The sequence below is a fragment of the Sorex fumeus genome, unplaced genomic scaffold, assembly GCF_029834395.1.
Source record: "Sorex fumeus unplaced genomic scaffold, SorFum_2.1 ptg000128l, whole genome shotgun sequence".
Taxonomy (NCBI): Eukaryota; Metazoa; Chordata; class Mammalia; order Eulipotyphla; family Soricidae; genus Sorex; species Sorex fumeus.
In genome coordinates, this window is record NW_026606185.1 from 49,182,883 (window position 1) to 49,327,061 (window position 144,179).

The 144,179-nt window shown below is 47.6% G+C and overlaps 1 protein-coding gene across 10 annotated transcripts; it reads right to left on the reverse strand.

Annotated features, from left to right (window-relative positions):
• Window positions 1–1,217: 1,217 nt before the first annotated feature.
• Window positions 1,218–66,146, reverse strand: PIAS2 (protein inhibitor of activated STAT 2). Of its 10 annotated transcripts, XM_056138467.1 has the most exons (16): window positions 65,960–66,136; window positions 49,878–49,987; window positions 44,126–44,600; window positions 42,346–42,426; window positions 38,312–38,396; window positions 30,948–30,998; window positions 30,731–30,821; window positions 27,405–27,539; window positions 26,572–26,677; window positions 25,096–25,169; window positions 21,849–22,009; window positions 19,701–19,834; window positions 17,714–17,888; window positions 9,733–9,872; window positions 4,425–4,462; window positions 1,218–1,827 (listed from the first exon to the last, which is right to left on the reverse strand). In XM_056138467.1, the coding sequence occupies exons 3-16, from the start codon at window positions 44,595–44,597 to the stop codon at window positions 1,645–1,647; spliced, it is 1,926 nt and encodes a 641-aa protein (XP_055994442.1). In that variant the 5' UTR covers window positions 44,598–44,600; window positions 49,878–49,987; window positions 65,960–66,136; the 3' UTR covers window positions 1,218–1,644. The 10 variants fall into 10 exon arrangements, with proteins under 10 accessions (XP_055994442.1, XP_055994445.1, XP_055994440.1 ...); XM_056138470.1 differs by lacking the exon at window positions 49,878–49,987 and having other exon boundaries at window positions 1,218–1,798; window positions 65,960–66,146; XM_056138465.1 differs by lacking the exon at window positions 49,878–49,987 and having other exon boundaries at window positions 1,218–1,824; window positions 65,960–66,146.
• Window positions 66,147–144,179: the final 78,033 nt, after the last annotated feature.

Below are 144,179 nucleotides of genomic sequence, written 5' to 3' on the forward strand. Positions count from 1 at the left end.
ACGACAGATGGTTAAAGGACAGGTGGTCCAGAAAACCACCAGGTCACATCAGAACAAAAGGGTCACAGAAGCATTGGAAACTTGAGAAAGGGTAGAAGAAACTCAAGCCGGCTCCCTGGAGGTGTCTCAAAGCTGAAACAGGGAATCCCTGGTCGCACCCAACGGTGGCATCCTGCTCAGGGGTTATCTGCTGGAAAAAGCGATTCATTTGGTAGTTTTAACATGGCTTTATTTTTAGAACACAACCAGTTTAGGGATAAAGGCTCAACAGTACGCTAGTTCGAACATCTGGCCAATTTAAAAGGTATTCTGGAAGCCAAATGAGAAAAGAAAGAGATAAAACAGGTGAAAATGTTTGCTAAAGTCTATGACTCAGTTTCCCAGTGGGGGCTGACCAAGTGGGCTTCCATGCCACACTCCCCGATGCTCCCATATGTAAATTCAAACGGGTCTCTCTGTTTTGTCTTTTGGTGGTGTCCAGAAAGGTTCCCTCTATGGACTAAAGAGAAACTTGAAGACAGTTCCTACCCTTTGCTGCTATAGTATTTTTCTTTAAATATGAAAATCGCTACGAGATAGAAATTACACTGGTGAGAAGTATGAAGAGATTTGTAACAATGTCGGTGCTACAAGAATCTGGAATTTTAACAAATATTTATATATTATTTTACAAGATACATGAGCAAAAAGCTCCTCTTAGGAAGAAATTGAACTTTGGTATTTCCATTTCCCCTTAATGCATTTGTCCACAGTACCCAAGTTCTCAATATTTCTGGGTAGTGTGGAACAGAATTCTGAGTATTCTAGCCACACCATTCCAAATCATTCAGGAAAAAAATTTCTTGAGAAGGGCAAGCCCCTAATTCACAGAAATCTCTAGAATGAGAATGTACAATTGCCAGAAACTTAGGGCTGAATCAGCAGAGTTCTTCCAGGTGCCAGAAAGCTGCTAGATCCCAGAACTTCACTTTAGCAAACAATGTCAAGAGTGTAAATGACAACCCCGGGACGGAACACTTTCCACAAAGGCCATATTTTTCTTTGATGGGAGAAAGGAGGAAAGAGGAACTGCAAGAAGCTAAGGAGGAACAATGCTGAGGCCCCTAATCAAGATGACATTATTTCAGTAAGGCAGAACAAATCTCCATGGAAAGGACTCGTTTGAGAAACGTTACTTCTTTCCATGTATTTCTCCTTCACATCAAAACAGACGCTGCTGTCATTTTAGAATCACCAATTACATCTTTTAATTAGAAAAAAAAGTCCACTTAAATATTTACATCACTTTATTGCTGCTTATTACAACAAAAACTTTCAAAACTCTTTTTGTAAGAATCCATCCAGTAATGTGAAAATGGAAGAACTCAAGAGATTCTCCCGAAGATGCAGTTTCGAGCTGAATGGATCTGACGCTCAGAGTACAGTGTGAAGGAACATCCCGGTGCATGGCATGGCTCCTGCTGTAATCATCTGGGTTGATTTTGATTGCTCAGAAAGCAAAGAATCCACTTGACGTTTCAATAAATATCAAAGTAATCGTATCAACAACGATGATGACGACAAAAAAAAAATCGCTTCCACTGCTGGACCAGCAATCCAAGAGCGAGCAGCTTGGCTGAATGATTCCGAGACTGGTCACGTCCGTCAGTCCAACGAGATGATGTCAGGAATGTTAGTCCCGCTGCTGGTGATGACCCCCGTCTCACTCCTGCTGCCGGAGGAGCTAACATGAGTACTGCTCTCCTGGGGGCTGGTGGTGGTGACGGATGCACTGCTCGCTGTTAAGGGTGAGGTGAGACTATCCAAAAACATAGGAGGACAGTACTGCTTGAAACAAACAATGATGCGGGTGAGGGGGAGGTGACATTGATTTTTTTTTTTTTTAAGACAGAGACTAGAACTTGCTAGCTAGACTCAAGCAACAGCCACATATTTAATTCCCAGTGGGAATTCAAGCTTCTTAAACTGTCACCTCTCCTGGATGGAAGGTGGCACAAACTTAGTTATCTTACATTAGTGAGTGCAGTATTTTCTTGCTTCTTCCCAAACTCGTTAGTTTGCTGACCCAACATATGGGTGACAAGAACAAACACGTCAACAAAAACAGAGGTTACTCATTGGCAAATAATGGCCTCAGAACTAGAAATTTGCTCCCAATACTCTTTTTGAGTCATGTTTAAATTATACTGTCAAAGGCTGGGCAGAACTTATTTTTATTAATATAAAATTCAGTGATACCTTCCAAGTCTAGGAAGAGAAGACTAGGAATCCCGAGGAACAACATAACACCAATGAGCTGGATGATAGTCATCTTCAGTGCGCAGACACACCCAGATCTGCCTTAACAGAGACTTTGGGAGCTAAACTACTGAAGAATATTCAGCACAGGAAACTGGCTTGAGTAACTAAGCTTGCTTGAGTTGCTTGTTCGCCACACCCCTCTCCAAGTCTGCATTTTGAGTTCTCTTCCTTCCCATTTTGGTTGCTGACTCTCAAAAATCAACCTGAATACTTTTTTCTTGTTTTGTTCTTTTTTTTTCTTTTCTGTGCCAGGACCTGTCATATGAAGCAAGGCGCTCTAGTCTCAGACACCTCCCCTGGCCATAATCCTTCTAGTACCATAAATACTTTGTAAGAAATAAATAACTAAATGACTTTAGTATAACAAGTGAGGTCCAACAGAGACATCCTAAATTTGATCTTCAGACTGTGAAGAGGATCCAACTTCATACATAACTCAACCAATCATTTGGGACTCTAAATTACATAATAGGAATTTATAAGGCCTGCATTATCTTCAAGACCCATGAAATGGGAATAGCCCCAGGGTTAAGCTGTCAGGCAATGGAAGTGAAGAGTAAGAACTAAAATCCAGGCTGCCTTTTAAGAAGATATTTATCCAAAAAAAAAAAAAATCCCGTGTATATTCAAAAGACGCTGGCTAAGAGAAAACAGTAAGCGGGTAATTGTTAGGTACTGAATGTCTCTAAAATCCTATCAATTTCCAACTTTCTAAGAAAACTGGGATAAAGCTCAGATGTATATATTTTATTTCTGCTTTATCTTTGCTTTCGATACCTAGTAACAAAAAAGATGCTCACTCTTCACTTTTAAGATTAATGCTGGGTCCTGCAGTATGCTACCAGCAGGCTGTGCTTCTGAATTCTCATCAATCTCCTGAGCCCAAGTTCTGTGCAAATCCTCATAGACAATCCACACTTATCTGAACAAGGGGATCAGGGATTAGGAATGGGGACAGTTCAGAGAGAAAGTTGACCAAATCAAAGGTTCCCAAGGTAAACTGAAGGTACAGCATCATCCTTTCACTGACTTAGCAAAAAAGCTAGCCTGCTACTAAGGATGCCAATTAGCAACTATGAAATCAAAATTCCTTTTTGTCCTAAGATCATCATTTTAAAAGTGATGGCTCTGGGGCCAGAGACATATAGCTCAGGGGTGGGGGGACAGGTCTTGCACACATAAAGACCTAAAGTCTGATCCCCTGCACCACATGGCTCAGGTAAACCAAAGCACTGATGGGTACAAGCTCGGGCCATTCGGCCCAGGGAGCTGAGTATCAAAGGGAGTCTGACCCTACAATAAGATTAACAGAAAAAAAAAAATTCACATGAAATCACTTAACACTTTGAGCTGAGGAACGCATTCCCTAGAAAAACATACTTCTGCTCTAAAACGATGGAACAAAATCGACTCAGGGTGAGAAGAAATGCCCCTGGGGCCACATTTCCAGTGCTCTTTACGCACTCAGACAGGAGTCCTGCAACAGACTGATTCCAAGTCTCCCATGCGGTAGAGACCCAGCAACACTCACCCTCTACGCTCATTATCTTTGTCTCTAACTCCCCATATGCTTTTCTCAAGACCTTCCCTCCCCTGCAACTTCTGTCAGCAGAGAATCTACCCTCACTGCAAAGTCTTCAAGTCTGACTCCCAGGGTTCAAGGCCTTCCTGCCTCCAACACAGGAAAGTGAAATGACTGGCTTTCAGAACTTCACACTGGTCTGACAGGACTCACTGCCTTTAAAGACAGGGAACAAACCAAGCTAATGACTCAAGTTGCTCTTTCATCAGCTTCAGTTGTCTTCTATGTAGAGAATAAATGTTTTGTAAATTAGCTCCATAAAGTTTTAGCTTGTCATCTGGCTCTGCTTCTCATTCTAATTACGCAAATGCTAATAAGACATGCAAACTATTAAATGAAGTAGAATAAAAAGCTGTTTTAAGGTTAAAATATAATTGAAAAAACAGCTAACTACCCCTCCCTACAAAACTGACTGACAATATATCTCTTTTCTATAAACTGAGAGTGAACTGTCCTGATTTTATGCAACTGGTCATTTTTAGTTTGTATGACATAACCAACAATCAAATACAAATTAGTTGCTTAAATTCAGGATACATACCTGAGGATCAACTGGAATAAGGGAAAGAAAATCCAAACCTAAAACAAAAATGCTTTGTTAATAACTGTCTCATATTTTGGAGACACGAATTATTCCTCAAAAATCACTGCATAAGTCACAAAATTCTGGGGTAAGTGCTTACCATTCTGCCACGGTAAAGTCCTAGATCATGAGCCACTGATATCTAATGTGTACGCAAATATAAATACATTTAATAAACTTATTCTCAATATAAATTCCCTCAAATAAATACATTCTCTGACAAGACAACTGGAAAATCACATCACAGCAACATAAAGGTAGCTGTCCAAATCTTTCAGAAGCAGAACTGGTCAAAATAAATTTTTCCCCTTTGCCACAGAATGAGCTTATTATTAATTTATTATTTTCTCTGGATTCAGATCATTTTTAAGAAAAGGAAAGAAAAAACATGCTTTAAGCTCTCAAGATACTTCACATTTATTATCACTCTTATTTAAAATTACACTACATTGCACATCATCTAAAATATCACTTCTTAAACAGAGGCTGATGGCACTAGGAGCCTGCGGTCCCTGTTCCCACAGCACCCGGAAGACAGACCAACGCACTGCCCGGATCAAGTACCTGGTGACGGAGGCTCACTAACAAACTCCAGTTTGCTAATGTTTTCTAAGCCAAAGATTGAGGATGCTCTATTATGCTTTAGAAACAGGAAACTGGACAAGGTTGCCTGGTAATACTTTTCTTGAAATAATAAATTTATGATCAGAAGTGGTGAGAAATTTCAGTTTTTGAAAGTCAAGCAAGAAACTTCTAAGTCAGCTCCCCGAGACCTCTGTTTGATTAAATTTCAAAACACATTTTAAATATCACATAATAGGAATAGGTCTTTGAGACAGGCTAATTTTATTTGGGTTCCATTAATATTTATATGCTGGCATTCAATACCACTGTACTTAGTTAACAACCATATACTGTAAAAGCCTGATTCTAGACTGTTACTCCAAATAATGTTAGTGGGGACATTTTAGAAACCATTTCTGACTTGATTTTTGAAAGTGTTTACTTTTCATCCCCAGTGGAGTAGGTCTAACACAGTGGTCTGAATGGAGTGCCACAGAAAAAACTTTTCCAACAATCTCTCCCGCCCTCATTGAATTGATTATCAGTAGGTGACCTTCAGCAATGGGACCCACACCCACCCATCCTGGTGTTTAATGACTCAGTAAATCCTCTCAGCTTCTGCTCAATGGCAATTAAAGTTTTGGTTAGCACTTTATAACACCTTCTGAAACTTTAATACACCCAGCACTGCTATTAGCAGGTGACCCTTGCTTTTTTCAAAAGTATGCAGTATGCCATTTCACTTACTATAAAAGATCAAGGCCAATACCTGCTTTTTGCTAAGGGGATTTCAAGTTTTTACAGCAAAAGACTAAAAGTGAAAAGTGAGTTTTACAGTGAGCCCAGACAGACAGCTCACCCCTTGAGTGGTAGTCATGCTTCTTCCCAGGAACCCATTATACCAGTGGTGTGAATCATTGCCACTTTGACTACGCTGGTGCTCTGAGAGATAAATGGTTTACTAGTATGATCTGGTAGGGTATTTAAATGAATGGAAATCTCTCTTCACATTACATCATTTTGGCTTACATCATTTTGACTTAGTAAAGTTTTCACAGAACTCTCTATTTTGAGATACTGTGGAAATCCTGTATTAACAAAAATAGTTTATTAGCATGTCATTTAATTGGTTCACATTTATTTACTTTATTAATTATATAAGTGTTATATTTTGTCTTTTTAGTAGCTCCTGGGTTTTTAAGTGATTCATTTCATACGATGAGTCACCTAATGGCTTTATGTCAATTGGAGTAAGACTTTGATAAAATAGCTAAGGATAATGTCCTGTTATCTGAAAATGAACACTGTTTAGGGAAGCCAAGTCACTCAGAAACATGCACTTTCTGGGGCCTCCCAGAGAATGTTGTCTCCATAACTAACATCAGCGACAGCTCATTTTCCTTTGTGGCATGGGAAGAATGGATGCTGGTTGCTGGGGGAAGGTGGGGTGGGAAGTTAGCAGTTTTCTGGTTGTTTTGTTTTGTGAGACCAGGGTTGAACTCAAGGCTTAATATAATCAAGGAATATACTCTACCACTATGCTACAGTCCGCCCCTGCCCTTCTTATTTTCCACATGTTAACATTAGTCCCATTCATGACTTTATAAATTAAGTAAGCATAAAGGCCTTATATCATTTTCAAAGTGCTTTTCCACAGCCCTAGAATTAGAGGCTGCCCATTTTCATTATTTCAACTCCCAGATCTTCAGGTGTACTTTGATTCTCTAATGAGTATCAGACTTCATATGCTCCAGTAACATATGCAGTTTACAAAGTAAAGATTTAAGAGATTTTTTTGACCTGTTTCTCTTGACACCTCATCCAACAACTGAATATGGTGATCTATGCAATGCCATAATAAAATACATAGAAATTTCTCACAAGTGTGGCTGAACCTCTATGTTGCTCTAGCATACAGAGATGCTGTCCACACAAGATTCTGTTACGGTTTTTCACTCAGTATTTTCTCACTGAACCTTCGTTTTCCTCAAACATTAATAGTGAAGTCAGAATATTTTAGATATTAGATGTTGTCCCTGACAGAAACATATTTTGATCACTCTTGTTTTCTAAGCTTCAAGCAGACTATTGAAACTGTTACAAAATAAAAAGAAGTTTCATGAACAGTGAGTGATTATGATGCTGCTGCCTCGTATTTAGCGAGAAGCTCTTTTCTATCCCATTTGCAATGACATGGTAAGGCTACTTTTGTGGCACAAACACATTTGCATGCCCTCCTAAGTATTCCATAGCTGCAATGCTCAGCTATTTTAAACTAAAAAGAATACGGTATTGAAAATTCTGATGTGTTCTAAATGTTTTTAATTTTATTAACACTGATAAAATTGTACTTTTAAGACTTTAACTATTTCTTTATAAAATTAACTCATAAGGCTTTTTCTTATTACTAACATATTTTCCTTATTTGGGCTATGAAGTTAACAAAACATGATTGCTACAGAATTGAGTATATATAAATGTTTAGCACTTTCAAATTTTAATGATACAACTTTGAGCACCATTCACACCTGACAATATGGCACTAGCAATAAGGCAGTCATATTTTTCTTGAAATAATCAAGCTTCTTTCCATTCCATAAAACACAAATTATTTGTTTTATTAGTATTCACTGTTGCACAGTATCAGAAGATGCTCCAAGCTGCAGGTCTTTATTAATATTTCTTCTTTGTTTTCCTGCAGATTCAGAAGATTCGTGTTTATGATGTTTAGAAAGGAATGTTAAAGAATGTATTAAAACTCTGTCATTTCTTCATTCATGATGTTCTATTTAATATTTTATTATAAGTTATTCAATATTTAAATATCAAAACTATACAGTAGAACTACAAAAAAAGTATGCATAAAAACAAAACAATTTAGGTTATTACAAAAAAGCACATTAACAATTTAAAAAAAGTGAAACCTCAACTATTTAGAAGTAGCAATCACTACGTAATTCACAGATAAGGACAAACTAATTCAAAAGTACAATATCTTCCGAGCTATTATATTTAGCAACTGGTAAAGCCTCTGCATATTAGTAATTATGCATACCTACTGGTTTATGCTGGCTAAAAATAAATCCAATATATTGGTTTTCATTCCTTAATATCAACCTGAAATCTATTTTACAAAACACACAGTCAACATATTTTATTGCATTTTTCTTAAATCTGCCTTTTAGGTAAAAATCTCATTGTTCAAATTCTGAAATAATTCTGAAAAAATCCTCCCAAATTAAGAACTCATCTAAATCTGTAACCTGAAATTTTACAGAGCAAGTGGTACATAACTTAGTCCAGTCTGTCACTAAATGGCCAGGATTATTTTAGTAACTAGAAGTTCCTCAGGAATAACGTTTAATGCAATACTGTCTAGACGCAGATCTTTCCAGAACACCTGCTTATAATAACTGCTAAAATGAGACATGTCACATGAAACTGCTCCAGGTTTAAGAAACAAAGGACAGTAGCTAGGAACCGCCCCATTATGGGCCACAGCTCACCTGAGCATCATGCCTTGGATACAACACTCTCTTTATAATTGGGGCTGGTGAAGTTTATAAACCATTTTAAAAATAACAATTCCCAAAGTACACATTTAAGAAGCAAAGTGTAGTTCTTACTTTTTTTATTTTTGGAACGGAGACTACTTTTAATAATTTTCTTTAAATTTAATCAAATAATCTGAACAAATTTCAAGTAGCCAGAGAACATAACTATTGACTATTTCAATAAAGATTTTTGCCCAATAGAATATTCTACTTAAAAATAAGGACCTTACTAGAAAAATAAATCATAGAATAGTATTAACCTCATAAACCTGGAAAAGAAAATTAGTAACAGGAAGAAAAAAAATATCCGACTAAAGGGACCCTTCAGAAAGAAGGGAAGTCATGGACAGATACAAGGTACAAGGTGCTGAGAGTTCTATCTCGATCCAATCTGACACCATCCCTTCCCTGCCCCAAAAAACCCCTGCAAAAACGGAGGCCATGGAGACAGCAAGGAGTGGGGATGGGAGCTGGATTGTACTGATGTGGTCTTGACTGCATACTTTCAGTACTGGGATACTTCAAGATGCACTGACTTTTGGGGGGTGGGGAGGTGAGGAGTGGGGGCTGTGCTCAGGGTTTACTCCTGGTGGTGCTGGGATCCAAACAGCTTGGCATGTACAGGCAAGTGCCCTTTCTGCTGTACTATGGCTCTAGTCCTGCACTAACTTTTTAAGGAAGCAATATAAAAGAACCCCTTAAATATTAAGCAGTGCTGTCGGATAGATTCTATCATCAGACAAAAAGTTCACAGGATCAAGTTGGTAGGCAATATTTACTCCCAAATACCACAATATATTCTGAAGCTCTGAAGGAATACTGAATGATGGTCTAATAAGAATATGAAAAATACTCACCCTAATCTGTGAAGCTCCTATGATTAATAAACCAAGAGGAAAATTCCATTTATTTTCTCTATCCTACTATATTTCCTATCATTAGAAATCCATACTGGTACACAGTAAAAGTAATAGGAACTGAATGCCATATATTCCACAAATACCTTTGAAACATGAAATGCCTCCAAATTTTCTTAGCATTTTCACTTAAAATCTTAAAACATTTTTTGCTTCACAGATTTATTTATTAAAAATAAATAACAAAACTTAGTAAAAAAAATAAAATAAAATAAAAAACTCTTCACATACCTGGCAAATCTGATGACATGCTTGATATTGGCGTGTGGTGGAATGGTACTGAGTAGTCTGTTAATGAAGGCGGGACAGCAGCAGGATCAACCGTGGTCACACTGGGCACCCTTACAGAAGAGGGCTGATACATGAGAACCCTGTTTTAAATAGCATGGGAGATCACAAACAACCTGGCTGTTAGTTCAGAGGAGAAAAGGGGCGCACCACCAGCCATTCTTCCTACGTTCACTCTGTATTTCAATTGCAACTCACGACATCTACTCATCCCACAGCATGCCACTCCACACCACTCTCCTCCTTCCTACTTGTCTTCAGGTCACCATGAAGCTAAGCTGGCTCGCCAACAGCAGCCATGATGTAAAAGCAGCTGGTATTAAAGCATAATGCATAGGGCTGAAGTAATATGTTAACACCTCATTCACCACTACAAGCAAGCTTCACAGACACTTATTACTGCATGTGTACCATTTGGGCTATTAGGAATTCTGCCTATGAAGAAACTTCAAGCTGTAGTAGACCAGCCCTAAACTTCCTGTTTAGTGTTTTCGGAAGTGGGTCATACTCCCCACCCCCAGGTACTGGAATGACCCGGGGGGAGTAGTAGTCTTAGGTACAAATGTGGGTGTGAGGAAGCACTACCTGATGGCTCATTTAAAGAAGGCATACAGCATCCCCAAGGAAGTGAGGAGTAAATTTATTTTTCTTTTGAAAATAAATTTTCAGAGGGTGGTAGACTAAATAAATTTGGTAACTTCTGATTTATTTTAAGGTCATGGAACCTTTATGATTCAGGAGTGGAAAAGAGCTTATGATATAATTAAACAAATTAGTTTAGCCTTTTCCAGATATTTAAAACAGTGCAGTTCTGTACAGGGAGACAAGTGGAAGACAAGTGGAATCACCAAAAGTGTTTCCAAATCACATAGGATCCAACCACATATGCAGAAACCCTTCTCTGACAAGAAGGATAAAATGGAGACACTGGTTCTGGCAAGAGATTTAACAAATGACTGATACTCTGGCTACTTCACAATATTATTTTATTTTTGGGTTTGGGGGCCATACCCAGTAGCACTCGGGTTATACCTAGTCTCTGTTCAGGGATCATATCCAAGTTGACCACATGCAAGGCATGTGCCTTAAACCCTGTATTACATCTCTTTGGCCCAATATGAATATTTTTATTTTAATTTTAATCTAAGAAGACAACTTTGAAAAGATGTAGTTTCCTATTTTGGAGTATTTGGTTTTTTTTTTTTTTGGTTTGTTTTTGAGCCATACCCAGCAGTGCTCTGGGCTGACTCCTGGCTCCCCATTCAGGAATTACTCCTGGTGGTGCTCAGGGGACCATATCGGGTCCTGGGGGATCGAAGCCAAGTTGGTCATGTACAAGTCCAGTGCCTTCCCCACTGTACTAAGGCTCCAGCCACAATTTCATGTATTTTTAAAAGTTTCAGATTGAAATAACATTTGTATCACTTTTTCTCTGACAGGGAAAAAAAAATGGAGAGAAACAATGTCAAGCTTAGAGAAAAAGATAATGCTGGCTCTTCCCTCCAGCTCATTTTCCCCCCAGCTCACAGGTCTCTTTGACAGCTCATGAAGATTTCTTCTAGAACCTGAAAAGATCTTCAACTAGCATAGATTTACAGGAAACAGCTCACTTTTCTCCCTCTGCTCCTTTACTTCTATCTGTGGGAGTCACATGGTAACACTGAATTATTCCCGATGCTCCCTACTAATACAAAACTCCCCAAGGATTCAAGTACTATCTAAGCCTGATCTGACTCCAATACAAATCTGTCACACAAATGCAAATGTCTAAATCCAGTAGGGGTGCAAATCATTAAATTAGCATTTGCAAATATTTGAAAAACTAGGTCTAGTTTAACTTCTACTTAACTTCTAAACATTGCAACTTTTTTGTAAATTCAACTATACAGAATGGGTGAAATTAATGGTTTATTAGAATTATAAAATTACATGTTCACAGAAGGTTTTTATCAGAATCTTCTCAAGAACCAAATTCAGGAATTTAAATGATTCAAATGTCTATGCAAAAAATAGACTGTTTGCAAATATGAAGTAACTAAGGTCATGGGAAATGCAAATGGCTACATCTGATAAAGCCATGATTATAAAAATAAGTCATAAAGTAAAAATATTTTAGAGTTTTTAACACTTGCTACTTCTCTCAAAGGCTTGACAAATATACACAAATATGCATGTGTGTGTACAATACATTATGCAAATGTATATCTGAATTCTTAAGAGCTTTATCCATATAATGACATAAAAATAAATCACTGGAATGCTGCTATAAAGCCAACATTACCATTAGAAACTGTATACTGAAATCACAAGTAACTCATACTTGACCCAGACTTACAAATATGAAAATGGGTTACAACACAATAACATGAATTTTGCTGCTGCTGCTGTGCTTGGGGATCTGGTGCCATGGATCAAAGGCAGGTTCCCGTATTCAAAGTATGCACTCCAGTTCTTCGAGCCATTTTCCCTCCCTCAATAACTTGAATTTTTATTCATAAACCTGAAAATTCACTCTATGTACTCACTTTATAACCAGAAAAAGATTTTTTTTTAATTCCACTTCTCTACCTATTTTAGACATTCATTTATGGGGGAAGAGTGATCTATACATATCGGTGCTCAGAGCTTACTCCTGGCTCTGTGCTCAGGGGTTACCGTATAGGGTGCTAGGATTGAATCTGGGTCAGCTATATTCAAGGCAAGTGCCTTAACCCCTGTACTATCTTTTTTGGCCCCCAATTTTAAAGATTCTTAAGTGAGATATTTAATTAAACCTTATTTCTTGTTTCCTTTTGAAAATATACCCTTTTTGGGGCTGGAGCGATAGCACAGCGGGTAGGGCGTTTGCCTTGCACGCAGCCAAGATGGCCGATACAGGTTCGATTCCCAGCATCCCATATGGTCCCCCAAGCACTGCCAGGAGTAATTCCTGAGTGCATGAGCCAGGAGTAACCCCTGAGCATCGCCGGGTGTGACCCAAAAAGCAAAATATATATATATATATATATATATATATATAATATATATATATACACACACACACACACACATATATACCCTTTTTAATGACAGAACAATATTTTAATATTCTATGGAAACAGGTAGGGGTATAAACAATATTTAAAGTGATCTTTAAAAAAATATTAAAGGTTTCCTACAAGAGTTAGTTTGAGACTCTATCACTGAATAGAAAGGGTTTTTTGAGGGGGAGTAGGGATTTTTCTGGGCCAAACCTAGTGGTACTCAAGGATTATTCCTGGCTCTATTTTTAGGGATCACTCCTGGAGGGGCACAAGGGAACATACGGTGCTGGGGATCCAATTTGGGCTGTCCACTAGTGAGGCACATACATTACTTACTGAACTATTTCTCCAGCCCTTAAAAAGAACGCATTAAAGAAAACCCGGGTAACTGGTGCTGTGGGAAAGGGGTAGTTGGGGGCACTACCAGAGATGCTTGCAAGGTCAGGCAAGCCACACTGGATCCAGTTCCCCACACAGACTAGGCACGTATATAACTCTAGCAACATGTCCCACCTTCAGTGCAACGTCCCACCTCCAGCACCAAGTTCCCTCGTCCTGAACAGAGTCCTTTTCCCATTCTTTGTGGCACTCTGTTTAACTTTCAGAACAGCTTTTGCTAAAACTAAGTTCTTACAAATACCATGTCACAGAATTTCTGCACTGCAACAAGGTCTTCCTCACTGACTCAATGACCAATAAGTCCTATGATCAATTTAATAACCAAAGGCAAGCAACAAAAATCCTAGATGCCAATACAAGGGGACAGGAAAAGGATGATCAGGAACAAAGCCGCAAAGGTAGAATAGAAAGAAGCAGACTGCATAGGTGATGCAAAGGGAGGACCGGTCTCCTCCAGCACTGTGACAGGGCTTCCCTCTACCAGAACACTGATGTGTGACCTGAGAACAAAATACTCCCTTAGTGTTCAGAAAAACAAATCCATTTTTTCCCATGTCTCTTTTCACCACTGATGCTGACAAATGTTTTAGGAATAAACAAAGTCCAGTTCCTTAATTACTCCCACTTATGCATACAAGGTAACTACCACCATTCTCTTCCGGCTAATGGGCTCAGACCCACTCACCCATCATGTTGGTTTCTTTATATGCCTCCTGGCTCCCTCCTCTGGCTGCACTGGCTCATTCAAATCTTACTTGGTGGTGAGAGCCATTCAGACTAAACAGAACTAATGAGCAACAGAATGAGAATGCATCCAGACACTGCCTTTTTTGTCCGTGCGACAAAGCAACAAATCAGCTGAATGTGGTGAATCTTCAGATTATTGGATGAATTTTGATATTTTAAAAGTCTTTTGAAGATGGTTATTTAATTTACAGATTTATAGTCATGGAATTAAAGTATATATTAGTAAAATGGTTTTACATTTATCTTTATGACAAGATCCATTTTACTGCCATAGTTAGTAACATTATAGCATTGCCAGAAAAAATTAAGGCAATGAAGATCCCTATGTGAGCCGATTTGATAAAGGTGTTCAGAATGGCTGTTAACAAAATGAGTCAGAAAGAGAGGGATAGACTTAGAAAGATTGCATTCATCTGGGGAACATAAATTAACAAAATAGGAGACTAACACCTAAGAGTGACTGAGATTAGTGCCAGGAGTTTTGCTCCATGGCTTGGAGGCCAGCCACATACTCTAGGGGAAAAGGGAGCTCAGATAGAGAAAGGAGCACCAAATAAAGCGTACTAGGAGGATTCTCCCAGGATGGGAGAAGCATGCTGAAAGTAAACTATAAACCAAACATGATTGCCACTCAATGCTTCTTTTGCAGACCACAAAACCCAAAAGGAGAGAGAAAACAGGGGGGAATGCCCTGCCACAGAGGCAGGGTGGGATGGGGGATAGGAGGTGGGAGGGTACTGGGACCCGTGGTGGTGGAAAATGGGAACTGGTGGAGGGATGGGTGTTCGATCATTGTACAACTGAAACCCAAGCACAAAAATTTGTAAATCTACAACTGTACCTCATGGCGCTTCACTAACAAAAATTTTTTAAAAAAATGTAAATGATGGATAATGGGCACTGGTGGAGGGATGGGTACTGGATCATTGTGTAATTGAAATCCAAGCACAAAAATTTGTAAGTCTACAACTGTACCTCATGGTGTTTCACTAATAAAAATTACAAAAAAAAAAAAAAAAAGAATGGCTGTTAATGTGTAAGTCTAGTCTGGATGTTTGTGATACTGACTTACTAAATAGAGTAGCTGCAATTTATACACTTTAAAGAAAAATTTTCAGATCTTGCTGATTCAGTCACAAAATTTTACCTCAGCCACAGGATGCTCAGTAGATGTGAAACAAGCGCATCTCCTCAGAAGCTGACCACAGGTGAGAGCAATTCATATTCTCAGCTTACTGGGGCCATTTCCAGTGTACATGCTATTTCTCTTGCTCTGTGTCCTCAAATATTGGGGAAAATGTGCTTGGAAGGAGAGCCAGGGCAGATTCCAAGGACACATTGCCACATACACCAAGTGGCACCAATGAACAAAGCCATCTCTATGCACTATTCTTCAACATATCTGGCATCCACCGACAACATTAAGAAACCATGTCAGTTCATTAGCAACTGTCAGAAACAGAGTTCAAAGGCAGAGTACTTGCTTGCATGCAGGGGCCATGAGTTCAGTCCTGGACACTACCTCATACTGCTGATGGACGTGAGGTCTGGGCTCTTCCAGTGGGATCTCAGTGCTAATAATCAACAATGAAGGGAAAGATAAAAACAAAAATTTGGGCCAGAGAGGTAGGATAGGACTTAGGGAGCTTTCTCTGCAAGTGGCTGACCCTGGTTCTACCCCTGACACTGCAGATGGTCTCCTGAGGAGGGGCAAAAGTGTCCCTGAGCATCAGTGGGTGTGAACCACCACCAAAAGTAAAATAAATACAGCCTTAGTTCTGGGAATGTCACATCTAAGTACTCATTCGCTTGATTTTAACAAACATTTTTAAATTATATTTTCATTTTTAAGAATGCCGCAAAAGCACACTAATAGAATAATTCTATTTAAACAAAATGTCTACAACAAATTAACAAATTTATGGGATGAAAATAACAACGCTTGCCACCATTCTGGGTGTGAAGGAGACTAACGGAAGTTAAAACCACCAAGAACTGAACACTTAAGACGGGTGAATTTTATGGTATGTAAATTGTACCTCAATAAAGCAATTATAAAAATAAGTACACAAAAAGCACACTCAAGTTTAGGGAAAAAATGTGCTCGGGGAACCCCCTAATATCAAGGTTCCCAGGTAAGAAGAAACAACTGCTATTTAAATACTCAGATCAGACCCATCATTTAAAACGAGTTAGTGACAATTTCTGTCAATGAATCTGAAGACAGTACTCAAACCCTGGGAAAGAAGGAAGATAACCAATGCTCACTGAGATACTGTCAAGTATCTGATGCTGAAGCTAGTCTTCCATTATCTGACTGCAACTTGATAAGAACCTTTTGAGGTAGGTATTATTTAAGCCCATTTCACAGAATAAAAAAAAGTGGGCTCTGCAATACCACTCCTGGGAATAAATCCCAGAGAGGCAAAAAAGTATAGTCGAAGTGACATCTGCACTTGTTTGTTCATTGCAGCACTCTTTACAATAGCCAGAATCTGGAAAAAACCCGAGTGCCCGAGAACAGATGACTGGTTAAAGAAACTTTGGTACATCTACACAATGGAGTACTATGCAGCTGTTAGAAAAGATGAAGTCATGAAATTTACATACAAGTGGTACTACATGGAAAATATGTTAAGCAAAATGAGTCAGAAAGAGGGATAGACATAGAAAGATTGCCTTCATCTGGGGAACATAAATTAACAAAATAGGAGACTAACACCCAAGAGTGGCTGAGATTAGTACCAGGAGGTTTGCTCCATGGCTTGGAGGCCAGCCACACATGCTAGGGGAAAAGGCAGCTCAGATAGAGAAAGGAGCACCAAATAAAGTGTGCTGGGAGGATCCTCCCAGGATGGGAGAAGCATGCCGAAAGTAGACTATAGACCAAACATGATTGCCACTCAATGCCTCTTTTGCAGACCACAACACCCAAAAGGAGAGAGAACAAAAGGGAATGCCCTGCCACAGAGGCAGGGTGGGATGGGGGGATGGGGAGTGGGAGGGATACTGAGACCCGTGGTGGTGGAAAATGGGCACCGGTGGAGGGATGGGCGTTTGATCACTGTATAACTGAAACCTAAGCACAAAAATGTGTAAATCTACAACTGTACCTCATGGTGTTTCACTAATAAAAATTAAAATAAATAATTAATAAACATTTTAAAAGTGGGCTCAAATACATTAAATGAATTTAATCCAAGGGCTGAGAGACAGTACATGGGTTAAGGTACCAGCCTTGCATGTGTCTGACCCAGGTTAAATCCCTGGCACTGCAGATAAGCCCCTGATCCCACCAGGAATGACACCTGAGCACCAAGCCAGAAGCAAGTCCTGAGCACTTCTGCTGTGCCCCCAGTTCCTTAAAAAAAAGAAAAAAAATAAGGAAAATAAAAAGAAAACCAAGATCAGAGTGTAAGTGGTCAAAATTTGAACCCATACTTATCAAATTCCCAGCCCACACTTGATTTCAGCAGGCTTTCTCCTGTTGATCTGTGATGCCTTACAGACAGGGATTAAAAAAAAAAAAGACAAATCAAATATGAAATAAATACTTGGACATAGTAAGTTCTAAGTTCTTCTCAAACATGAGACTTTTTTCATTAAATGTGCTCTCACACAGATACATTCACTTGAAACTACTTCAACTGTACAAGGATCAAATAGCCTTTTACAGCTGTCCAACTCTCAGAGACCATTACAAACCTCTCCCTTTCCTAGTGCAATAAACAATAGGGAACTATAAATTAACAAACCCTTTGGTTGGGCTGCTTTGTGTTTCTGACATAAAGATGCATTTCCGTTTGGCAGGAGGGTCTTCCTCTTCATCAGAAGAACTTTCAATTGTTAGATCAATAACATCCACTTTCTTCTTACTTGCCTCATTGGCTACAGCAGTCACAGAACAAGGCTTACTGAGGACACTTGAGCCTGTATGTAGAGAACAGAAGACAAGAAAGGCTTAACACAAACTATCACCCGAAGATTCTTAATTATGCAGTATGTCAAGGAGAATGCACACTCAGGAAAGCCATCAGTTCTGTCCTATAGAGACCTGACTCTTGCCGGTGGAACACGTTAAGTGCTAAGCCCCCTTCAGTGTGCTCTGTGGTACCATGATGGAAGCAATCACTTCCTAGAAAGATCTGGCACCAAAGGGCTGCTCACCAGCTCTGGACAAGAATATGCCTGTGCTGCCACTGGCATCCCCATAGGCTTGTCATAACCAGATACACTGTACCAACCAATCAGCTCAGGGCAAGAAAGTTTCACTAAACTAAAGGCCAAAATTGATCCAAATAGCCCCTTCTCACTTAAGCTATCTAGACATTTAAAGCTATTCTTATCAATCACCTACTAATCACTGGTGTCTTTTCCTCTCTCTACAATAGTCTTAAACACCATATATTAACTAATCATTAACTCTTCTAAGAAAAATTTATTATGCCTTCTAATCCAGTTAGCAGGAAATGAACACTAATTTTACCACAGAAAATTACAACAGCAGTTAATCACTGAATCACAATTTCCTTCAGATGAGGGAAACCACCTGTAGGCACAGTAACAATCACAGGATTGTTACAATCATGTTTAGTATTGATATAAAACCAGATGCAATGGCACAGCAGGTAGGGTATTTGCCTTGCATGTGGCCGACCCAGGTTTGAATCCCAGGTTTGAATCCTTCGTCCCTCTCGGAGAGCCCAGCAAACTACTGACAGTATCCCCAGTATCCCACCTGAGCGGCAGAGCCTGGCAAGCTCCCCGAGGAGTATTCGATATGCCGAAAACAAGAACGATAAGTCTCACAACGGAGATATTACTGGTGCCCGCTCGAGCAAATCGATGAACAATATGAGGACAGGACAGTGCTACAGTGCTACAGATAAAGCCTTTACTTTTTCTTCTCTCCTTATCCTGGTCTTTTACTATTCATTTTTTTGTCAGAATGTCAAATGTAATTAGCACAAACCTCAAACGCAGTGAGTGAACTACATCTTTTTTTTTTTTTCAGAACTCAGAGAGGACAAGTACCAGAAGTTGAAGGATGAGTGAGTAAACATCGTAAGTAACCAAGGCAGTGGTCAAATTCCTTCTCACAGAAAAATGGACAGGCCATGTTCACATTCCAGACTTAAGAACCTAAACTGTGATCATCAACCAGGACAATCCATTAGTGGGTGATGTGGCCTCACTCATCATAATTCTAGTTAGGGTTCTCCCCACTACACCAACTCTAAAAGCAATTTTGAAGCACTGTTCATAGAAATGTCATTTATAACATCTCCTTTTAGAACATTTTGTTATATATATAACATATTATTAAAATTACTTAAGGTGACTGCTTTCATTAAAAAATATACCAAGAAAAGGCTGAGTAGAGGCCAGAGAGATATTACAGCAGGCAGAGTACTTGCTTTGCGCATGGCTGACCCAGGTTCCATCCATCCCCACCACCCCACATGGTTCTGAGTATTTCCCTGAGTGCAGAGCCAGGAATTAAGCCCTGAGCAGTCAGATGTGGCCCAAAACCAAAAACCAAAGAAAAGGCCAATTATAAAATGATATAATTTTTATCACATTTATTAAAAAAAAAACCTAAAATTAAGAGGGAAATTCCACCCTTAACAGAAGATTATGAAATGAAGTTAGTAAAGTGAGGTTTAAAGGGAATTAGTGGCAAGGTCAGCGATAGTTTCACAAGCCTCCCTGCTTTATTCTCTGCCATCATTCTGCACATACTTTCTATTTTTGTACATGGTTGGCTGGGCACTTTCATAGCTTCTTTCTTCGGTCTCATTGGACACCAAGAACCATCTTCTTGGAATTTGATCTCATCCACATCAGAACAGTCACTGAGAATTTCCATAAAAAGCCTGTGAGCCAAGTAAGAAAGTATATGAATGTAAGCAATGGCACAATGAAATATCAAAGTAGTACACTTTACCCTGAAAGAAAAAAAGCAATTCTAATCATGAACAGCTTTGTGATGGTCTATCTCACAGTGATTCAATAAAAAAGTTAAAAAAAAAAAAGCAATGCTATTTGATTTTGTTTTGGTGTTTGAAAACCTTATATTTTAAAAACAAGAAGCCAGAAGGACAGTACAGCAGGTAGAATAAGGCACTAGCCTTGCACCCAACTGACTCAGTTGGCTCCCAGCTTCACATACGGTTTCCCAGAACCATCAGGAATTATCCTGAACACAGAGCCAGGATAAGCCCTGAGCATGCTGGGTTGACCCCAAAACCAACCAAACCAAAACGTCCATATAGGTATCTACCAGAGGGTAGCGCAGAGGAGCAAATACTGTAGAATGCTCCCAGAGGCTGCTCCTGAATCCAGACCTAAGTTGCACAGGCAATTCTTGGTGCTGTTCTGCAACTCTTTGGTTAAATCTGAAATTATTTCCAAAATACTTACAAGGACTGAAAAAGTAAAAGTTTAAAATGAGGAAAGTGAAAGTTTTATTCAGACTTCATTACCTCACAGCTCTCTACAGTGACATACCTTTAAATTTTAAATTAAAAAAAATTTAATATGATACTTTTCACTAACTTTTCTGTGAGAAGTCAACTACACAAAAATCACTGTGTAAAAGCAGCATTTCTCAAACCAGGATCCACCTGACCCCCTCAGAGACGCCGGACATTGTAAGGAAACCACAGGGAGAAAATGGAATAAATGGGGAGTCACAGCACAAGATCAGCAAGGGATGAAGGGGTGCACAGTCAACTAGTGGGGCAGGAGGGCCATAGGAAGGAAATAAAGTCTGACGGGGCCACAGTCAGATGAAGGCTGAGAGAAACCAGTGTCAAATATAAACTCTTATTAAGTAAAAGGCATCATCACAACAGGAAAGGATTTTAATGGTTTCAATATGCTCTTTCAGTTAAAACTATACTTTAGGGGCGCCAGAGAAATAGCACAGAGGTTAAGGTGCTTGTCTTGCACACAGATGACTCCTGACATCCCAGGACAGTGGTATTTCCTGCCCATTACTACAGGACAGGAAATATAAAACTGCCAGGAGTGACTCCTGAGCACAGAGCCAGAAGCAAGCCCTGAGGTTGGCTTGTTACTCCACAGGAGGTGGTTCAAACCCCCACCCCCGCCTGCCCCCATCCACAAACACTGTGTTTTTTAAAGATCATATGTGTTCATGAGATGATTTATGTGGTTTTTCAAGGAAGTTTTTTTTTTAAAGATTACTTCACTTTTTGAGAATTAGCTCAAAACATTTTTAAATTCTGACATACATGGTATGAGATTCTAACATGGAAAGAGTGTGGGGTCCAGATAAAAAAGTAACCCTGAATGTTACTCTCAGTCATGAATTTACCACTGGTGTAATATGATTCTACCCTACTTGCTTGCTCTTTAAGAAGTTCTATGTAAGCAATAATGTCATCACTAAGTGGGTTTTTCCTCTGTCCACTGGGCCATGAAATGTAATCTTGGAAGCACAAGTGAAAGGAAACCCTCACAACCTTTTGCCCCCAGTACAAATCACTATAATAACGATAAACCATGAGCCAGATTAAAATTAAGACTCAGGGACCAGGAAGATGAGTCACACAACTGGAGTGTATGTGCTCTATGCAGGAGACCCGGGCTGAATCCCAGCACCTCATGATCCTCTAAGCAACTCTGGCAGAAACCCCTGAGCAGTGAGCCAGAAGCAGACCAGGAGCACTACTATGCGTGGCCCCAAAACAACCACTTGGAGTAGTCCCAAAACCAAGCACATAAAAATGTTCAATATAAACGTAAGGGTCAGTATAACGAAGCAGAAAGCAAAAAACACACCTAACACCTGGAATCAGTGCTAGAGTTAAGTCAGTACGTGAGGCTGGATAGGACGGAGAAACAGTCAACTGCTATACTCACCCATCTAATATTAGACTTTCATAGGCAGCTTTTTTGTCACATACAGGACAAATCCAAGTAGGCTTCTTCTCATTCATTTGTAGATAAAGGGCAGCATCAAAACACTGCAGATGTGTACAAGTCACTGCACGGCATGGGATTGTCAACCTCATTTTTCCTAACTATAGGGCAGGAAATACAACAGGGATAATCATTTCAGATGAAGAACAAGATGCTAGAGTTACCGAACCAACAAGCAAACTGATTTTAAAATAACCCCACATTCAGTTACGTGACCACATATACACAGGTTAAGAAGATAGTCTATCTAAATTTGTCTATCCTAACAACCTAATTAATAATTTTTACGTTAAAGGCCCAAATAAGTGCTTTTACAGTATCTGTAGCAGCAGATCCTTTATTCTCACCCACCATTGTGGGGCTATACCCAGTTCTGTTGGGAGACATAGGCTGGCAAAACAGGCAAAGTCTGCACCTCCAACACTGAAGTCATTCCTCTGGCCTAGTAGGCACACTTGTGTGAAACACTTACTAGAATTCTTGAGATAAAATAAAATCTCACTTTCTTTCCTCTCTCCCAACCACCCAGAGCCCCCTTGCAGGACAGACTGGAAGTAACTGTTATCTAGAAACTCTTATGTAAAATTCAACTATTTTGATCAGAAATATAATTATGCACATTCAGCACAAACCCCTCTTCAAAATTACCATCCTTGAGCCCTCAGGGCAGAATCTGGACTGTGTTCACTACTCAACTCAGTTGACTCAGTCATTTCGTAAATGCCTTGTAAAATATCATCCATTTTTCTTTACCATAAACAACCATTTTAATGTTTTTATTGCATAAATTCACAGTGTCCCCTTCACCTTCCAAGTGCACCCCATCTGTTTTTACCTATTCCACTTCCTCTCTCTGTGCCAGATGTGTATGTCTACAATCTCCTGGCCACACGCTTCTGCATTCTCCAAATTACGCTAATAGTGTCTTTTCTTCAAAGATTTTCACTATCTAACTTCTTTTGTCCGTTAGTTTTGATCAAAACGCTTATGGTGGGTTTTATGTATGTGTGTGTATAGTATGTATGTATGTATATATGTATGACAGTTAGCTTCCCAATTTCACGTTGCACTTCCACAGGCTGACAGGTGGCCAGTCACTCTTTAAGAAAATGCTCTGGGGGCTGGAGTGATAGTACAGCATTTGCCTTGCATGCGGCCGACCCAAATTCGATTCCCACCATCCCATATGGTCCCCTGAACACTGCCAGGAGAAATTCCTAAGTGTGCATCACCAGGTACGACCCAAAAAGCAAAATAATTATATAAAACTCATATTTTAAAAAAAGGCTCTGAAAAAAATTAGATGGGGAAATATGGAAGAAAAGCTCAAAAGAGAATCTCAGAATAGACCGGCAGTCACAACCAGAGGAAGAAAACATGTAACAAACTTCAAATATAACCAGAAACTATTTAATCTATTACTTCATGTCATCTAACTAAAAAGTTAATTTTCTTAAAATTGGCAAATCTATTTATCCCCATTTTTAAAGAGCCAGAATCCTAACCACTCACATCACTTCACCAGTTTCAAATTCTTCTACTAGCTCAGTTATTAGCATGGTCTTTGTGTTTTCATTTTCAGTTGTTTGCATGTGGAAAGATAGTATTGAAAACAAAGCTGTGGGGGAATGTAAAGAACTGGTTCCAAGACAATCAGAGGCAGAAAATAGCACTGCACAACTATAGAATGAACTTCTTAGTTCAGTTTTATAAAAAGCACTTTCCTCCAGATAGAATGATCTGACATAATCTGTCTGGCCAGGGATGTAAGTCAGTGATAGGAGCATAGAGAAGGCCTTGGATAATACACCAACCTGTTTCTAAAGATTCGTGAACTGAGAATCTTCTGAGTACAAATGCCCCGCCCCTCCCCAGGATCTTTCTAGACTATCTCAGGGCATTAACACCCAATTTCTTTCACTCTGGGTTTGATAAGTTCATTCACTCTCGGTTTGAGAAGTTCGTTCACTCTGGGTTTGAGAAATTCGTTCACTCTGGATCTGATAACTCCGGGTTCAAAATTTCTAAGCAATTCCAATTTCATTTTTATTCTCTTTCTTCTCAATTAATTAAGTTTATTAAAGTTAATGATGTACTTAAAAGTTACAATTCAAAAATAACTGTAATCACCACATTCCAGGGAGATAAGAAAATGAACTTATAATCAGGTATGTATATCGTAGCCCAATCTGGAAACATAAAATACTATTAAAAAAATTAGATTGTGAGAAGAAACAAATTTTTATCCTTGTTTGCTTATATTAATGGTGCTGTAAACTTGCCTTCTGTTTCAATCTAGGTTCCCTCATCTGAAAAATGGGAATACTCCTCCAGACTGAGCTTGCTAAGATATTTAAATAAGGAACACACAGTAGGAACTCAATAATTTCCTTGGTCTCTCCCTGTCATAAAACTCCACAGAAAAATCTGGAAATTTCTGACAGTGGTGACTAATGAGCAAATGGCCCCCAAATTAGGTTTCTCTCCTCTGGAATGGGTAAAACCACTGATACTAAAGAAGCCTCATGCACCATCTCTGGTCTCTCCAGCTCTCCTTTGGTACTCCAGTAGCAATTATATGTGCTCAGAACAACCTGCTGCTTTTCATGTGAGTTCCTTTTCTCTTCAAGCTAGACAATTAACTTACTAACACTCCTTACCAAGTCTTCTGTTCCCCTCCACCCACCCCATAATTAGCTCAGTGCCACCTACAGAGAAGCTGAACTGCTAATTTATTTCCCACGGTCTCTATTAAGGAGATACGAAATAAAAAATTACTATGCCAATTTAAAAGGGAATTACAACCAGAGCAAGATATCTCAAAAATTCTAATTTATTAAACTAAGACCAGCAATTTCCACTACTAGTCCTAGTAATTTTATCAACATTTTCAAATATTATTTACAATTCTAATGAAAGAATAAAAGGAATAATCTCTCAATTGATCATTAGTGGTGAACTACCTAAAGCATAAACTGTGGTAGATAACCCTCAACCCCTTTCCTCTGTTCCATTTTAGATTTTACCTCGCTTATATTTATAGTTTTATCAGGATGTTTTCAAATTGAGAAAATAGTAACAGTTCAGAATTTTATTTTAATAGATCATTTATTCAACTTTGGCTTTTGCACAAAAACTAGTAACTAATAAAAAACTACAACACTCCAGAACATTCCACTTTACTTACAGGGCACATCAGGGACACTCGAAGGCTAGTTGTAGCAATTTCACTATCAGGGTCTGCAGTAAGCTTTTCTTTAACTAAAAAAAATTATAAATATTAAAAAAATAATCCTTACATGAGATTATAAAAATGTCATCTTAAAATTTTTTCCCAAACAATTTGAAGACTTCAGGAAATAACCAAGACTACACGAGAACATTTATTTAGTATATACTTATATGTTGGAAATATAAACATATATCCTTATACTTTTATTCTCAGTATAAGCAGAGTTTCAAATCAGAACAAAAACAGAGGACTTGAAAAGCATTAACACACTGATTTCTACAGTTTGAACACATTCGTGACATTTTAGAGAATAGTGACTCTTAACAGTTTATAGATTTGAGAAGAGAAAGGTAAAAAAATATTTTCTTCTTCTGACAATTGAAAAACTGCTATGAATACGGTTAATGTGCATAACTTTATTCACACAGATACATAGATATATTTGAAAGTTCTTGTGTATATATAAGCTAATAAATGAGAGACACACAGCGAGGGGGGAAGAGAGAGAGAGAGAGAGAGAGAGAGAAAATCCTTGGCTCTCGGCTCTAAGCAGGAAGATGAGCACTATACTTACTACTTGAGATGAGAAGTAGTATGAACAAAATATCATTCCAAGAGCCCCACTTGGCTCCCCACTTTAACCCACAGCTAACTTATTTCCCTGACAATCCATTCACTGGTATGGAAGGAAGTCATTTAGGAAAATAAGTCTTGTTCAATAAGTCTTGTTCAATGAAACTTTGCACTAAGTTGATGTATTTACAACTTAGATTAGATTCTATTATTACACAGTACAAAAGGCAAATATGGAAAAGCTCCAAAACATTACAGAGAGTAAATGTTAATTGGTATCAGTATTTCTTTTACATAAAGAGCTTCTTCTGCATTAAAAACTACCATCAAACTGTTGTTCACCTAATTAAGTTTTCATGAAAAGTCTAAAGATCATACTAACTGGAATCTTAACTGATCCTCTTGGCAGTTGTTTCTAAGAGAAGGATTTCTTAAACTTCAAGGTTCCATCTTAATCATTTTTTAGAGTCAGATATCTCAATGGAGTGGAGCACATGTTTTACATGCAGGAGGCCCAGGTTCAATCCCAGTACTGGTCCCCCAAGCACTGCCAGGAGCTCCCTGAGCACAAGCAGTGCCTGAGCACCGACAAACATGGCCCCAAAAGAAAAAGAAAAAGAAATTATTTTTTATAATTTAAAAGTTTTTTTAAACCACGGTGAATTATAGAATTATGAAGTTATTCATTGTTAAGTTTCAGGCATACAATATTCCAATACCAAAAGAGTACTTCTTAGCTCTGAATTTATCTGGGGGTCTCTAATAGTTTCCAAATTTCTCTTACACTGATATAATGTATGAGTCTTTTTTAATCCCACTACAACATCTTCTATGTGTCACCTTACAAATATTACTTACTCAGTGCTCTAGAATGATCAGGGTTTCTAATACCCTTCATTTTTAATCTCTGTAATAACATGGCTGATGTGAGCTGTCGTACAAGATACACAGACATGGAGTAGTTCTATAAAGAAAGAAAACCTATATTAAAGACAGTCAACAATCTACGTACATACAATACTTAAAATCTATATCACATACAGGCATTTCTAGATCACTTGATTTTTAAGAAATACCCATGTAAAAGATAGTAACTTCACATCATGTTTTTCAAACTGTATGTCTAGTTCAGCAAAACTGGCATCTAAGGGTCCACCATGAAATAAATGGGAATGTACAATTCTCCTATCCCACATCTAACCAGAATTGTTCTGCTTTTAGGTAACGAAGTTCTCATAATATTTTCACTAAAAAAATACGTTCCAGAGTCAGACAGATAGTACAATGGGAAAAGTGCTTGCCTTGCATATACCAACCCAAGATTCCAGGCACCACATATAGTCCCTTGAGTCCACCAGGAGTGATCCCCGAGCACAGGCAGAGTCAGGAGTTAAGCCCTGGGTGTGGCCCCCACACAAAAGTAAAGTAAAAATATCGTTTCCAGGGGCTGGAGCAATAGCACAGCGGGTAGGGCGTTTGCCTTGCACGCAGCTGACCCAGGTTCAATTCCCAGCATCCCATATGGTCCCCTGAGCACTGCCAGGAGTAATTCCTGAGTGCAAAGCTAGGAGTAACCCCTGTGCGCTGCCGGGAGCGACCCCCCCCCCAAAAAAAAATTGTTTCCACAGCACTACCTTTAATATCTCAAAACCAGTGTATCAAAGTTCTAATCCCAACAGGATAGTCTTTACCTTTCCAATTTCTGATGCCCAAGAAATGGAAATCTGGTTTGGCACAGCTGACGATAACCTAACTAAAGACGTGATATTCAAAGGGCGTCCAGGGCGCTTCTGCTCAATTCCATTTTTGGGAGGTGGTGCGTAGCCCTATGATGCAAAGAAAAGAAAATTAATTTCAAATTCTCTGTAGGAAATGCAACATTTCTTCCATTTTACAGAATCCTGCTTAATTCCAATTTATATAATTCCAATTTATATAATAACTATATGTTTTTATTTTATACTGGAAATCACAGACCTCATCCCAAGATCATCAATTCAATGACTCTTTGAAAAAGCCATTGAATATTTTCAGAAACTAAAAAAAACAAAAAAACACACAAACAAAATAAACCACCCCAACTGTTTCCAGATTAGAGTCAAGATACTGAATTAAAGCCCAAAGATGTGGCTCGGTGGCAGGGGACATGCCTTGTTTGAGACAGGCTTCAATATGATCCCAGGCACCACCCCACATTGGCAAGTGCACAGTCCTGTGATGGCCAGTGCAAGCATGCAACCACCACAGCCATGGCCGCAAGGACTGCAGTCTCTGAGCCATCCAGAGACACAGAAGAGATAGATGGAAGGGCAATAGAGAAACGATGCTGACATCTTGCCACACTGGCTATGAAGCCTCTTTCCTTTTTATAGAAGATCTGACTTAACAAATCCTCTGTGTTCAAGAACACCCATTCAAAATATATCCAACACTGGAGGTGGGAGTGAAGAAAAACTTGAGGAGGGTTTCAGAGAAATTCCTAACATTCTGTGAGTGAACGAAATGTTCTCCACTGCCTTCACTTTAAGTAGAACAAGCTGTTCAAGTCTTTAATATCAGATCAAATAACCAGGTAAGAATAATCAGTATTTGGAGCCAGGGATGTGTCGAGTGGTAAACTACATGCCTTGCATGTGTGACGTACAAGTTCTTGGTTGGATTTCTGGTCCCTTGACCAAATAAAAAGAAGTATCAATGGGGCCAGAGTGGGTAGGGCATATATGGTCCCCCGAGCTGACCAGAAATGATCCCTGAGCCAGGAGTAAACACTGAGCACTGCTAGGACTGGCCCCCAAACCAACAACTTAAAGAAAAAAAAAAAAAGATGATTCAGTTTTTTTTTTTCTAATCAGACAGTAATGGGGTGAAAGTGCTTGCCTTGCATGCAGCAATTTCGGTTCAAAGCCCAGCATCAATGGCCCCTAAACACCACCGGGAGAATTTCAGTGTCAGGAATAGTTTCCAAGCACTGCCACCGGGTGTAGCCCAAACTCCTCCCTTCCCCCCCCCCCCCCCCCCAGTCTCATTTTCTTTTTTGAGCCACATTCAGCAGAGCTTAGGGATGAACACAGGCTTGGTCCTTGGGGGTTAGTCCTGCTGGTACTTAGGGATGGAACCCAGGCCTCCTGCTTGCACTGGACCCATTGAGTTCCCTCTCTCCAGTCCCCAGAATAATATTTCAACTGACATTAAATTAGCTTTGTTCCCGAGTAATCAAATGTGCTTTAAATAGCAAATGTACACATTTCTAATTCAGTTATCCAATCAAGTACCCCAGAAATTTCAGTTTGTGAATTTCATAACTAAAATGAATATATTTAAAACATACTTTTGAAAAAGTAAATTTTCTTAGCTGCTCAAACAACATACCATATTCTACTAAATATAAGATGTCAGTGATACACTTTAAACACTAAGAAGAAATAAATACTAATGATACCACATATTACATTGATATATATATAAAGCAGAATAAATAAATCAGTTAACAGATTCCTTCTGGATATTCGTAGTTTTCCAAATCACTTCTCAACCATAAAATGTATGTTTTCTACATATTCTTTCAAGAATTCTGGAAAGTATTTCTTAAAATTCTGCTCTACTCCACTAACAGCCTAAATTTCCCTGCAAGTCAAAAACACTCATAGGCATATGTGCTAACGCCAACAGAGTGACACATTCTGGATCTTCAGAGATTCTAACCTAAATCCTCAGATGATCTACTGACTGAAAGCCTGAGGGAGTATAGCTGACCAGCCACTCTGTGGGACTAACATCAAGGCCACTGTACAAAGACAAGCAATGGCCTGACACACAACTGTCTCAGAATCAGCATAATGCCACACTGACAGGATGTGCAGAGCACATCCTGTCTGGCACAAGGAGCAGACGTCCTTCAATGTTCAAGGGACAGGACTGCTTTGAATCAGTGCAAATTCACAGACAGGATACAACTGTCTACTTGCAACGAACTTTTAAAGATCAGTAGGACCAACTCCAGAGAGGAAAGAAGTATTTTTTAAAAACTTTCATGGGAGACTGGGATGGGAGAGAGAACAGAAGCTCACTCAACATCTGAAATCTCTCCTTTCATGCCCAGGTGGATGACAGTGTAGGGACCCAGTCCACAAATAGACAGTGGTGGGGTGGTACCACGAACCAGGCACTGCTCAGGTAGGTCTCCAGGTGCACTGGCTGTGCCTCAGCCCAACTCAGCTCTTAACAAAGAAGTCACATCTCTGAGCAAAGGGTTGGCCGTGTATCCAAGTGCATGCCAAGTATCTTCTTCATCTGTGCCTCAATCATCATTTTGGTGCCAGCTCTGCTGAAATGGCAGCCTGATATACTAGGGGGCTCGCTCTTCTCACAGTCCTCAGTTAAATCTGCCTCCAACTGGGAGTAGAAGGGACCAGAGGCCATGCTCTACTATTTTCTGAGGATGGCTCTGCTGACCTGGTCACCGCTGCACTATTTAAGTAGCTCACTCCAAACCTCAATGGAGAAACACACAGTCTGCTTCAACAGTTGTTATTTCAAGATAAAATTTATAGGATGGCAAGAGACCACAGCTAACCAGGCTGGGGATGGACTGGTCACTGTATCCCATATGTTGAAACCACAAACTGCTCCACTGTCAGAAGTCCAACACCAGAACATTCACCCCTTGGGAACCCTCAAGGCCCAGTCTTAGAATCCTTGATCTCCATTCACAGATATTCTCACCAGTTTCTACCTCCCTCAGTCTCATCCATGGCTGTGGCTCAGCTAATCCAGACACTTTCAATGTGCTGCCCTGCTCTTAGTACTGAATGCCTGACACAGTCCTGAGTGGCAAAGTTTTCCTGACTCCTGACACACAGGCATGTCTGCCAGCTCCCCCAGATCTGGAATCATTAATCCTTCCAGTACAAAACAGTACCTAATCTAGAGTGAGTCTAATCCTAGAAACATTGTTTTGCTGGTTGTCTTGCTGATTATTTATATTATATGCAACCCTGGTGAGTAAAAAGCAACTTACGGGCAAAGGAAACAGCTTCCCATTTACTTTTATACACAGACTATTAGGATAATTATCCTCCTGTGGGCAACTTGTTTCTGCCAGGCAAAGTCTGCATTAAAGAAGAAAAGGAGATTATTCTAGTGGACCCAAACATCCTCATGTATTATCATATTCAAGAGTATAAACACATAGTTTGAAAGTATAAAATTAAAATAACAGAAAAATTTTCACTCACCTCAGCTGAACTTGTACTGTATAGTCTCTCCTACCACCTGGCAAAAAATCCCTGTTGGAAAGAAAAATAAATCAGGTTAAGAAAGCAAAATAAAAATTCACAGGTATATTCTCACTAGGGAAAAACATTCATATTTTTATTTTTATTCCTTAAAACAAGAACATTACCAATAGTACAAGCCTTATTCCAAACACTGCTGGGATAATGAGCTCTACGTATTTGATGTGTAATCATGCATTTAAGGCAATTTTTAGGTACTTTTAAGTCACAGGAACTTTCATGAAGCAAAATTTCTATTTTAATGATCTGGCTAATCTGAAGTACCCTAAATTTTATTTACTAGTTTAATTTTATTTACTAGTTTATTAGTTTGATTTTACTTACTAGTATTTTTTTTTAATTTTTATTAGTGAAACACCATGAGGTACAGTTGTAGACTTACAAATTTTTGTGCTTGGGTTTCAGTTATACAATGATCAAGTATCCATCCCTCCACCAGTGCCCATTTTCCACCACCATGGGTCCCAGTATCCCTCCCACCCCCATCCCCTCCAGCCCACTCTGCCTCTGTGGCAGGGCATTCCTTTTTGTTCTCTCTCTCCTTTTGGGTGTTGTGGTTTGCAAAAAGAGGCATTGAGTGGCAATCATGTTTGGTCTATAGTCTACTTTCAGCATGCTTCTCCCATCCTGGGAGGATCTTCCCAACACCCTTTATTTGGTGCTTCCTTTTCTATCTGAGCTCCCTTTTCCCCTATGCCTATAAGTTTAGTTAGTACTGTCACTAGCCATTACCATCCATCTCACTCATCATCAGAAATTGGGCAATGTGTGGCTGGCCTCCAAGCCATAGAGCAAGATTCCTGGTACTAATCTCGGTCACTCTTAGGTGTTAGTCTCCTATTTTGTTACTTTATGTTCCCCAGATGAATGCAATCTTTCTATGTCTATCCCTCTCTTTCTGACTCATTTCGTTCAACATGATACTTTCCACATAGTACCACTTGTATTAAATTTCATAACTTCACCTTTTCTAACAGCTATATAGTACTCTATTGTGTATTTACTAGTTTATTTACTAGTTTAACTTTATTTACTAGTTTATTTACTAGTTTAATTTACAATAGTTTCTTAACATTGGCTGAGCATATGAAGACCAGATATTCCTTTTATTTATTTATTGAATCACTGTGAGATTCATTTAGTACTGTTCATGATTGGGTTTTAGTCATACAGTAATTTGACACCTATCCCTCCACCGGTGTAATTTCCACTGACCAGATATTCTTACTGGTCAGAAGTGTAGGCTGATTAAAGTAGTTCTTAGAGCTACACAAGCTACAGAACTGATGAAGCCAAACATCCTTATGTAAAGAGCTGATACCTAGAGTTTCCATATCTCTATACTCTACAAAGTTACAATCACGAATCCAACAAACACAATATGAAAACCTACTATAAATTGTATTTATATAAAATACAATTGGAACTAAACCTTCCAAACAAAGTGAGTCCACCTGCAGCAGCACTGCTATGACTAGGAAATGTACTAAAAATGCAAACACTCAGGTTCCAACCTGAGCCTACAGAATTAGGAACTGCCTTTCAACAAGTAACATGTATGCCTATAAGTTTAGTTGGTACTGTCACTAACCATTACCATCCATCTCACTCATCATCAGAGAATGGGCACTGGTGGAAGGATGGGTACTTGATCACTGTATAACTGAAACCCAAGCACGAAAGTGTGTAAGTCCACAACTGTAACTCATGGTGTTTCACTAATAAAAAAAATTTTTTTTAATTTAAAAATTAAAATAAATAAATAAACATCATAGGACATAGTACTTTCTTGCTTTGCCCTCATCTGCTCAACCAGGTGTTCTTCTCACTGTTTCTAATTCTTTAATGTCACTGAAAAGCAGTAAAGCAAAGTCATGACCAACTTGAGCACAGAAGTCACAGGTTAGTGACTCCGGGTAAGTTATCCTTTTTGGATCTCTCTGTTTCTCCATCAAGTAAAGAGAAATAATGACGCATTCCTGGGGTTCTGTAACACTGAACATGTTTGCGGTGACACAGGTGCCAGAATGTAAGCAGTGCTCAATACCCACGGGCAGCTGGCTGCCACTACTGTCAGTGCAGCTCCATTGACCTCGCTGGCAGGAACGCCACCACCTTCAGCCTCTATACAAAATGCTCCAAGAGCTACCAACACTCATTTCTTTTATTCAATAAAGTGAAGAAACATTTTACAAAGTATTTGCTTTCAAGATAAAAGATACAGAGAGATAGAGCTGGAGCAATAGTACAGCAGGTACGGCATTTGCCTTCCACAAGGCAGGTCTGGGTTTATTCCCTGGCATCCTATGCCAGGAGTAATTCCTAAGTTAGGAGCCAGGAGTAACACCTGAGCATTGCTGGGTGTGACCCAAAAAAGCAAAAAAAAAAAAAAAAAAACCAACCAAGCAAAGAAACAAACAAAAAAATACCAAAAAACCCCCAAACCCCAATATATATAGATAGGTACAATTATAAAATGCAACTTTATTAAAACTGAAGGCTACAAAGAAAGGAAATTTAATTGTCCTTAAAGTTCACAGCCATGACCACCCTCTGTCCAATCAAATGAGAAAACAGGACTCGTGCAGTGAGTTGTCCATTTCCACTAAGAGATCCGCAGTTTCCACAGGAACAGGGGGTGTGCTAGTGTAGCAAATCTCAACTCAACAACAGGGTCACTAGCATACCAAGGCAGAGAGTAGAGTCCTGGGAAATTGGAGAAAAAGAGAAATGGCGAAAGGAGGAACCAAGAAAGAAAGACAGGCACTCTACAAAGAGTTTCAAATACCCAAGGGTTTATACAACATGCTGGGGGTGGGAGGATTCATATAACTTGAGAAATAAAAAAGTGTAAGAGTTTTACAAGTATGATGGAAAACAACCAAGCATCAACTGACACTCATTTTCAGCTGGTCACAGTTCTAAAAACTTTACTACACATCCATCTCACTCATCCATCAGCGTATAGCAGAGGCACTGACCACAGGCCAGGTCCTGAGAACATACAAATGAGTGAGAGTTACTTTCATCAGCAAACTCAAAGGTCTAAGCAGTGAGAAAAATATAACAACTTTGACAAACCAAAGAAGGGACTGGGACAAAGTACCTGGGAAGAGGTTAGGATGGGGATGGGTTCTTAGATTAGGCTGCAGAGCAAGGAGGAAAAGGGCAAACAGCGCAGTACAAACATACTTGGGAACTGAGGCCAGGAGTGCAGAGTGAGAGAAGATGAGGTGATTTTTTTCTAAATGAGTAAAGCAAGCTGTTTACCAGAATTTGCTAGGGACTGAAAGGTTGACTTCAAAAGAAAGATATTGCTAAAGGGTTCTTAAGAACCAGAAAAAAACCCTGAATAGATTTTAGAAGATACACAGCAGCAATCAATAGAGTTAGAATGAGAAGATTGTTACCAAGGTACAGATGAAAAGATGAGGTTTGAAAGAGGCGAGAATCCAGGTTTCAGAATGTGCAACCACACAGATGGGACTGCCACTGGCCAGAAGAGAGAGAACAAGTTGTAACATTCAAACCCCTCCTAACAACCAAAGTGAGGCAGGGATTATAATGTTCCCCCTTTCACGTCTGGACAAATGGGATTTAACCAGCTTTAGTAACTTACCCAGGGGCAGACAGACCTATGCAGTTCAGCCAGAATTCACATTCTAGTTGGTATTACGCTAAAGACTGTACTGGCTCCCTCAAAGACAGAGCTGCTTCAGGTTTTAAATCTTGAAAGAGCCATAAAAGAAGAATCAATGGAGTGTAGTAATTTGACAGGATGTAGTAAATGAAGTGTGGGGAAAAAACAAAGAGGCCTCTGTCCAGGCAGGCAGAGCCCGTGCCACTAACGACACGGGCAAGAGAAGGAAGCATGCCAGCCTAAAATCTCATTGCAACCACCCTATTTCTCAACTTTGACTGACACTGCCTGCACCACAGACGTTAGTAAATATCTATGCTGAATAAATGAAAACAAAAGACAACCAAGCACAATTACTGGGAGGTGCAGAACTGACTATATTGTGTTCAATGTGACTGTGAATGATCACGGTGGCAGTGCTGGCCATGACCAGAGGAAAATGAAGGGCAATTTTACAACTACTAATGTAAAACTATCAAAGCAAATTCATGGAGAGAATCACAGAGTAGTAAGAGAATCAGACTGATTCCTGGCAAGCCAGGACTGCCAAGTAGAAGGATACTGAGACCAAGGACAGGGCGGAAGCCAAGTACCCATCTTCACAAAGTAAAATAAAGGGAACAAAGTCAGCCGGATTGAAAATACTCAAACCTCTCATTTAGCACTTACTACCATGAAGGCCAAAGGAAAGAACAGACACAAATAATGGTTCTTAAATTTGGTGCACAAAGAATAAAAACTGCTCTTTGGGATGGGAGCAATAGTACATCTGGTAGGGCACACAGAGTCTCAGGTTTGATTCCCATCACCCATATATCCCCATCCCCCAGCCCCACCAACAGTGATCCAGACTGTCGAGGGAGGAGTGAGCCCTGAGTGCTGCTGGGTGTAGCCCCAAAGATGTAAGCAGAGCACTTGTTCGACCTGAGCATCATATATGATCCTTGTAGGCCAGCCAGGAGCAATCCCTGTACACAAAGCAAGGAGTAAGTACCTAAGAACCACCAGGTATTCAAAACCAAAATAAATCAAAACAGAATAAAAACTACTGGTCGGGTCACATCCTCAGAGAGTCTACCTAAACTGGCATAAAAAAACACTGGAGGTTTCAATACTTAGACACTCTCTGATTCTCGTACGCAGCAGAGTTTGAGTAGCATGAACAGCTATTAAATGGCACAAGAACTGCATGTATCTGAATTCAGAACAGGTAATAATCTAAATCTAACCACGACAAAACATGAAATAATGCCAACTGAAAAACATTCTAAAAAATACCTGACCAGCACTCTACCCAAATGTGTCAGTATGAAAGACCAGAAAAAAAAAAAAAAAAAGGATACTGCCAGTCTAAAAAAGACTAAATGTAATAATGCTTGTGATTGAGAACAGCTAGTGTTAAATTTCTTGGTTTGGGATTATTGTGCTACGTTTTACCTGATGTGAATGAAAGGATAGGCTACTACTATTTTATTTTTAATGAATCACTGTGAGATACAGTTACAGACTTACAAACTTTTATGCGTTTCAATTCACACCCACGGCTACTATTTTTACAACTTTTCTATTAAAAACTTTTCTAGAAATTGTTGTTTTGAGTGTTTTCTTGTAGGGGTGGGTGGGCAGTTTGTATTTGGTTTAGTTTTGTGGTCATACTAGGCAACACTCAGAATTTACTCCTGACTCTGTGCTCAGGAATCACTCCTGGCAAGGATAAAGGGGCCATATGTGGTGTGGCAAGGATAGAACCCAAGGCAGCTGCATGTAGGCAAGCGAATTCTCTTCCAGATCCCGCTGTAGCTAAAATGTTTAATTGAAAACAATCATTCCTGGGGCTGGGAAGATAGCAGGGCATTTGGGCACATGTCCTTTATTTTCCTCATTCCAGTTCAATCCCTAGCATCACTCACACCCTCAAGCATTACTGGGCAGAATTCCAGAGGATTCTACCACAGTAGACCTGGGTTGTCCCCCACAATACAGGGTCAAAGCAGCATCATGTCCTCTCAGACCAAAATACTCACTCAACTGCTACACATCACTGAGAGTGGCCCTGGGCTCTCTGAGTACTTGAGAGGACCACCAAAAATCAAAACTAACTTCGTCCAATATGAAGTTCCTCCCTGTCTAAGTTTCTTCTACTTTTCAATAAAACTTTCTATTTCTAAAAATAATAAATAATAATCAAAACTAAGTATTCAACTTACTAGTAACTTATTTTCTGACTAATCCATTCATGGCTCAAACTTCAAAGCTATTACCAAAAAAATAAAGATTTCTCCCAACTCCAACCCCAACTCCCAAATTCCTCTCTCCAGTGGCAATTAACCATATTTTTCAGAAACTTTTTCACCTCTCACGCACATATTTATATGTGAGCATATTATTTAGAACTCCAAGCTTTGCCTGTTCACTCAAAATGTATCAAGGACAGGAGAGATTACAGCATATAGGCTTCCTGCCTTGCACCTGGCCAACTAGGGTTCAATCCCAGGCAGTAAATATGGTCGCCCAATCCCTGCCAGGAGTGATTCTGAGCACAGGGACAGAAGTAAGCACTGTCAGGTATGGCCCAAGAAACACAAACAAACACACACACACACACACACACACACTGTACTTGAGGACCAGAAAACATGTGCACATAAGCACGCGCACACACAAATACATGCACATGTGATGTATCTTTTTTTTTTTTAATTAATCCATGATACATGGTCCCCCAGCACCACGAGGAGCAGACCCTGCGAACTGCATGAATGCGCCCAAAACAAAAAACACAAGTATCTGTTTTTTGAGGGCCAGGGATGTGCTTTTAAGTGGTAGAACACAAGCCTTACATGTGTAAGACCCTTCCTTACATGTGTAAGTGCCACATGCCCAAACACCCATGAATGTGGACCCCACAACAATATATATTTTTTTAAAAAAACAAGCAATTTGAAATCTCTGTATCAATCTACTGAAAATAATCTTTCCTCCAGGGCAGGGGAGCCTTTACCAAACTTCCACACTAACAGTAATCTTCTACAAATCAGTTCTAGTTGTTATTATGAATTAGTCCCTCCCGTGGCATCATGCAAGGGCAATGATCATTTAATCTTTGTGAGCTGGCTCCCTGTGGCCCAAGCACTGTCTGGGAGGCTCAAAGTGGGGGTCGGGGGGTGGGGGATGTTATTTCCAACTGAGTTTAAGAAGACACTGTTTATTACAAGGCTAAATACTGTTTTCAAATTCAGAATATTTGGCAAACTCACATTATAATATACCATGCTTACTCAAAGAAAATTAGTCTAAGAGTTATAAATAGGCACATTCAGGTTCTAATGTATGACAGTGTGACAGTATGTAGACATAGAGACTTTGAGGAAGTGACAAGGCTAAACGCAGTCTTAAAAGGGGGGGCTCTAATACTCTAATTTCATATGATAGGTGCTCTTACAAGGGACACATGCGAGAGGAAGGATGTGAGTACAGCACAAAGAAAGTGGCTACAGATGGAGAGAAACCAACCTGGCACCACCTTATCCTCATACTTCAAGACCCCTCGTGTGACAAAACACAGCTCAGCTGATTAAGTCCTGAATCTGCAGCACTTTAAAGCAGTTCTAGAAAACCAATACACCAGTATTCAGGGTGGAGAGAGTCCAAACATTCCTCTTACCTGGATATGCATATCTCTCTAACTTGCTGAGGTGTCAGAGCGAAAATAAAAAATTTCTCTTGAAATCGCTGAATACTGCTTTGAACTAAGGAGGAAAAAAAGAGAACAATAATATTCCAATTAACAAGTCTAAGGTTGTAAAAGCATACAGTGTAAGCAGACACTTCTGAGTGTTCACCAAATCTGAAATTTGTATGGTTGAAATACTCCAAAAGAGTCAAGTATAAGACTGGAGAGATAGTACAGGGGTAAGTTAAGGCATCTGCCTTGCACACAGCCAACTCTGATTAAATCCCCAGTACTTCATAGGGTCCCATGAGCACTGCCAGGTATGATCCCAGAGCATAGAGCCTGGACTAGCCCTGAACACTGCTGGACAAAGCCCAAAAACAAACAAAAAAAAAAAAGAGGGAAGGGGAAGAAAGTGGAAGAAAGTTTTCACCTTAGAATCTGAAAGTCAAATCACTCTAAAGCAGGTTCTTTGTTAAGCATTTGTCATTCTTTAATGTGTTGATTATAATATACTCAAAATACAGCACAACCCTTGAGAATTATATTTTCATCCTGAACTATACGAGGAAGAAAGAAAGAAAGAAAGAAAGAAAGAAAGAAAGAAAGAAAGAGAGAGAGAGAAGGCGAGGGAAAAAAAAGAAAAGGAAAGAAGAGCATGTCCAGAACTTGTACCAAGAATCAGGTTTCTTGACTTTTTACTTTGGCTTCTTTATCCTGTTTGTCTTCAATATTTTTTATATTTAATTACACACAGAACCCACGATGAAAAAAATTTAAAATTTAAAACATCCAAGTTAAAAGAGTATGTAGCTAAAAAAGACTAACAAGCAAGTGGGACCAGTCTGACTTGAACTCAATTCAACTCCTCAGCAGTTCACCAAAAAAATTAAATTTATCTAATGAAGCGATCCTATTTAACATTAAAAAGTCATAGGGTTCAGTATGTGGCTCAGTGACAGAGAGCCTGTTCACATGTATAAGGCCACGAGCTTGAAACCAAGCATCACACCCAGTGAGAAAACATGACCCTGGCCACTGCCACGGAGACTTCTCCCCCCCTCCCCCAACCCTTGTGCATCACCACCAAAACAACAAAGAGAAAGAAAAGGAGAGAATGAACCAGAAATGCACTGACTTCACAAAGACCTCCAGAGAATATTTCTGAGTGTATAATGGTGTTTCAGTGCTCATTTACAGGAAAGTTAACACAGAGAGGCCCAAAGCATTGTGCTTCCCAGAAAATACTAAAACATCTAGGAGAAACTAGGCCTGAGATGCTCAGAGGAGTGTAGCACGGGCTTTGCATTCGGAGGTCCCCCAGGACCAGACTGGGATAAGCACCAGGCACTGCCAGATGCACCTCCCCTTTGGGGGTAAGGGTAGACATACACACAGCTTTGTGGTAGCATCCACAGCTCTCCTGGTTCAAAGATAAACAAGGTATCAGGAGAAGAGCTAATGTCAGAGTTACTCCATTTAAAAGATGGATGCTACCAAATCAGGGAAAATGGTAACTTCTTGGGGGAAAGAATTAGTTTTTAAGCAAGTACACTCCTCCAAGTCCTACCATAAAACAGCTCCTATTTTCACAGAACATTTTCAAAAAGATGGGGTACAAACACTGTCTGGGGCAGCCCTGCTAACTGGCCCCAGATGTTCCCCATCCTGGGGCCTTGGCTTGAACTACCCAGCATGGTCTGCCAAGTATCACTGGGAATGGCTCCTGGGTCCTCTACTCACTGTCTGGGAGAGCCTGAGAAAAGAAATAAATTAAAAGGAGGAGGAAAGGAAAGGGTGTCAATTAGGATGGAAGCCTGAAAACGGGTAAGTCGAAGCCAGACCTGTAACTATGGAGCAAAGAACACAAAAGGCCAACTGTAGTGAATCTCCACTTCACTTGCAATGTACTCAAGCCGCCTGCTGGGGCACATTTCACACCACCAGCAAGCCTTGGCTACAGTCCAGTCACGGAGAGCGAGTCTGTGTGTGTGTTTATTCTGGACAATGCAGCAAGGGGACCTAGGCCAGGCTTCCTGCACACCAATCATCAACTGAGTCCCTGAGCTGATTCGCTGATGACCAGGGGTATGGTTCACACACACCAGGTCATGATGTTCGTAAATGCCTCCAGTGTTTACAGAGGTAACTCTACTTGTTTTTCAGTGGCAAGAACCAAACTCGTGGCCTCATACATACAAAGCCTATGCTCCAGCACCAAGATCTGAGTCCCACACTGAGGGGCTTGCAGCAGGGTCACCTTCCAACATACCGCTATGGTCATGGCACTCATCAAGGGTGCCCCACAAACCTGGCTGCGGTACCTAGAATCTCCCAGAGCAGAGCTACCAGGACTGCACTCAGCGCCCACAGACCCTAGGGAGTTAAACTCAATAACAGCGGCTTGAAAAGCAAGTGTTTTTTTGGCAGAGATTCTTTTTACTCTTCCAATTGCAACCCCTGCTCTCCTGAGGAATTCTGGTGCACCAAGTATTCAGGTACATAAAGTAAGTATACACACCAAGTGCCAAGTGACAATAAGTAATAAAGAAATCTATTTTAAGACATTTTTAAGATTTTGCCACATTCTTAAATGATGAATGACTTTTCAATCTTGGTTAATAGTATGAACATCTGGTCTTTCCAGTCAGGTATCTCAGTCTGCAACCCCCAGAAAACAAAGCATTAAAAAAAGTTTTTTAAACCTGCGAAAATACTGAAAGACTAGCTCCTAATCTGATGGAGAAAGAAAGCCATTACAGATCAAACCTTAAGCAATAAACATGAAGAAATAATACAAAGAAAGCTAGTCACATCCAAATGAAACTACTGGAAGTCAATGATGATTATAAAGCTTTGCAAGCCTTGTGATAGAAAAAGACGGAACAGCGATGCAAACAAAGGCTGACTCTGACAGCAATGAAGGCTAGAGTGGTGCTTAGGGGAATCAGGGCACACTCCTAGCGACATATGGCCAACCAGGACTGATGGTTCAGTGCCAAGGACCCCAGGATGCAATGCAGTGCTGTCCAGCGGGAACACCAGGCAGTGGTGGGGCTTCCAGGGCCACACCCTACAGTGCTCCTGGGACTCTGAGGCACCTGGGATGGAACATGGTGGAGCACACACCCCTGTGTAATCTCTCCAGCCCCCATGAAGTGTCTCTATGGGGGGGGGGGGGCAACAAGAGCCTAGGGAGAGTTCAGCGGCTAAGTACTAGCTGTACCCTCTTAAGGCTGAGGATCATACTAGGACACTGGCATTTATGATCCCCGGTGCCACAAAGAAAATAATCACTGGTGCGCTACATCCAAGTTTGAGTGGAGACCACCACGAGCCGTGTGTGACCCCTCTCACCACTGCAACCAGAGCGTCTGCCAGAACCACAAGCAAGAGTGCAATCCCCAGCCACTACAACATCAACAGCAAAGGGAAGGGAAAGGGGCAAACTGAAAACATTCTGAATTAAAACTGAGTGGGGAGAGGAATAAAACTGTTAAATGAAAAAGGAATTCCTTTCAAAACATGGTCAAATAATGATAAAGCCAGAATTTTTTTTAAAGCAGACATGCACTGCAAGAAAGGAAAAAATAAATTATCAGACTTCACCACCAACAAAAGCGGCCAACTTCAAAATGAACTACAAAACCACTACAAACAGCAGGACAGTAAGCATGAAATAATAAGTTGGGTTTTTCTTCTTTGTGATTTCCTCAATAACAGGAACTGTTGAAAGCAAGATTAATGCCAGGGACAGAGCTTGAAGCACTCGAGCACATGCTTTTGCACAGAGGAGGCCCAGCACCGATGGGTGTGGCTCCAAAACACAAAAACGAGCAAAATTAATGGTCAGGTTAATAACTTAGGAGAAGATATAACAACAGCAGGAAACATGACAAGCTCAAGTGATCTGCCGAACAACTGCCAGCCTTGCTGCATTCTGGTAACACTTGATGAACATAAATCTGCCCGAAGACAGGTCCACCGTCAGTGCACCAAAATCAAACTCTGTCAGGCATCCATACCTGCAACGCTGGGCACAACCTTCAGTGGATTCATCAGGGTACATGCCAGAACTTGAGGCCCTGTCTGGATCATGTGGTCACCTACCCAGAGAAGTACCCACAAACCATAAACTTTCCACTGGAACTGAGAATGTTTCCATAGTTGGCATATGTAGACATTTATCAACAACCTACAGAACTTACAGCTTAATGTTCTAAGTATATAAGTACACATACACACACATACATATAATTTAGGAAATTCACGTAAGATCTCCACATTGTTCTTTACTTCTCAATAAAAATGAGAATAACAGGTCTAAGGAGATGGCTCCAAGGGCTGGGGTGCATGCTTTGCTGTGTGACAGCCCTGGGCTTCAATCTCCAGCAACCAACAGTCCCTCGAGCACTGGTGTTGCCCCAGTGTCCCCTAAAATTAATAGTATCACCATCACTAAAGAATACTCTTGCTTCATTCCTTCTGCCATTGTATCTGCATCAAAAATAAAGGGCAAGAGTGACAAGACCCAAACTTTTAAATACACACCAAAAATTAAAATATTCTTAGTTACAATAGAAATACAAACTTCCTCCATTAGCAATCTAGCCTTTTAAAAAAAAAAATATCCCCCCCCCCCCCCAGGGACCACACCCAGTGGTACTTAGGGGTTATTCCTGGCTCTGCACTCAGGAATGACTCCTGGCTGTGCTCAGGGATGCTAAGGTAGAACGCAAGTAGATGCTGTACAAGGCAAGCACCCTACCTCCTGTACTATCTCTGGGCCGACAAATAGCTCCTTTTTCTTTAGTTTTTGGGTCAAAACCTGGCAGTGCTCATGGGATCATGCAGTGCTGGGACTGAACCTGAGGCTCCAGGATACAAGGTTTGCGTTCCAGTTCATTAAGTCATCTCTCTGACCCACAAACTCATTTTTGATAGCTTGTTTCTTAATATACAGAAAGGAAAGGCAAACAGAATACTATCAATAAACATCTGACTGAATCTGTATCTGTCTCCCAATATTTAACTGTTCACAAACAATTATCACTAAACACTGCTTTAATTAATATAACAGTTTTTTTCCATGAATTTTGTTTTGTTTTTGTTGGGGAGGAAAGGAGCCAGGGGAAGTTTGGGGCTACACTCAGTTGTGCTCAGAGCTTACTCCTGGCTCTATAATACTCAAGCATCAACCCTGGTAGTACTTGGGAAATGATATGCAGGGCCGGAGATCAAACAGGAGTCAGTCACATGTAAGGCAAGTTCCTTACCCCCGTATTATCTCTCTAGCCCAACTGGGTGTTTTTCCAATGATTTTATACCCACAGCAAATTTTTCCTAATTTAGTGAAGTAATAAACCTAAGTCATGTGAAAGAATTTTATCTATACACTGTACTAATAATTATTCAGTGTTTAAAATAAAGATGAAAGCAAAATCATAAAAGAAAGTCAATCAGGTAAAGAACTACCGTGATTGTCCCTCATACAAATTGCAAAGATTATCTTTAGTAACACCGAATAAAGAAAGGAAATAAAGTACATAGGCAGACATTGATAAAACAGAAATACATTCTCTTACTGAAGAATTGAAACTGGCAGTTTTTCTGTAAATTGGAATGGGGTGGGAGGCACTCAAACAATAAATTCAGCTATACATAAGATCTTACTCATGGAGGCCATTGATTTATCTGCACATTTAAGCCATTGATGCCTAGTTTCGTTACAGTCACAGCAAATCCTTACTCACTAGCTGAAGGCTTTACTCTCCTGCCAGGAAGACAGTGATTTCTGACACTTACCTAAACTTGTAGGCTTGATGAGAACGTCAAGGACGTCATAAAAGGGTAAGTTTTTTAACTGCACATCAGGGTGGACAGGAGGAATTGGGGGGGAAGGCTGCTGCATCTCAAAAGTGGGCTTGGTATCCTGAAGCAGCAGAGAACCGACAGGAGAGGACGGGGAGTGAGGTGCAACAGATGTGGAAGGCAACGGGTGGATTCCAGCCACAGCCACGTCAGGCTCCACAGGTGAGGAGCCACCATCCAAACTGAACACTGACGATTTGATCGTGGACAAGTCAGAGAGTCCTTCGAGGGTCCTTGGGTAGCGGCGTCTGTATAATTCCCGGATCTTAATCTGAACCGCAGGGCTGCAGCCACTCTTCAGTAAATGCAACGCCCTCATCAGGAGGTCATGCTTGCGTCCACTTTTATTCCGTCCAGCAAAGCCTAGTAACACTTGTAGTTCAGAAACTCTAAAACTAGAAACCATATTCTAAAAGGAAGGAGAAAAAGAAGTAAACAAGTCAATAGTCACCCTCAGGCATATAAAAACTACCTAATACTTTGTGTGCAATCTGGTTCAAGTGACATCTGTGTGCTAATAACCAGCCTTCACACATTCCTCTCAGCATCATCTGCTTTTAATGGCCACCTTCTAGCCAAATTACATGCAGGTCAGGGGTTAATTATATTGAAGCATTAAATTTATATTAACTACATTGTATTGAACTCTTGATTTTGTTAGTCTATGGCCTAGTGGCTTGTAGAAAGCACCAGAACTGATTATGCTCATACATAAAGCCTTGTTTGCTTCATGACTATGAAATCTATAACCTATGAAGCATTCCCTTTCAAAATTAAGTTCTACTCATACACAAAGTGAAAGTGATCAATTAACCAAAGTGATTTTTTGCAGCACTGTCACTTCTGATGATGCATGGCAAATAAATCTACAAGATCAAGACAGAATAGTGAGAGATCTCAAAGTCTGAACATCAACAAAAATATTAACAGACAACATAAGAAAATAAGGACTTTTTTACGTATTAACGCTAAAAAACAAACTCATGTACAGTCAAATTTCTAAAAGGACTAAAACTACCTCTAGAGAACAAGGTAATAAGAGATCACAAATCTCAAGTGGCAAAACTCCCTCCACATCACACTACCTATTTGGTATGCTTGGGAGTAATACAAAGGTTAGATGGAGTTCCTACTAAACATCCTACTGTTTTATTCAACAGTCTAAGTACTAGTAAGTACTCCTCACTAGCTGCTGGCTTACAAATCTACCTGCTCCGTGATTTCCAGTCGATACTGAATGCAGAAGAAACCACACTTGGGTCAGCGTCCCCTGAACCACACAGACCATCAAACCAAAACAGGTATGAGACTAGAGGCTAAAAGTCCCCAAGAACCCACCAGAGAAACAGTACTCCCGGGCCCTGCTCCACACCATGGAGGACACTTGCCTTGCACATGGGCCAATCCAGGTTCAATGCCCAGCATGAAGGATCCCCAACAGAGTCAGGAATGATCCCTGAGTGCAGATTCAGGAGAAGGCCCTGCATGTGCTGACCCCCAAGCCCCCAAAAAGGCTCTCACCTTATAATCGCTGAGAAACTTAAAAATACTTTTCTAAAAATGCAAACAAATTTAAATACAGCAAGATAATCTGCAAGTATATGCTATAATCATAAATCTAACTCTTATACTATATACCTCCCTATTTTATATGGTACAAATCAGAAAATACTAAGTTGTCATCAATTATATACTTAGCACTTATAAAAACAGGAATTACATACGTAATTCTAAGCTTTCTACCAGGCACATCAAAATAAAACCAGCATGTCAAAAATAACTATCAATATAAAAACCAATATACTAGCTATTTCAATATGATACCATCAATTTTTGTGATTTAAAAACAAAATTTTAGTATCAGTGAGACTTTCTGAAACCAAATCTTTAATACCAGCCCAACTTTACAGAGCATATTTCAATCCAACTATCCACTTGTCAAGTGCTTAAAACTTGTATGTGGCTCAAAGCAAGCACACTGTGAACACAGTTCTAAAGCACATTCAAACCCCAATGTATATCAAAGTGCTTCAGCTTCTTTCATTTTCTCCATAGAGAAGATAATTATGCTTGCCTTATTCCCATGCCGTGGAAACAAGAATACTTGTGGCACATCTTATAACATATGGACTAGAGATTATGGAAGTGTTTCTGCATGAAGACCACAACAGCTTTTTCAGAAGAATCTTCCCAAACAAAGCACCATTCCCACAGCCCCCAATTCCAATGCCTTGACTGACACTGAGTTATATTACAAAAGAACAAGTAACTTTTAAGTCATGCACTCCAGTCCTTTATGCTATCTCTCGAGTCACTTTTTTTTTTAACTACTACTACAACTTTTTTTTAAAGTGAATTTTATGGCCGGAGAGATCATAAAGTGGGTAAGACTCTTTCCTAGCAGGTAGCCAACCCAGATTTGACCCCTGGCACCACATAGGGTCCCCCACAGCCCTACCATGAATAGTGAACCTTGAGGGCAGAGCCAGGAGTAAATCTTGAGTGCTGCCAGGTGTAGCCAAAAAGAAACAGAAAAAGTGATGTTAGCATGGCTGGCTTACAAAAAGATAAACAATCCAGATTTCCAAAGGGAAACTAATATAAATTAAGACTAGGACATACACAGATCTTAAAGCTGAGATCATACAACTGACATGTACCCAAAAAGAGTGATGAAAGAGTGATGACAGTGCAAGATACTTTAGAAAACACCCCATCAAACAAGTAAATATGACAGCTACATAGAAAACCAGCATTAAATAGAAATAGTTCACAAGGTGCAGGGATAGCATACGTGGGAGAGTTGCAGCTATGGGCTCACCCCTCCTGAGCAATGCTGGGTGCAGTCAAAGAAGTGCTTGCTGGCTTGAGCTGAGCACCAAGCCACTGGGCTAGGAGTTTAGCATCTACATTGCCAGCAGTGGTCCCAGATCTCCTAAGCACCACTTGGGAGGCTCCCCTCCACACCCCCACCAAAAAAATTTCCCTGTGGACAACTCAGCAACCATGAACTGAAAATGCCTGCCAGAAAGTCTGAAAGTTGAAACAGTACTAAGAAGTTGGAGTTCAGGCTAAAGATCACAACCCTGTGGATCTCCATCTGCCATCTTCACCTGCCATTAAGAGGAAGAGCTGCTGACCACTGAAACTGGCAAACCACATCTTAACACTGCTGTCTCCAACTGCAGAGTAAAAATCTACATTATCAGTAAGTTTGTTTTTGTTTGGGGGCCACACCTGGCTGTGCCCAGGGATTACTTCTGGAGAGGTTCCAGGGACCAAATGGGATGCTGGCAATCAACATGCAAGGCAAGTGCCCTACCTGCTGTACCACTGCTCCAACCCCCTGAATCTGCCATTTATATCACTGTCCTCCCGTTGTTCATCGATTTGCTCGAGCGGGCCCAGTAACGTCTCCATTGGAGACTTTGTTGTTACTGTGTTTGGCATATCGAATACATCACGGGTAGCTTGCCAGGCTCTGCTGTGCGGATATGCGTATATAAATATACGTGCAACCAATTCAAAGCAGTGGTTAAACAGATGCCTTAAGAGAAACTATGTCACAAATGAGAAAGATACTCTAATTCCTATATTCAAGTATTACTAAGCTCACCACAAGAATAAGAGTGATCGCTGAGCAGAAAGACAGGAATAAGCCCTAAAAATAATCTAAACACTAAAATGCTTCACACAATATTAGCTAACATGTAAAGAAGAATTACATACCACAGTTTTTATTCCAGGCATGTGAGGTTATATTATTTGAAATCAAAAGAAAATTGCATAATCATACTAATAAATGTAAAAATAGCTAACAAACTGGTACATACTTAGCATTAAAATTCTCTGAAAACTTTGAGCCAGGGTGATAGTACAGAAGGTAGGGTGTTTGCCTTGCGCAAAGCTGACCCAGATTTGATACCTGGCACCCCATATGGGCACCTCATATCTTATGGTCCCCCCATGCCCAACAGGAGCTAATTCCTGAATAGAGAACTAAGCATAAGCCCTGTGCACTGCTGGGTGTGCTCCACTACCCACAACCAAAACAAAAAATTCTCTGAAAATTACAACAGAAGAAATCTTCCTCAACTGGACAGAATCATTTATGGAGGGGAAAAAAGAGAAAAAGGAGAGCTCAAAGGGTCAGCACACATTCCTGGTCCTGAACAAGGTGCAGGGTCCCCTCATACCGCATGGTCTCCCCCACTACGATGGGAGAGGAGCCCCTCCCCCAAGAACAGAGCTAAATTATCTCTGATGATAAAAGCTAAGTGTTTTTCCCTAAGGTTGAGAATGAGAAAATGTCTACTCTTACCACTCATCATCATATGCTGTAATTTTTAGCAAGTAATAAAAATAAAAAGAAATAAAAAACAGCAAAAAAAAAAACCACCCCGTATCTGCACATCTCAAGACATCTACAAAACTCCTAGAATAACTGAATAAACCAAAGTGTCAGAATACAAGATATAAATATCACACATAAACAAAAAATTAGACATCTCAACACACTAACAAGGAACATGTAGGAACCAATTAACAACACAACACTTACTTATATCACTCCAAAGAAAATGAAAACCAGATAGAACATGTACACTTGCACACCAAAACATAAAACACGCAGGAGTCTAAGATCTAAATACATTTTTTTATAGATTGGAAAACTCAGCAAAGCAACATCAGTTTTTCCTTAAACTGATATACAGATTATAGTAATTCCCTTCCATGATTGTTTACAGATACAAGAATAATCTAAAATTTATAAGTCAAAAGAGCTAAAGCAAATACTTAAAAAGAATAAGAGAAACCAACAACCCCATTTCACAGCTAAGCAAGCAAGACTTGGTGACTTAACAGAGATCAACATATAGAGGAGAATGGAGCAAACAGAAAATCCATAAACATTCACATAAATATGCCCAGAGATTTCTTTTTTTGCAAAGTGCAAAAAGGCAACTGAACGGAGAAGAGTCTCATTTCAACAAATGGTGCTGAAGCATTGTCACTGTCACTGACAACCCGTTGTTCATTGATTTGCTCGAGCGGGCCCAGTAACATCTCCATTGGAGACTTTGTTGTTACTGTGTTTGGCATATCGAATACATCACGGGTAGCTTGCCAGGTTCTGCCGTGCGGGCGAGATACTCTCAGTAGTTTGCCGGGCTCTCCGAGAGGGGCGGAGGAATCGAACTCGGGTCGGCCATGTTGGCTGAGTGCAAGGCAAACACCCTACCGCTGTGCTATCGCCCCCAACTCCCGAGTCTCACCCTTATTGTAAAAATCATCTCCAGGGAGGTATAACAAAGTCATAAATTTTTGAAACACAGAAGATTTTCAGGTTCTATAGGCAGGCAAAAAAGCTGTTAGACTCAATGCTAAAAGTCAGATTCATGAAAAGAAAAATGACAGGACTTACCAAAAATTTGTGCTCTATAAGTACTGTTAAAAATACAAAGGCAATCAACAATAGGCTTGCAGAAATATTTACAAACCACATTACACAAAGAATATCTAAGATATATCAAGAACTCTGACCCTGAGGGAAAAAAGAAAGCAGTTAAAGAACAAAAGACATGAAGATGCACAGGTGGCAGATAAGCACATGAAAATATGGCCAGCACCCCTGGCCACTGGAGGTATGCAAATAAAACCTCACTACAAATCACTAGATACATACCAGAATGACTAAAATGAAAAACAGTGATAACACCCAATGCTGACGAGGATGCAGAGAAACTGGGTCACTCCATACATTGCAGGTAGGGATGGTAAAATGGCACAGCCACTCTGGAAAACAGTTTGGCAAGTTCTTTAAAAACTACAGACTTAAATAACCATGCAACCCAGCAGTCATCATCCTGAACATGTCATATAATAATGAAGATTATGTTCACAAAAAAACTCTATGCACAAATCTTTTTATTCGCAGCAGCAAATAAAGGGTGAATAAGTCAGATGTCTTCCAACAGGTGAAGCTAAACAAATCCATACCACTGAATACCACACAGCAATAAAAAGGGATGAACTACTGATGCTTATAGCAATGAGGAAAGTATCTCAGCGAATTTGCTAGTTTCAAAAAGAAAAGACCATAGAAATGATGAAGAGATAGCTGGGCAGATTAAGGGGACTGGCCAGGGCAGAATAGGAAGGAAGTAAATAAGTGGCCTTAGAAATGATTGATCTAGGAGATTCTGTAATGATACAAACTGTACTTGAATGTGGCAGTATCAATACCCTGTTTGTGATAAGAAGCCATCATTCTGCAACGTGTTACAACCTAAAAAACAAAAGGTAGACATCCTTTCTTTTTTGTCTGTCACAGTGCTGAGTATCAAGCCCAGACTTTCACACAGAAGAGTCATGTGTTCCATCAGTAAGCCACATCTGTTACCCTATATTATTTCTTACAACTGTAAGTGAATTAATTACAGCTGAGATTATCTTAAGGAAAGGCTAATATAAATTACAAAGACCAAGATGACCAATCTGATGTTTCTGAAGTCAGTAACATAATATTCCCAAGAGCAAAAACGAAAAAAGAAGCAAAAGTATAGGAAGAATTTTAAAGGAAAGCACAATTATGGGGCCGGAACAATAGTACAACAGGTAGGGCATTTGCCTTGCAAGCGGCCAACCTGAGTTCAATCCCAGGCACTACATACGGTCTCCTGAGTTCTGCCAGGAACGATCCCTTAGCAGAAGTAGGAGTAAGCCCTGAGCCAAATGTTGCCCAAAAGGGGAAGGGAAAAAAGGGCAAAATTAATGAAGAAAAGAAAAATAGGGTAATTAGTAAAAATATTAACGTTTCAGTCTAGAGAAATATCTCAACTGTGGGAGTTCCAGGTTTGATCCCCAGACCAAATGGTCCTCAAAAGCACTGCAGGGGAGAACCCTGAGCAAAGAACAGTCAGAAGCAGCCCCCAAGCACTGACAGGTAGACCTCAAAACAAAGGAAACATTATTAACTGAACACAGAAAAAGCAGATCTGCACAGATATTAGAATAATATGAACTGAAAAAGTTTCAATTCAACGGGAAAATATATTTTAAATCTCATGCATTGTTAGCAATGAAAAATATACTTATAAACCTTATAGGACAAGGATAAACTACAGTAACATCATTCTGGTTAAAGATTAACATTTCTCTGCTATCTAAAACTAAAGATATAAGATTTGAACACAATAATCAACATATAAAACTTCAACAATTAGAAAACACGTGCTTTTTCAAATGCAAACAAAAATTGTAAGAACTAATTAGTGTCCAAAGATTTTAAAGATTCTGGTATCGTATATATTATGCTACCTAAATACAATGCAATCACAAATCAATAATCAAATGATCACAAAGGAATTCCCATGTGTTTGGAAAGTAATTCATAAAGCTCATAAGGGGAAAATATTCACAAGTGAAAAATAACACCGCATGAAAACTTGTAATTCAGGGAAACCAAAATGTAGAATTTTATGACCCTAAATGTTTCTGATAAAATGCTAAAATTACTAAGATAGGTGTCTTCGTAACTGGAAAAAGAAAGAAGCCCAAAGAAAGTATAAGAGTGAAACAACAACAACAACAAAATTAATCAATGGGATAAAAGATATATTAAGGAGCATTAAAAGAAAAAAGACATTTAATTCATTGCAAAGTCCTTATAAACCAGTAAGTTTTCTGTTTTTGTTTTTTTTTAAAATAGTGAGACATCATGAGGTACAGTTGCAGACTTACACATTTTTGTGCTTGGGTTTCAATCATACAATGATCAAACACCCATCCCTCCACCAGTGCGCATTTCCCACCACTACGGATCCCAGTATCCCTCCCACCCCCCAGCCCCCATCCCACCCTGCCTCTGTGGCAGGGCATTTCCCTCTCTCTCGTTTTTAGTGCTGTGGTTTGCAAAAGAGGCATTGAGTGGCAATTATGTTTGGTCGATAGTCTACAAGGGAGCTCAGAAAGAGAAGGGAAGTTTTCTGTTTTTTTAAGTGGCCATAAATGGCTGGAAAGACAATACAGGGGCTAAGGTGCTTATCTTCATGCAGTCCATCCCAGCCTAATCCCTAGTATGGCAATCCCCTAGCGCAGAGCATAACTGGGAAAAATTCCCCAGCACAGAACAGGGCGTAGATCTGAGCACTGTCAGATGTAGCCTGCTATGGCCCAATCCCCATTCAACACATATAAACTGTAAAAAAGCAAGTATGGCCCAAGGTCTGCCCAAAGAGTAGCTGAAAAACTAAAACTGGGCTGGAAGAGAAATTAACTGCACATACAACAACTTAATGCCATAGGATTGAAGTATGTGGGTGAAAGGGGCAATGTTCTACCAAAGTATCATCTAGCAAAAACAGTGTGAAAATTGAAAATATGAACAATCCTGGGGCTGGACTGATAGCACAGCGGTTAGGGCATTTGCCTTGCACGCAGTCGACCTGGGTTCGAATCCCAGCATCCCATATGGTCCCCCTAGCACTGCCAGGAGTAATTCCTGAGTGCATGAGCCAGGGGTAACCCCTGTGCATCACCGGGTGTGACCCCAAAAGAAAACAAAAATGAACAACCCTGTAATCAAAGCAAATGAATTAGGGATAAAGAAATATCCCAAAAAGAAAAGTGACAATTTTACAAGGAAGTTTTGCCAAACACACGAAAGACCATTTCAATTTTTATGTTGCTCTTTCAAAGAAGGAAAACTGTGTTGTTTTTAATTATAGGTTCATGGCACAAATTATTAAAACAAAAATACTAAATTAACTATCTTTAAAATTAGTCTAATTGGGGCTGGAGAGATAGCACAGCGGGTAGGGCGTTTGCCTTGCACGTGACCGACCCGGGTTCGATTCCCAGCATCCCATATGTCCCCTGAGCACCGCCAGGAGTAACTCCTGAGTGCAGAGCCGGGAGGAAACCCTGTGCATCGCGGGGTGTGACCCAAAAAGCAAAAATAAATAAATAAATAAAATTAGTCTAATAATGAAAAGAGAGAAAAAGAGAGACAGATGAAAGTTGACTTTATATTTAGCACAGGAAAAAAATTGGTTTAAATATTAGAAAAATCAGTGTAGTACATCGGGTTCACAGGTTATAAAAGCAAACCATAATCTTCTCAAAAGATCCCCCCCGAAAAAAACAAAAAAAAACCTATTGATAAAATTCAACATCAGGAATGGGGAGAGAACATGGAAGAGTAGAGTACATTCTTTACATACCGGTGCCCCCCAATTCAATTCCTGGCATTGTCACTGTCACTGTCCTCCCGTTGTTCATCGATTTGCTCGAGCAGGTCCAGTAATGTCTCCATTGTGACACTTGTTACTGTGTTTGGCATATCGAATACGTCACGGGTAGCTTGCCAGGCTTTGCCGTGTGGGCGAGATACTCTCAGCAGCTTGCCAGGCTCTCCGAGAGGGGTGGAGGAATCGAACTCGAGTTCGAAACGCCCTACCCACTGTGCTATCGCTCCAACCCATTCCTGGCACTATATTCCAGGAACAGTCCCAAAACAAAACAAACCTAAATAAACAAAATTCAATCCATTATTTTTTTTGGGGGGGGGGGGGGTAATAACAAACTAGTAATAGTGAGGAACATCCTTAACCTGAAAAGATTATCTATAAAAAATGACCCACAGCAAGCATCACTTAACTGTAGAACTTTGGGGGCCGGAGCTATAGTACAGCAGGTAGGGTGCTTGCCTTACACATGGCCAACATGGGTTCAATTCCTGGTATCCCATATGGTCCCCCACACACAGCCAGGAGTAATATGTGAGTACAGAGCCAGGAGTAACTCCTGAGCATTGCCAGGTATGATCCAAAAAGGAAAAAAAAAAAGAAAAAAAACATAAAGAACTTTGACAGCATTCCCTTTACAATCAGGAACAAGATCAGGATGCCCCATCATGGCTTCTATTCAACACTGTACAGGAGATCCTAGCCAGCACAATAAGGCAGAAAAAAAAGAAAGAGAAAGAAAGAGAGGAAGGAAGGAAGGAAGGGAGGGAGGGAGGGAGGGAGGGAGGGAGGGAGGGAGGGAGGAAAAGGCATAAGAATGAGAAAGGAAGAAACAAAAAGCTATCATTCATAGAGATCTGTCTGAACAGAAAAATCATAGAGAATTCTACTCATCACCATTAGGAAGGAGCAGGGCAGAAGTGGTTACAAAAAATCAACTACTTCTATACACCACCAAGATAAAATATTTTTTGAAATAACACTTTTGGTTTGATACAAAAGATGCATACTACTAAATCTCACAAGTTGTTTGCAACTATATTACTGACAAAAACTATGAAATGTACCAAAGTCTAAGCTCGGAGACTACTATGGAGATTACTAGGTCTACAGTTAAGAAAACCTAGTTAAGAAGTAAGTTCTCTCAGATGATTCAGATTCAACACATTCCTCATCAAAAAAACCCCAAAGAGATAGGGTGTGTGTTTAAGTTTAACATAATTTAAAATGCATGACACAGCCAACAGTCAGGAAGTCCCCTGAAGAACAAGGCAGGAGGATCTGACCTACTTCTATATCCCCTATGGGGGACTAAACTGTTTGAGAACAACCATCCCAATAAAGACTGGAACATGTGTTCGAAGGCATGAAACACTCCACTGGCAGTGAAGATCTGAGGGCCTGAGCGCTGAGACAGCAGGAAAGAAAACTGCAGGGAAAAGAGGCATCATGCCTCTTCTCCCTGAAGATATTTGCCAACAGCAGAAGAGCAAATACACAGGTTGAGAAGTCAAGCAGAACACTGAACAGACCTTTAAGACTGGGGAAAAGAGAAGATATTTGCTAAACAAGCTGTAAGAGCAATACAATACACAACATGTATCTGGGATAGACAATTGAAGCCCTATAAATTAGTGTGAGAAAGATGGGCCACCCAATATTAAAACAAGCAGAAAGTTCACAATCAGTTGGCAAATCTGTTCACAAAAGACATCAGTTCACAAAAGACATCACAAATCATGATTAAGTATATCAAAAGGGGCTTAATATCACTACTCACTGGGAACATGAACATGGAAATTATTATCACTAAGCACGCACTGAAATGTCCAAAAGAGGACATACAGCAACTGTGCTCAGGACTTGCCCCTGGCGGGTCTGGGGGACCATACCATAGGTTGGGGTTGGAATGGCTGCATGCAAGGCCACACTCCACTGTGCTCAGGACATGCCCCTGGCAGGTCTGGGGGACCATACCATAGGTACTGAGTAACTACTAGGTGTGGGAGAGTGAGAGGGAGACCTGAAGAGCCTTATAAATTCTTCAGTGCCCACCAGAAGGAAGGAAAAGGGACAACTGGGTACATTCCTACAACACCAAAGGTGACTACTCACCCTGAGGCCCGAGAGGAAGGTGCTCAAGGAGCAAGAGCACATGTTTCATATGTTTCGTGGATAGCACAGTTCAATCCCTGGCGGTAGGATCAAGCAAACATCACGGGGAGAGACCCCACCAACAAGCAGGGAGAAGCCCATGTGCCAAAACAAACAAAAAAAATTTGTTTTTTAAAAAAAAGGTCATCATAAAGACTGTGAACAAGGTATCTACAAGAGGCCAACCATCAGATCAGCATTAGGTTTCTCATTATAATGGGTGTTTTTAAGGCCTGAAAACAACTTTCAACCAGGAAAGAAGCAAGCCATGCTCAAATATTTAGTAACTCAGAAAATTCGTCACCAGCACAGCTCATCTAAAACTACGTAAGACTGAATCCCAGCAGTCCAGGATCCAAACCACAGACCTAATTCAGGAGTGCAACAGAAAATAACCCCAAAATGCCACTGTACACCAGCCCAAGAAAACAAGCTGTTCTGATTAGTCAAGAAAGGTCAATACAGGAGCCGAAGAGACACAGAGCAGGTAAGATTTGCCCTGCACACAGCCGGCCATGGTTCCATCCCCAGCATCCCTGATGGTCCTCCAAGCCTGCTCAGCAGTGATACCTGAGCACAGTGTGGTGTGGCACCAAAACAAAACAAGAAAGATCAAGACATAAAAGAAAAGCTGACTGGTTAATAAGATGAAAACTCAATGTGATACTATTTTAAAATTTATTTCCCAGAGCTCTTCTCACTCAAGCAGGCTTTATCTCTCCTTTAGGGAATACAAGTTTAATAACATAAAAGGTTCTCCCGCAGCTCCATCAGAAGTGATCCCTGAGCACACAGTCAGGAGCAACCCTTGAGCACCACAGGGTGTGGACCAAAAAAAAACAATAAATAAATAAAGGCAACTGGTGGGGGTGTGGGGAAAGAGAAGGGAACAGAAGAGTTTGGACTATAAAATGAAGCCACACAACACCATCATTTCAACTCAACTATACAGTGACCTTAAGTTCAGGCACCTAAAAGAGACTAGCTGGCAAGACGAGAGTCTGTCAAAGACTCAATTGTCTTTTCAAGGATGCTGAGAAAATTAGCTAACAACAATAAAATTCTTACCTCATACCAAATACAAATCAAAACCAACTCAAAATTTGCCAAAACCCCATATATCAGTGTTCTACCTGTGGACTGAAGAAAATAGGAGAAACATTTCCTGGGTCAGATGAAAGCTGAGACAGAAACAAAAAATATATATAGTTTATTAACTCCAACGTTATAAAATTACTTGGTTTTTGTTTTAATTTTTTTTTATTTATTTATTGAATCACTGTGGGAAAGGTTACAAAGCTTTCAGGTTTATGTCTCAGTCATGCAAATATCAGATACATTTCCCTTTACCAATACTTATTTTTTACCATGAAGAACCCCAATAAAACCCCACCCCCCACCCCTCCCCGTCCCTGTGAGGCAGATGAATTCTAGTTAACACTCTATCTGCTTTGATTAGATTCATTGTTTCAATAAAAGATTCACCACTATTATTTAGAGTTTACCCCCCCCCCCCCCCCCCAATCAGACATGCTGAAAAAGCATTGTGAAGTGATTTGCTTTCTACGGCTGGGTTCAAGAATTAAATGTTGGTTTTGGATTTCTGCTCTTTTACCTATTGACCCTGGAAGTATTTCTACTGAAAGTCAGATAGTTAAGAAATTGGTTTCTGTGTTCTGGAGTCCTGGCCGTGCTGGAGAGCCGCTCGCGGGGGGCAACCGGTGGCCTCGGTAGGGCGTGAAGGGCGGAGCGAAACGCCCCCCTTCCCATGAGGTTTTAGTCGCCCCCACACTCCCGGCTCATACCTGCTGTCCACAAGGCTCCCATGTGGCCGTCATCTTTCTTTCCAGAGAGGAGAGGGCGAATGGGGCAACACCCTTTCCCCTCCGGCAGACTTGATGGCCTGGATCAATGCATAGTCCGTTCACTTTTCTGCTCCAAGCTGCTGGGTTCTGCATTAAGTCCTTGTGCTTCTGGGGCCGTGGCCGTGCTGGAGAGCCGCTCGCGGGGGGCAACTGGTGACCTCGGTAGGGCGTGAAGGACGGACCAGAACGCCCCCCTTCCCACGAGGTTCTAGTCGCCCCCACACCCCCGGCTCATACCTGCTGTCCACAAGGCTCCCATGTGGCCGCCATCTTTCTTTCCAGAGGGAGGAGGGCGGAAGGGAGCAACACCCTTTCCCCTCTGGGCAGAAATGATTGCCTGGATTAACGCATAGTCCTTTCACTTTTCTGCTCCAAGCTGCTGGGTTCTGCATTAGGTCATTGTGCTTCTGGGGCTGTGGCTGTGCTGGAGAGCCGCTCGTGGGGGCAACTGGTGGCCTCGGTAGGGCGTGAAGGGCGGACCGAAACGCCCCCCTTCCCATGAGGTTTTAGTCGCCCCCACACTCCCGGCTCATACCTGCTGTCCACAAGGCTCCCATGTGGCCGCCATCTTTCTTTCCAGAGAGGAGAGGGCGAATGGGGCAACACCCTTTCCCCTCCGGCAGACTTGATGGCCTGGATCAATGCATAGTCCGTTCACTTTTCTGCTCCAAGCTGCTGGGTTCTGCATTAAGTCCTTGTGCTTCTGGAGCCGTGGCTGTGCTGGAGAGCCGCTCGTGGGGGGCAACTGGTGACCTCGGTAGGGCGTGAAGGAACGGACCAGAACGCCCCCCTTCCCATGAGGTTTTAGTCGCCCCCACACCCCCGGCTCATACCTGCTGTCCACAAGGCCCCCATGTGGTCGCCATCTTTCTTTCCAGAGGGAGGAGGGCGGAAGGGAGCAACACCCTTTCCCCTCTGGGCAGAAATGATTGCCTGGATTAACGCATAGTCCTTTCACTTTTCTGCTCCAAGCTGCTGGGTTCTGCATTAAGCCCTTCTGCTTCTGGGGCTGTGGCCGTGCTGGAGAGCCGCTCGTGGGGGGCAACTGGTGACCTCGGTAGGGCGTGAAGGACGGACCGGAACGCCCCCCTTCCCATGAGGTTTTAGTCGCCCCCACACTCCCGGCTCATACCTGCTGTCCACAAGGCTCCCATGTGGCCGCCATCTTTCTTTCCAGAGAGGAGAGGGCGAATGGGGCAACACCCTTTCCCCTCCGGCAGACTTGATGGCCTGGATCAACGCATAGTCCGTTCACTTTTCTGCTCCAAGCTGCTGGGTTCTGCATTAAGTCCTTGTGCTTCTGGGGCCGTGGCCGTGCTGGAGAGCCGCTCGTGAGGGGTGACTGGTGACCTCGGTAGGGCGTGAAGGACGGACTGGAACGCCCCCCTTCCCATGAGGTTTTAGTCGCCCCCACACCCCCGGCTCATACCTGCTGTCCACAAGGCTCCCATGCGGCCGCCATCCTTCTTTCCAGAGAAGAGAGGGCGAATGGGGCAACACCCTTTCCCCTCTGGGCAGAAATGATGGCTTGGGTTAACTCATCGTCCGTTCACTTTTCTGCTCTAAGCTGCTGGTTTCTGCATTAAGTCCTTGTGTTTCTGGGGCTGTGGCCATGCTCCAAACTTAACTCTGATTTTCAGGGAGAAAGATTGGGTGGTTTACTTCTCATTGATCACTTTGTATATAGAGAGATGTTTTGAGAAAAAGTCCTCGTTCCCGCATACTCGAGCTGTATTTGTAGAGGCTTCTGGTCACCGGGGTTCCATCTGGGGGAGGCGGGATGCGGCACCTACTCCATCTGGAACTTGCCGGTGCTCTCGGCTCTTTTTGGAACCTGTTTTTTCTTTTTTCTTTTCCTCCGGGATCCCGCACCCTCCATGTGTTCCTTCTCTTCTTTGTTTTAATTTTTTGGTGGGGGCACAACCAGAAATGCTCAGGGGTTATTCCTGGTTCTGAACTCAGGAAACTATTTCTGGTAGCACTCAGGCAACTATGTGGGATGCTGGGATCAAACTCCCACCAGATGCAAGCAAGGCAAATGCCCTACCCGCTCTATTGTTCAGGACCCCATAAAATTACAATTCATCAGTGCAGTATCTGTTGTTGCAATGACCTGATTGAGGGAAATTTCAGGCAGAGTGCAGGAAACTTCTGTGGACTGGTAACTGTGGTTGAAGAACAGCAACATATATAAAAGCTAAAACTTACATGCTCTGCCAGCAGGGGCACTGGGTCCAATTCCCAGCACCACCAGAATGAGTTCCAAGTACTGGTATATTATATGTGAAAGATCATACTAAGCAAAAGTGTAAAGAACTCCAAATGTCCACAAACTAAGAAATGAGTATATAAACTGTGAAATATTCATATTTTGGATAAGAAAAGGCTATCCACTATAAAGTGCTGATGCAGGCTCTAATGGGGGCGGAGCCTGAAAAGGGGATGCTAAGTGAGAAGAGCCTGACACTACCATAGCTGTGATTCTACTCATTTCATGAAATAGCCAGAAAAAGATAAACCAGAGAGAGAAGACTAGTGAAAGCTAAGGTCTGAGGGAAAGGAAGAATAAAGACTAACTGCTAATGGACAAGGGACTTCTTTGGGGTAACAGAAATGTTCTAGAATTAGAGAACTGTGAATCAGTAATGATGGTTACACAGCTTAGTTAACAAAGTAAAAAACACTGAACATTTTAAAATTCTGTACTTGATCACATGCAGATTAATAGCTCAATGTCACTGTCACTGTCCTCCCGTTATTCCTCAATTTGTATTCAATATGCCAAAGACTCACAATGGAGACGTTACGGGGCCCGCTCAAGCAAATACCTCCATGAAAAAATTAAAATAGACAAGCACAGAGTCAGGAGTAAGATCTGAGCACCCCTAGATATTCAAGGACCCTGTCCCCAATAAAACGATTAGGGGAGACAACTCTAAGAACTGGAGCACCTGCTTTCTATGCAGAAACCCCTGACTGGATCCCCAGTACCACCTGGTACCCTAAGCAATGCTGGGAGTGATCCTCAATCAACAGCCCCTGAGCAGCAGAGGTAGGTAGGTCCTGAGCACTACTGAATGTGGCGTGAGAACCAAAAATAAAGAAAGCTGTTATTACAATGCACTCCTCCCTACCACCCCCAGTTCTGAACATAAGGGAGAGAAAACTAGCTGCAGCCTTTTACCCAGCTGTGTTCAGGAATCACCCCCTAGGACCAGATACAGTGCTAAGATCCAACCTGAGTCAGCCTGTCTTCCCAGGGTCCAGTCTCTGGGCAGAACAACAGGAACCCTGCCTTCAGTAGCCTAAGCATAGGAAGTGCCACAGCTGGAGAAGAGTCGCAGAGATGGGAGAGCCCTGCACACCGGCTATTCAGCTGCCTTTCACTTCTATACTTACTTAGCTCTGCTAAAGACTTTCTGGGGAGGAGGTGAGGGGAAGCAGGGCAGAGACACAGATCCAGGCCATCAGATCTAAGTACGGACTTGTGCCAGATTAATGCATTAGTTAACTCAAAGACCAGGACGATGGCTTAAAGGTTGGAGCATATAAGCTTCACATGACTGAACCCCAGGTTCAATTCCCAAGATATGATCCCCTTAGCACAAGGCCTCCCTCAACACTCTCCTCCAAAAGACAAGTTAATTCGTAAACTATCTCATCGGCAGGGTATTATATATAAACAAGCAACTGATGGGTTAAGTTCATTTCTTCCCTAACACTCTGAAAGCTTTAAACAGATAAGGCATTATGAGAGCACGCTTGATTATACAGGATCTTTTTTGAAAACGTCCTCATTCGAAGATCTAGAGATAAAATGTGATGCTAACTCATCACAACAGGAGACCCTCCCCTAAGCTCAGTCAAGCAAATGCTTCAGAACTGGAAGAGAAGCATAGCTGGACTCTATGGGTCACTGAAGTGAAGTGGTTAAGTACATGGCTGCCATGCTGTACAGGAAGATTCCTGGGACCAGCTCACAGTCTTAAGAACGGCTATTGTCAGGGGTCAGGGAGGGGTGTATGCCTTGCATCTCCAAGGACCCAAGTTCGATTCCCAGCAAGGCATCCACACCCCATTCAGACAGCACTGCAGGTAGACCCCCAAGAACCATCAGCACTAGTCAAAGGGACCCCCCCCCCCCTCACATCTGGGACCAAGTAGTACATCACTGGGTCTGTTTCACTGAGCCCAAGCACTGAGAAGACTAATTAGCTGAATATTGTAGACATAGGTTGCTTGATCCCTTGAGCACTGCTTGGGAGGTCCCGCATTCAAAAAAACCTGAAGCCTTAAAATTCTCTTGGTTGCTTCATCAAAAAACCATCACCACCAACCTCACTATCTCCCAGATTAAAAAATACCAAGGAGGGGCTGGAGCGATAGCACAGAGTCTAGGGCGTTTGCCTTGCACAAGGTCAACCCAGGTTTGATTCCCAGCATCCCATATGGTCCCCTGAGCACCACTAGGAGTAATTCCTGAGTGCAGAACCAGAAGTAACCCCTGTGCATCACCGGGTGTGATCCCCCCAAAAAAGTAGAAAGAAAAAGAAAAAATAAAAATACCAAAGGAGTTAACTACGGTACCCAGAGGATTGATCACCTCTCCTCAAATTGACTTCCAATACAGGAAATGGCAGCATCAACTGGAACTGACCCCCTCTGCTTAGTCAGTCTTCCCACCAGCAGTGAGGGCTCTGAATGACAATGGGCAAGATAGTAAGAATCCTCTCTGTACAATAACCAGCCAAATATATAGTATCCAGATCCACTAGCCATCAAGGTATTTAAACAAGTTAGCCAACAAAGAAATAAAAGTCAGGGGGCTTGGCTCAAAAACAAAAGGGAAGACATAAAACTCGCCAACAAAGTCCATGACATTTCCTGATGCTTTCACTGACATGACTTGCAGATACGCAGAGCACACCAGAAGCAGAGACCATTCAGAAAGCCCTGCTGTATTCCCCTTCCTTCCTCCCTCGCCAATTGTCTTGTTATCCCTCCAACAGCACACACTACACAAAAGGGCGCTGATTTTTTAACAGTTTAGTTCACATATTGCAGGATGATGGCACAGAGTGCCACTGGACCCAAGGAAAACAGCCACACAAGTCAGATTCTGAAGAGCACCTAAAACTCAAAATCTTAAGACTCCTATACTCTTCATATCACAAGCCAGAATAGGCTAATCTCTCTTTGTGCCTTAATTTCTTCACAAAGTTATGTGAACTACAGTTGAGGATGTGGCCCAATTTTAGGCACAATGAAAGCCTCAAATGCCCATGGCCCTGGATTCAATCTCCACAGGCCAGAACCAAGACAAAAGAGATTTAAGTTCTATGTAAGGATGGGGGAAGGCTCAGAGGGGTGAAGCACTTGCATGAAGAATGCTGGGTTGATGGTCCCATAACACCACTGGTAGGACCTAAAAAATCAAAAGTTTAAAAAGGAAAACAAAAAGAAAAAAAAATTTAAGTATGAATGTCAAGAGCTTATAGAATCAGGCATGCAAGGAGCACATTTAATGTATGTACTGCACTACCATTGGCACCATCGAGGGGACTGGAGGGAAGTAAGAGTCACCTTTAAAGGATGGGATGCTGCCAGCAGGTCAACCTGTACCTGCATCAGCAGCCTGATGGTGCCTTCAGGTCTCCTGATTCTGCTGTGCCTCTGGCCAGAACCCAACAACTCCTGAGAAATTACAAAAAAAGTACGGCATGTGGGAGCCACGCCCACAAACTACCTCGGCTCAGCTAAACAAGCTCATTTATCAACCTTACTTCAGAGATTCATAAATAAATCTCGAAAGAGACCAAAAGTGCAGTTAATCTCAGACCCTCACAGGATAAACCGAAGGTTGGAGGGCAAGCGGGTAAGCCTGGTCCCTCTCAAAGCAGAACCCCCAGCATCCACTTGCTTCCACAATCCAAAATCATGCCCCTGGCCAGAATCCACCATCTCCACACAGACCGCACTGAGATATAATCGGCTGAAAACTTGGGTATGTGGGTTTTGTGACTGAAATCTCCAAGCTTTCTCAGGGTCGGGATGGGGTACCTTTACCCACTTCCCTAGTCTTCTGGAAGCTTCACCAGTCACATCCATACCCCAAAGCTGCCACCCAGTTAAAAAAGCTACTCCAACTTTATCTTCCTGATAAAAATACTGAATGCCCTAACACAATAGCCTTTTACTGCCAGTATTGCAAACCATAATGCACAAAAGGAGGGGGGGAAAGGGGGCAGATGCCTCCCAGAGGCAGGCTGCGGGGGAGCACTGGGGGATGGTGAGAGAAAACTGGGGACATTGGTGATGGAAAATGTACACTGGTGGAGGGATGAATGTTGGACCACTGCATGAATGAAAATCAATAGCAAATAGCTTTGTAATGGCCCATCACAAATATTCAATAAAAATATTTTTAAATAAAAATAAAATAAATTTATAAGTCAGGAAAAAAAGTGTTCACCTTTAAATGCAGAAGCAGCCAAGGCCAACCCTGAGATGAGCAACGCTCTTCACGTCCACATTACCCATACCCTTCCCACCAGAGCCCTATCCTGTCAGTCTCTGCGGGTCTAATATAAGTGAGGGGGCAGCAGGAGCACCTTCTATCAAATTAGGGAGCAAAAAGCTGATTTACAAAAGGGAGAGACACACGTCAGAGAAAAGTATCTTTGGTTTCCACCCAGGGTTCCTCCTCTCTGACCTCAGCACTGACCACCTTTCCGTCCTACACAAGCATGATTTTCTTACGAAGCCCTGCCCAGCTGCTGCGAGAGTCAGTCAGACATAAGTCTGGGACAAGTTTTCACAGAGCAACTTGGAAGAGATACCCCGGCATATACACATGACTTACTCCACACCAAAATAAATAAAGAGATGACTCGGGTGAAAATAGGTTTCGTTTCAAACCTGCCTCCTTCACCAGGAATGGGCTGGATAAGGCTCAGTTTGGCTCAAGGGCTCCACAGGTGTTCTGAACTGACTGACAGCTGGGGCTCTGGAGTTTCTGGTTTCCCATCTGCAGGACCGCTCCCGGCCCATGATCACGGTCCCCAAAGAACCACGAGTGCAAAGCAAAGGCTTTTTCCCTCTGAACTGGAAGCAAATCAGTCCCTTTGGAAGTGGCGGGTAGGGGTAGGGGAAGGGGTGGGGGTGGGGGTGGGGATGGGGGGAGGGGAGGGCAGATAGTCTGCACACCAGAACCAGCCCCTGCATGCCACCGGGGGCTTCTGCCCACGTCCAGCCCACAGGCTTCCCCGGGCCCCATCCCTCCCCATCTCCTCACCCTAGATCTCATCTCCTCACCCCAGAGCCCACCCCCTCACTCTTACCCATCTCCTCACCCCAAGCCCACCCTGGACTCCATCTTCTCAGCCCGGACCCCATCTCCTCACCCCAGAGCCCACCCCTCAGCCCCGAGCCCACCCCGGACCCCATCTCCTCACCCCAGAGCCCACCCCTCAGCCCCGAGTCCATCTCCTCACCCCGGACCCCATCTCCTCACCCCGGACCCATCTCCTCACCCTCACCCTAGATCTCATCTCCTCACCCCAGAGCCCCCCCCTCACTCCTACCCATCTCCTCACCCCAGAGCCCACCCCTCACCCCAGAGCCCACCCCGGACTCCATCTTCTCAACCCGGACCCCATCTCCTCACCCCAGAGCCCACCCCTCACCCCCGAGCCCATCTCCTCACCCCGGATCCCATCTCCTCACCCCGGACCCCATCCCCTCACCCCAAGAGCCCACCCCTCACCCCAGAGCCCATCTCCTCACCCCAAAGCCCATCTCCTCACCCCAGAGCCCACACCTCACCCAGACCCAACGCTTCTCGCCCTTCCCCCTCCGCCACCGGCCAATAAATAATACAAAAAGGCCCCTTTCACCCAACTCCTTTCTCATTCCGAACGGGCAACCCGGATCACACGGCTGTGGTGCAGCGACCAACTTCATTCAAGTACTCCTCCTCCAGTGCCGGTGCTCCACACTCCACGCGCGCGCGCGCGCGCGCACACACACACACACACACACACACATATACACGCGCGCGCGCGCACACACACACACATACACGCGCGCGAGAGCGAGAGAGAGAGAGCGCGCGCGCACACACCCCCGGCGGCGCCCCGCAAACTCGGGAGAACCCGGCCCTTCAAGGACCTAATTCTGCCTTCAGGGACCGAGCGACGCAGGAGACGATCCGCGGGGCTGACTGGGCCGGCTGTTCCGTTCCAGCGGCGGAGCCCTGCAGGCGGACTGGCCGGCCCGCGGGCGCGAACGCTGCACCCCGCCCCCGAGAGCGACCAAGCGCGTGTGGGGTCGCCATGGACACATCCACCTGGGGCGCCCGGGGACCCCCGCGCCCGCCGCGCCGCGGCCCCGGCCGAGCGGTCCCCGCGGAGCCGGGTGGCGACGGCGACGCCGCGGCTTCCCCGCCTCCCGCGCCCTCCCCTCCCCCGCGGCGGCCTCCGCTTCCCGCGCCCCCCGCTTACCCTCAACTCCTCGAAATCCGCCATTTTCTACCACCCGCGGGCGCCGCCGCCGCTGCCGCCGCCACAGCACCCCCGCCCGCTGCCGCCCACGACGCCGCCGCCACCACGGCCGCCGCCGCCGGCGCCTCCAACACCATCCTGCACTGGGCGCCGCCGAAGACGCCGCGGCCGCCGCCGCCGCCGCCGCCGTAGCCGCTGCGCCGCGCCGCGCCGCGCCGCCGCCGCCGCCGCCGCCGCCGCCGCCGCCGCCGGGGCCGTCACGTGAGCGGCGCCGGCCCCGCCCCCGGCGCGCGCGGCCCCGCCCCTCGCGGCGCCCCCTGCCCACCCGGCCCGCCGCCGCCTTCCGCCCGCGCCTTCCGCCGCCCGACCGCGAGCGCGCGCCTCCCCGCCAACCCGCGCGCACGCACTTACACACGCGCGCGAGTGCTCGCGCCCGCGATTCCCCATCCCCCACCAGCGCCCCCACGCCCCCACGGCGCCCGCAGGGCTTCGGCTTTTACCCGAGGGTCTGAGCGGGGTGGGGGTGGGGGTTCGCTGGGTCTCTTGACGGGAGCATGACAGGGAAATTCTTAGGGTCCCCTCCCATGCGGTGGCGGTGCCCGCGGGCCAGGTGGCCCTCGTCACCCACCCCAGAGTAGGTGGGGGACAGCGCTGGCCAGGCCGCGGTGCCCTCCGGACCGTGCCGGCTGGCTGGGACCGACCGCTTTGAATTGCTAATGTCCTCGACTACTCGGAAGGGCGACTGAATGTCAGGGGCTGCGGAGTTGCGATGGGACTGGGGGTAGACTGGAGAGCTGAGCCCGCGCGCAAGGGCCCTGATCCCCACCCCACCGCCACCCTCCAAAGGGCCCAAACTCAGGGACTGCAAAGGGAGTTGAGCCCGAGGGGCGCCGGCCTGGCACGCCGCGTTGCACGCGGCCGACCCCAGTTCGGTCCTCGGCACCGCAGATGGTCTGAGCATTGCTGGGTATGATGCCCAAAGCAAAAGGGTGAAGAAAAAAAAGCAAACATAAACATGATCAGGGATCTGGAAAAATCAGTTGATAAGGCAAAAATGAAATGCCAAGGGCAGCGAAGATAGAAGGACGCTGCTGGCTGGCCCCTGTGACCTGCTGAGTCAGTATGGCCTCCCCTCCCCACCCCCCCCCACCCCGCCCCCAGGCACTGGACCAACTCCACGGTGGAGTTTTTTAAGAACTAATAGAATGTACAGAAGATGCCCCCTTTGCCTGGTTTCTACCAAATCCCCCTCCCCCCACTTTCCTCTTCCAATAAGCACTTGTTAAAGATTCTCAGGGTCAGGAATAATTTCCCATTTTAACACCTGTTCATCCACAAGAGTTGAAGACAAAAGTATCACTTCTTCAGAAAAGTGTTCCCAAAGCGCCTGACTAGTAGTACAGTGGGTAGGGGGTTTACCTTGCACTTGGCAGGCCTGGGCTGGATCCCTGGCACCCTATAAAGACCCCAGAGCCCACCAGGAGTGATCCCCAAGCCCAGAGCTAGCTCTGAGCACCTCCTGCTGTGACTCAAAAAACAAAAACAAAAAAGTTCCTGAAATCTATATATTACATTTTAAGTCTTTAACAGCCTGATTTCTTCTTATTTCCCATGCCAATTTATGTAAGTACTTGTTTATTGAGTAAATAATTATTGTTTAAAATTGGGAGAGGAGTTGGAGAGAGAGTACAGCAGATAAGAGACTTGCTTTGTACAGTGCCAGCCCAGCTTCCATCCCTGGCACTGCAGAGGATCACCCAAGGCCTGCAAATAGTGACCCTTGAGCACTGCTGGGTGCGGTCCCCAAACCAAAAAATTAATTCTTTTTTTTTTTTTTGGTTTTGTTTTGGGGCCACTCCCAGCAATGTTCATGGCTTAGTCCTAGCTCTGTGGTCAGGGATCACTCCTGGAAGGATTGAGATGATCATATACAGTATGGGTAGATTGAAACCAGTCCCTCATGCTCCTTAACCACTGTACTAATCTCTCTGTCCCATAAAACTTGTTTTTAACTGACTCTAATGAGTGAGAAATAGTTGGCCTCCCATTTGATGAATGAAAGAGTGAAGATACTAATTCTGGCCCTCTCCCATTAACTTGATGGTCTTGGCTTGCTTTTCATCTTACCTTCTTCTCCTTACGCCTAACTTTACTTCTTGGTAATGTTGAATATTGTTCAATAGACATTCTGTGTGAGGTAAGAGCTCTGGGCAAATCAAAAGATGAATGTAACACAATCCATCCCTTACATGCATTGTGCCTGAGTATGCCTTAACTCAACGAGAGTTACCAAGAGCAAATTAGAAATGGACAAAAAGCTTCATTTCTCCATCCATTCACTGCACAGTAGGTTGGGGCCTTGAACCTTCAACAAATGACTCAATATGATCACATTTATGTTCTAAAGCTACATTCCAGTGGTCAAAAGCATATGAGATTAACTGCAATCTAGTAAAACAACGCATTACCCCACTTCCTGACAAGAAGCAAGGGGGACAAGGTATGGTTGCAGTCATCTGATTGAAAGGGAGAAAATGATTTCTTTTGCACTTCTCAGGGTCAAGGCACATTTTGCCATAACTTATCAGGGAGTCAGTCCAGATGGTCTTGGCAAGGCCCAGGGGCTTGAAAGGAGATACAGAACCAGCACAGAGTTACAAAGTTAGCACAGATGGGTGCCCATAAAGCTCAGGGACAAACTTTTAACCTTGACTTGGCTCAACAGTATGAGGATGAAGTTATCGTCACTAATTCAATATTATAGCAGTCTTGTTGGTTCATAACACAAGGAGCTTCCAGCTTGTGAATAGGAGCTACATGAACACAAAAGCAACGAGGCTACACTGAGACTTATTGGCAATTTTAGAGTTAGGTAAGTATGACTGCAAAGACTTCCTGCTATTTACCAGACCTGCCTGGTGACTACATCAAGATCATATCTGTCATTCTAACCACTACAGAATATTTCTAGGCTTTGTCCCAGGCCTAAGATAGGCCCAAATATGTCTGAGGTGGACCCAGAGAGATGAATAGAAGAGTTGCTGTGCATGCAAGAGACCCTGGCAATGCCAGATACCACATGATCCCTAAGCACCAAACTGGGAGTAATTGGTACAGACCCTAAGGGTGTATACACCACCACCATCTCCAGCATTGCCAGATGTAACCCAAGACATCCCCTCCCCGACACAGGGAATATCTTGAAGGAAACCTGGGTGGCAGAGAGCAAAAGGTGCCTCTCATTTCCTTGACATGAACAATTGGTCAGAACCCAACTTGGTCTGTCCAACTCATCAGAAAAAAGTAATTTCTGGGGCTGGTGTGATAGTACAGCGAGTAGAGCATTTGCCTTTCATGCAGCTGACCCAGTTCAATTCCCAGGGCATCCCATATGGTCCCTTGAATACCATCAGGACTGATACTTGAGTGGAGAGCCAAGAATAACTCCTGTAAAGTGTGACCAAACATACACACACACACAAAAAGAGAGAGAGAAGAAAAGAAAAGAGAACAGAAACCTCTGCACTTACTAAGATCTAACACTCTTCAGATGCGTCGTGTCTAGAAGGGGAGTGAGAGAGGAGAGAGGGATGGTGGTGGTTACTTCTTTCTGCTGGAGACCACATATCAAAGTGACATTTCCAACCTCAGAGAACTGTGCCTCCAAGAGGATGTTACTAGATGCAATCTTCTCATCAAAGTTTCAATGATAAAGACTGTAAACATGACTGGAGAGTTAGTACAGGGGTAAGGCCTTGCATGCCTTACACGCCTTGCATACCACTGACTCCAGATGTGGTCCTCCAACACTACCAAGGAGTGATCCCAGAGCATAGGACAATAAACAGTCCCTGAGCAAAATAAGATGTGCTTGCCCCCACATATATGTAAGTAATCCTTATGAATGGTCTCCAAAAAACAAATGTTGTTATGAAATGCTCAAAATTGTATACCACCTGGAGTCAAAAATATCAAGAGTGACCTTTCTAGTGGGCTGTGTAACTTGAACAAAAGTGTTAGACTAATTTTTCTAATCAATGACACAAGAATGATTGCATCTGGTCTCAGGATGTTAACAGATTAAATGAAATGAGATATATAAGTATGTTTTATAAATGTATAAAGTGATAGATAAACATTTTATATCAAAAAGCTGATAAATACCTCAAAATTACTTTTAAAAAGTGTTAGGAAGCATTCACAGACAGTGTGACATAACCCAGTATCTTTCGGCAAAACTAAGATCGTTGAACCAGGCATGGACTATTAATTTTGGTCCCAGGTATCTATCTTGTGAATATTTTCCTTCCCCTCCTTTCATTCATCTCATCAGTACTCTCAGATTTTGACATTCCATTTCTTTTCCACAGATTTTTTCCCTCTCTCCAATGCTTAAGCCTCCTAATAACTTCAAGCATACATCTGTTTTAACCACATTTTTTCATTCCTATGCTTTGCAGATAGTACTGAACCTTAATCTTTGCTGAAACTAGTATAATAAAACAGAAGTGTTGGGACTGGTGGGATTGTATAGGAGATAAGAAGCTTGCTTACACATGGCAGACCTCAGTTTGAATCCCTAACACCATGTATGTTTCCCTAAGCCCCACTAGAATTGATACCTGAACTCAGAACAAGGAGTAGCACTGTAGCACTGTGGCACTATCCTCTCGTTCATCAATTTGCTCCAGTGGGCCCAGTAACGATAGCACAGTGGGTAGGGTGTTTGCCTTACAGGCTGCTGACCAGGCCCACCTGGGTTCGATTCCTCCGCCCCTCTTGAAGAGCTCAGCAAGCTACAGAGAGTATCTTGCCCGCACGGCTAAGCCTGGCAAGCTCCCCATGACATATTCGATATGCCAAACTCAGTAACAACAGAACAAGGAGTAAGCCCTGAGAAAAAACAGGTGTGGCCCAAAGATCAAAATTTTTTTAAATCTTGGGAATAGTACAGAGATCAGGCATTTTTCTTGCATACAGCTGATCCAGTCTCATCACCACCAACCCATATGGTGCCCCAAACCCCATCAAGAGTGATCCCTGAGTGCAGAACCAGGAGAAATTCTTGAGCACCACTGGGTGGTACCCAAGAACAAAAAAATAAAATTAAAAATACATAAATACAAAGGCTGGAGTGATAATACATCAGGTTGATAATATAGCATCTTGCTTACGGCTGACCTGGGTTCAATCCCTGGCATTGCATATGGTCCTCTGAGCCTTACTACCTTACCAAGAGTGATCTCTGAGCATAGAGCAGGAGTAAGCCTTGAGCACCATCAGGTGTAACAAAAAAATTAAACAAACACAGACACCTTTAATTTTAAGAAGACTGAACTATAAATTAATCTTTTAATTATATAACAACAACTTTTATTCTGAAACACAAAAAAAGTTTGTGTTTCTCTACAAACTAATACAATGAAAATTTCATACATTCTAAATAGATTCAATAATTGTTTATGCTTTAGCCACAATTTTTACCAGGGTAAAATTTACAGATTGAGGAGCTAAAGAGATAGTACAGCAGGCATGGCACTTACCTTGCATGTGGTTGATTTGGGTTCAACCTCTGGCACCCCAAAAGTCCCCTGAGCCCTGCCAAGAGTTTCTGAGCACAGAGCCAGGAGTAAGCCCTAAGCACCTGTGGCTGTGACCCAAAACACCAAAATAAAAATAAAATAAATAATAAATAATTTACACACAAAGAAGTCCTTCATATAGTGAAACTCTAACATAAACTCCTTTTTTTTCCTTTTTGGGTCACACCCAGCGATGCACAGGGGTTACTTTTGGTTCCGCACTCAGGAATTACTCCTGGCGGTGCTCAGGGAACCATATGGGATGCTGGGAATCGAACCCGGGTTGGCCGTGTGCAAGGCAAATGCCCTACCCACTGTGCTATCGCTCCAGCCCTCTCTAACATAAACTCTTTAATTCATTCTGGAAAATATCAAAAATATAAAATTTTAGTGACTGTAAAACTAGTGCAGGGGGTAAGTCACTTGCCTTGCATGCAGTTAGATTCCTGGCACTTCATATAGCCCCTCAAGCTCTGCTAGGTGTGATCCCTAAACACAGAGCCTGGAGTAAACTTTGAGCACAGCTAGGTATGGTCCAATCTTCACCCCCCATACAGAATTTTAACAGCAAACTTAATGTAGTATACATAGACATTAATGCATAACTATACACATTTGAAACTTCCATGGTATACTTCTGAGTATTGCTGAGTGTAGCCCAAAACCAACCAAACCACAAAAACTCAAAACCAAACCAAACAAAAACAAAAACCAAAAATGGAGTCTTTTGATTGGTTACTTCACTGTAAAACACTGAGGTACATTGAGGCAGGAGGACAACAGCATGGGATTTAGAAGGTTATTTATATTTATAAATATAGAAGTATATTAAATATAATTTAATATATTGTATAACATACTATTCCCTTGTTGCTGGAAGTCCTCGTGGTGGATACATTCTGTTTCAGTTCCCATATAGACATTTATTAATTTACTAATTGTTTTGGTAGCCTCACTCCCCTCCTTGCCAAAGTAACAGGTGGGTTTGGTTCCTTCTGTACTGTTCTGCATCATAACTTATGATTTATGACCTATTCATCTGTTCAGTTCCCAGAACGGGCGATTCTGAGCTCCCACCTCTGACTGCTTCCCAGTATACCTGTACTTGTTCCTTGCTTATGTTTCTAACTTTCCCATCACTGTAATAATACATCAAGATAAGGCATTTCTTAATTCAAAGAGAACAGGAAGAACAGAGCAGAAATTACAAACTTACAGATCACAAAACAACCAATAATCCTAATACTATAGAAAGAGTTATGGTTTTATTTCTGGCTGTGCTCAGTGATAGCTCTTGGCGATACTGGGGAACCCACTTGAAGTCAGCTACTGGTAAGCATCTTCCCCAAAGTCGTTTCTCTGGCACTGTAGAGAGAATCTTTAAGTAAAGCAACACACTCTACTTATTTTAAATGCTATATATTGATGTCAAAACCCAATCAATAAACATGAGTTCTCCTATCTAATATATAAGTAACTTTTATCCTAGTAATGCAAGAATAGTTTCACACTAGCATATATGCGAAACAACTTGATAATTCTATCCAGTTCACCAGCTGAGTCCACCTCCCCCCTAAAAAAAATGAATTTAGAAAACAGAATAAATGCCTAATAGAAGAGATTATACAGCCCAAATCTTAGAATGCAGCATTCTAGGCTGTGAAATCAAACAACCCAGTACATACAAATTCAAAAAGGAAAAAAAAACCACTGCAATTAAATCACGCTTATACTGAAAAATAAATCAAAGTTAAGGTAAAAATTTTTAATGAGGAGGCTGGAGCAATAGCACAGCGGGTAGGGCTTTTGCCTTGCACGTGGCCAACCCAGGTTCAATTCCTAGCATCCCATATGGTCCCCCGAGCACTGCCAGGAGTGATTCCTGAGTGCAAAGCCAGGAGCCAGGAGTAACCCCTGAGCATCGCCGGGTGTGACCCAAAAAGCAAAAAAAAAATTTTTTTTAATGAAACTCTAAATTTGAGAGGTTTACTTACTCAATGACTTGGTTTTATGGTAGATGGCACCCTGTTTAAAAGACACATAAAAGCCAGCACATGTATTATAGGATTATTTTGAATAAAGCAAAGAGAAACAAAAGCATGAAAATTGCATAAGAAAATATTAGAAACATTTCACATATAGAAGATACCATATAAAAAGTGTGACAGGAAGCCAGGACAACTCAAGGACTGGAGAGCATGCTTTGCAGGACAACTCAAAGAACTGGAGAACATGCTTTGCATGTGGGAGGCCTGGATCCAGTCTCCTGAGGGTCACTGTCCCCAGATCATATCCAGAAGTGACCTCAAGCACCACACAAGAAGTAGTCTCCAACATCACCAGGTGTGACCTCAAATCAAAAGCGAAATCTAACATGTGTTTTATTGAAGTCCTCCAAGGTGAGGGGACCATAATGCAGCAGAGATGAATCTATGCTATAAAATGAAATATTACATATCATATAATATGTACAAAGATAAGTTTGTGAACCACTCAACTGATGAAGAACACAATAAGTAAAGGATTATCAATGTTTCTTCCCATTGTATGTGAGAACTGGCCCATTGGTGAATTTTCTAGCTTTGTTCACCAGGAAACATGATAGAATTTTATTTTAAAAAAATCTATGTAAATGAGCCCGAGAGATAGCACAAGGGTTTCAGCAATGCCGTGCACATAGCCCAAGCACTGCATTTGGTCCCTTTGTTACACAGAATTGTGACCAACAGGCAGCACTATGAAAGAGAAAACCAGGTGTTTTGTTTGTTTTTTTTGGGGGGTGGGTGGGTCATACCGGGTGACGCCCAGGAGTTACTTCTGGCTCTACACTTGGGAATTACTCCAGGCAGTGCTTAGAGGACCATCTGGGATGCCAGGGATCAAACCTGGACCAGCCACGTGCAAAACAAATACTCCACCTGCTGTACTGTCACTCTGTTTTATTACACATGCAGATTCAATCTGGCTATCACCACAAATGGCTCAAGCCACAAATGCAGTTCATAAAGAGCTTATATAGGTTAGATACAGGAGACACTGATTTTATGGAAATCACAATCACAAAATCACAAATCATCCTGCTAATCGTCGATTGCTTCGAGCAGGCCCCAGTAACGTCTCCTTCATCCTAGCCCTGAGATTACATTCAAGGCGCTTTAGGAGAATGAGACCCATCATTGTTACTGGTATTTGGCATATTGGGTACGCCACAGGGAGTTTGCCAGACTCTGCTGTGTGGGCAGGCTACATTCAGTAGCCTGCCAGTTTGTCCAAAGTAGGAATGAGATAATAAGATGTCATAATAAGATGTCACGGGGCTGTGAATGCGGCCGCGTGGTTCCAGGAGCTGGTTTTTGTAGTCTCTGAGTCTTGGCCGCTGATGGGATTACACGGTGCCAGGGGGCCAGTTGGTGGGTGTGACCCCCGCCTACTGGAATTTGGAGGATCTGGGTGGAGGATGCTCGGCCCAAATCCGAGTAGGCTTGGAGATCTCGGCCCCGGAACCTGCGTGACTTTGTCCCTCTGCCAGTACCTTCATGTGTGCGGAGAGTGGTCTCAGCATGGTGGTGGCTGGTCCTGGAGGTCTTTGGCTGCCGGAGCCCTGGTCGGGGTGGGGAGGGAAGCTCAACCCACTCCCCTCCAAGGGGCCCTGGCGGCGAGGACAGTCGGGCACGGGGGCAGGAGACTGCACTGTTCTTCTTCCGGGAGCTGGTTTTTATAGTTTTTATAGGCTTTTCCATATAGAAAAATATGGAAATATTTTTCATTTAACATACATAATGGTTGCTAACATGTAATGATTGGTCAATCAGTAACAGATGCATTCTGTTTTATGTTCCATATAAACATTTACTGATTGATTCTGTGACCCTGTTCCATTCCTGCTCAAGCAACCCGATCAGATTTGCTCTCCTGCTCTGCTCTTGTATTCTTGTGATTTACAATCTATTCATCTTTGCCCAGCTCCTAGAATGGGTAACTCAGAGATCCTGCCTGTAGTTTCCTGTTTCTGTCACTAATTTTCGCTCTTCATCCCAAGCATAACCAGAAGTGAGCACAGAGCCAGGAATAAGCCCTAAACACAAAAACAGCAACAAAAAATACCTAAGTAGTAAGTTGCCTCTGGGCCAAGAGAGGTTGGGGAAACTATAAATAGTTGGTGCAAATGCTATACCTGGGACTTACTTGAGTGAATTCAGTTCTCTAGTAAGATACAGCAATTTTATTTTATTTTATTTTTTTTATAATTTATTTATTTATTGAATCACTGTGGGAAAAGTTACAGAGCTTTCGGGTTTAGGTCTCAGTCATGTAGATACCGAACACATTTCCCTTTACCAATACTCATTTTTAACCCCGAACCCCAATAGACCCCCACCTCCCACCCCTCCCAATTCTTGTGAGGCAGATGAGTTCTAGTTAATACTCTATCTACTTTGACTAGATAGATTATTTCGATAGTAGATGCACAATTATTGTTTAGAGTTTACGACCCACCCCCCACAATCAGACATGCTGAAACAGCGTTGTGAAATGATTTGCTTTCTACAACTTGGTTTAAGAATAGAATGATGTCGCGCGGCCGCTATTGCGGCCGCGCGGTTTTGAATTTCTGCTATTTTACTTATTGGCCCTGGAAGAATTTCTATTAAAAGTTAGCTAGTTAAGAGATTGGTTTCTGTGCCCTGGAGTTGTGGCCGTGCCGGAGAGCCGCTCGTGGGGGGCAGCTGGCGACCTCGGTGGGGCGTGGGGGACGGCCCACAAAGCCCCCCTTCCCATGAGGTCCCCGCCGCTCCCCCGAGCCCGGCTCAAACCTGCTTTCCACAAGGCTCCCGTGCGGCCGCCATCTTTCTTTAAGATACAGCAATTTTAAACTTGTAAACATCTAATGTCATTTCCTCAATGTATCATATAGAACAACAGTGATAAACAGGGAAAATCCACAGACAGGGACCTGCAAGATGGCTAAGATGCTTCCTTCAAGTGAAAGGTAACGCGTTCAAAGCCTGGTACCACTGCAGGCTGAGACTGTCTTGACACCTGTGCTGTTGGGGTCCCCCAAACAGAAAGGGTCCCATGCATTTATTACATGCCTAAGCTTTCCTAAGAACCTTATGATCTGGAGTCCTCTGTTGGTATAACAAGGAAAAAAACATTCACAAGTGATGAATTTTATCATACTTATCTCAGTAATGATATAAATATGCAGAGTATCATTGCAATAATTTTTTAAAATCATGTAAACTGGGACCAGAGAGATGGTATAGTGCACAAGGTGCTTACTTTGTACATGACTGACCTGGACCTGGAGTCCATCCGCGGCACCACACATGGTCCCCTGCTCACTGCCAGAAGTGATTCCTGAGTGTGGAGTAACCCCTGAGCACTGCTGGATGTGGCCCCCAAACAAAACAAAAGTCACGTAAATGTTCCAAGCAGCATAATGAATAAATGGCAAAATGATCTGGTGAACATAAATAATTGGCAGAGAATGTACGACTTGAAGAACATGGAAATAGTTACAAAAATGGAATAGTACCGATGATAGATCAAATCTCAATAATCTTTAAAACTATGATAAAATGGGGGCCAGAGAGTTATTATAAGGGATGAGGCACTTAGCTTGCATGTGGCCTGACCTGGGCTAAATGTCCAGTACCACATAGGATCCCCTAAACACGACCAGAAGTGACCAATGAGCACAAGACCAGGAGTGAGTACTTCTAATGTGGCCCCAAAACCCAAATAAGCAAACAAAATCGTGATAAAATGCACCAGATAAGAGTTACTCTTTGTCATTTATAGTGTGTTTTGGGCAAATCAGTTATAGTTAAAGTTGTGTGACTATCACTTCCATCCATCTCCAAAACTTTTTCCACCTTATGAAACCAGAGCTCTGTACTCACTAAACTGCTCCCCATTCTCCTGTCCTCGTGCTACTGACAACCACCATTCTGCTCTCTTAGTTGCTCTTGTTGCCTCTTATAAATTGCCACCATAGCTGCTCTTGTTGCCTCTTGTAAGTGATGAATATTTTTTTGTGGCTGGCTTATTTTCCTTAGTATATGTCTTCAAAATGTATTCGTGTTGTAACATATGGAAGAATTTTTCTTCCTTTTAAGGACTGAATAATATTCCATTGTATGTTTATTCCTTATTTTGTTCATCCATTTATCTATCAGTGAAACGGGTTTTGTCTTATTCAGTTTGAGTTATTACAAATAGGACAGGCTGGTTAGGTAAGACTAGTGTTTCTCAACTCCCTTTCCAATCATGACCCTTTATAATAGTGTTTCCTTTCTGTGTTTCCCCTATCCTACTAATTGCCACCCCTTATCTTATGCTGCAGGCTCCCATTTAGGTGATTTTCATCTGTAATCACTTGCAATACCCTGACCCTACAGGGCGTGATAGGGCCCCAATTTGAGAAATGCTGGTTTAAAACAATACCGTTAGATTTTTTTGTGTGTGTGTTCCTGGCAGAGGAACCCAGGTGTGTGGGACCCGGGGCTGAGATCTCTAAGCTTGCACGGTTTGGGACTGGACCTACCCGTAGCTAGACAGTTACACCCACCAACTGCCGTGTAACCCCAACAACGGCCAGGATCCAGAGATTATCACACTCAGCTCCCGGAAGCGCGCGGCCACGACATCTTATCATCTCATTCCTACTTTGGACAAACTGGCAGGCTACCGAATGTAACCTGCCCACACGGCAGAGTCTGGCAAACTCCCCGTGGTATACCCAATATGCCAAATACCAGTAACAATGATGGGTCTCATTCTCCTAACCCTGAAAGAGCCTTGAATATGGCACTTTTTAAAAAAATCTCAGGGCTAGGATGAAGGAGATGTTACTGGGGCCTGCTCGAGGTCGTGATCGTGATCGTGTGTCCTTGAGGCTAAGAAGTCCAGATCAAAGTGATAGCCCACTTAGTGGCTGAGACAAAAATGACTTTCAGAGACAGGCAGAGGACTGTCATCTCCCTAGCAGGCAATCAGTGCTCTGGCCTATCTGATGAGTGCATCAGTCCCATTGTAGGGCCTCCATCCTCATGACCTTCACAAAGCCTGCTCAATTTCCAAAGGCCCCGTGTCCAAATACCACAGTGTCTTAATCCCACTGGGGATTAAGAACGTCAACCTATAGATCTGGGAGTCAAAGAGACATTCAATTCCTAGTCAACCAATCCTGCTTTATACTACTCTGAATAATGTGCTCTGAGCTTGTGTGGACAAATTTTTCTGTGTTACTAATCTCACAATTGAGTTACTAATCTCACCTCACTCATGTCAGAAATGAATTTGGAACATACGGTAATCCTACTTTCAAGAAAATGCCATAATGTTCTCCAGAATGTCTGGGCAATTTTATATTACCACCAAGAGTGCTTAAGGATTTCAGTTTCTCCTCATTCTCCTCAACATCTTTTTGTTGTTGTTTTTTGGGGGGGATTTTTTTGGGTTGTTGTTATTTTTATTTTTGTTTTTTGGCCACACCTGGCTGTGCTCAGGGCTTATTTCTGGCTGAGCACTCAGGGATCACTCCTGGAAGATTTGGGGAGCCATATAGGGTATTGGGATTGAAGCTGGATTGGCCACATGTAAAACAAACTCCATATCAGCTGTATTATCTCTTTGATCCCATATTTTCTGGATATTTTTCATACTTTTAATCGTAATAGGTATGAATGGGTTTCTCATTGATTTTGATTTATATTCCCTTAAGGATCAAGATGTTGAGCATTTTATGTATACTTATTGGTCATTTGTATGTATTTTTTAAAGAAATATCTATTCGGGTTGTGATATTGTAATTTAGATAATATATATGTGTCGATTTGCTCGAGCGGGCCCAGTAACGTCTCCATTGGAGACTTTGTTGTTACTGTGTCTGGCATACCGAATACTCTCGGTAGCTTGCCGGGCTCTCCGAGAGGGGCGGAGGAATCGAACTCGGGTCGGCCATGTTGGCTGCTTGTAAGACGAACGCCCTACCCACTGTGCTATCACTCCAGCCTGTGCATATATACCTACAAATATGGGCCTCTGGTTCCTGGTGCAGAAGTCAGTCCCCAAATCCGTATAAATTTTTAAGTTATGATCATGTTAGGAACATTATGTCTGTGTGTGTGCCAGAGTTAGAAGCCAGAGTCTCAGGCCCAAGTGATAGTACAGGTAGAGTACCAGCCTTGCATGCAATGGACCCAGGTTCAATCTCCAGTACCACATATTATCCCCCAGGCCCAGGTAGGAGTGATCCCAGAGTACAAAGCCAGGAATACGCCCTGAGCATGGCTGGGTACGGCTCAAAAATTTTTTTTAAAGAAAAAGGCCCCAGAGTTTCCCAGATATCAGGTATGTGCTCTACCCCTGAGCTATATCCCCAGCCCCTGCAAAATCTTCTCTTCTTATATTTTAAACCCGGTTTTTATTTTATTATTATTATTTTTTTTTACTTTTTTTCTTTTCTTTTTATTTGTTGAATCACTGTGGGAAAGGTTACAAAGCTTTCAGGTTTAGGTCTCAGTCATGCAAATATCAAACACATTTCCCTTTACCAATACTTATTTTTTACCATGAAGAACCCCAATAAAACCCCACCCCCCACCCCTCCCCGTCCCTGTGAGGCAGATGAATTCTAGTTAACACTCTATCTGCTTTGATTAGATTGTTTCAATAAAAGATTCACCACTATTATTTAGAGTTTACTCCCCCCAAATCAGACATGCTGAAAAAGCATTGTGAAGTGATTTGCTTTCTACAGCTGGGTTCAAGAATTAAATGTTGGTTTTGGATTTCTGCTATTTTACCTATTGACCCTGGAAGTATTTCTACTGAAAGTCAGATAGTTATGAAATTGGTTTCTGTGTTCTGGAGTCGTGGCTGTGCTGGAGAGCCGCTCGTGGGGGGCAACTGGTGGCCTCGGTAGGGCATGAAGGGCGGACCGAAACGCCCCCCTTCCCATGAGTAAACCCAGTTTTTAGATATGATTTGTTACTTTTATTTATTTGTAATAAAATTTTTGTTGTTGTTGTTTTGGGTCACATATAGCGGTGCTCAAGTCTTATTCCTGGCTCTGTGCTCAGGGACCACTCTTAGAAGTACTCAGGGAACCACGTGCATGCCAGAGATTGAACTCAGGTTGGCTACATTCAAGGCCAGTGCCTTATCTACTGTTTTTTCTCTCCAACCCATTATACTTTTTTTAAAAATTTTGTTTGTTTGTTTTTTGGGCTACACCTGACTGCTCAACGCACACTCTTAGCTCTGTGCTCAGGAATCACTTTGCGGTTATACTCAGGGGTACTGTGCATATATGGGGTACTGTGGACCAAACCTGACAATTTGAAAAACAGGTGCCCACTTTTCTGTCTCATCAGATTTTTGTAACACTCCTGTCAGACACCTGTAAATTCTCTTTGGAGAAGTATAGCTTCTGTTCAAATCATCTGTCCATTTATTGATCAGGTAGTTTGGGCCTTTTTGGTATTAAGTTTTATGAGTTTTTCATATCCCCTAGAAATCACCTCCTTATCTGATATATGTTATGTAAATATCTTCTCCCATTTTGTAAGCTGTCCATTATGTCTCCTGCTTATATTTTCTTTTCTTGCTTGAAATGTTTTCAGTTTGCTGTTATTCCAGCTTGGAACATATGGTAATCCTTGTTTTAGGAGTCAGCTCTCCAGTAGCATCTCTCACACTCATGCCAAAGAACATTTCATCTTATGATAAAATTTCAAAGTCATTTCAATGAATCTTATGGTTTTATGGACTCCGGCTTTACACCTAATTTAATATCTTTTATATTTTTAATTTTTTGTTTTCGAGCCACACCCTAAATCCTCAGGGATTATTTTTGGCTCTGCACTGAGGAATTATTCCTGGCTCGGGGGACCATGAGATGTAGAGACTGAACCTGGTTTGGCCACATGAAGAACAAGTGACCTTCCCATTGTATGATCTTTCCAGCCCCTGATATAACATCTTCACCCCCTAAAATCCTTATCATTTCCTGGGTGCTAGGAGCATTTAGTTTGTTTGAATGAGTCAACTCTAGTCAACTATAGGGGATTTCTGGATGCTTTCTGCATTAGGGCTGGTCACTGAAATGACCAAGTCATGATTAGAATCCTGGAATTTTCAGTCCAATTTAGCCCTTGCTTGTCCTTCAGCATCATTATACATCCCTTCAAACTATTTTTTTTCTTATTACCTCAAACGTTATGACTCACACATTATAGGTACAATTATTCCCAAGGTCCCAGCCTCCAGTAGAACATTACATGAAGACAATGACTTTGGTCTCCACTAACACTATATTCCCATTGCTGAGAATTGTTTAACTCAATAAATAGAAAAGAAATACTTTTCTGGAAGAATGATTTTGATTTTCAAAATGAGAAGTGGAGCCAGAGAGATAGCATAGATAGTACTTGCCTGGCACACAGCTGACAAGAGTTTGATCCCTGGCACTACATATGGTCCCGGGTACACCACAAGAAGTGACCCCTGAGAGCAAAGAGAGGAGTATGCCCAGAGAACCACCAGGTGTCGTCCAAAAGTCAAACAAAGATGGGAAGAAGTAATATTTAAATGACAAAGGAAGGAATTAGTATTGTTAAGTGTAAGGAGACTGAACATTATAGACTGTTCTATCAACAAAAGCAACTAAGCTCAATAGCCCAAGACTTGTTAAGTGCTCATTATGTGCTGGGCTTTTCCAAACACTGGAACTATGTACTTTTTGGGTACACATCAGCTTCTCTCTCCTCGGGATTCTGCAAACCGATCTGTGTCCTTGGGAGCGTCCTCTAGTGCAGCTGGTTGACTTGAGGAGAAGGCTAGTAGAGAAAAGCCCATCTGTTTGCTGGGGGAAGCAATCAGAGTCTTTTCCTAGAAAATTTGTGTTGAGTGACATGCAGGCTAAAGAAGCTTGCAGCTGAATCACGCTAATGAGAGGACCATTCTGAGGGAAGCCAACAGCTGCCCAGGACCCTGAAGCTGTAATACTCTTTTCTGAAACTTTAGTATTCAACACTTGTTTCCTTGGCTTACTAACATGGACCTAGTTATCCATCCACTCGCTTCAATTCAGAGGAGGAATGTGAGGGGTGGGGTGTGTGTGTGTGTGTGTGTGTGTGTGTGTGTGTGTGTGTGTCTTTGTTCTGTTCATTGTTGATGCTCCTAAAAACAGAAAACTCTCTTAGGCAAGGAAACTTGATGGAGGCTGGTCTTTCCCATTGCATTGTCTCATTTAATGCCTGCAACACTCTGTCAGGGGATCACTGTTCCTGCTTGTTTGTATAATCTAAGGCTTGAATAGATCCAGCACCCTTTGTAAACACAGCACAGTCAAGAGTCCACCCTGGCCTGGGCCACATGGTTGCACAAAGGGCTGCAGGAAGAGGCCGGGAGGTAAAGTTAGGAAGCTGGGAGAGAGCCTTCAGTAAGATATCAGTGATGGTGACAGGGTAAAGTCCAAATTTCATTCTGGTGTTGGATAAGATCCTGTATATTTCTCTTTTGTTTGTTTCATTTTGTTTTTGCCACACCCATCTGTGCTATGCTCAGGGTTTACTCCTGGCTTTGCTCTTAGGAATCACTCGGTGGTGCCCAGGGGACCAGATGTGGTACCAGGGATCTAGCCAGGGTTGGAACATACAAAGCAGGTGCCTTATCCACTGTATTTTTGTGTAAGCCCAAGTCAAGCCAATAAATCTCTTTATGCTTACATTTCAACAACAGATATTTATACCATCACAGAACATTTGTATAATTAAAATCTATTCTCTTCCCATGAACAGAGCTGCCAGTGTTTTTGGTTTTGTTTTGCTTTGCTTTTTTTGGTGTGGGGACCACAGCCAGTGGTGCTCAGAGTGATTCCTGGCTCTGTGCTTAGGAGTGAACCCTGACAGTGCTAAGGAGACCATATGTGGTACTAGAGATTCGAAAGATCAGTTGCATGCAAGGCAGAAGGACATTGCCTTCTAAACTAGCTCTCTGGCCAGTTTAAAAAGAAGGGGAGAATACACTGTTTTTAGCAATATAAAAATGAAATTTATCGGGGCTGGAGCAATAGCACAGTGGGTAGGGCATTTGCCTTGCATGCAGCCTAACCGGATTTGATTCCCAGAATCCCATATGGTCCCCTGAGAACCGCCAGGAGTAATTCCTGAGAGTAGAGCCAGGAGTAACCCCTGTGCATCGCCGGGTGTGACACAAAAAGAAAAAAATGAAATTTATCCATCGAAAGTCAGAGATGACTTTGACCATCACAAGGTTTGCAGTAGGCAGGTATGTTTTCTGGTATTTTGTCAAACCCTTGTCTTCCTGTATACTTGCAGAAATTGTGCTGAAGAGAGACTGACCTATGCATTAGTTGTGGATACAAAATTTACAGGTTACTTGGGGAGGGTCTAGTGGAGAAAAGGGACTAGGGATGGGTGGATTAAACATACACTTGTGGGATTGTATTTGTGTGTCTCTGTTGTGTGCATGCACACATACATATGTAGTGTTGGAAACCCAGTACCTCACACATGTGAGAAACTTCCTCTACTTTCTCACCCAACTCCCTGTTCCTAATGTGTAATTTCTGAGAAAATAATCCAGAAAAATAATATTTATGATTAAAAGAAAAATCCAGGCTGGAGAGGTAGTACAGTGGGTAAGGTGATTGCCTTGCACAAGGCTGATAGAGATTATATCCATGATGAGGAAAAGAGAGCCCTGTCCATATTTCTTTTGTTAAAAAATTTTATTTTATTCTTATAAAGTGGTTCACAATAATTTATTACATTCAATATTCTAACACAAAACCCACCACCATTACACCTTCCTACCACCATTATTTCAAATTTTCCCAACCACCATCCAAGTTCAGCCCCAACAGTAGACCCTAAATAATTTATTCCTGCCAATATTTTAGACAGACTCACTTCAAGCCCACTGACACCAGAGATCAGGACCTGTCCAGGGGCAGCTGAATCTGGGAGATACTGCATAACCAAGCATTCAAGATGTCCTTGAGATGGTCAGTCTCATTTTGTAACCTTGGTAACTAGGGAACGTGTCCGAAATATACTCATATCCTTGAGGAGGTCCTGACCCTGCTTTGCAAAATAATATGCTTTAGAATTTCTGTTTCTGTACTCTCCTGTCAGCTTCCAGCAAATGCCCCAACCCCATAAGATATTCCACAAAAATGAAGCTCTTGCCTTTGTTTGGAACCCAGTTCTATGGGAGCATGAACTCTGCTCGGTATATTAGCATAAAATACCAGTGTTTTTCCTACTTTTCAAGGCATGTTGATTGTTTTTTCACTGGCTCTTGGTGGGAATTTATGTAACAACGCTAGCACCGCATATGGTCCTTTAAGCACCGCCAGGAGTGAGGAGTAAGTCCTGAGCACTGCCCAGTATAACTCCCAAATCAAAAAATACAAAATGAAAAACAAGGTTCTCAAGGGTAGAAAAATTATGGGGAAGGAAAGAAAATAGAATTGCAAAAACAAAATTAGGCTGCATTTCTTATAATGTACTGTTTTTTAGTCAAAATGGCCTTGGTTACTGAGGAGAGAGAAAAAGGAGAAGAAAATCTTTGCCCAGTTCTTGGTGAAGGCCATATCTAGCTGAAACTGATTTTTGCAATCAGTAAATTCTTTTTCTTTTTTTATAAGTTAAAATCCTAGTACAATAGCATTAGAGGCACAAGATGAAGTCAGTTAAATCTCTCTGAGCATCCTTTTTCACAGTAGGTATTCATAGTCCTAAACCAATTCAATAAAATGAATTGGTTTTTTGAGCTGGAGAGACAGTACAGATGTTAAGGCACTTACCTTGCATGTGGCCAGCCACAGTTTGATTCCTGGCTCTGAATATGGTCCCCTGTGCACATCAAGAGGTCACTCCTGAGCACAAAGCCCAGAACAGCCCATAAGCATTGCTTAGATGTGGCCCAAACCCACACACTAGCTCCCTTCCAAAATATAAACACTGAAATAAAATAGGTTCTTTACAGACTTTATATTTCTCACAAACCTAGCAGTCTCTGGGAGAACGACCCCCTTCTATCCTTCCTGGTCATCTCCACCCCCCAAATTAAACTTCCTAGAAAGGACGGGGAAGCTAGAGCAGAACCTTCTTTCCACTAAGAAGTTTGCTAAGTGAGCAAGGAAAGTCCCCCATGATGCTGAGGGCAACAAGTGACGTGTGACAAATACAGGCAAGGTGTATTTGGGGATTTCTATTCAGGAGTAGAGGATGGCAGAAATTAGTATCATAGCCTCAGCCCCAGCTGGTGCAGGCGCCCTTGGGAGCTCTAGCAGCAGGACACTCTTCACCCTCGCCAGGCACACTGAATGTGAACCTTTGCATATGACCAGAGGCTCCAAGAGAAGGAAGATCTTCCAGATAATAAAACTTCTCTCTCTCTCTCTCTCTCTCTCTCTCTCTCTCTCTCTCTCTCTCTCTCTCTCTCTCTCCCTCCCTGTCCCTCCCTCTCTCCACCCCTCCCTCCCTCTCTCTGTTTTGGAGTCACACTCTGTGATGCTCAGGGCTGACTCCTGGCTCTGCAGTCAGGGGTCACTCCTGACAGTGCTCGGAAGACCATATGTGGTGCTGGGGATCTAACTCAGGTTGATAGGGTACAAGGCAAGCACCCTACCATCTCTCTAGGACCAAAAATGTTTGGAATAAATGAGTTCAAAAAATTTTAAAAATAAATTTTGAGAGCCTGAGCAATAGAACAGTGGGGAGGGCATTTGCCTTGCACGCAGCCAACCTGGATTCAATCCTCGGCATCCCATGTGGACCTCCAAGCACTTCTAGGAGTAATTCCTGAATGCAGAGCCAGGAGAAACCCCTGAGCATCGCTATATGTGACTGAAAAAGAAAAAAAATTTGAATGTGAATCTTATTAGACAGATGGGTTAGCAATTAATTTTGTTCCATTCTGTTATTGTCTTTTTGTTTGTTGATTTTTCTTTTATTGTTGGAAGTTTTTAAATTTCTCATAGTTTTACTTACTGATTTTTTCTTTTGTTTCCTGTGTTTTTGGTATATATATATATATATATATATATATATAAATTCATTGTCAAGACCTATGTTAAAAGATTTTTGTATTATCTTCTAGCTTTATGTCTATGTTTAAATCTTTAATCCATATTAAGTTAATTTTTGTAACTGGTATAAGATAGAAATTCATTTTCATTCCTTTGCGGGGGAGACACCTAGGGGTTCTTAGTTGTTATTCTTGGCTCTGAGCTCAGCAATGATTCCTGGTGTTGCTGAGAGACGTGTGGTACCAGGCATTGAACCAGGGTCAACCACATGCAATACAAGCACCTAACTCTTTACTATTTCTCCGACTCCAATTTCATTTGTTACTTGAGTGTCTTGTTTTCTCATAACCACCTTATGGAAGAGACTTTCCTTACTCAATACCCTTGGCTGTTTTGTCAAAGTGTAGTTGGCCAATAATTGTTGCAATTGCACGGTTTGGAGCACCTGACAGCACCTTGCACTGCTCTAGGACCTCAGTCATACCTAAAATGTATTTAGGATAAGTCTTTGTTTCTTAGAAAAGCTTAAAAGTCATGTGATATGAAGAATATTTAGAAAAAAACATTAAATTTGGAAATAATGCAAAAGAGATTACATTGGTTCTTTTTAAATGTCATTCTACAGCCCAACTGTGATGAAAATGATATCTGAATGATTCAACATGTTAGTTACTCTGTACATATCACCACTGAGTACTTGAAATGTGGGCAGTATGGCCAAGGAACTGAATTTGAAACCTTAATTTTAATTACTTTTCTGACAAGACAGAAAGAGAGGCAATTTTATGCAACAATTATAGAGATTTTTTAAAGAGGGAGAATACTTGAATTTTATTGTATTCTGAAGAGAGATAATGGATGAAAAAGGCCAAAGAAGAGGAACCGGTTTGGAATAGGATTCACAGCAAGACAAAACGAAGGGAAAGATATTCAAATCAAAGAGTAGTTGATGGATATAGAAATAAGCGAAGGAAAATGTCGAGTTCTTGAAGAAGAGAAAGCTTGATGCATAGTTTTCATGCCGTGAAATTTCTAACAGTTGAAGTCCAACAGCAGTTCTTGCAGTCTAAATGGGTTACGTGTAGACAGTTTCAGAGTAAAGTAGGGATTTCCAAACTTTTTACCTTAATAGGAGATGAGGGATAGAGGTGGAAAAGAAGGCATATCAGAGTATGGTCTTGGGGAAGTACGACCTGGATCACAAAGACTTGGACAATTGCCAACAGCAAAGACAACTACAACGGGATTCAAGCTTCCGTTAAGTTGTATTTTGAAGACAGACTTAAGCAAATCTTAGCAACCACAAACCCCGCCTCCTCCCCAGTCAAGCCAATCATCCTTCTTAACTTTCCTGATTGGCCAATACCCAAAGGATGCTAAAAATCAATTTTCAACCTTGATTGGCGTGATAAAGAAGCCATGGGAGGTCAGGGATTGGCTGCCTCGCCCGGGCTCTGGCCAATCACGAGTGGACGGGCTGGTCAAGCGTCAGGTTTCCTTCTAGCCGCCTTAGGGTCGGCCTAGTAACTGGCCCCTTTGCCCCGTCTCTGGGACCCTAACTCAGTGTACGATGGAACTTTCATACCAGACCCTCAAAATCACGCATCAGGCGCGAGAAGCGGTAAGGAAAGCATATACAAAAGTAAAAGGCGGGGAGGGGGAAAAGGGCGAGAACCGTACCAGTAACTACTCTTCCCTCCTTACGGGCCTGCTCGCGCGTCTCCCGTTGCTATGGCGACAAACCGCGCAAGCGCAGTGCGAGCTCTTACCCCACGGAGGTTCCCTGGGATGTTTCGGTCCTGAGAGCTCCGTGGGGAAGAAGGCGGATTTGGGGGTGCCGGGTTGTGACTGAGGATCTGGGCGGCTGAGACCGTTTTTGTCCTGATGGAGAGTAGGCTTGAAGAGCGGGCAAACAGGATGGTTGAAAGGTTGAAATTCAGGCGGCGAACCCCCGAGTCGGGATCCGAGTACTGTTTCCTGGTCCGTGTGCTTGCGCGAACCGCGTTGCGCCACTTATCTTCCCTAGTGTAAGAGAAAGGCGACTGAACTATAATCCCTTACACACGAAGTGACACCTACTTTTACATAGAGCGGGTTTTGTTTTGGAGGTCACCCCCCCCCCCCCCCCCCCCCCCGCGCTCGGGGTTTAGTCCTGGCTCTGCACTCAGGGATCACTCCTGATGGGGATCAGGGGGCCATATGGGATGCCGGGAATCGAACCTGAGTCGGCAAGCCCTTTACCCACGGTACTACTGCCCCGGCCCCTACATGCAACGTTTTCCTCATTGTATCTCCCGCTAATTGCTTGACAGTATCATCCACCCAACGAACTTGCGTTCAGCAGGTATTATGGCCTGCTTTGGGGAAGTAAGGGAAATGTTGGGTAGGCTGGATGGAGAGGGAGGATAAAAGATATTAAAGTTAAAAAAAAAACACTGATAATCTAGATCCCGTTTTTAGAAAGTCTGGTTTATTGGTTTGAGATGGATCCTCGGCGCCTATGTTTTTTAAAACCTTAACAAATGATTACAGTGTGTAGCCAAGGTTATGAACCAGGGTTATATTTATCTTTCACTTAAAATAATAAACTTGAAAAAAAGGTACCTCTCTATTTGCCCTCACATTTCTCTCTTCCTATGACCTCCATTTTCTCTCTATTTTCTGGGAAAAGTTAGCTCATTTCCTGCCATGTCTTTCTCACTTCTGGGCTATGCTTAGAGTCCATTCTGATCTCAGCTGAGACTCTTGCACCTGAACCTTTTAGGTTAACTTTTCCTAAAGCAGATTACTAGACCTCACCAAAATGTACTGAATCAAAAGTTGTCTGGAATTGTCACAGAAATCTGAGCAAGATACAGGTGGACCTGAGAAATATGAAGGAGAAAACCCAGGTTTATTACACATAAGAACTTATCCTGGCTATGGCACAAATGGTTGAGGGACAAATGCAGTTCACAGGAGTTTTTAGAGGCTTGACACAAGCTACACCATTTCTAGAGAAACTTAAAAAAAATCTAGCATACACAATGTTTGCTAACATGGTTGCTAAGGTATGCACAGTTGGTGAAACCAGTGCTTAATACAATTAGTTTCAAGTTCATATAGACATTACTATTTTTTTTCTATTACCCTGTTCCATTTCTGCTCAAGCAACCTTATAGAGTTTGTTCTCCTTCACTTCCTGCCTTACCTTTGTGATTTACAACCTGTCAGCAGGGCATTTGCCTTGCATGCGGCCAGCCTGGCCGAGCCGGGTTCAATTCCTCCGCCCCTCTTGGAGAGCCTGGCAAGCTACGAACAGTATCCTGCCCGCACTGCAAAGCCTGGCAAGCTACCCTGATGCATTCAATATGCCAAATATAGCAACAACAAGTCTCACAATGGAGACATTACTGGGCCTGCTCAAGCAAATTGATGAACAATGGGAGGACAGTGCTACAGTGCTACATCTTTGCCCAGTTTCTAGAATGGGTCACTCAGAAAATCCTGCCCCTAATTTATCTGCTTCAGAATGGGGGGTGGGGATGAGGAGGGAGTCTTGAAGTTTTCATTGTAGAAAAACATTTCAGGTTTGAAACGCATAGCTGTTAATGATCTCAGGCTTTCATGGTTTCCAATGCCATATAGACACCGGCAATTCCTCCAGTCTGACTTTAGCCTGGACTTTGCTGGGCACCAGGTATCTTACAATATGGCATATGGAGAAAGCAAACAATTTATCACTTAACAAATCTAATATCTGTCCGTGTTCAACACCTCAAGTGGAGAGGGTTGAATCAGGAGGTGAGGGGGTTGGACTAAGCCCAGCGGAGCGCAGGAGGTGTTCCTGACTCTCTGCTCAGGAGTGCCCTCTGGTGGTACTACAGGGACCATCTGTGGTAGGACTGTCCTCCCGTTGTTCATCCATTTGCTGGAGCAGGTCCAGTAACATCTCCATTTTGAGACTTGTTACTGTTTGACTTATTGAATACATCACGGGTAGCTTGCCAGACTTTGCTGTGCGGGTGAGATACTCTCGGTAGCTTGCCGGGCTCTCCGAGAGGGACGGAGGAATCGAAACCAGCTTGGACAGGCTGTCTGCGCGCAAAGCAAATACCCTACTGCTGTGCTATTGCTCCAGCCTGGCAAAAACTGTAAGGCAAGCAAGCAAGCACCTTTTCTCCTGTACTTCTGCAGTATCTATCTGTTGTTAGTCTCTCTTAATCCTAAACCTTTCCAAGCTTCCCTCCATCTGGAATGTGAAACTGCCAATCACTCAAATCAGAATTCCAAGCCATCTCTAACTGCTCCTTGCTCTTAGTCCCTCTGCCTGTCCTTTATATAAGGAAGCATCAGCAAATTGAATTGAACTTGGATAATAGATCTTTTAATCAAATCCACAGCCTCCATCCTGACCCAAGCCATAATACTCTCTTAATTCATAGCCTCTTAATTTGTTTGGGTTTTGCCTTCTATCCAGCTTTCTGAGCCTTCCATTATGATCAGAGGGATCTTAAAATTGTGTCACGCTTTGGATTGGATCCTATCGATGGCTTTCCATTACTCATGGGATAAAATCCCTGACCGTGACCTGACCTCCAGAGCACTGTAATGATGTGATGCTTTTCAGAGCTGGTTTCTTGGCCTTCAGGGCTTTGGTTTCAGCTGTGGGAGGACCAGGAGCTTCCTTCTTGGCACAGTCTTTATGAATAGGGTTTTTAAGTTCTATAAAACTTAAGAAAAAAAGTCTCTTTCTTCTCAACCACTCAAGTAAAAGTATCCTGTCTCCAGAGTGTCCACTTTCTCCTCTTTTGGTAGTTTCTTCAAATGCCAAGTCTATGTCGTAGACTTTTTTTTGAGGTCATGATCGTTTTCAGCACTGTAGTTTCCCCAGTGCAGATTCATGACACTCTCTGTGTATGCTGCTAGACACAGTGGCCACCAAGGAACCCTCAACCCTGCTCCACAACTCTTTTGAATTTTAGATGGAATCAACTCACTTTGTTTTCAACGAAAAATTTTTTTAACAAAAAAATGAATCAGGGCTGGGACGATAGCACAGTGGGTAGGGTGTTTGCCTTGCATGCAGCCAACCCGGGTTCAATTTCCAGCATTCCATATGGTCCCCTAAACACCGCCAGGAGTAATTCCTGAGTGCAGAGCCAGGAGTAACCCATGAGCATCACTGGGTGTTACTCAAAAGGAAAAACAGGAAAAGAATCAGTGAGATACACAGTTACACAGTTGTTCATGACTGGGTTGGTTTCAGTCATATAATGTTCCAACATCCATTCCACCACCAGTGTCTCCAGTTTTCCTCCTCGATCCTCCTCACTCTTTCCTCTTCCCCTATCAGCCCACACTGCCCTCATTCTCTCAAACGTGTTCTGCCACAATTTTTGCTTAAATAAATATCTAGTATTTATATTGTTAATCTGACTTTGTGAAATTTTATAGTAGCTAGAACATATTATGATGGTTTTTTACATATGTGTTATTATATTTATATTATGTTTTATTTTATTTATATTATGATTACATTTCATTTTATTTAACTTATGGGATAGGGCTCATATTGTTAACTAACTTGAGCCTTCTTTGACTTATTTTTTTGCATATTTGACGCCACTTCCTAAGTTCTCTGACAGAACTGTTTTGATATTATCTTCTTATGACAAATTCACTAAGGAATTTCTCAGTCCTCTTTCCTTTCTTATTCCCTTCCTCCCTCACCCTTCCCTCCAAAACAAAAATGATATCACCACAGCAAAAAACTACAATAGAATTTTTCTTTGCTGTTCCTTCTCCCAACACCAGTCGACTATGAGCTCTTTGAAGGATAGTTATGTTCATCTTTATTATTATTATTATTATTACTATTATTATTTTACTTTGGTACCACACCAAATTGTGCTCAGGGATCATTCCTGGCAGGGCATGGAGGACCTTATGTGGTGCCAAGGATAGAATTGGGGTCAGCTGCTTGCAAAGCAAGTGCCTTTCCTGCTGTACTATCTCTGTGGCCTTTATCCTCCCTACTCCCTTTCTTTCTTTCTTTCTTTCTTTCTTTCTTTCTTCCTTTCTTCCTTTCTTCCTTTCTTCCTTTCTTCCTTTTCCTGTGCCAGGATGGAACCCACATCCTCCCCCATTTAGTGCTCTACCACTGAGCCACATTCCTGACCCTAACTCCATCTTTACTGTGCAATATCTAATGTGCATACTTGAGATGTTTGAAAATTCTCTTTCTGGCTCAGTGTTTTGGGATGGGGAGTGGATGATAATCTCCTGTATAACACAGGTATTAGTGATCTTTGCGTAGGGATGATCTGAGAAAGGAGCCTTTTCTTCTACTCCAGTTTAAATTTAATGTTTAATTAAAATAAGATGATATCTTCTTTGTCGAAATTCACCAACCCCCCACCCCACACCCCCACCTTGAATATAAGATCCTTTAAAATGTGCTAAGGATAAGGCAGCTCTGAGGAGCAACTGCTTCAGTGTTTTTCATTTGACCACTCACTTAAAAACCAAGAGTAATTAGAATCACTGCACAAAATGTTTTTTGGAAACTGGTCAAAACACTCATGAGTACACACAAAATGACCCTGAAACCATTACTTTCAGATCACTGTTCTCATGAGTCACTATGTGTACTTTCCAAAAGTTGTGACTTTGCTTACATGTGACTTTTATGTTAAAAGATATCTACTATGTGTTAGCTAATTAATGCTTGAGTGGGTTTTTCAATGTGTGTTGTTAGATGCCTTAGTTTTTATTAATTGCATGAGCCCCAGAAAAAAAGCTCAGAGTAATTGAAAGTTTAATTATAGCAATGTTTTTCTTCAAAGAATTCAAGCTTATTAAACTTTAAATGTTCAGACATTTAAGCATCTATTGAAATAACAATAGCTATAAACAATGTGCAGTTCTAAATACTAATTAAACAAACTCTAAATCACCATAATGCTAAGCTGAATTTTAATTAACTCACGTTTTAAGTGCTCTGCACTACTCATATGCAAGGAAGATTAACCACTTCAGTACTGACCACTCTTACAGTCTTGTGGGAATATTCATGTGTGGGGATAGGGAGTGAGGATTAGGACACATCTGGCAGTGCTCAGGTTTTACTCCTGGCTCTGTGCTCAGGGATCACTCCTAGTGGTTCTTGAGGGACAATATGTGGTTCTAGGGATCCCTCTAAGCATCGCTGAGTGTAGCTCCCAAGCACCCCCAAAAGAAAACTGGCCTAAGTATGTGTCACCAGACATTGGACAGTATGGTGAGAGCCTTCTAGAAGCAGTAACTGGACTCTGGCTCAGAATTGGGACGCTAATCAGAAAGCAGACGCATGGCCAGGATGGAGAGATAAAGTGAACTTTGGGAAGACTGGGGTGGTTAAAATAAAGAGGAAAGACAACCAGAGAGGAGACAGCTATGGCAAAAATTGTTCTATAATTGAGTTTTGGACACCACTAAGGTATATAAGTGAAATTGTATGAAGTTTGATAAATGGTTATTACCAGACAACCATAAACTGAACAACTGCTGAGTATATACGTAACACAGGTGGAAATTTTATTTTGGGGAGCTTTTTGTTACTTACATTCTTGGTGTGGGGCCACACTTACTGGTGCTCAAGGACTATTTCTGGCTCATTGCTCAGCGTCATTCTTGGTGTTAGGAGATCATGAGGTGCTGGGGGTCAAACCCAGGATCCTACATGCAAAGCGTTTCTCTAGCTTTCACTCCAGCCCATAGAAGATATTTTATTCTAACCAACCCAAATGGAAAAATCTGTGGGACAGTAGTGCCTTTAGGAGAGATTCCCAGAAGACTGTGCTTAAAGAATAAGCCTAAACTTGAATAAAGTTACTTTAGCTACTGCTTTTACAACAAAACTTGAAAACAAGATTTAAAAGGATAGGATTGATCTGTAACCAAGTAAAATGCGACACCCTTACAAGAAAACAGTAGAATCCACACATTTGCAATATCTGGTTTTCAATTAAAAAATTACTAACAGAGAAGTGGGGGATGCAGCTCAGTAATACAGCACATGTATGAGGTTCTGGCTTCAACCCTAGCACTTAAAAATATTTACTAGAGTTATAAGACTTAAGGAAACATGGGAAAAAGTTGGAACAAAAATTTTAGTCAATTGAAGTCACTGTCACTGTCACTGTCCTCCCGTTGTTCATCGATTTGCTCAAGCGGGCCCAGTAACGTCTCAAATCCAGAAATTAAAGAAAAGACAGAATTAATAGATGATAACTTTGGAAATGGTTGTTATAGAAAAAAAGCAAAATAAAACGTGTGTGGGTGGGTGGGGGCTAAGTTGAAGAAGAGTATGAATCCACCAGGTCTAGGGTGCAACAGAATATAAATGCCATCAACAGACAGCACAGCCAAGACCAGAATATAAGTCTGGGAGAATTTTTTTCCCAAGCACTTCAAAACAGAAAGCAGATCCTAGCAATCAGACCCCAGAGTTAGGGGGAAGCCAGAAGACCCCAGGGTTGAGGGGGAAGTAGGGGTGAGGGGGTAGGAATGAAATGCAGCAAGTGACTGAAATGGCAGGCTGTAAATCTACCCACACCTAGATGTATTTCTCCCTGTGCAAGGTCTGAGAGACAGACTGCTCTGGGGCTGACTGGATCCCAGGCCATCAACAACAGTGTGGTGTCCAGCTACTGGGGTACCTGGCAGGGAAGTGGCCTGTCAACATTGCAGACGGAGATGCTGGGTGAAAAGTACGCCCTATTAATAAAAGAAAAAATAAAACCATGTGGCCATATCAATAGGCACAGAGAAAACATTTAACAAAATAGAATATTAATTTAGCACTGCACTGTAGCACTGTCCTCCTGTTGTTCATATATTTGCTCAAGCGGGCACCAGTAACGTCTCCATTATGAGACTTGTTGTTACTGTTTTTGGCATATCGAATAAGCCACAGGGAGTTTGCCAGGATTTGCTGTGCGGCGGGATACTCTTAGTAACTTGCCGGGCTCTCTGAGAGGGACAGAGGAATCGAACCTGTGTTGGCCACGTGCAAGGCAAATGCCCTACCTGCTGTGCTATCGCTCCAGCCCAGAATCTCAATTCACTTGATCACTTGACTTCCCGTTAATCATCGATTTGCTCGAGCGGGTGCCAGTAACATCTCCATTTGTCCCTGTTGCGTGCTAGTGAGAACATCAATTTATGATAAAAAAAATTCTAGACAAAATGGGGAGAGAAGGAAATTTCCTCAATGTAGTGAAAGCCATATATTACAACCCCACTATTAAGATCAGAATAGTGAAAAACTGATTTTCTTTCTTCTGAGATTAGGTCCTTGCAAAATTTAACAATAAATAGCAAATGACCCCATAAACAATGGAAGAGTATCTGAACAGAAATGTCCTCAAAGAAAACATAGCTGGTAGGGATTTGAAAAAATGATCTTCACCACTTGTTATCAGGTGAACATGAGATAATGAAAATGAGATTATCTTATACCAGTGGGATTGGCACTCATCAAGAAGAGTTGAAATAATCAGTGCTGGTAGGGTGTGGCAGGAAAAGGAACCCTCATTTACTAGTGTTGAGAATGTCGTCTGCTTTTGCCTTTGTGGAAAATAGCGTGGAGAACTAAAAAAATGTAGTTTCCATATGACCTAGTGATTCCACATCCTGGCATCTATCCCAGTAGTTGAAGACCTCTGGTTTAAACCAGCTACCGAAAAAAATAAATGCCTCGGACCAAAACAATACTAGAGCAGGTAGGGCATTTGCGGCCAACCTGGGTTTGATTCTCGGCAACTCACTCCCAACCCTAGACTCCCCAGCCCACCAGGAGTGATTCCTGAGTGCAGAGCTCTGAGCAATGGCAGGTGTGACCCCAAAACAAGACAAACGAAGTTTAAATAAAAACATATATCTGCCAAACAATCCCTTATTGTGTAATAGGTTGTAACAATGCTTTGATAACTCATTAGAGGAGAGAGCACAAATCTGTAAATTATGTAATCATAAGGCTTAAGATAAAAACAAAATCACAAATCAGCTCTATGCTTTGGGTTTACATGTTGGCTGTCTTCCACGAAGGCAGAAAACTCTTTTTGTTGGGGGGGGGGGGGGAGGCGGAGACTTGTGGGCCACACCAGGCAATACTGAGGAGTTACTTCTGGCTCTGGTATTACTTTGGGGGACCATATGGGATGCTGGGGATTGAAACTCGGTCTGCTGCGTGAATTGTTGTACTATTACTCTGGCCCAGGTCTTTACTTTATAATGTACACATTTCTGTTGAATACAATGTGACTTTGTGTACCTTTTTGAAATGTTTTATTTTATTTCTATGCCACACCTGGTGATGGCTTAGTGCTCAGTAGATCACCTGTACCCAGGATTGAGTTTGGGCTTTCTGCATATAAAACAGGTGCCCAGTCTATTGGGCTTTCTCCAGCCTCTAAAATCAGCTTCATTATCATTTACATACATATTTTATATTTTATTACAATTTTATTAAAATTTAATACATTTTAAGCCTACCGTCTGCTATTTTAATGACCGCACTCACAAAGGTGATTAATACCCCAGTCAAGATTTGGAACATTTCAGTCTCCTGAAAACATTCCCGTGGCCTTTGTGGTTAGTTCTTTGTGAGTGTTTTGTTAGCTGTTGTTCTGAATTTTCCCTTCCTTCCTCCTACATGGGTCTCTGAAGACAGCAGCTCAAAAGATAGCAATTTGCTTTGTCACCAGCAACAGGGCTATATCTTGGATCCATAGGGAAAATTTTGATTACTATTTCCTTATGTATTTTCTCTTGCTTGTGTTCACTCTAGAATATGAATTGCATGCATGTTAAACCTCTTGATATTAATCCTCAGGGTATTGAGGGTCCGTCTGCTTTTTACTCACAGCTTTTCTGCAACATTTTCTAATATTATGTATATGTTGTTGTATACATCCTCTAGTCTTACAAATAAAATATACCTGATTGGTAGGTGAAGGAAAGTTGCAAATCACTGGTCTTCTGTAGTGGTTATAACTGCCAGTCCGAGGGCTATGCACAGGACATGTGGTGGTCTATAGGCATAATGAAATCAATGATTGCTGGTTTAAAAGACTATCCTGAATCATATTGAGGACTTTAGTAAAGGATTCACAAAGTTTGTCACTCTATCTCACCAAGGTAAATCATAAAGGAATCTGACATTAAGATTGTTGAAACGTTACGTGCTTTTTATTTGACACAAGCAGTCACACTAAAATATTTGTTTTTTTTGGAGGGGTCACACCCGGCAATGCACAGGGATTACTCCTGGCTCTTCACTCAGGAATTACTCCTAGCGGTGCTCAGGGGACCACATGGGATGCTGGGAATCGAACCCTGGCTGGCTGCATGCAAGGCAAATGCCCTACCCGCTGTGCTATTGCTCCAGCCCCAATATTTGTTTCTTTTTTAATTTCAATTTTCACTTTATTTAGAAACTAAGAACAAATTGAAAATAACGTTCTTGTTAAGCACTAACTAGTAAAGTGAATTTCAAATAACGCATGCTCACATTTCTTTTTTTTTTTTGTAAATTGAACCACAGTGAGATATACAGGTACAAAGTTGTTCATATAATGTCATATATATAATATATGTCATATAATGTTCCAACACCCATCTCTTCACCAGTGTACATTTTCTACAACCAATGTCCCCAGTTTTCCTCCCTCCCCTCTTCCCCCCATCTGCCTCTATGGCATGGCAGGCACTTAATCTCTCTCTCTCTCTCTCTCTCTCTCTCTCTCTCTCTTTCTCTCTCTCTCTCCCTCCCTCCTTTTGGGTATTATAGTTTGCAATACACATACTGATAGATTATCATGTATATCCCTTTACCTACTTTCAGCACTGAGTTTGAGTGCTAAGGACAGTTTGGGTACAGAAGGGACCAGTATGACAATAATAGTTAGAAATAATCACTCTGGACACTAAAATATTTTGTTATCCATTTTTGGCCACACACAGCTATGCTAAGGGTTTCCTCCTGAATCTGCACTCAGGGATCACTGCTGGCTGCTAACTGACTGTGCAGTGGGAACCACATATAGCACTGAGGAATAAATCTGAGACAAGTGCTTAAATCTTGAATATTGTTGCCCTTATTTAAAATTTTAATTTAGTCAAGAAAATGACATAGTCATATATGCTTGGGTTTTAAGTATGCGATGCTCCACCACCAATCTCTTTAACAGTGTCCACTTTGTTCCAAAAATGTATATGTAGACTTTTAAATTACTGGCATTTGGGTTAATAGCCAAAAGGCATTATTATACTTCTGAGCATTAAAAAAACCCACAAAAATCCAACAAGGGCCAAAGAGAGCTCAAGGGCTGGAGCATGTGGCTGGCATGAAGCAGGCCCTTAATTTGGTCCCTGACACTGTAAGGCAATGCCGGAACAGACCTACCCCTAAATAGTTAGACCTGCAAAGCCAAACTAGGTACTGCTGACTGGGGAGGACCACCAAAAAAACTGGGCAATGTGAGAGGGAGGCTCCAAACCCACAATAAAACAAAAACAACACAGAAGATTCAAGCAATTTTTACTATTCAGTTTGATTAGGGTGGGGATGTGTGCAAACCACTGGCTCCACCCTGGACCCCAGCCCTGGGGTCCATCGTGACCATCTTGCTCATCATGTCTCACTCACCTGCATCACCTACCCCACTCCCACATGGAAGCTGTTCTTATTACCCTATGGAGTCATGTGATATCATGTAAATTTGTTTGAAGAAAGTGGGCTTGTATTTTATCCCGGACCACCGTGGTGTCTCTGAACAATTTTAGCAAAATTAGATGCTGGCAGAACTGGGCAGCTCCATGTAAAAAAATGAACACTGACCTCTACCTAAGGTCATGCACACAAGTCAGATCCAAATGGATTAAGACCTTAACATCAGTCCTGAATCCAAAAGGTCCATGAAAGAATACAGACAACCCTGATAAAAAAAAAAAACCAACCAACCAACCAAACAAAAAAACCCAGAATGCTACTGCAAGTGGGGCCCAATCAAGGCAATCTGTTCAGTCTTGAATCATCTCTCAGGGTAATGTTTTCCTCTGTTTTGGGGTGAACGCTGACCGTGCTTGCTGTTAACTCTAGGCTCATTACTTCGTGATTTGTCTTTCACACTCTAATTTAGACAAGAAAGCGATGCTGCACATGGATTCGAAGACCCCATAATCCAAGTCTATTTGCTCCAGGTGTTGGAACTAAGGATCTGGATCTTATTTGTGGAGAATGTGAAATGGGTTGCTCTTAGGTTGTTCTGTCCAACCAATCCCAGAGCCAGCAGTTGTTGTCTCTTTGTATAATCCATATATACAAAAGGTTGGAGATCAACACAGAGGCCTATGTGTATCCTCTAGACACACATACACACATATTCATCTGTATGGTCTATGTATTTGACTCATTTCTCAGTGAGAGAGGTCCTAGGACAATAGCATTTTGCTGTATGAAGGAGAACATTGGTGTGGTCCCTGATAGACAGTCAGGCAGCAGGTCGTCTACCTGGTCCCCATCCTATGGCAGGAGCAGAAAAGTGCTACCTGGTGGTATTAGGTTCGCTGCGGAAAGTTGGCCCGCTCTCTGTAGCAGAGGCAGTAGTGCTGGTGGAAAAGGACTTTGTGCTATTGGTCTGGTACTCACTGAGTATGCCAGAGACTCCACCAGCGATACTCTACATAAGCAGAGAAGCAACCACTGGAGGCAGGGTCAGCTCTTGGGCTTGGTGAACTGACCTCCATCGAGGAGGTGTTTTTATAGAGACTTCAAAACTCAGGTCTTTATTTCCAAAGCTTGGATTACATCCCTCTCAGACCTGCCAGAGATCTAGGGTTGACTGACTTCAAATCTGAGGGATTCTGAGGGGTTTATTAGGGTAAGAGAGCAGGGTTTGAGAAGGTAGTTAGACAGGGGTGAGACCTCCAAGCTGCAGGAAATCCAAGTGGAGGTCTCACTATATCCTTGCAGACATCCTAGGCTCTGTGTGTCTTCATTAGCGCTGGGAGACCAATCTCCTGAAATATTTTTTCCCCATATTTTATAATTTTATTTATTGAATCACTGTGAGAGCAGTTACAAAGCTTTCGGGTTTAAGTCTTGCTCATACAATGAAACACCCATACCTTCACCAGTGCCCATTCTCTACCCCCAACAACCCCAGTATGCCCCCATCCCACACTCTCCTCCTACCTGTGGGGCAGATGATTTCCACATTACTCTCTCTATACTTTGATCACATTCAATATTTTGACACCAGACCCACCATTATTATTTGAGATTTTACTCCAACACTCAGATAATTTGTTTTCTATTGCTGGTTATGAATAACATATGGTGTAGCGTGGCTGCAGTAGTGGCCATGCAATTTTGAAATTCTGAAATTTTAACACTTAAATCTGGAGGGATTTCTGCCAAAACCTGCTGGGTTCTGAGATTTGCTCCTGAGTCTCTGGGATCATGGCATTAAGCAGCTTGATCAGGAGCCAGAGAGGCCATTCGTGGGCCATGACTTGGGGTCTCATTGGGGTGGGGAGGACAGGACTGGCTCCACCCCCATCCCAGAGGCCCTGCATGTCTTGTCACTGAGGGCCCAAACCTGACTGTCCAGTGGCCTCTGGAGGATGGCAGCCACTGGGCTGCCAGGGGGAACAGTCCAAGGCACGAAACCTATTCCCACCTGTGTTGGCCCAGCACCAGTAATCTACTGCAGGGATCGGACGCATTTCTGCAAAGAGCTGCTGGGTTTTGAGATTTGTTTCTGAGTCTCTGGGATCATGGCCATTAAGCAGTTCAATCAGGAACCAGAGAGGACATGCGTCCAATTATAAAGCTGAATCGGAGGTGGTTTGTGGCTGTGTTTCCCACATACCTAAATTTTGGCCGTTTACTTTCTTAGTAAACTTTACCCCAAGTATTTCAGGTCTAGCCAAAGGCACAGCAGCAATTTTGGGGTATCTGGAAGTCTGAAAGTGCCATCAGGCTGTTGATTCACTCACCTCACAGGTACAGATAGACATGCTGGCGGCACCAAACCCCATAACCTGAAATATTTGAGAGACTTAACCATCAGGGGGTCCCTTGGCTTCTTGGGGTCATATGAAGGAGACCACTGGTGTGGTTCCTGACACACAGTCAGTAAACAGTAGCCACCTGCTGGGTCTTCAGTCTAAGGCAAGAGCAGGAAAGTGGGAGACCTGTCCAGTGATGTAGAGTACTATGCAGGAAGGTGGCTGGCCTCTGGAGCATATGCGCTAGTGCTGGTGGGAAGGGACATAGTACCCTGGTTTTGGTAGTCACTGAGTATTCCAGGAACTAAAGGAGACATGCTCCACCTAGGCAGAAAATCACCGAGCAAAAAACGGTGAGCTTTTGGGTTGATGAACAGACAGATATCCATACAGAAGGTGGTATTTGGTGTCCAACACTCAGGTATTTCATCCCATTCGTTGGTGCCAGGATGGCGGCGAAGGGCTCACTTGCAGTCTGTGGTTGCAGGGGATAAGCATGCATACTTCTCCACCCGGGTCTCTATGGGGCCTCAGCAGCAGTGGAAAAGGCTGTGTAGTTGGGTCATGGAAGACCATCATTTTGGTGAAAGGGTCTTGAAGCTTGGGAGGCACGCAGAGCGGAAATTGAGGGTGAGAGCTTGGAGGCGCCGCTCTCTGGCCAGCTGAAGCCTCAGGTAGGCGTCGCGCCAAGATTCTCCCGGTTTCGGCGCGTCGGTGGCAAATCTCTGGGCACAGTGAGCCTTCCAGAGCTTGTCTGCGTGCGGGACGAGGAGGCCTGGGTTGCAGGTCTCGATGCGGTAGAGTTGATCTGGCGAGCAGCTGCGCAGGACGGGCTCGAGAAGAGAGTATGGGGCGGCGGGCGGCAGGGGGCCGATGGCATCCGGGTGATTCTGGAGGAGGCGCGTGCAGAGCTGGCGCAGGCTGGGCACGGCGGGGGCGGGGGCCCGCTGGGAGCCCGCGAACACGCAGGTCTTGGCGTTGACTCTGCAGGGCGCCACGTCCGGTTGCTGCCGGCGTGGGGGCGAAGGCTGCCCGAAGGACATCCAGTCCCAGTGCGGGAGTGGGGCCTCCCCCGCGTCTCCCGTCGGGGAAGCGGGGTCTGGCCACCAGGTCAGGCTGTCCGAGAGGGCCGTGGCCAGCTGGGGGTCCTCGTGTGTGGGAGGCCGCCTGTCCTCTGGGCGGGGTGGGGGCCCGTCGGCCGACTCCAAGGCCCAGTCGTCGCGGCCGCTGGTCCCTTGAGCGGGCTGGCTTCGGGGCTCCTGCCCTGCCCGTGCGCCCTTTGTCCTTTTCTTCTTCCTGGGCGGCAGCTGGTAATCGAGACACTCCTCCCAAGTCAGGCGTGCGGGGGTGTGGGACTCGCTGTCGGCATGCCCCCGTGGGCAGGCGTCCGGGGAGCCCGCTGCTCTTGGCCCCGAAGGAAGGCAGCTGAGTGGGATCCTCAGCGGAGGCACGGTCCTCGGGGGGCCCTGGGCCGCTGGTCCTGCGGCGCCCCGCGTGTCCAAGCGTGGGGCCGTGGGCTCTGGCTGGCTGCAGTTTCCTGCACGGGCCTCCCTGGAGCGCTTCTGGCCGCCCTGGTGCTTGCTGGGGCTGGGCTCGCTGGGTTCGGCTTGGGCTCGAGCGTCCGGGAGCGGACTGCAGCGGTCCAGCAAGTGTGCGGCCAGGGTGGCCAGCTGCTGGTAGTCGCGCAGGCGTCCGAGGGCCTTGCGGAGGCGGGAGTCGGCCAGGAGGTCGGCGGAGAGCGTCAGCGCGGAGAGCCTGCTCAGGGCCTTGCGCAGCTTGGCGGGTGTGGGCAGGAGGGCCAGCTGAGCTTGCAGCTTGTCCAGGGTGGCTCGCGCGCAGGCATCCTGGGCGTCTGGCGCCGGGCGGGCCTGGCTTTCTCGCTGCATGTCTCCAGGTGGAGGTGGGGGCCTCAGGTGCGGCCCTTGCGGGCTGGGCTAAGGCGGTGCAGGCCGAAGGCTGTAGGCTGGCAGGTGAGCTTCGTTTCAGGTGCAGGAGTGGCCGCTGACCTTCTGCAGTGGCCGGCGTCCGTGCTGCAGGGCGGCGCGGTGCGGCGCAGCTCTGCGAAGCTCTGTCTCTGCGGGGAGATGCACGGCCCAAGTGGCGCCAGACCCGCACTTATGTACCCTCTGGCCACACCCTGCGCCCCACCTCCTGCCCGCCCCCCTCCCCCCCAGCCCCGCCTCCGCTGCTTGGTCCTCCGTGGAACGGCCGGCGGCGGCGGTGACTCACCCTTTCAGGAAGTTGAGGGTGGGCATCTGGGGCATTCCCTGTCTGGCTCCAACCACTCTCCACACAGGGGTCCACCGTGGCTCATCTTGCCCATCGCCACTCACTCACCTACCTCACCTGGCCCACTCCCCCATGGAAGCTCTTCTTTGCACCGACTGGAAGCATGGCACACCGTGCCAATTCCTTGGAAGAAAGTGGCTCGGAGAAGGTCCTCCACGAACCACCTGGTCACGTTGAACCACCTTCAGAAAACCAGACGTGGAACTAGATTCATTCCCAAGGAGTGTGGCTTCAGCATTCCTCATTGTATCTTTCTTGGCCCCCACTCGGCTGGCCGTGACACAACTTGTGCGTTCTGCGGAGGGACCTGTAGTCATGAGCCTCGTGGGTGCGGGATCGCGTCCAGAGATCAGGAATTGGAACGCAAATCATTCCTGAGGGGTGTGTGAGCACAAGAACCAAAGTTGTGCAGAATGGGGGTGGGGGGCCAGCTTTGTAGAAATGAAGAGTTGGGTCCTCTGTGGTCAGGGGTCATCCCAGCCCCTCGAACCTCCTCCCCCAAAGACTGTGTCCGTCTGTGCGAGTGTGTGTGTGTGTGTGTGCGAGTGTGTGTGTGTGTGTGCGCGAGTGTGTGTCTGAGTGTGTGCGTTTGCGTGTGTGTGTGTGTGTGTGTGCGCGCGCATGTGCGTGTGGGCCGGCAAGTTCCTACGCGCACGCGCACTTTCCTGCACGAGAAAGGGCTGCTGGCCGAAGTGGGCAGCTCCATCCCAAAACAAATGTACACATGACCTGTACCTTCGGCCGTGCATACAGGTCAGATCCACATGGATTCAGACCTCAACATCAGGCCTGGAATCCAAACGGTCCCTGAAGACTACAGGAAAGCGTCCACGCCCTCGAAGCTCCAGGCATCTCCCAAGAGGTGTCACCGCCCATCAAGCAAGTGGACCATAGCAAACGGGACCCTCTGAAACTAAGACCCTTCTGCCCCTCCGCAGAATCAGCAGAATCAGAGCTACAAAGACCGCACATGGAGTCGGAAGAATGAGTTATCAGAAACGATCGCTGTTTCTGATAAGGGCTTGGTATCCAAGCTCTCCAAGGCGCCGGGAGAACTTGACAAGGAAAAAGCACCTCACCTCGTGCGAACATGGGGAGAGGAATGGAAGAGAACTTCCTCAAGCAGGAAATCCGCATGGCTGAAAGGCTGGTGGGGGAAGGGTGCGACCTGACGAATCATCAGGGAGATGCCAAACAAAACCACCACGAAATGTCAACTCACGCCACAGACACTGACACACATACAAAAGAATCAGAGCCCTCAGTGGGGGCACGGATGTGCAGGGAAAGGGAACCTCCTTCATTGGAGCCGGGAATGCCGCCCGGTTCTCTCTTTTTGGAAAATGAGCTGGACATTCCTGCACAAGGTAGAAATCGACCTCTGCGTGACCTCGCCAGACCACCTCTGGGAATATGCCCCGAGGGGCCAAAAGCACACAGCTGAAACACCAGCTGCTCATCTAGGTTCACTGCAGCACTATTCACAAGAGCAGAAACTGGAAACACCGTTAGTGCCCGAGAACACAACTCTGGAGAAAAATAAAACGAGGGTTGGTGGCAACGTTCAGGACGGGAGATGTGTGCTCCCAGTAGATAAAGGTCCAAAGCGATAGCCTCTCAGGATCTCGGTTTCAAACCGTAATGCCCCAAAGTCGAGAGAGATTATCGCGGAAATTGCCTGCCATAAAGCCATGGAGAGGGGTGGAATGGGCAGGATATCCAGGGGACCTTGGTGGTGGAGAAAAATTGCACTGGGGGAGGGATGGGTGTTCGGCATTCTATGACTGAATCTCAGACATGAAAGCTTTGTACCTGTAACTCATTTTGATTCAATTAGGAAAAAAAAAAGAGAGGAACGCTGCTGCAAGTGGGGCCCAAACAAGGTCATCTGATATGCCTTGGATCATCTCTCGGGATCAAGTTTTCCTCTCTTTTTGGGAGTGAATGCTGGTGGTGCTTGGTGTGAACACGAGGCTCAGCATTGCGTTCTTTGTCCTTTCACCCCCTGACTTAGAAGACAGAGCGGTGCTGGGCATGGAATCCAAGACCCCCAAATCCACGTCTGTTATGTTAGTTCTTGGAGCTAAGGGTTCGGTTTGATTCGTGAGATTGTGGAGGGGGTAGATTGGGTGGCTCCGTGTAGCCGGGCTTTCTTTACTTATGATTTATTTATCTTATGGGACCACTGAGAGAGAGAGAGAGAGAGAGAGAGAGAGAGAGCATTGGCAAAGTCTTCACGAGTGCACTTCCGCCATGCAGTGTTGCGCCATTCAATACATAAGGAATGTGGGACAGTTGCATCCCAACACTTTTTTCCATCAGTGATGCAGTGATGGGAGGAGGCCAGGCGCCTCAGTGACTGGGGGGTCTCCAGGGTTCCATCCATTCGCCTGGACTCCTCCTTCAAATCTCGGGCTTCCTCCCTCCCTAGGAAACCTCTGTCCAGAAGGACAGAATTCATGGGGCCCAAGTCCTACGGGAAAGCACAGTCGAGAGGAAGAGGGCCCTGGAGATGCCCTAGGAGCTGAGCCATGGGCCAGCTTGGGGAACCTGCGTCCTCTCCAGCACCGCATCTGGCTGGTTCCGTCGTTTCGGTTGGGTCAGCTAGCTGACTAGGCTTTGGAAGCGAGCCAGTGAAGGAAAAGCTTCAGTGCTTTTCCTGATTGGAAGCTCTGTGCTGGGTACGTGGAGAGGCGGCTATTGGGAACAGGAGAAGCCACCAACCTCGAGTAGGCTCCACCAAGAAGGGCTGCACAGCCCGTTTGCATGGGTGATTTTCTTGTGGGTGGCCTCCTCCTTGGCCACGGGAGTCATCTTGGGACGCAGCCGAGCCGATGGGTTCCTGGCAGTTTGCTCCTGGACTCGCTGCACGAAATCCTTGTGGAGCATGGATCTAGCAAGGAAACCCGCGGGAGGTAGCGCACGCGGGAAGACTAAAAGCCTGAAAACACTAGCCGCAGAGAATTCCCTGGATTCCCAGGCGTTCACCGAGCGGTACTGGGTGTCCCGTTGTGGTCTGGGCCCTTGATGTGTCGGACTGTCTTTCAACGTCGACTTTGAAATGATCGGAAATGGGCTAGGCACGCCATTCTGGACCCACTGGCCCTGCCCTGAACGCCCGGGCCTGCCCCACCTCCTCGTGACTGGTCCTCCAGGGAATAGCCGCAGGGGACGCAGCCTTTCCGGTTCCTTCGGGTGGGGCTGTGACTCATCCTGCCCATCGTGACACATTCACGTACCTCTCCTGTCCCGGCTGCCCACCGCAGGTCTTCTTTTGCGCCCCCGGAATCATGGGCTATCATGCCAATTCATTGCAAGACAGGGGACCTGAATTTTTCTCCCACGACCACGCTGGTGCTTGGGAAGCATTTAGCCAAATTGCACTTGGAAGTGTAGGGATCCCAAGGAGTTTGTCCCAGCATTGGTGTGATGCATGGATTTGCCCCGGGTCAGTTTGCCGTGACCCAAACGGTGCGTGCTTTTAGTGGCGTGTAGTCAGTAGCCTCGCAAGAGACTGGGACCTGTCCAGGGTCTTGGAATTTGATGGAAGTCATTCGCGAGGGCTGTGTGGGCACGGGCTGGACTGCCTAGCAGTGTTTTCAACATCTTGGGGGCTGTGTATTTACGAGGCGAACCCTCAGGAGACACTGAGCTGCTCGGGGATCATTCCCAGGGCTTCTCAGGGGACTCTCGGTGGCCTGAAGTACGCTGCTGCCGGTGGGGCCCAATCAAGGCCACGCGTGCAGCCTTTATATCGTGTCTCTGGGTCCTGTTTTCTCTGTCTGTTCGGGCGTGAACGCTGGTGCTGGGTGGTACACTGGGCTCCCCAGTCCACGCTTGGTCCTCGCACCCTCTCACTTAGAAGACAGAGCGGCGCTGGGAATGAACTTGAGGACCCCCTCCCCCCCTGCGCCCCATCCAAGTCCATCTCAAGCAGGTGTTGGAGGGAAAGGTCTGCAGGTTCTTCCTGGAGAATGTGCAATAGGCAGTTCATAGGTTCCTCCATCCACCGGAAGGGGCCTTGTGCCCTGGGTCTGGTAGCCAGTGAATATGCCCGGGACCCCGGCGGAGCCGCTCTGCCTAGGCAGAGAATCACCCAGCGAAGACAGGGTCAGCTCTGGGGCTTGGTGAACAGACAGTCCTCCACCGAGGAGGTGGTTTGTGCGAGTCCAAGACTCAGGTGTTTTTATTTTTCCGGCCCCCACCCCGCCCCCGCCCCCGCCCCCGCCCTGGGGTTGGTGTGCAATCCCTCTCCAGACCCGGCAGCACTGGAGCATTGACCGAGTTCGAGCCTGGCGGGTCTCTGGAGTGTTTGTCAGGGAGAGGGAGCAGGGTGTGAGAAGGTGGTTGGCCAGGGGTGAGCCCTGCGAGCTGCAGGAAGTCCTAGTGCAGGTCGCACTATTTCCTTGCAGACGGCGTAGGCTCTGTGCGTCTTCAGTAGCGCCGGGAGACCAATCTCCTGCAATCCTTGATGGACTTGGCCATCAGGGGGGCCATTGGCTTCTGGAGTTCGCGTTTGCCAAAGGCCTGCGTGCGTTGGGCAGTGCCAGGGTATGGCATGGCCGAGGTGGCCTTGTGCGGGCCCGTGGGTGTAAGGGAGGTGCCAGGCTTGCTGCGGGGGCCTCGCTTGCAGTCTGTGGCTGCGGGGGCTGAGCGTGCGTGCGTCTCCTCCCGAAGGGCTTCTCCCGGGTCCCCGTGGGGCCCGTTCAGCCGCGGCACGGGCTTTGTGGGTGGGCCGTGGAAGACCATCATTTTGGTGCGGGCGTCTTGCAGCTTGGTGAGGCGCGCAGAGCGGAAATTGAGGGTGAGAGCTTGGAGGCGCCGCTCTCTGGCCAGCTGAAGCCTCAGGTAGGCGTCGCGCCAAGATTCTCCCGGTTTCGGCGCGTCGGTGGCAAATCTCTGGGCACAGTGAGCCTTCCAGAGCTTGTCTGCGTGCGGGACGAGGAGGCCTGGGTTGCAGGTCTCGATGCGGTAGAGTTGATCTGGCGAGCAGCTGCGCAGGACGGGCTCGAGAAGAGAGTATGGGGCGGCGGGCGGCAGGGGGCCGATGGCATCCGGGTGATTCTGGAGGAGGCGCGTGCAGAGCTGGCGCAGGCTGGGCACGGCGGGGGCGGGGGCCCGCTGGGAGCCCGCGAACACGCAGGTCTTGGCGTTGACTCTGCAGGGCGCCACGTCCGGTTGCTGCCGGCGTGGGGGCGAAGGCTGCCCGAAGGACATCCAGTCCCAGTGCGGGAGTGGGGCCTCCCCCGCGTCTCCCGTCGGGGAAGCGGGGTCTGGCCACCAGGTCAGGCTGTCCGAGAGGGCCGTGGCCAGCTGGGGGTCCTCGTGTGTGGGAGGCCGCCTGTCCTCTGGGCGGGGTGGGGGCCCGTCGGCCGACTCCAAGGCCCAGTCGTCGCGGCCGCTGGTCCCTTGAGCGGGCTGGCTTCGGGGCTCCTGCCCTGCCCGTGCGCCCTTTGTCCTTTTCTTCTTCCTGGGCGGCAGCTGGTAATCGAGACACTCCTCCCAAGTCAGGCGTGCGGGGGTGTGGGACTCGCTGTCGGCATGCCCCCGTGGGCAGGCGTCCGGGGAGCCCGCTGCTCTTGGCCCCGAAGGAAGGCGGCTGAGTGGGATCCTCAGCGGAGGCGCGGTCCTCGGGGGGCCCTGGGCCGCTGGTCCTGCGGCGCCCCGCGTGTCCAAGCGTGGGGCCGTGGGCTCTGGCTGGCTGCAGTTTCCTGCACGGGCCTCCCTGGAGCGCTTCTGGCCGCCCTGGTGCTTGCTGGGGCTGGGCTCGCTGGGTTCGGCTTGGGCTCGAGCGTCCGGGAGCGGACTGCAGCGGTCCAGCAAGTGTGCGGCCAGGGTGGCCAGCTGCTGGTAGTCGCGCAGGCGTCCGAGGGCCTTGCGGAGGCGGGAGTCGGCCAGGAGGTCGGCGGAGAGCGTCAGCGCGGAGAGCCTGCTCAGGGCCTTGCGCAGCTTGGCGGGTGTGGGCAGGAGGGCCAGCTGAGCTTGCAGCTTGTCCAGGGTGGCTCGCGCGCAGGCATCCTGGGCGTCTGGCGCCGGGCGGGCCTGGCTTTCTCGCTGCATGTCTCCAGGTGGAGGTGGGGGCCTCAGGTGCGGCCCTTGCGGGCTGGGCTAAGGCGGTGCAGGCCGAAGGCTGTAGGCTGGCAGGTGAGCTTCGTTTCAGGTGCAGGAGTGGCCGCTGACCTTCTGCAGTGGCCGGCGTCCGTGCTGCAGGGCGGCGCGGTGCGGCGCAGCTCTGCGAAGCTCTGTCTCTGCGGGGAGATGCACGGCCCAAGTGGCGCCAGACCCGCACTTATGTACCCTCTGGCCACACCCTGCGCCCCACCTCCTGCCCGCCCCCCTCCCCCCCAGCCCCGCCTCCGCTGCTTGGTCCTCCGTGGAACGGCCGGCGGCGGCGGTGACTCACCCTTTCAGGAAGTTGAGGGTGGGCATCTGGGGCATTCCCTGTCTGGCTCCAACCAGTCTCCACACAGGGGTCCACCGTGGCTCATCTTGCCCATCGCCACTCACTCACCTACCTCACCTGGCCCACTCCCCCATGGAAGCTCTTCTTTGCACCGACTGGAAGCATGGCACACCGTGCCAATTCCTTGGAAGAAAGTGGCTCGGAGAAGGTCCTCCACGAACCACCTGGTCACGTTGAACCACCTTCAGAAAACCAGACGTGGAACTAGATTCATTCCCAAGGAGTGTGGCTTCAGCATTCCTCATTGTATCTTTCTTGGCCCCCACTCGGCTGGCCGTGACACAACTTGTGCGTTCTGCGGAGGGACCTGTAGTCATGAGCCTCGTGGGTGCGGGATCGCGTCCAGAGATCAGGAATTGGAACGCAAATCATTCCTGAGGGGTGTGTGAGCACAAGAACCAAAGTTGTGCAGAATGGGGGTGGGGGGCCAGCTTTGTAGAAATGAAGAGTTGGGTCCTCTGTGGTCAGGGGTCATCCCAGCCCCTCGAACCTCCTCCCCCAAAGACTGTGTCCGTCTGTGCGAGTGTGTGTGTGTGTGTGTGTGCGAGTGTGTGTGTGTGTGTGTGTGCGCGAGTGTGTGTCTGAGTGTGTGCGTTTGCGTGTGTGTGTGTGTGTGTGTGCGCGCGCGCATGTGCGTGTGGGCCCGCAAGTTCCTACGGGCACGCGCACTTTCCTGCACGAGAAAGGGCTGCTGGCCGAAGTGGGCAGCTCCATCCCAAAACAAATGTACACATGACCTGTACCTTCGGCCGTGCATACAGGTCAGATCCACATGGATTCAGACCTCAACATCAGGCCTGGAATCCAAACGGTCCCTGAAGACTACAGGAAAGCGTCCACGCCCTCGAAGCTCCAGGCATCTCCCAAGAGGTGTCACCGCCCATCAAGCAAGTGGACCATAGCAAACGGGACCCTCTGAAACTAAGACCCTTCTGCCCCTCCGCAGAATCAGCAGAATCAGAGCTACAAAGACCGCGCATGGAGTCAGAAGAATGAGTTATCAGAAACAATCGCTGTTTCTGATAAGGGCTTGGTATCCAAGCTCTCCAAGGCGCCGGGAGAACTTGACAAGGAAAAAGCACCTCACCTCGTGCGAACATGGGGAGAGGAATGGAAGAGAACTTCCTCAAGCAGCAAATCCGCATGGCTGAAAGGCTGGTGGGGGAAGGGTGCGACCTGACGAATCATCAGGGAGATGCCAAACAAAACCACCACGAGATGTCAACTCACGCCACAGACACTGACACACATACAAAAGAATCGGAGCCCTCAGTGCGGGCACGGATGTGCAGGGAAAGGGAACCTCCTTCATTGGAGCCGGGAATGCCGCCCGGTTCTCTCTTTTTGGAAAATGAGCTGGACATTCCTGCACAAGGTAGAAATCGACCTCTGCGTGACCTCGCCAGACCACCTCTGGCAATATGCCCCGAGGGGCCAAAAGCACACAGCTGAAACACCAGCTGCTCATCTAGGTTCACTGCAGCACTATTCACAAGAGCAGAAACTGGAAACACCGTTAGTGCCCGAGAACACAACTCTGGAGAAAAATAAAACGAGGGTTGGTGGCAACGTTCAGGACGGGAGATGTGTGCTCCCAGTAGATAAAGGTCCAAAGCGATAGCCTCTCAGGATCTCTGTTTCAAACCGTAATGCCCCAAAGTCGAGAGAGATTATCGGTGAAATTGCCTGACATAAAGCCATGGAGAGGGGTGGAATGGCAGGATATCCAGGGGACCTTGGTGGTGGAGAAAAATTGCACTGGGGGAGGGATGGGTGTTCGGCATTCTATGACTGAATCTCAGACATGAAAGCTTTGTAACTGTAACTCATTTTGATTCAATTAGGAAGAAAAAAAAGAGAGGAACGCTGCTGCAAGTGGGGCCCAAACAAGGTCATCTGATATGCCTTGGATCATCTCTCGGGATCAAGTTTTCCTCTCTTTTTGGGAGTGAACGCTGGTGGTGCTTGGTGTGAACACGAGGCTCAGCATTGCGTTCTTTGTCCTTTCACCCCCTGACTTAGAAGACAGAGCGGTGCTGGGCATGGAATCCAAGACCCCCAAATCCAAGTCTGTTATGTTAGTTCTTGGAGCTAAGGGTTCGGATTGATTCGTGAGATTGTGGAGGGGGTAGATTGGGTGGCTCCGTGCAGCCGGGCTTTCTTTACTTATGATTTATTTATCTTATGGGACCACTGAGAGAGAGAGAGAGAGAGAGCATTGGCAAAGTCTTCACGAGTGCACTTCCGCCATGCAGTGTTGCGCCATTCAATACATAAGGAATGTGGGACAGTTGCATCCCAACACTTTTTTCCATCAGTGATGCAGTGATGGGAGGAGGCCAGGCGCCTCAGTGACTGGGGGGTCTCCAGGGTTCCATCCATTCGCCTGGACTCCTCCTTCAAATCTCGGGCTTCCTCCCTCCCTAGGAAACCTCTGTCCAGAAGGACAGAATTCATGGGGCCCAAGTCCTACGGGAAAGCACAGTCGAGAGGAAGAGGGCCCTGGAGATGCCCTAGGAGCTGAGCCATGGGCCAGCTTGGGGAACCTGCGTCCTCTCCAGCACCGCATCTGGCTGGTTCCGTCGTTTCGGTTGGGTCAGCTAGCTGACTAGGCTTTGGAAGCGAGCCAGTGAAGGAAAAGCTTCAGTGCTTTTCCTGATTGGAAGCTCTGTGCTGGGTACGTGGAGAGGCGGCTATTGGGAACAGGAGAAGCCACCAACCTCGAGTAGGCTCCACCAAGAAGGGCTGCACAGCCCGTTTGCATGGGTGATTTTCTTGTGGGTGGCCTCCTCCTTGGCCACGGGAGTCATCTTGGGACGCAGCCGAGCCGATGGGTTCCTGGCAGTTTGCTCCTGGACTCGCTGCACGAAATCCTTGTGGAGCATGGATCTAGCAAGGAAACCCGCGGGAGGTAGCGCACGCGGGAAGACTAAAAGCCTGAAAACACTAGCCGCAGAGAATTCCCTGGATTCCCAGGCGTTCACCGAGCGGTACTGGGTGTCCCGTTGTGGTCTGGGCCCTTGATGTGTCGGACTGTCTTTCAACGTCGACTTTGAAATGATCGGAAATGGGCTAGGCACGCCATTCTGGACCCACTGGCCCTGCCCTGAACGCCCGGGCCTGCCCCACCTCCTCGTGACTGGTCCTCCAGGGAATAGCCGCAGGGGACGCAGCCTTTCCGGTTCCTTCGGGTGGGGCTGTGACTCATCCTGCCCATCGTGACACATTCACGTACCTCTCCTGTCCCGGCTGCCCACCGCAGGTCTTCTTTTGCGCCCCCGGAATCATGGGCTATCATGCCAATTCATTGCAAGACAGGGGACCTGAATTTTTCTCCCACGACCACGCTGGTGCTTGGGAAGCATTTAGCCAAATTGCACTTGGAAGTGTAGGGATCCCAAGGAGTTTGTCCCAGCATTGGTGTGATGCATGGATTTGCCCCGGGTCAGTTTGCCGTGACCCAAACGGTGCGTGCTTTTAGTGGCGTGTAGTCAGTAGCCTCGCAAGAGACTGGGACCTGTCCAGGGTCTTGGAATTTGATGGAAGTCATTCGCGAGGGCTGTGTGGGCACGGGCTGGACTGCCTAGCAGTGTTTTCAACATCTTGGGGGCTGTGTATTTACGAGGCGAACCCTCAGGAGACACTGAGCTGCTCGGGGATCATTCCCAGGGCTTCTCAGGGGACTCTCGGTGGCCTGAAGTACGCTGCTGCCGGTGGGGCCCAATCAAGGCCACGCGTGCAGCCTTTATATCGTGTCTCTGGGTCCTGTTTTCTCTGTCTGTTCGGGCGTGAACGCTGGTGCTGGGTGGTACACTGGGCTCCCCAGTCCACGCTTGGTCCTCGCACCCTCTCACTTAGAAGACAGAGCGGCGCTGGGAATGAACTTGAGGACCCCCTCCCCCCCTGCCCCCCATCCAAGTCCATCTCAAGCAGGTGTTGGAGGGAAAGGTCTGGAGGTTCTTCCTGGAGAATGTGCAATAGGCAGTTCATAGGTTCCTCCATCCACCGGAAGGGGCCTTGTGCCCTGGGTCTGGTAGCCAGTGAATATGCCCGGGACCCCGGCGGAGCCGCTCTGCCTAGGCAGAGAATCACCCAGCGAAGACAGGGTCAGCTCTGGGGCTTGGTGAACAGACAGTCCTCCACCGAGGAGGTGGTTTGTGCGAGTCCAAGACTCAGGTGTTTTTATTTTTCCGGCCCCCACCCCGCCCCCGCCCCCGCCCCCGCCCCCGCCCTGGGGTTGGTGTGCAATCCCTCTCCAGACCCGGCAGCACTGGAGCATTGACCGAGTTCGAGCCTGGCGGGTCTCTGGAGTGTTTGTCAGGGAGAGGGAGCAGGGTGTGAGAAGGTGGTTGGCCAGGGGTGAGCCCTGCGAGCTGCAGGAAGTCCTAGTGCAGGTCGCACTATTTCCTTGCAGACGGCGTAGGCTCTGTGCGTCTTCAGTAGCGCCGGGAGACCAATCTCCTGCAATCCTTGATGGACTTGGCCATCAGGGGGGCCATTGGCTTCTGGAGTTCGCGTTTGCCAAAGGCCTGCGTGCGTTGGGCAGTGCCAGGGTATGGCATGGCCGAGGTGGCCTTGTGCGGGCCCGTGGGTGTAAGGGAGGTGCCAGGCTTGCTGCGGGGGCCTCGCTTGCAGTCTGTGGCTGCGGGGGCTGAGCGTGCGTGCGTCTCCTCCCGAAGGGCTTCTCCCGGGTCCCCGTGGGGCCCGTTCAGCCGCGGCACGGGCTTTGTGGGTGGGCCGTGGAAGACCATCATTTTGGTGCGGGCGTCTTGCAGCTTGGTGAGGCGCGCAGAGCGGAAATTGAGGGTGAGAGCTTGGAGGCGCCGCTCTCTGGCCAGCTGAAGCCTCAGGTAGGCGTCGCGCCAAGATTCTCCCGGTTTCGGCGCGTCGGTGGCAAATCTCTGGGCACAGTGAGCCTTCCAGAGCTTGTCTGCGTGCGGGACGAGGAGGCCTGGGTTGCAGGTCTCGATGCGGTAGAGTTGATCTGGCGAGCAGCTGCGCAGGACGGGCTCGAGAAGAGAGTATGGGGCGGCGGGCGGCAGGGGGCCGATGGCATCCGGGTGATTCTGGAGGAGGCGCGTGCAGAGCTGGCGCAGGCTGGGCACGGCGGGGGCGGGGGCCCGCTGGGAGCCCGCGAACACGCAGGTCTTGGCGTTGACTCTGCAGGGCGCCACGTCCGGTTGCTGCCGGCGTGGGGGCGAAGGCTGCCCGAAGGACATCCAGTCCCAGTGCGGGAGTGGGGCCTCCCCCGCGTCTCCCGTCGGGGAAGCGGGGTCTGGCCACCAGGTCAGGCTGTCCGAGAGGGCCGTGGCCAGCTGGGGGTCCTCGTGTGTGGGAGGCCGCCTGTCCTCTGGGCGGGGTGGGGGCCCGTCGGCCGACTCCAAGGCCCAGTCGTCGCGGCCGCTGGTCCCTTGAGCGGGCTGGCTTCGGGGCTCCTGCCCTGCCCGTGCGCCCTTTGTCCTTTTCTTCTTCCTGGGCGGCAGCTGGTAATCGAGACACTCCTCCCAAGTCAGGCGTGCGGGGGTGTGGGACTCGCTGTCGGCATGCCCCCGTGGGCAGGCGTCCGGGGAGCCCGCTGCTCTTGGCCCCGAAGGAAGGCGGCTGAGTGGGATCCTCAGCGGAGGCACGGTCCTCGGGGGGCCCTGGGCCGCTGGTCCTGCGGCGCCCCGCGTGTCCAAGCGTGGGGCCGTGGGCTCTGGCTGGCTGCAGTTTCCTGCACGGGCCTCCCTGGAGCGCTTCTGGCCGCCCTGGTGCTTGCTGGGGCTGGGCTCGCTGGGTTCGGCTTGGGCTCGAGCGTCCGGGAGCGGACTGCAGCGGTCCAGCAAGTGTGCGGCCAGGGTGGCCAGCTGCTGGTAGTCGCGCAGGCGTCCGAGGGCCTTGCGGAGGCGGGAGTCGGCCAGGAGGTCGGCGGAGAGCGTCAGCGCGGAGAGCCTGCTCAGGGCCTTGCGCAGCTTGGCGGGTGTGGGCAGGAGGGCCAGCTGAGCTTGCAGCTTGTCCAGGGTGGCTCGCGCGCAGGCATCCTGGGCGTCTGGCGCCGGGCGGGCCTGGCTTTCTCGCTGCATGTCTCCAGGTGGAGGTGGGGGCCTCAGGTGCGGCCCTTGCGGGCTGGGCTAAGGCGGTGCAGGCCGAAGGCTGTAGGCTGGCAGGTGAGCTTCGTTTCAGGTGCAGGAGTGGCCGCTGACCTTCTGCAGTGGCCGGCGTCCGTGCTGCAGGGCGGCGCGGTGCGGCGCAGCTCTGCGAAGCTCTGTCTCTGCGGGGAGATGCACGGCCCAAGTGGCGCCAGACCCGCACTTATGTACCCTCTGGCCACACCCTGCGCCCCACCTCCTGCCCGCCCCCCTCCCCCCCAGCCCCGCCTCCGCTGCTTGGTCCTCCGTGGAACGGCCGGCGGCGGCGGTGACTCACCCTTTCAGGAAGTTGAGGGTGGGCATCTGGGGCATTCCCTGTCTGGCTCCAACCACTCTCCACACAGGGGTCCACCGTGGCTCATCTTGCCCATCGCCACTCACTCACCTACCTCACCTGGCCCACTCCCCCATGGAAGCTCTTCTTTGCACCGACTGGAAGCATGGCACACCGTGCCAATTCCTTGGAAGAAAGTGGCTCGGAGAAGGTCCTCCACGAACCACCTGGTCACGTTGAACCACCTTCAGAAAACCAGACGTGGAACTAGATTCATTCCCAAGGAGTGTGGCTTCAGCATTCCTCATTGTATCTTTCTTGGCCCCCACTCGGCTGGCCGTGACACAACTTGTGCGTTCTGCGGAGGGACCTGTAGTCATGAGCCTCGTGGGTGCGGGATCGCGTCCAGAGATCAGGAATTGGAACGCAAATCATTCCTGAGGGGTGTGTGAGCACAAGAACCAAAGTTGTGCAGAATGGGGGTGGGGGGCCAGCTTTGTAGAAATGAAGAGTTGGGTCCTCTGTGGTCAGGGGTCATCCCAGCCCCTCGAACCTCCTCCCCCAAAGACTGTGTCCGTCTGTGCGAGTGTGTGTGTGTGTGTGTGTGCGAGTGTGTGTGTGTGTGTGTGTGCGCGAGTGTGTGTCTGAGTGTGTGCGTTTGCGTGTGTGTGTGTGTGTGTGTGCGCGCGCATGTGCGTGTGGGCCCGCAAGTTCCTACGCGCACGCGCACTTTCCTGCACGAGAAAGGGCTGCTGGCCGAAGTGGGCAGCTCCATCCCAAAACAAATGTACACATGACCTGTACCTTCGGCCGTGCATACAGGTCAGATCCACATGGATTCAGACCTCAACATCAGGCCTGGAATCCAAACGGTCCCTGAAGACTACAGGAAAGCGTCCACGCCCTCGAAGCTCCAGGCATCTCCCAAGAGGTGTCACCGCCCATCAAGCAAGTGGACCATAGCAAACGGGACCCTCTGAAACTAAGACCCTTCTGCCCCTCCGCAGAATCAGCAGAATCAGAGCTACAAAGACCGCGCATGGAGTCAGAAGAATGAGTTATCAGAAACAATCGCTGTTTCTGATAAGGGCTTGGTATCCAAGCTCTCCAAGGCGCCGGGAGAACTTGACAAGGAAAAAGCACCTCACCTCGTGCGAACATGGGGAGAGGAATGGAAGAGAACTTCCTCAAGCAGGAAATCCGCATGGCTGAAAGGCTGGTGGGGGAAGGGTGCGACCTGACGAATCATCAGGGAGATGCCAAACAAAACCACCACGAGATGTCAACTCACGCCACAGACACTGACACACATACAAAAGAATCGGAGCCCTCAGTGCGGGCACGGATGTGCAGGGAAAGGGAACCTCCTTCATTGGAGCCGGGAATGCCGCCCGGTTCTCTCTTTTTGGAAAATGAGCTGGACATTCCTGCACAAGGTAGAAATCGACCTCTGCGTGACCTCGCCAGACCACCTCTGGGAATATGCCCCGAGGGGCCAAAAGCACACAGCTGAAACACCAGCTGCTCATCTAGGTTCACTGCAGCACTATTCACAAGAGCAGAAACTGGAAACACCGTTAGTGCCCGAGAACACAACTCTGGAGAAAAATAAAACGAGGGTTGGTGGCAACGTTCAGGACGGGAGATGTGTGCTCCCAGTAGATAAAGGTCCAAAGCGATAGCCTCTCAGGATCTCTGTTTCAAACCGTAATGCCCCAAAGTCGAGAGAGATTATCGGGGAAATTGCCTGACATAAAGCCATGGAGAGGGGTGGAATGGCAGGATATCCAGGGGACCTTGGTGGTGGAGAAAAATTGCACTGGGGGAGGGATGGGTGTTCGGCATTCTATGACTGAATCTCAGACATGAAAGCTTTGTAACTGTAACTCATTTTGATTCAATTAGGAAGAAAAAAAAGAGAGGAACGCTGCTGCAAGTGGGGCCCAAACAAGGTCATCTGATATGCCTTGGATCATCTCTCGGGATCAAGTTTTCCTCTCTTTTTGGGAGTGAACGCTGGTGGTGCTTGGTGTGAACACGAGGCTCAGCATTGCGTTCTTTGTCCTTTCACCCCCTGACTTAGAAGACAGAGCGGTGCTGGGCATGGAATCCAAGACCCCCAAATCCAAGTCTGTTATGTTAGTTCTTGGAGCTAAGGGTTCGGATTGATTCGTGAGATTGTGGAGGGGGTAGATTGGGTGGCTCCGTGCAGCCGGGCTTTCTTTACTTATGATTTATTTATCTTATGGGACCACTGAGAGAGAGAGAGAGAGAGAGAGCATTGGCAAAGTCTTCACGAGTGCACTTCCGCCATGCAGTGTTGCGCCATTCAATACATAAGGAATGTGGGACAGTTGCATCCCAACACTTTTTTCCATCAGTGATGCAGTGATGGGAGGAGGCCAGGCGCCTCAGTGACTGGGGGGTCTCCAGGGTTCCATCCATTCGCCTGGACTCCTCCTTCAAATCTCGGGCTTCCTCCCTCCCTAGGAAACCTCTGTCCAGAAGGACAGAATTCATGGGGCCCAAGTCCTACGGGAAAGCACAGTCGAGAGGAAGAGGGCCCTGGAGATGCCCTAGGAGCTGAGCCATGGGCCAGCTTGGGGAACCTGCGTCCTCTCCAGCACCGCATCTGGCTGGTTCCGTCGTTTCGGTTGGGTCAGCTAGCTGACTAGGCTTTGGAAGCGAGCCAGTGAAGGAAAAGCTTCAGTGCTTTTCCTGATTGGAAGCTCTGTGCTGGGTACGTGGAGAGGCGGCTATTGGGAACAGGAGAAGCCACCAACCTCGAGTAGGCTCCACCAAGAAGGGCTGCACAGCCCGTTTGCATGGGTGATTTTCTTGTGGGTGGCCTCCTCCTTGGCCACGGGAGTCATCTTGGGACGCAGCCGAGCCGATGGGTTCCTGGCAGTTTGCTCCTGGACTCGCTGCACGAAATCCTTGTGGAGCATGGATCTAGCAAGGAAACCCGCGGGAGGTAGCGCACGCGGGAAGACTAAAAGCCTGAAAACACTAGCCGCAGAGAATTCCCTGGATTCCCAGGCGTTCACCGAGCGGTACTGGGTGTCCCGTTGTGGTCTGGGCCCTTGATGTGTCGGACTGTCTTTCAACGTCGACTTTGAAATGATCGGAAATGGGCTAGGCACGCCATTCTGGACCCACTGGCCCTGCCCTGAACGCCCGGGCCTGCCCCACCTCCTCGTGACTGGTCCTCCAGGGAATAGCCGCAGGGGACGCAGCCTTTCCGGTTCCTTCGGGTGGGGCTGTGACTCATCCTGCCCATCGTGACACATTCACGTACCTCTCCTGTCCCGGCTGCCCACCGCAGGTCTTCTTTTGCGCCCCCGGAATCATGGGCTATCATGCCAATTCATTGCAAGACAGGGGACCTGAATTTTTCTCCCACGACCACGCTGGTGCTTGGGAAGCATTTAGCCAAATTGCACTTGGAAGTGTAGGGATCCCAAGGAGTTTGTCCCAGCATTGGTGTGATGCATGGATTTGCCCCGGGTCAGTTTGCCGTGACCCAAACGGTGCGTGCTTTTAGTGGCGTGTAGTCAGTAGCCTCGCAAGAGACTGGGACCTGTCCAGGGTCTTGGAATTTGATGGAAGTCATTCGCGAGGGCTGTGTGGGCACGGGCTGGACTGCCTAGCAGTGTTTTCAACATCTTGGGGGCTGTGTATTTACGAGGCGAACCCTCAGGAGACACTGAGCTGCTCGGGGATCATTCCCAGGGCTTCTCAGGGGACTCTCGGTGGCCTGAAGTACGCTGCTGCCGGTGGGGCCCAATCAAGGCCACGCGTGCAGCCTTTATATCGTGTCTCTGGGTCCTGTTTTCTCTGTCTGTTCGGGCGTGAACGCTGGTGCTGGGTGGTACACTGGGCTCCCCAGTCCACGCTTGGTCCTCGCACCCTCTCACTTAGAAGACAGAGCGGCGCTGGGAATGAACTTGAGGACCCCCTCCCCCCCTGCGCCCCATCCAAGTCCATCTCAAGCAGGTGTTGGAGGGAAAGGTCTGCAGGTTCTTCCTGGAGAATGTGCAATAGGCAGTTCATAGGTTCCTCCATCCACCGGAAGGGGCCTTGTGCCCTGGGTCTGGTAGCCAGTGAATATGCCCGGGACCCCGGCGGAGCCGCTCTGCCTAGGCAGAGAATCACCCAGCGAAGACAGGGTCAGCTCTGGGGCTTGGTGAACAGACAGTCCTCCACCGAGGAGGTGGTTTGTGCGAGTCCAAGACTCAGGTGTTTTTATTTTTCCGGCCCCCACCCCGCCCCCGCCCCCGCCCCCGCCCTGGGGTTGGTGTGCAATCCCTCTCCAGACCCGGCAGCACTGGAGCATTGACCGAGTTCGAGCCTGGCGGGTCTCTGGAGTGTTTGTCAGGGAGAGGGAGCAGGGTGTGAGAAGGTGGTTGGCCAGGGGTGAGCCCTGCGAGCTGCAGGAAGTCCTAGTGCAGGTCGCACTATTTCCTTGCAGACGGCGTAGGCTCTGTGCGTCTTCAGTAGCGCCGGGAGACCAATCTCCTGCAATCCTTGATGGACTTGGCCATCAGGGGGGCCATTGGCTTCTGGAGTTCGCGTTTGCCAAAGGCCTGCGTGCGTTGGGCAGTGCCAGGGTATGGCATGGCCGAGGTGGCCTTGTGCGGGCCCGTGGGTGTAAGGGAGGTGCCAGGCTTGCTGCGGGGGCCTCGCTTGCAGTCTGTGGCTGCGGGGGCTGAGCGTGCGTGCGTCTCCTCCCGAAGGGCTTCTCCCGGGTCCCCGTGGGGCCCGTTCAGCCGCGGCACGGGCTTTGTGGGTGGGCCGTGGAAGACCATCATTTTGGTGCGGGCGTCTTGCAGCTTGGTGAGGCGCGCAGAGCGGAAATTGAGGGTGAGAGCTTGGAGGCGCCGCTCTCTGGCCAGCTGAAGCCTCAGGTAGGCGTCGCGCCAAGATTCTCCCGGTTTCGGCGCGTCGGTGGCAAATCTCTGGGCACAGTGAGCCTTCCAGAGCTTGTCTGCGTGCGGGACGAGGAGGCCTGGGTTGCAGGTCTCGATGCGGTAGAGTTGATCTGGCGAGCAGCTGCGCAGGACGGGCTCGAGAAGAGAGTATGGGGCGGCGGGCGGCAGGGGGCCGATGGCATCCGGGTGATTCTGGAGGAGGCGCGTGCAGAGCTGGCGCAGGCTGGGCACGGCGGGGGCGGGGGCCCGCTGGGAGCCCGCGAACACGCAGGTCTTGGCGTTGACTCTGCAGGGCGCCACGTCCGGTTGCTGCCGGCGTGGGGGCGAAGGCTGCCCGAAGGACATCCAGTCCCAGTGCGGGAGTGGGGCCTCCCCCGCGTCTCCCGTCGGGGAAGCGGGGTCTGGCCACCAGGTCAGGCTGTCCGAGAGGGCCGTGGCCAGCTGGGGGTCCTCGTGTGTGGGAGGCCGCCTGTCCTCTGGGCGGGGTGGGGGCCCGTCGGCCGACTCCAAGGCCCAGTCGTCGCGGCCGCTGGTCCCTTGAGCGGGCTGGCTTCGGGGCTCCTGCCCTGCCCGTGCGCCCTTTGTCCTTTTCTTCTTCCTGGGCGGCAGCTGGTAATCGAGACACTCCTCCCAAGTCAGGCGTGCGGGGGTGTGGGACTCGCTGTCGGCATGCCCCCGTGGGCAGGCGTCCGGGGAGCCCGCTGCTCTTGGCCCCGAAGGAAGGCGGCTGAGTGGGATCCTCAGCGGAGGCACGGTCCTCGGGGGGCCCTGGGCCGCTGGTCCTGCGGCGCCCCGCGTGTCCAAGCGTGGGGCCGTGGGCTCTGGCTGGCTGCAGTTTCCTGCACGGGCCTCCCTGGAGCGCTTCTGGCCGCCCTGGTGCTTGCTGGGGCTGGGCTCGCTGGGTTCGGCTTGGGCTCGAGCGTCCGGGAGCGGACTGCAGCGGTCCAGCAAGTGTGCGGCCAGGGTGGCCAGCTGCTGGTAGTCGCGCAGGCGTCCGAGGGCCTTGCGGAGGCGGGAGTCGGCCAGGAGGTCGGCGGAGAGCGTCAGCGCGGAGAGCCTGCTCAGGGCCTTGCGCAGCTTGGCGGGTGTGGGCAGGAGGGCCAGCTGAGCTTGCAGCTTGTCCAGGGTGGCTCGCGCGCAGGCATCCTGGGCGTCTGGCGCCGGGCGGGCCTGGCTTTCTCGCTGCATGTCTCCAGGTGGAGGTGGGGGCCTCAGGTGCGGCCCTTGCGGGCTGGGCTAAGGCGGTGCAGGCCGAAGGCTGTAGGCTGGCAGGTGAGCTTCGTTTCAGGTGCAGGAGTGGCCGCTGACCTTCTGCAGTGGCCGGCGTCCGTGCTGCAGGGCGGCGCGGTGCGGCGCAGCTCTGCGAAGCTCTGTCTCTGCGGGGAGATGCACGGCCCAAGTGGCGCCAGACCCGCACTTATGTACCCTCTGGCCACACCCTGCGCCCCACCTCCTGCCCGCCCCCCTCCCCCCCAGCCCCGCCTCCGCTGCTTGGTCCTCCGTGGAACGGCCGGCGGCGGCGGTGACTCACCCTTTCAGGAAGTTGAGGGTGGGCATCTGGGGCATTCCCTGTCTGGCTCCAACCAGTCTCCACACAGGGGTCCACCGTGGCTCATCTTGCCCATCGCCACTCACTCACCTACCTCACCTGGCCCACTCCCCCATGGAAGCTCTTCTTTGCACCGACTGGAAGCATGGCACACCGTGCCAATTCCTTGGAAGAAAGTGGCTCGGAGAAGGTCCTCCACGAACCACCTGGTCACGTTGAACCACCTTCAGAAAACCAGACGTGGAACTAGATTCATTCCCAAGGAGTGTGGCTTCAGCATTCCTCATTGTATCTTTCTTGGCCCCCACTCGGCTGGCCGTGACACAACTTGTGCGTTCTGCGGAGGGACCTGTAGTCATGAGCCTCGTGGGTGCGGGATCGCGTCCAGAGATCAGGAATTGGAACGCAAATCATTCCTGAGGGGTGTGTGAGCACAAGAACCAAAGTTGTGCAGAATGGGGGTGGGGGGCCAGCTTTGTAGAAATGAAGAGTTGGGTCCTCTGTGGTCAGGGGTCATCCCAGCCCCTCGAACCTCCTCCCCCAAAGACTGTGTCCGTCTGTGCGAGTGTGTGTGTGTGTGTGTGTGCGAGTGTGTGTGTGTGTGTGTGTGCGCGAGTGTGTGTCTGAGTGTGTGCGTTTGCGTGTGTGTGTGTGTGTGTGTGCGCGCGCATGTGCGTGTGGGCCCGCAAGTTCCTACGCGCACGCGCACTTTCCTGCACGAGAAAGGGCTGCTGGCCGAAGTGGGCAGCTCCATCCCAAAACAAATGTACACATGACCTGTACCTTCGGCCGTGCATACAGGTCAGATCCACATGGATTCAGACCTCAACATCAGGCCTGGAATCCAAACGGTCCCTGAAGACTACAGGAAAGCGTCCACGCCCTCGAAGCTCCAGGCATCTCCCAAGAGGTGTCACCGCCCATCAAGCAAGTGGACCATAGCAAACGGGACCCTCTGAAACTAAGACCCTTCTGCCCCTCCGCAGAATCAGCAGAATCAGAGCTACAAAGACCGCGCATGGAGTCAGAAGAATGAGTTATCAGAAACAATCGCTGTTTCTGATAAGGGCTTGGTATCCAAGCTCTCCAAGGCGCCGGGAGAACTTGACAAGGAAAAAGCACCTCACCTCGTGCGAACATGGGGAGAGGAATGGAAGAGAACTTCCTCAAGCAGGAAATCCGCATGGCTGAAAGGCTGGTGGGGGAAGGGTGCGACCTGACGAATCATCAGGGAGATGCCAAACAAAACCACCACGAGATGTCAACTCACGCCACAGACACTGACACACATACAAAAGAATCGGAGCCCTCAGTGCGGGCACGGATGTGCAGGGAAAGGGAACCTCCTTCATTGGAGCCGGGAATGCCGCCCGGTTCTCTCTTTTTGGAAAATGAGCTGGACATTCCTGCACAAGGTAGAAATCGACCTCTGCGTGACCTCGCCAGACCACCTCTGGCAATATGCCCCGAGGGGCCAAAAGCACACAGCTGAAACACCAGCTGCTCATCTAGGTTCACTGCAGCACTATTCACAAGAGCAGAAACTGGAAACACCGTTAGTGCCCGAGAACACAACTCTGGAGAAAAATAAAACGAGGGTTGGTGGCAACGTTCAGGACGGGAGATGTGTGCTCCCAGTAGATAAAGGTCCAAAGCGATAGCCTCTCAGGATCTCTGTTTCAAACCGTAATGCCCCAAAGTCGAGAGAGATTATCGGTGAAATTGCCTGACATAAAGCCATGGAGAGGGGTGGAATGGCAGGATATCCAGGGGACCTTGGTGGTGGAGAAAAATTGCACTGGGGGAGGGATGGGTGTTCGGCATTCTATGACTGAATCTCAGACATGAAAGCTTTGTAACTGTAACTCATTTTGATTCAATTAGGAAGAAAAAAAAGAGAGGAACGCTGCTGCAAGTGGGGCCCAAACAAGGTCATCTGATATGCCTTGGATCATCTCTCGGGATCAAGTTTTCCTCTCTTTTTGGGAGTGAACGCTGGTGGTGCTTGGTGTGAACACGAGGCTCAGCATTGCGTTCTTTGTCCTTTCACCCCCTGACTTAGAAGACAGAGCGGTGCTGGGCATGGAATCCAAGACCCCCAAATCCAAGTCTGTTATGTTAGTTCTTGGAGCTAAGGGTTCGGATTGATTCGTGAGATTGTGGAGGGGGTAGATTGGGTGGCTCCGTGCAGCCGGGCTTTCTTTACTTATGATTTATTTATCTTATGGGACCACTGAGAGAGAGAGAGAGAGAGAGCATTGGCAAAGTCTTCACGAGTGCACTTCCGCCATGCAGTGTTGCGCCATTCAATACATAAGGAATGTGGGACAGTTGCATCCCAACACTTTTTTCCATCAGTGATGCAGTGATGGGAGGAGGCCAGGCGCCTCAGTGACTGGGGGGTCTCCAGGGTTCCATCCATTCGCCTGGACTCCTCCTTCAAATCTCGGGCTTCCTCCCTCCCTAGGAAACCTCTGTCCAGAAGGACAGAATTCATGGGGCCCAAGTCCTACGGGAAAGCACAGTCGAGAGGAAGAGGGCCCTGGAGATGCCCTAGGAGCTGAGCCATGGGCCAGCTTGGGGAACCTGCGTCCTCTCCAGCACCGCATCTGGCTGGTTCCGTCGTTTCGGTTGGGTCAGCTAGCTGACTAGGCTTTGGAAGCGAGCCAGTGAAGGAAAAGCTTCAGTGCTTTTCCTGATTGGAAGCTCTGTGCTGGGTACGTGGAGAGGCGGCTATTGGGAACAGGAGAAGCCACCAACCTCGAGTAGGCTCCACCAAGAAGGGCTGCACAGCCCGTTTGCATGGGTGATTTTCTTGTGGGTGGCCTCCTCCTTGGCCACGGGAGTCATCTTGGGACGCAGCCGAGCCGATGGGTTCCTGGCAGTTTGCTCCTGGACTCGCTGCACGAAATCCTTGTGGAGCATGGATCTAGCAAGGAAACCCGCGGGAGGTAGCGCACGCGGGAAGACTAAAAGCCTGAAAACACTAGCCGCAGAGAATTCCCTGGATTCCCAGGCGTTCACCGAGCGGTACTGGGTGTCCCGTTGTGGTCTGGGCCCTTGATGTGTCGGACTGTCTTTCAACGTCGACTTTGAAATGATCGGAAATGGGCTAGGCACGCCATTCTGGACCCACTGGCCCTGCCCTGAACGCCCGGGCCTGCCCCACCTCCTCGTGACTGGTCCTCCAGGGAATAGCCGCAGGGGACGCAGCCTTTCCGGTTCCTTCGGGTGGGGCTGTGACTCATCCTGCCCATCGTGACACATTCACGTACCTCTCCTGTCCCGGCTGCCCACCGCAGGTCTTCTTTTGCGCCCCCGGAATCATGGGCTATCATGCCAATTCATTGCAAGACAGGGGACCTGAATTTTTCTCCCACGACCACGCTGGTGCTTGGGAAGCATTTAGCCAAATTGCACTTGGAAGTGTAGGGATCCCAAGGAGTTTGTCCCAGCATTGGTGTGATGCATGGATTTGCCCCGGGTCAGTTTGCCGTGACCCAAACGGTGCGTGCTTTTAGTGGCGTGTAGTCAGTAGCCTCGCAAGAGACTGGGACCTGTCCAGGGTCTTGGAATTTGATGGAAGTCATTCGCGAGGGCTGTGTGGGCACGGGCTGGACTGCCTAGCAGTGTTTTCAACATCTTGGGGGCTGTGTATTTACGAGGCGAACCCTCAGGAGACACTGAGCTGCTCGGGGATCATTCCCAGGGCTTCTCAGGGGACTCTCGGTGGCCTGAAGTACGCTGCTGCCGGTGGGGCCCAATCAAGGCCACGCGTGCAGCCTTTATATCGTGTCTCTGGGTCCTGTTTTCTCTGTCTGTTCGGGCGTGAACGCTGGTGCTGGGTGGTACACTGGGCTCCCCAGTCCACGCTTGGTCCTCGCACCCTCTCACTTAGAAGACAGAGCGGCGCTGGGAATGAACTTGAGGACCCCCTCCCCCCCTGCCCCCCATCCAAGTCCATCTCAAGCAGGTGTTGGAGGGAAAGGTCTGGAGGTTCTTCCTGGAGAATGTGCAATAGGCAGTTCATAGGTTCCTCCATCCACCGGAAGGGGCCTTGTGCCCTGGGTCTGGTAGCCAGTGAATATGCCCGGGACCCCGGCGGAGCCGCTCTGCCTAGGCAGAGAATCACCCAGCGAAGACAGGGTCAGCTCTGGGGCTTGGTGAACAGACAGTCCTCCACCGAGGAGGTGGTTTGTGCGAGTCCAAGACTCAGGTGTTTTTATTTTTCCGGCCCCCACCCCGCCCCCGCCCCCGCCCCCGCCCCCGCCCTGGGGTTGGTGTGCAATCCCTCTCCAGACCCGGCAGCACTGGAGCATTGACCGAGTTCGAGCCTGGCGGGTCTCTGGAGTGTTTGTCAGGGAGAGGGAGCAGGGTGTGAGAAGGTGGTTGGCCAGGGGTGAGCCCTGCGAGCTGCAGGAAGTCCTAGTGCAGGTCGCACTATTTCCTTGCAGACGGCGTAGGCTCTGTGCGTCTTCAGTAGCGCCGGGAGACCAATCTCCTGCAATCCTTGATGGACTTGGCCATCAGGGGGGCCATTGGCTTCTGGAGTTCGCGTTTGCCAAAGGCCTGCGTGCGTTGGGCAGTGCCAGGGTATGGCATGGCCGAGGTGGCCTTGTGCGGGCCCGTGGGTGTAAGGGAGGTGCCAGGCTTGCTGCGGGGGCCTCGCTTGCAGTCTGTGGCTGCGGGGGCTGAGCGTGCGTGCGTCTCCTCCCGAAGGGCTTCTCCCGGGTCCCCGTGGGGCCCGTTCAGCCGCGGCACGGGCTTTGTGGGTGGGCCGTGGAAGACCATCATTTTGGTGCGGGCGTCTTGCAGCTTGGTGAGGCGCGCAGAGCGGAAATTGAGGGTGAGAGCTTGGAGGCGCCGCTCTCTGGCCAGCTGAAGCCTCAGGTAGGCGTCGCGCCAAGATTCTCCCGGTTTCGGCGCGTCGGTGGCAAATCTCTGGGCACAGTGAGCCTTCCAGAGCTTGTCTGCGTGCGGGACGAGGAGGCCTGGGTTGCAGGTCTCGATGCGGTAGAGTTGATCTGGCGAGCAGCTGCGCAGGACGGGCTCGAGAAGAGAGTATGGGGCGGCGGGCGGCAGGGGGCCGATGGCATCCGGGTGATTCTGGAGGAGGCGCGTGCAGAGCTGGCGCAGGCTGGGCACGGCGGGGGCGGGGGCCCGCTGGGAGCCCGCGAACACGCAGGTCTTGGCGTTGACTCTGCAGGGCGCCACGTCCGGTTGCTGCCGGCGTGGGGGCGAAGGCTGCCCGAAGGACATCCAGTCCCAGTGCGGGAGTGGGGCCTCCCCCGCGTCTCCCGTCGGGGAAGCGGGGTCTGGCCACCAGGTCAGGCTGTCCGAGAGGGCCGTGGCCAGCTGGGGGTCCTCGTGTGTGGGAGGCCGCCTGTCCTCTGGGCGGGGTGGGGGCCCGTCGGCCGACTCCAAGGCCCAGTCGTCGCGGCCGCTGGTCCCTTGAGCGGGCTGGCTTCGGGGCTCCTGCCCTGCCCGTGCGCCCTTTGTCCTTTTCTTCTTCCTGGGCGGCAGCTGGTAATCGAGACACTCCTCCCAAGTCAGGCGTGCGGGGGTGTGGGACTCGCTGTCGGCATGCCCCCGTGGGCAGGCGTCCGGGGAGCCCGCTGCTCTTGGCCCCGAAGGAAGGCGGCTGAGTGGGATCCTCAGCGGAGGCGCGGTCCTCGGGGGGCCCTGGGCCGCTGGTCCTGCGGCGCCCCGCGTGTCCAAGCGTGGGGCCGTGGGCTCTGGCTGGCTGCAGTTTCCTGCACGGGCCTCCCTGGAGCGCTTCTGGCCGCCCTGGTGCTTGCTGGGGCTGGGCTCGCTGGGTTCGGCTTGGGCTCGAGCGTCCGGGAGCGGACTGCAGCGGTCCAGCAAGTGTGCGGCCAGGGTGGCCAGCTGCTGGTAGTCGCGCAGGCGTCCGAGGGCCTTGCGGAGGCGGGAGTCGGCCAGGAGGTCGGCGGAGAGCGTCAGCGCGGAGAGCCTGCTCAGGGCCTTGCGCAGCTTGGCGGGTGTGGGCAGGAGGGCCAGCTGAGCTTGCAGCTTGTCCAGGGTGGCTCGCGCGCAGGCATCCTGGGCGTCTGGCGCCGGGCGGGCCTGGCTTTCTCGCTGCATGTCTCCAGGTGGAGGTGGGGGCCTCAGGTGCGGCCCTTGCGGGCTGGGCTAAGGCGGTGCAGGCCGAAGGCTGTAGGCTGGCAGGTGAGCTTCGTTTCAGGTGCAGGAGTGGCCGCTGACCTTCTGCAGTGGCCGGCGTCCGTGCTGCAGGGCGGCGCGGTGCGGCGCAGCTCTGCGAAGCTCTGTCTCTGCGGGGAGATGCACGGCCCAAGTGGCGCCAGACCCGCACTTATGTACCCTCTGGCCACACCCTGCGCCCCACCTCCTGCCCGCCCCCCTCCCCCCCAGCCCCGCCTCCGCTGCTTGGTCCTCCGTGGAACGGCCGGCGGCGGCGGTGACTCACCCTTTCAGGAAGTTGAGGGTGGGCATCTGGGGCATTCCCTGTCTGGCTCCAACCAGTCTCCACACAGGGGTCCACCGTGGCTCATCTTGCCCATCGCCACTCACTCACCTACCTCACCTGGCCCACTCCCCCATGGAAGCTCTTCTTTGCACCGACTGGAAGCATGGCACACCGTGCCAATTCCTTGGAAGAAAGTGGCTCGGAGAAGGTCCTCCACGAACCACCTGGTCACGTTGAACCACCTTCAGAAAACCAGACGTGGAACTAGATTCATTCCCAAGGAGTGTGGCTTCAGCATTCCTCATTGTATCTTTCTTGGCCCCCACTCGGCTGGCCGTGACACAACTTGTGCGTTCTGCGGAGGGACCTGTAGTCATGAGCCTCGTGGGTGCGGGATCGCGTCCAGAGATCAGGAATTGGAACGCAAATCATTCCTGAGGGGTGTGTGAGCACAAGAACCAAAGTTGTGCAGAATGGGGGTGGGGGGCCAGCTTTGTAGAAATGAAGAGTTGGGTCCTCTGTGGTCAGGGGTCATCCCAGCCCCTCGAACCTCCTCCCCCAAAGACTGTGTCCGTCTGTGCGAGTGTGTGTGTGTGTGTGTGTGCGAGTGTGTGTGTGTGTGTGTGTGCGCGAGTGTGTGTCTGAGTGTGTGCGTTTGCGTGTGTGTGTGTGTGTGTGTGTGCGCGCGCATGTGCGTGTGGGCCCGCAAGTTCCTACGCGCACGCGCACTTTCCTGCACGAGAAAGGGCTGCTGGCCGAAGTGGGCAGCTCCATCCCAAAACAAATGTACACATGACCTGTACCTTCGGCCGTGCATACAGGTCAGATCCACATGGATTCAGACCTCAACATCAGGCCTGGAATCCAAACGGTCCCTGAAGACTACAGGAAAGCGTCCACGCCCTCGAAGCTCCAGGCATCTCCCAAGAGGTGTCACCGCCCATCAAGCAAGTGGACCATAGCAAACGGGACCCTCTGAAACTAAGACCCTTCTGCCCCTCCGCAGAATCAGCAGAATCAGAGCTACAAAGACCGCGCATGGAGTCAGAAGAATGAGTTATCAGAAACAATCGCTGTTTCTGATAAGGGCTTGGTATCCAAGCTCTCCAAGGCGCCGGGAGAACTTGACAAGGAAAAAGCACCTCACCTCGTGCGAACATGGGGAGAGGAATGGAAGAGAACTTCCTCAAGCAGGAAATCCGCATGGCTGAAAGGCTGGTGGGGGAAGGGTGCGACCTGACGAATCATCAGGGAGATGCCAAACAAAACCACCACGAGATGTCAACTCACGCCACAGACACTGACACACATACAAAAGAATCGGAGCCCTCAGTGCGGGCACGGATGTGCAGGGAAAGGGAACCTCCTTCATTGGAGCCGGGAATGCCGCCCGGTTCTCTCTTTTTGGAAAATGAGCTGGACATTCCTGCACAAGGTAGAAATCGACCTCTGCGTGACCTCGCCAGACCACCTCTGGCAATATGCCCCGAGGGGCCAAAAGCACACAGCTGAAACACCAGCTGCTCATCTAGGTTCACTGCAGCACTATTCACAAGAGCAGAAACTGGAAACACCGTTAGTGCCCGAGAACACAACTCTGGAGAAAAATAAAACGAGGGTTGGTGGCAACGTTCAGGACGGGAGATGTGTGCTCCCAGTAGATAAAGGTCCAAAGCGATAGCCTCTCAGGATCTCTGTTTCAAACCGTAATGCCCCAAAGTCGAGAGAGATTATCGGGGAAATTGCCTGACATAAAGCCATGGAGAGGGGTGGAATGGCAGGATATCCAGGGGACCTTGGTGGTGGAGAAAAATTGCACTGGGGGAGGGATGGGTGTTCGGCATTCTATGACTGAATCTCAGACATGAAAGCTTTGTAACTGTAACTCATTTTGATTCAATTAGGAAGAAAAAAAAGAGAGGAACGCTGCTGCAAGTGGGGCCCAAACAAGGTCATCTGATATGCCTTGGATCATCTCTCGGGATCAAGTTTTCCTCTCTTTTTGGGAGTGAACGCTGGTGGTGCTTGGTGTGAACACGAGGCTCAGCATTGCGTTCTTTGTCCTTTCACCCCCTGACTTAGAAGACAGAGCGGTGCTGGGCATGGAATCCAAGACCCCCAAATCCAAGTCTGTTATGTTAGTTCTTGGAGCTAAGGGTTCGGATTGATTCGTGAGATTGTGGAGGGGGTAGATTGGGTGGCTCCGTGCAGCCGGGCTTTCTTTACTTATGATTTATTTATCTTATGGGACCACTGAGAGAGAGAGAGAGAGAGAGAGCATTGGCAAAGTCTTCACGAGTGCACTTCCGCCATGCAGTGTTGCGCCATTCAATACATAAGGAATGTGGGACAGTTGCATCCCAACACTTTTTTCCATCAGTGATGCAGTGATGGGAGGAGGCCAGGCGCCTCAGTGACTGGGGGGTCTCCAGGGTTCCATCCATTCGCCTGGACTCCTCCTTCAAATCTCGGGCTTCCTCCCTCCCTAGGAAACCTCTGTCCAGAAGGACAGAATTCATGGGGCCCAAGTCCTACGGGAAAGCACAGTCGAGAGGAAGAGGGCCCTGGAGATGCCCTAGGAGCTGAGCCATGGGCCAGCTTGGGGAACCTGCGTCCTCTCCAGCACCGCATCTGGCTGGTTCCGTCGTTTCGGTTGGGTCAGCTAGCTGACTAGGCTTTGGAAGCGAGCCAGTGAAGGAAAAGCTTCAGTGCTTTTCCTGATTGGAAGCTCTGTGCTGGGTACGTGGAGAGGCGGCTATTGGGAACAGGAGAAGCCACCAACCTCGAGTAGGCTCCACCAAGAAGGGCTGCACAGCCCGTTTGCATGGGTGATTTTCTTGTGGGTGGCCTCCTCCTTGGCCACGGGAGTCATCTTGGGACGCAGCCGAGCCGATGGGTTCCTGGCAGTTTGCTCCTGGACTCGCTGCACGAAATCCTTGTGGAGCATGGATCTAGCAAGGAAACCCGCGGGAGGTAGCGCACGCGGGAAGACTAAAAGCCTGAAAACACTAGCCGCAGAGAATTCCCTGGATTCCCAGGCGTTCACCGAGCGGTACTGGGTGTCCCGTTGTGGTCTGGGCCCTTGATGTGTCGGACTGTCTTTCAACGTCGACTTTGAAATGATCGGAAATGGGCTAGGCACGCCATTCTGGACCCACTGGCCCTGCCCTGAACGCCCGGGCCTGCCCCACCTCCTCGTGACTGGTCCTCCAGGGAATAGCCGCAGGGGACGCAGCCTTTCCGGTTCCTTCGGGTGGGGCTGTGACTCATCCTGCCCATCGTGACACATTCACGTACCTCTCCTGTCCCGGCTGCCCACCGCAGGTCTTCTTTTGCGCCCCCGGAATCATGGGCTATCATGCCAATTCATTGCAAGACAGGGGACCTGAATTTTTCTCCCACGACCACGCTGGTGCTTGGGAAGCATTTAGCCAAATTGCACTTGGAAGTGTAGGGATCCCAAGGAGTTTGTCCCAGCATTGGTGTGATGCATGGATTTGCCCCGGGTCAGTTTGCCGTGACCCAAACGGTGCGTGCTTTTAGTGGCGTGTAGTCAGTAGCCTCGCAAGAGACTGGGACCTGTCCAGGGTCTTGGAATTTGATGGAAGTCATTCGCGAGGGCTGTGTGGGCACGGGCTGGACTGCCTAGCAGTGTTTTCAACATCTTGGGGGCTGTGTATTTACGAGGCGAACCCTCAGGAGACACTGAGCTGCTCGGGGATCATTCCCAGGGCTTCTCAGGGGACTCTCGGTGGCCTGAAGTACGCTGCTGCCGGTGGGGCCCAATCAAGGCCACGCGTGCAGCCTTTATATCGTGTCTCTGGGTCCTGTTTTCTCTGTCTGTTCGGGCGTGAACGCTGGTGCTGGGTGGTACACTGGGCTCCCCAGTCCACGCTTGGTCCTCGCACCCTCTCACTTAGAAGACAGAGCGGCGCTGGGAATGAACTTGAGGACCCCCTCCCCCCCTGCCCCCCATCCAAGTCCATCTCAAGCAGGTGTTGGAGGGAAAGGTCTGGAGGTTCTTCCTGGAGAATGTGCAATAGGCAGTTCATAGGTTCCTCCATCCACCGGAAGGGGCCTTGTGCCCTGGGTCTGGTAGCCAGTGAATATGCCCGGGACCCCGGCGGAGCCGCTCTGCCTAGGCAGAGAATCACCCAGCGAAGACAGGGTCAGCTCTGGGGCTTGGTGAACAGACAGTCCTCCACCGAGGAGGTGGTTTGTGCGAGTCCAAGACTCAGGTGTTTTTATTTTTCCGGCCCCCACCCCGCCCCCGCCCCCGCCCCCGCCCCCGCCCTGGGGTTGGTGTGCAATCCCTCTCCAGACCCGGCAGCACTGGAGCATTGACCGAGTTCGAGCCTGGCGGGTCTCTGGAGTGTTTGTCAGGGAGAGGGAGCAGGGTGTGAGAAGGTGGTTGGCCAGGGGTGAGCCCTGCGAGCTGCAGGAAGTCCTAGTGCAGGTCGCACTATTTCCTTGCAGACGGCGTAGGCTCTGTGCGTCTTCAGTAGCGCCGGGAGACCAATCTCCTGCAATCCTTGATGGACTTGGCCATCAGGGGGGCCATTGGCTTCTGGAGTTCGCGTTTGCCAAAGGCCTGCGTGCGTTGGGCAGTGCCAGGGTATGGCATGGCCGAGGTGGCCTTGTGCGGGCCCGTGGGTGTAAGGGAGGTGCCAGGCTTGCTGCGGGGGCCTCGCTTGCAGTCTGTGGCTGCGGGGGCTGAGCGTGCGTGCGTCTCCTCCCGAAGGGCTTCTCCCGGGTCCCCGTGGGGCCCGTTCAGCCGCGGCACGGGCTTTGTGGGTGGGCCGTGGAAGACCATCATTTTGGTGCGGGCGTCTTGCAGCTTGGTGAGGCGCGCAGAGCGGAAATTGAGGGTGAGAGCTTGGAGGCGCCGCTCTCTGGCCAGCTGAAGCCTCAGGTAGGCGTCGCGCCAAGATTCTCCCGGTTTCGGCGCGTCGGTGGCAAATCTCTGGGCACAGTGAGCCTTCCAGAGCTTGTCTGCGTGCGGGACGAGGAGGCCTGGGTTGCAGGTCTCGATGCGGTAGAGTTGATCTGGCGAGCAGCTGCGCAGGACGGGCTCGAGAAGAGAGTATGGGGCGGCGGGCGGCAGGGGGCCGATGGCATCCGGGTGATTCTGGAGGAGGCGCGTGCAGAGCTGGCGCAGGCTGGGCACGGCGGGGGCGGGGGCCCGCTGGGAGCCCGCGAACACGCAGGTCTTGGCGTTGACTCTGCAGGGCGCCACGTCCGGTTGCTGCCGGCGTGGGGGCGAAGGCTGCCCGAAGGACATCCAGTCCCAGTGCGGGAGTGGGGCCTCCCCCGCGTCTCCCGTCGGGGAAGCGGGGTCTGGCCACCAGGTCAGGCTGTCCGAGAGGGCCGTGGCCAGCTGGGGGTCCTCGTGTGTGGGAGGCCGCCTGTCCTCTGGGCGGGGTGGGGGCCCGTCGGCCGACTCCAAGGCCCAGTCGTCGCGGCCGCTGGTCCCTTGAGCGGGCTGGCTTCGGGGCTCCTGCCCTGCCCGTGCGCCCTTTGTCCTTTTCTTCTTCCTGGGCGGCAGCTGGTAATCGAGACACTCCTCCCAAGTCAGGCGTGCGGGGGTGTGGGACTCGCTGTCGGCATGCCCCCGTGGGCAGGCGTCCGGGGAGCCCGCTGCTCTTGGCCCCGAAGGAAGGCGGCTGAGTGGGATCCTCAGCGGAGGCGCGGTCCTCGGGGGGCCCTGGGCCGCTGGTCCTGCGGCGCCCCGCGTGTCCAAGCGTGGGGCCGTGGGCTCTGGCTGGCTGCAGTTTCCTGCACGGGCCTCCCTGGAGCGCTTCTGGCCGCCCTGGTGCTTGCTGGGGCTGGGCTCGCTGGGTTCGGCTTGGGCTCGAGCGTCCGGGAGCAGACTGCAGCGGTCCAGCAAGTGTGCGGCCAGGGTGGCCAGCTGCTGGTAGTCGCGCAGGCGTCCGAGGGCCTTGCGGAGGCGGGAGTCGGCCAGGAGGTCGGCGGAGAGCGTCAGCGCGGAGAGCCTGCTCAGGGCCTTGCGCAGCTTGGCGGGTGTGGGCAGGAGGGCCAGCTGAGCTTGCAGCTTGTCCAGGGTGGCTCGCGCGCAGGCATCCTGGGCGTCTGGCGCCGGGCGGGCCTGGCTTTCTCGCTGCATGTCTCCAGGTGGAGGTGGGGGCCTCAGGTGCGGCCCTTGCGGGCTGGGCTAAGGCGGTGCAGGCCGAAGGCTGTAGGCTGGCAGGTGAGCTTCGTTTCAGGTGCAGGAGTGGCCGCTGACCTTCTGCAGTGGCCGGCGTCCGTGCTGCAGGGCGGCGCGGTGCGGCGCAGCTCTGCGAAGCTCTGTCTCTGCGGGGAGATGCACGGCCCAAGTGGCGCCAGACCCGCACTTATGTACCCTCTGGCCACACCCTGCGCCCCACCTCCTGCCCGCCCCCCTCCCCCCCAGCCCCGCCTCCGCTGCTTGGTCCTCCGTGGAACGGCCGGCGGCGGCGGTGACTCACCCTTTCAGGAAGTTGAGGGTGGGCATCTGGGGCATTCCCTGTCTGGCTCCAACCAGTCTCCACACAGGGGTCCACCGTGGCTCATCTTGCCCATCGCCACTCACTCACCTACCTCACCTGGCCCACTCCCCCATGGAAGCTCTTCTTTGCACCGACTGGAAGCATGGCACACCGTGCCAATTCCTTGGAAGAAAGTGGCTCGGAGAAGGTCCTCCACGAACCACCTGGTCACGTTGAACCACCTTCAGAAAACCAGACGTGGAACTAGATTCATTCCCAAGGAGTGTGGCTTCAGCATTCCTCATTGTATCTTTCTTGGCCCCCACTCGGCTGGCCGTGACACAACTTGTGCGTTCTGCGGAGGGACCTGTAGTCATGAGCCTCGTGGGTGCGGGATCGCGTCCAGAGATCAGGAATTGGAACGCAAATCATTCCTGAGGGGTGTGTGAGCACAAGAACCAAAGTTGTGCAGAATGGGGGTGGGGGGCCAGCTTTGTAGAAATGAAGAGTTGGGTCCTCTGTGGTCAGGGGTCATCCCAGCCCCTCGAACCTCCTCCCCCAAAGACTGTGTCCGTCTGTGCGAGTGTGTGTGTGTGTGTGTGTGCGAGTGTGTGTGTGTGTGTGTGTGCGCGAGTGTGTGTCTGAGTGTGTGCGTTTGCGTGTGTGTGTGTGTGTGTGTGTGCGCGCGCATGTGCGTGTGGGCCCGCAAGTTCCTACGCGCACGCGCACTTTCCTGCACGAGAAAGGGCTGCTGGCCGAAGTGGGCAGCTCCATCCCAAAACAAATGTACACATGACCTGTACCTTCGGCCGTGCATACAGGTCAGATCCACATGGATTCAGACCTCAACATCAGGCCTGGAATCCAAACGGTCCCTGAAGACTACAGGAAAGCGTCCACGCCCTCGAAGCTCCAGGCATCTCCCAAGAGGTGTCACCGCCCATCAAGCAAGTGGACCATAGCAAACGGGACCCTCTGAAACTAAGACCCTTCTGCCCCTCCGCAGAATCAGCAGAATCAGAGCTACAAAGACCGCGCATGGAGTCAGAAGAATGAGTTATCAGAAACAATCGCTGTTTCTGATAAGGGCTTGGTATCCAAGCTCTCCAAGGCGCCGGGAGAACTTGACAAGGAAAAAGCACCTCACCTCGTGCGAACATGGGGAGAGGAATGGAAGAGAACTTCCTCAAGCAGGAAATCCGCATGGCTGAAAGGCTGGTGGGGGAAGGGTGCGACCTGACGAATCATCAGGGAGATGCCAAACAAAACCACCACGAGATGTCAACTCACGCCACAGACACTGACACACATACAAAAGAATCGGAGCCCTCAGTGCGGGCACGGATGTGCAGGGAAAGGGAACCTCCTTCATTGGAGCCGGGAATGCCGCCCGGTTCTCTCTTTTTGGAAAATGAGCTGGACATTCCTGCACAAGGTAGAAATCGACCTCTGCGTGACCTCGCCAGACCACCTCTGGCAATATGCCCCGAGGGGCCAAAAGCACACAGCTGAAACACCAGCTGCTCATCTAGGTTCACTGCAGCACTATTCACAAGAGCAGAAACTGGAAACACCGTTAGTGCCCGAGAACACAACTCTGGAGAAAAATAAAACGAGGGTTGGTGGCAACGTTCAGGACGGGAGATGTGTGCTCCCAGTAGATAAAGGTCCAAAGCGATAGCCTCTCAGGATCTCTGTTTCAAACCGTAATGCCCCAAAGTCGAGAGAGATTATCGGGGAAATTGCCTGACATAAAGCCATGGAGAGGGGTGGAATGGCAGGATATCCAGGGGACCTTGGTGGTGGAGAAAAATTGCACTGGGGGAGGGATGGGTGTTCGGCATTCTATGACTGAATCTCAGACATGAAAGCTTTGTAACTGTAACTCATTTTGATTCAATTAGGAAGAAAAAAAAGAGAGGAACGCTGCTGCAAGTGGGGCCCAAACAAGGTCATCTGATATGCCTTGGATCATCTCTCGGGATCAAGTTTTCCTCTCTTTTTGGGAGTGAACGCTGGTGGTGCTTGGTGTGAACACGAGGCTCAGCATTGCGTTCTTTGTCCTTTCACCCCCTGACTTAGAAGACAGAGCGGTGCTGGGCATGGAATCCAAGACCCCCAAATCCAAGTCTGTTATGTTAGTTCTTGGAGCTAAGGGTTCGGATTGATTCGTGAGATTGTGGAGGGGGTAGATTGGGTGGCTCCGTGCAGCCGGGCTTTCTTTACTTATGATTTATTTATCTTATGGGACCACTGAGAGAGAGAGAGAGAGAGAGAGCATTGGCAAAGTCTTCACGAGTGCACTTCCGCCATGCAGTGTTGCGCCATTCAATACATAAGGAATGTGGGACAGTTGCATCCCAACACTTTTTTCCATCAGTGATGCAGTGATGGGAGGAGGCCAGGCGCCTCAGTGACTGGGGGGTCTCCAGGGTTCCATCCATTCGCCTGGACTCCTCCTTCAAATCTCGGGCTTCCTCCCTCCCTAGGAAACCTCTGTCCAGAAGGACAGAATTCATGGGGCCCAAGTCCTACGGGAAAGCACAGTCGAGAGGAAGAGGGCCCTGGAGATGCCCTAGGAGCTGAGCCATGGGCCAGCTTGGGGAACCTGCGTCCTCTCCAGCACCGCATCTGGCTGGTTCCGTCGTTTCGGTTGGGTCAGCTAGCTGACTAGGCTTTGGAAGCGAGCCAGTGAAGGAAAAGCTTCAGTGCTTTTCCTGATTGGAAGCTCTGTGCTGGGTACGTGGAGAGGCGGCTATTGGGAACAGGAGAAGCCACCAACCTCGAGTAGGCTCCACCAAGAAGGGCTGCACAGCCCGTTTGCATGGGTGATTTTCTTGTGGGTGGCCTCCTCCTTGGCCACGGGAGTCATCTTGGGACGCAGCCGAGCCGATGGGTTCCTGGCAGTTTGCTCCTGGACTCGCTGCACGAAATCCTTGTGGAGCATGGATCTAGCAAGGAAACCCGCGGGAGGTAGCGCACGCGGGAAGACTAAAAGCCTGAAAACACTAGCCGCAGAGAATTCCCTGGATTCCCAGGCGTTCACCGAGCGGTACTGGGTGTCCCGTTGTGGTCTGGGCCCTTGATGTGTCGGACTGTCTTTCAACGTCGACTTTGAAATGATCGGAAATGGGCTAGGCACGCCATTCTGGACCCACTGGCCCTGCCCTGAACGCCCGGGCCTGCCCCACCTCCTCGTGACTGGTCCTCCAGGGAATAGCCGCAGGGGACGCAGCCTTTCCGGTTCCTTCGGGTGGGGCTGTGACTCATCCTGCCCATCGTGACACATTCACGTACCTCTCCTGTCCCGGCTGCCCACCGCAGGTCTTCTTTTGCGCCCCCGGAATCATGGGCTATCATGCCAATTCATTGCAAGACAGGGGACCTGAATTTTTCTCCCACGACCACGCTGGTGCTTGGGAAGCATTTAGCCAAATTGCACTTGGAAGTGTAGGGATCCCAAGGAGTTTGTCCCAGCATTGGTGTGATGCATGGATTTGCCCCGGGTCAGTTTGCCGTGACCCAAACGGTGCGTGCTTTTAGTGGCGTGTAGTCAGTAGCCTCGCAAGAGACTGGGACCTGTCCAGGGTCTTGGAATTTGATGGAAGTCATTCGCGAGGGCTGTGTGGGCACGGGCTGGACTGCCTAGCAGTGTTTTCAACATCTTGGGGGCTGTGTATTTACGAGGCGAACCCTCAGGAGACACTGAGCTGCTCGGGGATCATTCCCAGGGCTTCTCAGGGGACTCTCGGTGGCCTGAAGTACGCTGCTGCCGGTGGGGCCCAATCAAGGCCACGCGTGCAGCCTTTATATCGTGTCTCTGGGTCCTGTTTTCTCTGTCTGTTCGGGCGTGAACGCTGGTGCTGGGTGGTACACTGGGCTCCCCAGTCCACGCTTGGTCCTCGCACCCTCTCACTTAGAAGACAGAGCGGCGCTGGGAATGAACTTGAGGACCCCCTCCCCCCCTGCGCCCCATCCAAGTCCATCTCAAGCAGGTGTTGGAGGGAAAGGTCTGCAGGTTCTTCCTGGAGAATGTGCAATAGGCAGTTCATAGGTTCCTCCATCCACCGGAAGGGGCCTTGTGCCCTGGGTCTGGTAGCCAGTGAATATGCCCGGGACCCCGGCGGAGCCGCTCTGCCTAGGCAGAGAATCACCCAGCGAAGACAGGGTCAGCTCTGGGGCTTGGTGAACAGACAGTCCTCCACCGAGGAGGTGGTTTGTGCGAGTCCAAGACTCAGGTGTTTTTATTTTTCCGGCCCCCACCCCGCCCCCGCCCCCGCCCCCGCCCTGGGGTTGGTGTGCAATCCCTCTCCAGACCCGGCAGCACTGGAGCATTGACCGAGTTCGAGCCTGGCGGGTCTCTGGAGTGTTTGTCAGGGAGAGGGAGCAGGGTGTGAGAAGGTGGTTGGCCAGGGGTGAGCCCTGCGAGCTGCAGGAAGTCCTAGTGCAGGTCGCACTATTTCCTTGCAGACGGCGTAGGCTCTGTGCGTCTTCAGTAGCGCCGGGAGACCAATCTCCTGCAATCCTTGATGGACTTGGCCATCAGGGGGGCCATTGGCTTCTGGAGTTCGCGTTTGCCAAAGGCCTGCGTGCGTTGGGCAGTGCCAGGGTATGGCATGGCCGAGGTGGCCTTGTGCGGGCCCGTGGGTGTAAGGGAGGTGCCAGGCTTGCTGCGGGGGCCTCGCTTGCAGTCTGTGGCTGCGGGGGCTGAGCGTGCGTGCGTCTCCTCCCGAAGGGCTTCTCCCGGGTCCCCGTGGGGCCCGTTCAGCCGCGGCACGGGCTTTGTGGGTGGGCCGTGGAAGACCATCATTTTGGTGCGGGCGTCTTGCAGCTTGGTGAGGCGCGCAGAGCGGAAATTGAGGGTGAGAGCTTGGAGGCGCCGCTCTCTGGCCAGCTGAAGCCTCAGGTAGGCGTCGCGCCAAGATTCTCCCGGTTTCGGCGCGTCGGTGGCAAATCTCTGGGCACAGTGAGCCTTCCAGAGCTTGTCTGCGTGCGGGACGAGGAGGCCTGGGTTGCAGGTCTCGATGCGGTAGAGTTGATCTGGCGAGCAGCTGCGCAGGACGGGCTCGAGAAGAGAGTATGGGGCGGCGGGCGGCAGGGGGCCGATGGCATCCGGGTGATTCTGGAGGAGGCGCGTGCAGAGCTGGCGCAGGCTGGGCACGGCGGGGGCGGGGGCCCGCTGGGAGCCCGCGAACACGCAGGTCTTGGCGTTGACTCTGCAGGGCGCCACGTCCGGTTGCTGCCGGCGTGGGGGCGAAGGCTGCCCGAAGGACATCCAGTCCCAGTGCGGGAGTGGGGCCTCCCCCGCGTCTCCCGTCGGGGAAGCGGGGTCTGGCCACCAGGTCAGGCTGTCCGAGAGGGCCGTGGCCAGCTGGGGGTCCTCGTGTGTGGGAGGCCGCCTGTCCTCTGGGCGGGGTGGGGGCCCGTCGGCCGACTCCAAGGCCCAGTCGTCGCGGCCGCTGGTCCCTTGAGCGGGCTGGCTTCGGGGCTCCTGCCCTGCCCGTGCGCCCTTTGTCCTTTTCTTCTTCCTGGGCGGCAGCTGGTAATCGAGACACTCCTCCCAAGTCAGGCGTGCGGGGGTGTGGGACTCGCTGTCGGCATGCCCCCGTGGGCAGGCGTCCGGGGAGCCCGCTGCTCTTGGCCCCGAAGGAAGGCGGCTGAGTGGGATCCTCAGCGGAGGCACGGTCCTCGGGGGGCCCTGGGCCGCTGGTCCTGCGGCGCCCCGCGTGTCCAAGCGTGGGGCCGTGGGCTCTGGCTGGCTGCAGTTTCCTGCACGGGCCTCCCTGGAGCGCTTCTGGCCGCCCTGGTGCTTGCTGGGGCTGGGCTCGCTGGGTTCGGCTTGGGCTCGAGCGTCCGGGAGCGGACTGCAGCGGTCCAGCAAGTGTGCGGCCAGGGTGGCCAGCTGCTGGTAGTCGCGCAGGCGTCCGAGGGCCTTGCGGAGGCGGGAGTCGGCCAGGAGGTCGGCGGAGAGCGTCAGCGCGGAGAGCCTGCTCAGGGCCTTGCGCAGCTTGGCGGGTGTGGGCAGGAGGGCCAGCTGAGCTTGCAGCTTGTCCAGGGTGGCTCGCGCGCAGGCATCCTGGGCGTCTGGCGCCGGGCGGGCCTGGCTTTCTCGCTGCATGTCTCCAGGTGGAGGTGGGGGCCTCAGGTGCGGCCCTTGCGGGCTGGGCTAAGGCGGTGCAGGCCGAAGGCTGTAGGCTGGCAGGTGAGCTTCGTTTCAGGTGCAGGAGTGGCCGCTGACCTTCTGCAGTGGCCGGCGTCCGTGCTGCAGGGCGGCGCGGTGCGGCGCAGCTCTGCGAAGCTCTGTCTCTGCGGGGAGATGCACGGCCCAAGTGGCGCCAGACCCGCACTTATGTACCCTCTGGCCACACCCTGCGCCCCACCTCCTGCCCGCCCCCCTCCCCCCCAGCCCCGCCTCCGCTGCTTGGTCCTCCGTGGAACGGCCGGCGGTGGCGGTGACTCACCCTTTCAGGAAGTTGAGGGTGGGCATCTGGGGCATTCCCTGTCTGGCTCCAACCAGTCTCCACACAGGGGTCCACCGTGGCTCATCTTGCCCATCGCCACTCACTCACCTACCTCACCTGGCCCACTCCCCCATGGAAGCTCTTCTTTGCACCGACTGGAAGCATGGCACACCGTGCCAATTCCTTGGAAGAAAGTGGCTCGGAGAAGGTCCTCCACGAACCACCTGGTCACGTTGAACCACCTTCAGAAAACCAGACGTGGAACTAGATTCATTCCCAAGGAGTGTGGCTTCAGCATTCCTCATTGTATCTTTCTTGGCCCCCACTCGGCTGGCCGTGACACAACTTGTGCGTTCTGCGGAGGGACCTGTAGTCATGAGCCTCGTGGGTGCGGGATCGCGTCCAGAGATCAGGAATTGGAACGCAAATCATTCCTGAGGGGTGTGTGAGCACAAGAACCAAAGTTGTGCAGAATGGGGGTGGGGGGCCAGCTTTGTAGAAATGAAGAGTTGGGTCCTCTGTGGTCAGGGGTCATCCCAGCCCCTCGAACCTCCTCCCCCAAAGACTGTGTCCGTCTGTGCGAGTGTGTGTGTGTGTGTGTGTGCGAGTGTGTGTGTGTGTGTGTGTGCGCGAGTGTGTGTCTGAGTGTGTGCGTTTGCGTGTGTGTGTGTGTGTGTGTGTGCGCGCGCATGTGCGTGTGGGCCCGCAAGTTCCTACGCGCACGCGCACTTTCCTGCACGAGAAAGGGCTGCTGGCCGAAGTGGGCAGCTCCATCCCAAAACAAATGTACACATGACCTGTACCTTCGGCCGTGCATACAGGTCAGATCCACATGGATTCAGACCTCAACATCAGGCCTGGAATCCAAACGGTCCCTGAAGACTACAGGAAAGCGTCCACGCCCTCGAAGCTCCAGGCATCTCCCAAGAGGTGTCACCGCCCATCAAGCAAGTGGACCATAGCAAACGGGACCCTCTGAAACTAAGACCCTTCTGCCCCTCCGCAGAATCAGCAGAATCAGAGCTACAAAGACCGCGCATGGAGTCAGAAGAATGAGTTATCAGAAACAATCGCTGTTTCTGATAAGGGCTTGGTATCCAAGCTCTCCAAGGCGCCGGGAGAACTTGACAAGGAAAAAGCACCTCACCTCGTGCGAACATGGGGAGAGGAATGGAAGAGAACTTCCTCAAGCAGCAAATCCGCATGGCTGAAAGGCTGGTGGGGGAAGGGTGCGACCTGACGAATCATCAGGGAGATGCCAAACAAAACCACCACGAGATGTCAACTCACGCCACAGACACTGACACACATACAAAAGAATCGGAGCCCTCAGTGCGGGCACGGATGTGCAGGGAAAGGGAACCTCCTTCATTGGAGCCGGGAATGCCGCCCGGTTCTCTCTTTTTGGAAAATGAGCTGGACATTCCTGCACAAGGTAGAAATCGACCTCTGCGTGACCTCGCCAGACCACCTCTGGCAATATGCCCCGAGGGGCCAAAAGCACACAGCTGAAACACCAGCT

Coding starts and splice junctions, on each gene's coding strand:
- PIAS2 (XM_056138464.1), bottom strand. CDS start 65,983: ATGGCGGATTTCGAGGAGTTGAGG. Junction 30,999..38,311: donor AGAGAGATATGCATATCCAG/GTAAGAGGAATG, acceptor TCTTTCCAACAG/GGATTTTTTGCCAGGTGGTA. Junction 27,540..30,730: donor GGAAGCTGTTTCCTTTGCCC/GTAAGTTGCTTT, acceptor TTTGCATCATAG/GGCTACGCACCACCTCCCAA.